The sequence below is a fragment of the Solea senegalensis genome, linkage group LG2, assembly GCF_019176455.1.
Source record: "Solea senegalensis isolate Sse05_10M linkage group LG2, IFAPA_SoseM_1, whole genome shotgun sequence".
Taxonomy (NCBI): domain Eukaryota; kingdom Metazoa; phylum Chordata; class Actinopteri; order Pleuronectiformes; family Soleidae; genus Solea; species Solea senegalensis.
The window spans coordinates 2682727-2801576 of NC_058022.1; the positions used below are offsets into that span (position 1 = coordinate 2682727).

A 118850-nucleotide genomic window follows, 5' to 3' on the forward strand; every position below is an offset into this window, starting at 1 on the left:
TTTTTTGGATTTTGGATGTATTTTTCACGACCTCACATAAATTCCTCAAATGTCAATTAAAGGTTGAATATTTGGCCCCTTTTTTTCCCCCTGAATTCATGTTGTTGTGGGTGAAAGAATTGTGTTAACAAGCCCAGAGTGGACGTTACTAAGCTGCTTTTCCATCCCTGAGCTCTTGTCAATGGACTGTACAGACCCACAAAAAGTCATCTGTGTGGGAGGGAGGCGGGGCACATGGAGTGGGGGGGCGGGGTTTAATTGGTGGAAGCGGCCAGTTGAAAGTTTTTCCACATTTTCATCATGTGACAGCAGCAGATGTGACATCGTCGCCCACCTCATTTCTCCAATATGTTCTTGTGTGTGTTTGAATGATAAGTGGTTTTATTTAATTCAGGGCTTTTCTATACTACACGTTTGCCATTCACCCATTCACACTCATTCACTCACACTTTAAATACAATTTTATACAAAATAATGCAGCTATAGAGCTCTGGACAGCACATGACTCCCGAAAAATGAACGTTTTTAAACTGTAAGAGTTCACTGTTGAATCCACGGAATGAATATGTCTGATTGTTATACTGCCCCCTGGTGCTTCTCACAAGTATGGAAACATCTGTGCATAACTCTTGATAAACTCTCCCTCATTCTACTCCAGAGAACTCTTACACGGCGCAATAAAAACATGTAAAAATAAGCTAAGATATTAAAGTTAATTAGTGTTGGAGTCCGTAACGATGGCGTCGAGATTTGCAGCTTCCTGGATAGAGGTTGAGGGGAAACTTAAGGGCAACGTAACTAACAACGATCATTCAGGTAACTTTGTCAGACAAAATAAATGTTTTATTAACATCAGTGTGTCTCAAAATACACATTTAGGCTTTACATAAAACCAGTAAGAAGTATAAAAACGCAACGATCGCTATGAGTTACATTTTCCTCAGGTTTACACTTAACTGCAGACCGGGAATCTGGGAATCTGGGGGTCAAACTCCGGCATCACGATTAACGACAAGTTAACCGAAAAAAGACGAACATTCCTTGCCACTTTTGCAGGACGTGAACTTTCTGACCCATTAAAGACTGTGAATGTAAAATTTGGTATCTGAACGTTTGTTTATCGTCAGTTACAAAAATAAACACTAGATTTACGGTCAGAAAACTGTCGCTCCTCTTCCTTCTCCATCCACCAGGTGCCGACCTACAGCAAATGAGGTCCAATCAGGGAAAACACAATTTACCTCAATTAATTATACTTTACAAGAGCAGGACAATTTGAGGAGCCTTAAACCATTTAAGCGCTAATAAACAAAACATAATACTACACATTTAAAGTGTAGTCACTTGATATGAAGCAGAATCAATGGACATCCTCACAATCTTTAGTAATGTGGTCAAATGTCCTCCCGCTAGCTTGTCCCTGACTGTTTCATCATCTAGGCTCAGAACATCTATCCACTAAAAACAGGCAATGAAGCAACAAGTTGACGGACATATTGCCTGGTATACACTGGATGCTGCCTGTTATACATGTGTATGTCTGTTGCCTGCCAAAATGGCGGTGTCTACCGGAGCTCTATACGTCCCACTCCCTCCCCTCCCCACAAAGCTCCGCCCCCAAATCACTAGGAGATGTTGTCTATTTTTGGACGTAGGACTTCTATCTACTCTCAAAATAAAATGTTTTTCTTTCCATGATTTTTGTGACAAAATGACTAATAATGGGTGGTTTTTCGTTGGACGGGTTTTGGACACAGGTTTGGGGGGAAAACCACGTCATGTGACAGAGTTTGACTCACACTGTGACTGTGGCTGAGTGTAAACCTGTAAAAGCTTTGTGAGTCACAGTGTCACAGTGTCATGTCAAAATGAAGCAAACAGCTTATAAATAGAGGGTGTGATTGAGTCGCTGTTTATTCACTGACATGTCGGTGCCTGTGTGTTACGACTGGTTTTATGTTGCAGGTGTTTACGTGGAGACAAAATATACAGGATGTAAACTAAATTTAGCAGAACCTCAACAGTGGGATTAAGGAGAAGCAGAGTGTGGTGGTGTGTATATATATGTTGGTTTAATGTTCATGTATTGTGAGGAATAAGCGATGTTATTGCTTTGATTGTTTAGCCTCAATTTTATGCAAATGATTCATGTTTTATTTGAGTCTATTGCTAAAGAGAGAATCACACAGGACCATTCAAAGGTTTCATAGTTTCTCAAGTAGATTGATAATTAAGATTTTTAGATCCAGAAGAAGTGTTTGATGTTGTAATTAATTGCGGCATTGCGGAAGCATACAACACTAAAAAGTGACAAAAACCAAAATATTACGACTTTATTCTTGTATAATTCGTATAGTGTTCAGTTGTTGTATCGTGTGTCATGTTGTCAGTGTCATCTTGAAAACAAGACAATAAAACTTCAAGGAATTACCCTGATAAATAAATTCTCCTACATGCATGTCCAAGGTAAAGTATGAGGGTCGTCTTGGGGTCGACATGTTCCTCTCCTCAAGAATGTCTCTGCAAGGTCGACAACAGCGTCTCCTCTCCGCCTGTGTCCCTGAGGACGGCCCAGATATGATTAGTTTGTCATGTTTCACCTGCCAAACACTTAAAAAGAAGGCGTTTAGCGAGAGACGCCTGCGGTCCAGCAGCTCTCCTGAGGTCACAGCTGACCGACCACTGTCCAACAACGATCACTGGGACTGAAGAGGACGGCACATGATAGGACTCGTCAGGTCAACGTCCACCCAAGGACTTGTAAAACACATTTGCTGATGTGACCTTTCGTTTGAGCCATCCACTGTTATCTGATACACATTTTAATACATTTATACGAGTGTGCGTCCCGATCCATCCGTGGGCGAGCAGCACCAAGGACACTGTCCCTCGCTTCCCGCTCGTTAACACCTGAGAAACGGCCTTGACCAGATATTTGGAGTCCAAACAAAAACTCGTCTATGAAAGGATGAGTTTCCTGCAACAACCAGATGTGTCTTTAATGTGTTGTTCTCATATTGCTGTACACTGTGCTTGGGTCTGGACGATTCCACTAGGGGGCCTCTTCCTCTCTAGGGGTCGCCATGGCTGATTTTTCTGAAACCCTACCATTTATCCAGGCTTGGGAGAGGACAGGTGTAATAGACCAAATTAACTCCTGCCCAGAATAAACCCGGGTATAGTTTGGCTCAAGCCCAATAAAATGTTCAACAATTAAGTCACTCTTGTGTAAATACAATCAAAACCTCTTTACACAAGACGGGTACATTCTGGCCTAGAGGGGTATAGTCTGGCCTAGGTTTAGTTATACTATTATTATTACTTAAGCGACCTATAATCTAGCATAGGCTGCTTTAATGCCGGGTTTATTCTGGACTGGGGGTATACTATGGCCAGTTACACCGGCACCGGATGTGGCCCACCTCTGGTAACCTTGTGGAATGGGGATTGGGTGCCCAAACGCTTGACCTGGCAGGGACTCAATCTGGCGAATTCTTCGGTCACAAGCCTCGTTCCCATTCTGCTCGGCTATGGGCTGCCCTTCTTATGGATAATGTACATAATTTTATATTTTATTTATTACATGGATTTTACATATCTGTACTTGCATTTCCTATCCTAGTCTTTATCGTTTTCTTATCCAAACAAAGTCAAAGTTCAATCGAATCAAACCACTAAAATACCCACAGTGGACCAAAGTTGAAACTGTACACACTGGTCAAGAGCGTAATTTACGGTGTGTTCCATTCGTGCTCTGGATTTCCGAGGTCAGGGGCCATTCCTTCAACGGGGGCCGTGTCTGTCTCCATTCATTTTTCCATGTGAGATGAGGTGGAAGCGGCTCTTTTATCAATGTAACTGTCGCATGTCTACCAACTTTTCTTGTCCAAACACTGCTAAAGTTGGTACTGAGCCTTCATACATAACAACATAATTTGTATTTTGTAATATTAGCAACACTGGGAAGAGGTTATAACTTGTGGTTACTACTTCAGACAAAAATAAAATTGCAGTTCCAAAGTAGACGGAACATGAAGCTTTACAATGTTGTGTCAATGGATTTACTGTCACTTGTTTCCCCTGTTATACATGAGAGTCTTCCGTCCTCATTTTCCAGATTTTCCAGGTCTCTCTTGTGAACGAGAATCTGGGTCTAAATGAGATTATTAAAATTCTGACTGATCCTGAATTCAGGATTGTGAAATTTTGCTGAAACTTTGACTATCAATGAAACTTGTGGTTGATTCAGTGTTAAAGGAATTCAAACTCCCAAACAGCTTCTTTATTTTGGACAGCACTTTGGAAAAAAAGTGGTGTCAGGAGGTGACAAATGTAAAAAATGGAGAGGTAAGAAGATGGAGTGGAGCAGAGCGGTGGGAAGACAGCAGAAGAAAAAGAGGAGCGGAAACAACATTTTAAGGGGAAAAGGAACCAGGTAATAATTTTAAATATCCACCCGGGGAATACGACGTAACGACTTCCACAGACGCACAGTTTTCCTACAGAATCACACCACAATCTTCTTGTATCTCATGCCCCCACTTTTTCTCCCACCAATCCAAACCCAAACCCACTTCCAGTCCCCACGTGTCCCTACATGAGCGGGGCGATGATGTCAGATCCACTATTTCATCGCTCGGAGCGGGCGATGACATGGACAATTTGGCCTGTGAGTTCTCTCTGGTGTTACGATTTCACGCTCCACTGCAGGTCCGACATGCCGCGGATGAAGGGGTGATCGTGTGTGTGAAAGAGTGAGGTTGCTGGACCTTCTGAAATAACCTTTGGAGAGGACGACTCAATCCTCGTCTTTCCTCGTGAAACAGAACGACCCTGAAGTAGATCCAGAGGTAGAAGACGGCGAGGAAGAGGACGATGCTGACGTCACATGATACAGTTCTAGCTCGGTTTGGTATCAGACACGTCTTATCTTCCATTACTTCATAGTTCCTCCTCAACATGGGTGGGGTCGTCAAAGCACGACTGCGCGAAGACTGCTAGCCGTGCTGCTAGTGACTTGTAAAGCAGTTGTTTTGGGTGTAACTGAATCATCAGACTTACAGATGTTAGTTTAATAGGCTAAATCGTGCTAAAACACTGCTTAGCAAAGTTAGCAAAGCAGTTTTTTTCACGGCAAACCTTAAAGCAAGAGTTGCTAAAGTTGCTAAAGACAGCTCTGTTGAGATTTTAGACTTTTGCTTTGATAAATGTTGGAGATTAACGAGATGAATGTTTTCAGGTATTTTTAACTGATCTAAAGTTCGGCATTGTTCACTTTGATTCTCGTGTCGGACGTTAGTATCGCCTCATCTTGCCTGGAACCTTCGCCAGAGCAGCTACGGGAAGAGTTGTGTCGAGCCGAGTCATGCTAGCACTGAATCATAGACCAGTGTTATTTATTCTCCATTTCTGCTTTATATACAGTATAATAAAACTGCCGCAGTGATCTCCAGCACACGAGCAGAGGAAACACGGGGACTTTGTTTTCGTACATCATTCTGAACCCACCTCTTTTAAATAGCAGGGGAAATTAATGCTACGTTATTTTTCTTTCATTTCTGCTGTTTTTCTTTGCCGACTTTTATAGCCAGCTTAGGTTTCACGTCCACAGCAGGTGAAAACCTGAGCAGGTTTTCTGTCACTCAGTGTAAGAGGAGGAGGAAGAGGAGGCTGAACCCTCAGAGGATTCCAGCCAAAGACACCCAGCAGAGATTAGAGAGTCAGAAATGCGATATGGAATATCTGAGTGTGTTTGCATATGAGACAACAACAAGCGGGTGTGTGATGTCCGCCCAGGCCTCAGGTGGGACACACGGGACACACGGGACACGATAACGTCATGTATGAAACTGTACATGCAGACACTGAGACACAACGGGGGATTCCCCCCACAGAGGCTCCAGTAACAAGAGCAGGACACAAAACATGTGACATTCAGCTGTTTATCTTTATATATCTGTATCTGTGTATTTATAGGTATTAAGTGTATTTAAATACATTAAAAATGTATATGGAATACATATACATTTTATTTTTTATGGGATTGAATTTGTGAAATTTGGAAATACGTCACAGTTCAAAGTTTGCTTGGCTTGTTTTTATGACCGAAAATAATAGAAAAACTGTATTTAGTGACTTTTGCACAATAATTACTACTGCTGTAGTAGATGCATTTTGTACAGCACCTGCGACACTGATCCCTGCTGTGTGAGCACTAAGGTTTAAATATTTAGTTAATTAGATGTTTGGATCTGAAATGTCCGCGTCTCCTTTGCTTTTTCAGCTTTGGCAGATTTTAGATTCCCATAAATTCTCATAAATTGAGCTGTAAAAACCACTGTATGGAATACAGCAATTGCATATGTTTTCAAGTTATTTTCAGGTGCATATCCACATATATTTAACATATTTAGAATGGATATTCCACTGTAAAGGTCTGTAAAAATGAAAAAGAACCAGCCTGTAATGAGGAAAGGTGTTTGGTGTGAGCTCACACCGGCTGCAGTGAGTGACTTTGAGTCGACCTCCGCTGTCAGCAGACAGTAAATAAAGGAGGAAGCCGCATGTGTCGAGCAGCCTGTCATCGTGTCCACTAATCGCTTCCTCTTGCTGACTTTCTTCTCAAATGTTTCTCTTTGTCGTCACAAATTTCGGACATAAATCAGCTTTTCGCTGGCGTTTCCTGTCGCGATGTGAATTTCAACCACTTAATATTTTACTCCAAGTTGAATTTGCCTTTTATCCAACGGTCAACTTCAGCCCAGCAGCTTTACCTGCTGTAGTCGTCGCTCAATCAGCAACTGTTTAAAATAGTTGGATGCTCCTCTACACCTTATTTTTAGCTTTCACTGCCTCAACTAAAATGACTCTCAACCTGGAATGAAAACAGTGAAACACAATTCAATGTTGTCAGATTAAAGTGAACACTAATCCTTATGCTAGCACAAAATATCTCTTATGCACAATAAAATAAAATCAACAAAATGCAATTATGACCCATTTCTTCTTCGTCAGCTTCATTTTTGGCAATTTTACGATAATTCCAGCATAATTTCCAGCACAATGCTAAAATGCATTCATCCTCTAGCCGTTAGCATAACTCTTAGCTATGTATCTATGTTTATAGCTAACCATAGTCTATTTTTTACATGGAAAAACTTATTTTTATTCAATTTTTTATTTAATTTTATTTCACATTATTGGCATTTAAAATTGCTGGTGAGTTCAAAGTAAAAGGGAAGTAAAAGATACACAAACATCACAAATTGTACTTAATGTTTGTAGCTAACCTTAGTCTACCTTTAATATTAGGTGTTTAACATAATGTAAACATGTACAGAATTACATATTTTTGATATTTTTCTCTTTTTAATACTTGATACTTGTCATAAACTTGTGTTTTTATACCTGTTCACCCCTTTGTCGAATTTATGGTATTGTTATTGTACATTTAAAATGTTCTGCATTTGTATATAATGTATATATTATAATGCTTATTTTAAATCATAGTGTAGTTCTTGTCTCCTCCCAACCCTGCTGTTGTAACAAGTGAATTTCCCCTAATCTAATCTAATCCAATATCACCAAATTATGGCTGTCGTCATTTGTGTCTCAGAGACACTTTTCATCCTCAAGCTCAGATTTGACATCTGAATAAGTCCCCACGTCCACAGCTTGTCCGTCATGTCCGTCTGTGACTGTCCCCCCAGTGTCTCTGCGTGTGAACTCTCCAGACTAAAACGTGGGAAGTGTCACGTCCACGTCGGATACATCAGACTTACGCAAAGCGGTGAAATATCCGGCTCGCAGGAACTGACCTCCATACCTCATTCACGGGAATCCAGCAATGACAGCCGTGTCCCCACGGAGTAATAAACGTGGGGGCCGTCACTCAGCACGTCCGTCTCTGCGCTCACACGTCCTCACCCTCGGCTCTGTGACCCATCTTCTCTCGTCCACATACACACACCAACGCGGCTCCAAGGTGTGCGGCTGTGATAAGAGTGAAAGTGAGGCAGGAAGTTCACTGGTCGATGTTTAGCTTTTGAATTCTCCCCTCAGATTTACTGCTCTGTCTTATTTTCTTTTTGGAGCAGGGGAAGATTTTTCCCATAAATTCCCATATCTTCTCATTAAATTGAAACTGAGTAACAATCCCTGCATGGACCCAAATCATGTCTATTGTCTCATGTCAAGCATTTCATATGTTTTCAAGACACTACACTATAGCTGCGTTTCCACTGAGTGAAGCTGTTTGGTTTGATACAGTATGGTACGTATTTCTTTACGTTTCCATTAGGAATAGTACCAAGAAAAGCAGCTCCTCCTTTGGAACCTTGTCCCCTTCCCTTGGGGTACCTGAGTCAAATGGTCCAACTCGGTTATACCGGCTACACCAACCACAGTCAGCTGATATGGAAACCTTTTGGGCTTGATGTTTTGTTGAGTCGCACTAGTACGACGTAAAGGAACTGTTCTAGGTTGAGATACAAGACTGATCCAGGGCTTGATGGACCATGATGGAAACACAGCTTTAGATAGAGCTCTTAGAAGTCAATGCTTGGTGGACTCTTGGGGAGCTGGAGTCGATCCCAGTTGACGTAGGGCAAAGGTCAGGGGACACTTATTAATTTAGCATTTATGGACAATTTCGAGTCCCCAGTGAACTTAATCCCAATCCACGAGTCTTTGGATTGTGGGAGGAACCCGGAGAGAACCCCCACCGGTTCCGTGAGGGCAGTTGTTAGAGAGTAAAAGGCTCATTTATAGTCTACGCAAAAGACGGAAACGGGTGGAGCCTTTTCATCCACAAGTTGCGTTTATTTTGCCTGTCGTTTTGCGCGTAGCAGAAGAGCTAATGATGATGGACAAAAACGGAGCAATGGCGACGGAAATTGTGGGGGGCAGTGTAGAGTCAATAGTCCAGTCTGTCAGGAAAAAGGTGAAACTGGCTCCCAGGCACTTACATTCACTCTCTGTAGCACACTGTGCTGTGGGACGCGGCATGTTTAATTCGAGGGGTGGACAAATATTGAAAATGCCGCTCGTCATCAACTTCCCTCGTTGGCAAAACCAACAACTAATATTCCCCATTAATGGTACGACCATGTTTGATGCCTTCAATTTGGTACTCGGCACTGCCCTCCAGAGGAAGTATTTTGTAAACGTCCACACCAAGACACAAAGCTATGTAGGGTAGTGATGGAGATAGAGTTTGGGACAGACAGATGGACATAAAATGGACAAAAATTGAGCATAAATGGACCTTAACCTCATCTTCTATGACTTAATTTTCTGATTTATCTTCGACAGAAAACGGAAAACCTTCACAGGTGCTGAAATAGTCAATATCATATTTATGTTTTTCATAGATCCAGATTCAGCCGAGACATTAAAACTACTGCGTGCCAACAGATCTTTTCTTGTATTAATCTGTAATAATAATCTGTAAACCCTGGCACCAAACAACACTGTCACGACTGTGTCACAGTTGATATATCATGAGGAAACGCACGGGCAGACGCAACAAAATAGAAGAAAACGGTTTTATTTTTAGTTTTTTACGCCAGCACTTTCTTGACAGTCTTTATTTCCGTGTCCCTGTGGACGTGAGACGGACATGTGGAAGACGTCCCTCGCGTCCCAAAACAAATGTTTTGGGACGAGCTGCTGTCGCCGTTGTGCTCTGTAATCTAATAGTGAGCATTTTTTTATGTGATCCTGAACATCTGCACTTCATAAGAGCAGTCATTGTGGAAGAGAGTTTATTTAATAAAAGTCCTTTTACTGGTTTTATTCATTTATTTATTTATTTTCCGGGAAATGTCCCTGAGTCATTGTGCTGGATCTGATTTTTTAGCAAATTCTCAGTTAATGGCGTTTGTGTCTGTTGTGTTTGCACGACATCAGCAGTTGGAAAGTGTTAAATATTGAGGGAAATATTGTGTGTTGGTGTAAACATGGAGGATATGAAGTATTAATGAGTTTCATGACTTGTCCTGTCAGGATTTCAAGAATTTAACTTGTCGTTTTAAGTTTTCCTACTTTTTCCTCCTGAGTTATTGTTTCCTGTTCTTAATATTTCTTCATCTGTGTTTGTTCTTTTTCATTTAGTTTCACTTTCTGTTGTTTGAAAAAATCACCCTCACCTGTGATCCCATGACCTCACCTACAGGCCACGCCCTAATTACAAGCACCTGTTCCTCATCACATAGGAAACTATATAGGCTCCACCCACTCTTTTTTCTCTCTGCCAGGTTGTCCTCTCACCTGCAGCCTTCTCAGAATGCTCCCCCATGTTTTCCAGCCATTTTCTCAAGGTTTTCTCAAGGTTTTTATGGTTTTTTTCCTCCCCCTCACGTGATGGCCATTTTGTTTTCAAAATCATTTCAGTGAATCTTCATTTTTGCGTCCTCCTTATTTGTGTCATGTCCTGTATTTGGCTCCACCTTTTAATTACGAGTGTGGGCCATAAATGAAATAGTATATTGTTAAATATAAACAAATGAATATGTACGACAGATTTTCAGAAATACTTGAAGTTGACTCATTTATATGGGGATTTATTGAGACGTGATTCAAGGTTTGGGAGGATTTTCCTATTTTAACTCAAAAGTGCACTTTTGAGTTTGGGAATGGCTGAATTAAACATTATTTATGGAAATGAGTGTTTAGCGACGTTTATAGAATTGAAGGAAGTCGTGCTCTGGCTTTCTCATTCATGTGAATCCCTCATGTACTAATTTTGATCAATATTGGAAGTTTCAATCATTAACTTTACCTTAAAAACTCCAAGATTCACCTTAATGACAACTAACTGAAAGTTAAGGAAGTGGCTTGTGTTTAAGTTAAAGTTGTTCATGGATTCTGTGTCAAACTCACAAACAGCAGAATGGGATTAAAAAACACTGCTGTCGTCATCGCGGTGAACGTGATCTTCTCAAAAGTCCCTGAGAACGATTCACAGACGGTTCAGTTCACTTTCAGTTCAAGGCTCATTCACTCGTTCAGGTAAAAGAGAGAAGTGAACAGAGATGAATCCGAGGGCTGTTGAGCTGCAGGAGTCCGTGTTGTGCGGATGTGATATATGACCACGCCACTTCTACAGGGGGCAGTTTCATCTCTCTCTGCAGAGAGAGACAGATTTATGCAGCTGAAAAAAGAAGATTTTTAAAGACAACCTGAGAAACAGAACTCTGTGTTAATACAGTAGAAGATCAGGTATTTAAAAATGCCCCAATTTTGTCAAATTCTGCGATCATTGAAAGGTTTTTGCACAAACTTTAAAATTTATTTTAAAGTTAATGCCGCAGCTGCCCTAAATGAACAACATTGGTAATTATCAAAAAAAAAATTAGATTTTGTTAATACACCAATATGTAGAAGCTCTTTAACCCAAACGATCATTTTAATTCTAAAATATAATTATTATATTTTGTTTTACAAAAAAGACAGGAACAAATAGAGGGAAGCACATTATTATTTCTCGATTAAGATGTCACATTAAGATCATTTACTTTTAGAGGTTAAATGTTGTCCTTGATTCATTTCAAATTTGGGTATAAAAAGGTGAATTCTGTATAAATATTCTCTCAGTCCATCTTAATTTAATGTCACAATATCAGTGTGTGCGTGTGAAGAATACGTGAGGAAGAGGAGGTTGACTTCCTGTGTGCGGCGGAGGAATGTCGCCGGGTGACACGGGATCCAAACACTTGCATGAACTAATCAGCCGGTCCGAGTTTAATGCAAAACATGGAGCTGCATCCAGGAGCCGGCTATCGTTCATGTTGTGTTTACCCACAATGCCCTGCGTTGTAGTGCACTTCCTCAAAGCGTGTGTAAAAGTTACACACTGCAGCTTTAAAGTTGACAAAACCACATCTGAATCTGCTCGGTTTTTTTCCCACACACACAAACACACACACACACACACACTCTCGTCTGTTTATGGACACCAAGTCTTCCTCCTCCTGTTTCCTCCGTCTCCCCGCTCGCCCGCCTCCCGCGGCTAAGCCGTAAACTCGGGTAATACGTTTAGCATGCGCTGCGTCCGTGTCACCGCCGCGGCTCAAGGCCGCCGCGCTGCAGCCATATGAGCGCGGCGAGGCCAGCCGGAGGAAACACGACACAGGTATAAACTATCTGAGAGCCAGCTGGTTTCTGATTTCATTACAGGCTTTAATGTTGCATTTTATTTTATATCCTGTGCTGTTTTTGCCTCTCTCGGATTTCCTGTGATGACACGTGCATTAAAGGGACAGTTTGTCCTCGTTTTTTTTTTATTCACGTGCACAGAAACAGACGAGCTGGAAATAAACACACACAACAAAACATGAACTTATAAAGCAGCAGCAATATCTTAAGTTCAACAGACTTTTATAAACGTTATAAATAATAATCAGTATCTTAAACCTATATCTAATCCTAAGGATGGGAAAAACAATGTATTGCCATAAAACACAACCGCTCCCCTGCTGTGTTTCTCATGAGTTAATCTTTCAAACAGCAACACTGGAGTTTAAATAACAATAATAATAATATAAAAAACAGCATCTTTAAATTAGGAGGTGAATTCTTCCAAAAGACAAGACGATATTTTTTAAAAAAAACCATGATATGGCAGTTAGAAGTCTGCATATTGCTTTTTAAATAAAGATAGGGGTTTAAATCAAATTACATTGTGAGCAGACTAAAACAAAAACTGCTGTATCGGTTCACATCAGGTCAATAAGAAAAACACCCTCTAATCAAACTCTCACTATACAGTCTTTTTCTTTTGTTTCTTAAGAAGTTTTCCATTGGTTCAAATAAATCAGTGGCTGTTGCTGGTCTTTGACACAGACGAGGTTCATTTCAGGCCCAGTTATTGATACAGAAATTCAGCAAAAATAGGAAAAAGGAGAATTGAAATGCTATAATAGTGTTTTTATTTACAGTGTATATGTACTGATAATTATACTCGATATTGCCGAGTAAATAACACACAGCGACCAACTGTTTGGCTACAGACTTCATCACCAATTCCACACAGGACAGAGACAGAACAGGTGTTTGTTTCCCAGAGAAGCTGAGCTTCCCTGAAAGTGACGTTTTCTGTGTCGTTCCATAGAGAAACAGTTGAATCTGAGCCTCAAGTGGTTTTAATGCAGAGGCTGCTACGGGAATACGAAAATCACGTAAACAAGATACGTCATCCGCGATAAACGGCTGACTACGAACAAACTAGTGACGCGTTCTAGCGCACGGTTAGTGTTGAAATGTAAATACAACACGTGACATGACACAACCAACCAAAAAAAACCCCAACAAGCTGCTCCAACTGAAACCTAGGGGGCCGCTGATTTTAAAAACGTAGCTATGGTAACGTTTTTTCTGCCCAAAATGACTCTTAAAGCTGTAGCATGTATGCCAGGCCTGCAGAAACACACCAAAAATGGAGAAGAAGCTGTGGAACATCGTCCGTGCTGTGTAAAAACAGACATGTTTTCCAAAAATAGCATTTTTGGGCCCGTTTTCTTTTTTGTCTATTTTCTCTTCTGTTCCCATTGAAAATGCACTCCAGGCTAACTGAGAAAAAAAAGTCCCTGTTTCTTTGAGGTTTTCACTCGGCCAGTAAGATTTTCTGCAGCTCTGCCTCTGAGATTTACTAAAGCTTGAATCTGTGCATAAATGAAATTCAATCTGCTGCATACATACTGTACATGTACATGCCAGCTGGAGTCAGGGACAGTCAGGCAGACAAATAGACTTCCCAGTACTAAACTCCCCCGATAAAAGCCTTAGAGAATAAATCTCATACAATACATAATGTGTATACACTGGAGGGCAATTAAAAAATGGGCCTCCTTCCTACTGCTTCTCACTCAATCTCCCTTTCTTCTTCTTCTTCGTCTTCGTTTTCAGGTCTTATCATTTCCTCGCCAAAACCTCACTGGATGTTAAACTGCCATAGATCAAACCCGGCGTGAATCTGGGAAACAGTTCAAATCCAGATTCTGCCTGTGTCTACTGCGAATAATGATCTGATCAGGTTTAGGGTTTTCTCTTTGAAACCCGTGGATAACTTGCTCCATGTGGTGTGTGTGTGTGTGTGTGGGTAGGCTTACAGTCCAGAGATGTTCAATAATGCCAAATGTTTCTTCTTAAACTCTGGATTTTCCATCACACTTCATTCTGCATTTCCTGCAGTTGACAGATACAGCAGAGACAAGCCTGCCATTTACAACCCTATTAAAGCCCGAGGCAAAGAGGTGACTTGATCTCCACAGTCCTGGGTTACACTGTCAGACGTTTGGAGATGGAAGTGTTTTTATTAAGCTGCGTGGAGAAGCCAGACGGGTGGGATTCTGAAGCTATCACCAAGCAGTAGCTTGGTGATGGAGGTTCGTTTGTTGTGGGTCCAACTCCCTGGATTTTGCACCAACTAATCAAATCATGCTCTGCAACTATTCCAGCACAGGTGCCGGCCGGACAAACCAGTTTTAAAAAGTATTCAAGTCCAAACAGAGCTCTCAAACAAATGCAATTATCCAACACTGTCTTTAGCAACATTAGCAACTCTTGCTGGAAGGCTGGCTGTGTAAGAAACTGCTTTGCTAGCTTCTGTAATTACCCAGTGGATCGGCACGATTTAGCCTATAAAAGCTAACGTCTGAAAGGGCTAGCAATAGCAGGCTATACTTTGACAAAAGGCCACTGATACATCCCGCCCTCTCCTGTCGGTTCTTTTGTCAGAGCACTGCACTGTAATGCTTACAGTTGGATGCTTCCTATAGCTGATTAATGGCACTTCCCATTATATTATATGCTAAGCTGAGCTGATACTAGCATCATCTAAAATCTGAATATTGGAAAAACAATGACATGATATTTCAAGGCACATACTGTATGTGATGAAAGGACTATGATGTTGATTTTGATGTCAAAAGCATTATTCATATTTGAATTCATCCCGTTTCATTCGTTCATTCAAGTTATCTGTGCAGCAGCTGTGAGTGCAGCAACTTTTCCAAAATAAATCCGTCCCCCTTTATCCTCCTCTTTTGACACGTCTGCTTATAATCTACTGCACCATTACCTGCTTCATTCACTTGTGGGAGCACACTGTGACCCCTCAGACATCCGAGCTGTTATTTTCACGTCAGTTACTTTTCCCTTTAAGCAGGAAACTAGCTGTCTACGTCGCGCCGCATACACGGTAGCGTTTTATCTCAGGTCTGGTCGTATAACGTACGACATGAAAGGCCTCGGCATCTTCTTCTTCTACCCCCTCCATTCATCAGCCGTCTCGTCAGGAGAACATCACAATGAGACCGGGCAGTCGTGGCCCAGTGGGGTCAGATAATATACGGCACTGTACGTCCAGGTAGTCAGACAGCTTCCTCCTCCTCTGACATATACACTGGCCTTCAGGGGCCTGAGGCCAGTCTGGGATTTTCCCACCAGAGAAGAGAGAACTTCCAGTATTATTTACTGTATATAGCGATATCTCATCTCTTTTTGTCTCTTGGGTTTGTCTCGGATACCTTTTTTTTTTTTTTTCAAATATTCACTGGTCACTTTATTAGCCATACCTGTTAAGGGGTATCATGTGGCCGCGACTCTTTACCATTAAAGCATGGTCAGAACCAAATGGGATTTAAGTGACTTTGGACGTGCCATGTTGAGTGTTTCAAATACTCCTGATCTACTTGGGTTTTTCATCTAAAACCATCTCTATAATCTACACAAAGTGAGGAGAGTAAGACGATGAAGATAATGATCATTTTTGAAAGATGAGGATCACAATACATCAATGAAAAAAAAAAAACACGGCTCCATTGTTTTTTGTGTTCTTTTTATTTTCACTAGTAGGTTTCAAAGAGCAGTAGATGGATGCAGACAGTATGAGGATCAAGCAGCGATGAGTTAACAAACCTTTAAAATGTGCTTTTCAACAGTGGTGCTGATGGTACGCTGTGTAACGTTGTGTGTGTTTACAGGAGATGAGCAGAGGGGCGGAGCGACCGCAGGTGCTTGATGAATCGAGTGTGCAAGCTGATGATGACATCGTTTGGAGTGTAGCATTTCTTTAACAGCTCATTGTGAAGAATTCAATAAATTAGATATAACACTTTTGAAAGCCTGTTTTGGATATATTGTTTTCTCTCTCCAGTAACCATAATGTTTTAAAGCAATAAAGTGCAGACATGCATTAACACCTAAAGCTTTACTTTATTCAGGGAAATAAGTATTTTCTTTCTTTTTTTTATTACAACACTAGCATATTCTACTGAATCATTCCCCAAACTATCGTTTTAAGGACCTTTGACTACTGTAACTGACACACAAAGATCTCCCCCTGCATGAGCTGATGAGCTGAGCCCAGTCCTCCACCAGAAAAAAATAAAAAGCAAGCAGATACGATACACCTCACACAACGTGTTTGGCCCGCAGGCCTAAATGCAAGCATTCATTTATACGCTCCCTTAGTATCTGAGCTTTTTGTAAAACACTGCTGCGACGCCAAAGGCGATGACACAAGCGACGGCCAGCACGCCGACAGCCACGCCAAGACCAACAGTAGAGTCAGCGTTTTTATACGCAACAAGCTGCTCTTTGGAGTCAACGGGCTCGGCTTGAGTGACGATCTCCTGGGAAGTGAGGGTGTACGTTTCGCTCATGTCCTCTGCCAGCGCGTCCACGGTGTCCCTTTTCCTCCTCGTCTCCTGGCATTGCTTGAACGTGCTGCAGGTGCTCTTCTCGCACAGCCGGGTGATGCAGTGCAGGTAGTAGGTGGACATCATCAGGTCCTGCTGCTCGATGAAGCGGAAGGCGGGGAAGGAGAAGCGGGCTTTTTGGCTTTCGCCGTTCTCGTAGACGGTGGTGAAGCTGTCCTTAGAGCAGGGGACGATCAGGTTGAAGTTGCTCGAGTTGGAAGGCAGCGGCGAGACGGAGGCATAGCACTGGTCGAGTAACACGTGGTACTGGGCCGTCAAGTTGGTGGCCTTGACCTCAACGTAGACCTCAGTTCTCAATTCGATCCCCTCTTCTGGAATGGTCATGGGTTGTGTGTATGCTTCATCACTGTACAGCGATAGGCTCAGCGTGCTGATGAAACTCCCATTGTTGTCCTTGATGGCAATGGAGGAAGACGACACATCAATCTGGGTGTTGTTGATCAGATACTCTAAGGGATAGGCGCAGGAGTAGTAGTACTTCAGCTCGGCATTGTAAGTGACCATGCCTGTAGTGGGATCACTGGACCGAATTATGCCACTGACGTTGACCGTCTGGATGTTGGAAAAGTCGGAGAAGATGCCTGTTCCTGTAGCGCTGGTGGTCCGGAATATGCTTCCACAGGCGTTGGTCATATTCAAGGGGAAGTTGAAGCGAGCGACAGGTGGACTCACGGATTCGTCTAGGGTCGCTCGGCAGTTCGAGTCCCACATGTCGTTCAGGATCAGTCGAGTCTCGTTGTAGCCAGTGTAGGCGACTGGGCAAATGACAACCGCCAGATTAATGGACGAAGTACCACACTCTACTGAGATATCAGTGAGCTGTGGTCGCCTCCACTCTGATCCACACTCTGACTGTGATAACTGACTACTTTTAACTATCAAGGTGAATAAAAGTATAAGGATCTTCATTGTTATTTGTTTTTCAGCTGTGCCTCAAATGTGTTTGCTTCTCCAGTGAGCTCTGGTAGATCTTCTCAGTTTGTTTGAAATCATACGGATGTTTTCAGGGGTCTTTATAGGTAAGTGTGTACTCCCCGATTGGTCCAAAACAAGGTCAAGTACCTTGCTATTTGTGAACAACCACATTGTGTTAAGTGGGAAAGCTCCACTCCACAGGACCATATCCTAAGGGCAACAACTGAAACCCGAAGCATCTGGCTGTCTTAAGATACTCACACAATGACCCTTTTCCTTTGTTGGCTATGCTTTAAAATCAGAATTTCAATGCCCCCCATATCCAAGCCTTCATGAAGTAAGTGAACATAACATTGTGTGAAAGGATTCCCGAGAAATGCACACAAGGGTGTGAAGGTTCTTCTATCCGGTTTGAGACCTTCACGGATGACCTACTTGGAGGGATTGACTCGCTGGATCATCTCGCACCCGTGCTTCTCATTTATTGACATGCATTTGAACTAGATTTCATAAATATTCTGTGGATTTTGTAGTTGCACCAAACATTATAAAATATGATACAACCGTATGAATGTTCAAAAAATGAGTTTCCTTTTTGCTGTCCTATGAATTAAGTTGCTGGATGTTCAAATTTCATCAGGTTCGAGTACCGACCAACTTACTGCACTAAAACAGTATTGGTACGACATTTCTGGACAACGTAAAAACAAATAAATATATTGATTTCTTAGAGTTGAACACATCATCCAGCCTATTATGCCATGTCTTATATCATACTATATTTTTGTCAGCAACTGTTTATTCTGAGGCCACAGTGATGAAAGGACAAGCTGATCCCTCGCTGTATTATTATACAGGTAACTGAATCTACGCAGTGTCAGTGAAGACAAAGATGCTAAATCTGACGGCTAGCAGGCAGGGCTTCAATGGCACTACACTGAACTAAGTATTTCATTATTATTGTCATTATTTTTGTCAACGTTCTCAAGGAAATCAAGATTTTATTCATCATCAATGTCACTGACATTGGTCCAGGAGGAAATTCCTCAAAACAACTCCGCTTTATCATGTTCCTTCAGTAACAGGACACCATCTGTCTTTATATAACTTCAGCAGAAGACACTGACAGGAGACGACAGACCTACTTTGGTAGCACAGATATGGAAATGTGCACCACTTTGGTTTTCAAAATGAATTATCCTTTAACTTTTTTTTGACATTGACTGAATAAAACCAAATCCACCAAACTCTCTCTCTCTAGACCTTTAGTTGATCACTAAACTCTAATCGCTTCATCCTTGAGTCCAAGAGAACATTTGTGCCAAATCTGAGAGGTATCGCGTTCATGAGAATGTCGTCGGCATAGAGAACAATCCACCATAAACATAAAAAAATACCCAGTTTAATAAATTAAGCTCAAGTGTAAATTCAGTCAAGTAGACTGTTCACTTGCAGCTTTGATCACAGTTTCATTCACGTACTTCTGGCTTTTATGACCTCTCACATTTGTCACTTCCTAGGCCGTTAACTTCAAGAATTCGCCAGTCAGGATATTCCTCCTTTTGTCCAAACCCCAATTTCATATACTTTTCACAAACTACTCTCTAATCAGTGTATTCGTTTCTTCAGTGTGTAATAAATTTACTAGAAACTAAACAAGTATTTGCAGATTTGCATTCAACTATATCCCTTTTTTCCCTAGTTGTGCCTCATTAACCTCTTGTCCGCGGTGGAAGTGAGCGGAAAAGTGACAAACAGACTCTGTCAAACTCCCGTTGTGAATTTATTGGGGTACGGAGATGGTGTTTTGGGGGATGATGGGGTCACAGAGGTGGCGAGGGGAAGGTCGCCCGCTCTCCCGCTTGCTCGCCTCCGCTCCGGCTGCGGCTGGCTGTTTTTTAAATGCTCCAAACCTGGTGATTAATGTTCAGACGTTAGGAATCAGCTGGAGGGTCTGTGGCATTGAGAAGTCGCAGAGGCGGAAACATGGAGAAGGCAGAAATAACGAGGTGGGGAATTCTGTGTGGAGGAGAAATACAACCCTGTGTCACTCTTTAACTGCACGGGTCATGACCAAAAGGCCCTCTGTTATGGTTGGGTTATTATGTCTAGTGGCGAGCAGTGGTGAGGTGACGATAGCTTCTGGGATGGAGGAAGTGATGAGATGTGACGTCCTATCAGCAAAACGTTACAGAGAGCACAAGCTGTGTGTTAATGTATGGCTCTGAGCAGAACCTCCACTGTTTGGAATACTTCTCTGAGCTGTTACAGGATGTAAGTCAGCCCTCAAACTGTTCTCCCATGATGCATTTGTCCAAATGACTATATTTATTTTTATCAGATATAACTGTTAACCAACCATTTTACCCATTAGTTCTTTCATTCACTCATTTTCTTCCACTTTAACTTTCACATGAGAGGTCAAAAGGTTGGGAACCCTCTAGACTACCTTCAACATACAGAGATGACCATTCATTCTTAGTCAATTGTATGTGTCCACTTAACCTAATCTAATCTTAATCCTAATCTTTTTGGATTTTGGAAGGAAGCGGAGACAAACCACGGACACCGAAATGCAGACTCTCTTTCTGTGAGGCAAAAATGCTAGCCACTGCATCCTTCCCTGCAAACAACTGTAGATGTGGACTCTATACATCACATTTGTATCACATGTTTTGATTCATAATAACAATTTTTCTGAATGCATTTTGAATGGTGAGTTGAACTTTATAGTTGTCAAATGTGATATGTGTATATTTTGCTGCCATCCTTGGCCAGGTGTCTCTTGGATGAAGAGTTTTTAATACCGTGAGACTAACCTGGTGAAATAAAAACAGTTCAGGAATGAAAGAAAAATAGAGCAACCAAAATAAAAAACAAGAGAAACCATCAAAAACAGAAAAGCCAAAGCTGGAGAGTGCACTCTGAGAGCACAAATCTCTGCCAAGGTCACTCAAGTGCATTTTCTTTGGTCTTTCCTACATCCCTGTAAAATTGAATTTATAAAAGTTACAGACTGACAGACAAACAAATGTGGCCAAAAACGAGCCTCTTGTGCAGTTGTAGTGCCATACAACCAAAATGAATTTATTAGGTTGAAGAATGGGGTTGCTTTCTTGGAGACGGTCTTATTTTTCCATCTCGAGACACGTCTTAAATACGATTTGCATGAAATGGGGGCGCGGGAGAGTTCCACTTTATGAGGATCAGTCACCTCGCCAGTAAAGTCATGAGAGTGAACACATTCTTTTGCAAAATCTTGTCATGTCAGAGTCAAAGTCTCCACTGATGTCCCACTGCACTCATTCCAACGCTACATATTTACAAAAAGGTAGAATTTATGGCAGATAAATTAGTCCTAGTCATATATAAATATATAAATGTACATAAACAACACACCTTTTCTCATCATGTATAGCTGAAAGGTTGTTTCCTCTCGCGCCGGTTGGCTGTTTGCTCTGCCATTATAACCACTGACCTGGTTCACACTAGATATTATAGCAGCCTGTAAAGCGAGCCGTCACAGAAGTCAACCCAACACCTAAGAAAATTCAATGTCACATATGTAGTGCATTAATGCTGGCAGCTACAGTGAGTTAAAACAACACAGCACGGGGGGAATTTACTTCTTCACAAATGAATGTGAAGAAATTATTGGTCAAGTGTAGCTAGCTAGTTAGCTGCTATTTCCCCTGATTCCACAAATCTGTAGAATCACAAATTTGTAGAATAAACTAGCTAAAAATATAAATAAATAGATAGCCAACTAGCTAGCTAGTTAACGTGCTATTTCCCTTGATTCCACAAAACTGGGTTTGTAGCATATTGTGCAGTCCTAAAACACACTAAAAGCAAAGTTAGAGAACTAACTAGCTAAAAAGATAAATAAATAGCTAGGTAACTAGTTAGCTTGCTATTTTCACAAAATGGGGTTTTTGTTGCATAGCGAGCAGTCATAACGCAACTTAAAAGCACATCTAGCCAACTAGCTATCAAAATAGATCAATCATACTACCTAGTTAGGTAAATAAATACATAAATAAAGATAGATAGCCAACTAGCGAACTAGGTTGATACATTAAAAGCAAATCTAAAATAAGTGTGTTTTTGTTTTTTTCCACACTCAGGTTGGGAGTGAGCCGTGAAGTCAGTAACTGAGACCGCAGACTGAAATGGAACTGTGAAACGGAGCCTTCAGCCTTCTTTAAAACACCATAAACTCAATGGGGTCAGAATAACAGTGACAATACAGTCAACTCTTCACGGTGGTAATTTGAGTTTTAATCAAACACTGTGTTGAAACCAGATCAGAGACAAAACCGAGTATTGTTACTGTAAGAGGTAAGAAAGTGTGTTTGTGTTCCGAACCCACGAGGCACATTTTGACATGTGTGATATATGATGTATGATGTTGAACACAGTCAGACGTTGCTTGGTGCTGTTTTGTTGTTTGAAACAAACATCCTACCCTTAGTTACGGAGTGCTGTGCATTCAGAGATGGTTATTTGAGGGACTGTTGCCACTCACCTCCGACCTCTGAACTGCTGCTCATTGAATATTTTCTTTATTGGTACCATTCTCTGAAAGCCCTAGAGATGGTTTTGTGTGAAAGTGCCAGCAGTTTCTAAAATACTCATTCTGCTCCTCAGTTTGAACTTCAGCAGGTCATACTGACCCCATGCCCAAATGCTTTGATTTGCTGCAATATGATTGGCTGACTTGCATGATCTAAAGCGGTTAAACAGGTGTACCTAATAAAGTGGTTTTTCATTTCTTCTGAAATGAAACATATGTTTCCAGTTTTCCTCAACGTGAAACGACAGTTTGAACCCTGATTTTTAATATTAAACTGATATAACTCCATGGTTCTCAAACTGTGGCAGGTGTACCAGCAGTGGTACGCGAGCTTCCTCTGGTGGTTCTTGGAGGGAAATCAAAATGCTGTTCTACTGTACGTCTTTTATCATTGGTCCAATCATTAAAGACATATCTCATTCCATCACCAGCAGATGACTCAGTCAGAGCATGTGTATACGTACATATGTGACATATGTGTACGTTAATCCCCATAATATGTCCACATATATGCATCACACTTTCCCACACACAAGTTATTCTGTTCAAGTCATGCATTGATTAATGATGCACTGGAGTGAAGCCTTTTCTTTTTCAGACACACACACACACACACTGTCTGTTGCCCTTTCATGTGTGGCAAAGGGCAACTGCAGGGACCAGCTGTTAAGAACTGAGGACATGTCCAGCGAGCAGTTGCTACTCTGCACTTGAGTCACACACATTTTATACGTATATACACGTATAAATACACACACTCACACAAGCCATTTTATAAAAGTACAATGGATTTGATGGTGGTAATGGTCATTTATGCCGGAGATTATGTTGACGACTCAGCAGAGGGTGCATGGCAGATAAAATAAATAAATAAATTAGTAGATGGTGTGTAATGCAGTATAACCATGTGATTTATGCAGTCAAAGCAGAACAAAATATGAATCTGCAATGTTTTTATAGCAGTTTTTTGGGAACGTGGACATTTTTGTCCTTAATGACTCAAGAGGGTAGTAAATTGAACCGAAGCCTGAGGGTTAAAGCCTTGATGATAATAATCCTAATCTTTTTGAATAACTTTCAACGTTGAGTACAAAAAATTGTGACTGGGTTGCATTTGTTTTAATCAAGAAACTTTTTAAACTTTTTGTGTAATTTGTTGGTCCAATCCCATGCACGACACAATAACTGACTCCATCTTCACTCTACCTGAGGGATAAATGAGATATTAATCTCAATGTGACTTCCAAAATCTGTACCGCTTTTTCTTTGAGGGTAACTCGGGAGCTGGATCCTGTCCGAGTTAATACCAGGTAAGACACAGGGTAAATATTCGGACCATCATACCGAGACAAACAGCCATCACACTGTGCAACACAGCAACATGTTTAATATTTAATAAATCACAATACTTCCACAGTATTCCACTCATCTCCTCATATTTCCTTTTAATATCCTCTGCTTCCCTCTTTTTTCCTGCCTTTCCCTTATATTTCCTTTCCTCCTCCTCATCTTTTCCCCCTCTTTTCTGCTACCACTCGCCACTCTCTTTCATCTGCTTTCACTCACTTCTCCTCTTGGTTTCGCTCTTTAGAGAGGTTCGCTGCCATCACCTGCTGAATCACCTCTCCTCCTCCTCCCCCTCGAGGTTAGAGTTACACCAGATGTGGACCCGTGCTGTTTAGAAGACTGATGGGTTCTCGACTTCGCCGCAGTCCAGCTGTTGTATTTGTGAGCTGGTAAATGAGGCTGTCCAACGGCATCTTGTGGGATCTATATAATAGTACATGTATTTCTTCATTTTATTTGCAAAGGCCTCTGGGATTATGCTTTCTTCAGATATGAAGGCAAATGGACAAAACCCTGTTTACAGTTTTCATTCATAGTATTTTAGAATATTTACTTAAGTTTGAGTGAAACAGCCCTTTAAAATGAACACATTATATTAAAAAGAAGTGACAGCGGATGGCGGCGAGAACACGTTAGTGACAGAAACACATGGAGCATTTTTCTTTACTTTGACTGGAGCTGTGCACTGAGTCACACCAAAACCTGGTCCTAATGAGGCAGAAGCTCATTTTTGAGGAACTGGTTAAGTTTAACCAAGTTGAATTGTGGTCAGGATAAGGTTACAGGGATTATGCTTTGTTTGGGGTGTTCAAATGAAGAAAAAACATTGTGTTGTTCCTCACAACAACACAAAGGGCTTTTGCAGGATTAAGAAATGGTGTTAGGGTTAAGGGTAGGGTTCGATTAAGGGTTATTTGTAATGGTAAGGGATTCTCTAATCCCTTACCGTTATAAGGGATTAGAGAATCCCTTATATCTATGAGTGTCCTACCCTTTGATATTGACTTTAGAGACACTTTTCAGGACCAGTAGTCCTCCAAGCGACCAAAACCTTGACCTAATGAGGCAGAACCTCATCAGGACCAGGTTAGTCTGTCCCAAATCAGTGTCACCAAATAGTTGAGGACATTGTTTGAGGTGTAAGGTTAGAACTAGGTGCAGAAGTTAAGGTAGAAGTTAACGAGACCAGGAATCCATTTAAAAGCAACACAGGGTCCTCACGGGTCTGGAGATTCCAACGCGTGTGTGTGTGTGTGTGTGCATACAGGAATGCATGTCACAGTGTGTTTCCACAAATGTGTATTAGCATGTGCTCTTTGTTACACACACACACACACAGTCCCTCGGCGTGTGTGTGTGTGTGTGTGTGTGAGTTGTGGTCTCAAGGGTCGGGTCATAACAGTGATGGATGGGCCGTGTGTGGAGGCCGTTATTATTTGTTATGTGAGCGGGTGTGTGTGTGTGTGTGACTGTGCCGAGCGGACCATCCACCTGCTGCGCGCCCAGAGAGCCGCGGCGAGCTCGGAGAACAGCTGGACGCATTGATTTAGCAGCTCGCGGCGCAGGCTACAGGAACAAATCAAGCAACAGCTAATAAAACGGGGCCTTTATGACGGCTGCTGCTCCATTTGCCCTGCAAAACAACTGGCTACATCATGTGTTTTTCTAACACCCGCCGCCACACAAAATTAAAAAGCCGGGCTAAGGTGTCGCCTCTGGAAGCCGTGGAGCTCGGGGATTAATGCGCCCGGGCTTTAGTGCCGCAGCGGTAATCAATGTTGCATGGTGAATGTGTGAGTGTTTGCATTCACAACCACAATGTGTAAAGGCCTTATCCACACGGAAACAGAACATTCCTTATACAACCTTTTTTTTTTTCCCTTCAAGAAATGTCTTCATACACATGAACCCCCCCCCCCAAAACGACTCTAAATACTGTAATACCACAGTTCTCAAACAGTGGTGCGTGTACCACCAGTGGTGCGCGAGCTTCTTCTGCAGGAACATCAGAAGTACTGTTCTACTGTGGGTACGTGCTTTGCTCCACTGTATTTAAACATTGGTGAGACTTATTTTTATTGGTTGTGCGTACATGAAAATGCAAGGGTGGAAAAATGGTGTTGGTTGCGTGGGAATAAAAAGACGCCACGATACAAGTCTTTTGCAAATCCTCAAATACATACTTACTTTAGACAATTTCCACCGGTCGCAAAACCAGTTTAAAACGGGTTCCAACAGGTTTTGCTCACCAGTGGACTCTGCATTTGTTCTCTGGCTAAATGACTGCATGCATGCAGGTTTTTATCAGCTTCGGTTTTGGTGGGAACACAAAATTCGTGGACATTTCTTTTTCTGCGTCTTTATTTTTGGAATCGGTGCAAATGCCTTTGTAATTTCGTGTGAGACACTAGGACTTGCCTTAATCTCTTTAATCTGTTCTGCATCAAAGAGTCCTGGCTTATTTTATTTTATTATATCATTTTATTGGACAAATCTCTGGGTTATTTATATGTAATTATTATTTTATACATTTTATCTTTTTACTAGTTATAGCTAATGTCATGTGCCTTATGTCCCACATTGCACTGTTGCTGTGTGGAGCAGCCACAATTCCGTTGTACCCTGATGTGCAATGATGTGCAATTTTTTATTCTGTCAGCATGTAAATAGCCATGAACGTTTATACCAAAACATTAATTCAAAACATAATTCAGTCAATTTATTTCATTTTGTTTGAACCATACTATTGTTGACCTGCCGAACCACAATCCTGGGGAATGTCAGAGCTGCATCTTAATCTCGTTTGAGATTGAGTATGAGTCTGAAACGGGGTGTAGTGACCTCCCGAGGCCTCCAAGTAGATTATTAGATTAAAAAAACGCCTTTGTACGCAATTGGACAGACCAATGATCTGGATTATGTGTGCAGAGCGACGGAAAACATGCTCGTTGAAGGAGCGATGGCGATCTAGTAATGACTTCTTACGAAAGTCGCTTAAAACGGGAGCAACAGCTGAATTGCTCTCTTAACGTTAACGATGTTCTTGCCAGAGTTACATGACGTTGTCTTTTTTCCCCCAACTTTTTCCAGATTGTAAAACCAACCATTGTAAATGGCAACGTGATTAATAACCAGAGGTATACTCAAGAATTTTAGTGTCAAAGAGTTTTTTTTTTACGGCTCATTTTGCGATGTTTGTCTTCACGCCTACACGCTAACGCGATCGATACTCCACCACGTCTACGTGAAACAAGTGTTCGGAATGTGTTAAGTGCCGCAGCTGGGCAAACGAGGTCCGCATATGTGAGCGTAATGTGTAAGAAAAGGTAAAGTATGTGTATGCAGGCGATGCTGGTACAGCTGTGCTGCCAGACGCTACAGTGGCTCTACTGTGAGTCCATTGTGAGGCTTTTTTTTATCACGTCTGCTGAGCCAGTGGATCCACAGGAACAGATCAACTGAGCCTTTGCACTTTGTTTAAGACACATTTTTGCAACCCGAGACGTGGGCGTCGCCCCGTCAGACACACGCAACGGACCCACATTGTCCTATATGACGAGATGTTCAAGGTTCTCTTAAGAAACACATACGTGAACGGTTGACACAGAAACAGCAGGGAGGAAGAAGCCAACGCCCGAGAATATTTAACCCAAGCCCAGACAACACGACACTTTAAAACATGATGTCCATATTCCAGTAGGAGGAGCTGCTCACATGTCTCGTCTCCAAACGACGTTTGGTCAAAATGACAGGATTAGAAATCAGCTCATTTCAGGGACAGCTCAGGTTGAATGGTTTGAAGGTGACATAAGAGCGTCAAGGTTGAGATGGTTTGGTCAAAGGACGTTGAAGATAGAGCTGGTAGACCACAGAGAAGGATCATGGATGTTGTGAAAGGAGGACATGAGGACAGTTGGTGTAACAGAAGAGCACACAAGGGCTATAGGACAAGATATTCAGATGATCTTCTGTGGCAACTCCTAAAGGGAGAAGCCGAAAGAAGAAGAAGATTTAACCTTTATTTACTACTATTCAAAGATAGAGCATACAGAATACAGTGTAAAAGCAAATAAAAAACCAATAAAATTATAATAAAATGACTTCATGTACCTCATTTTATCATTGGTTGACCAGTGTTGCATTTGTGTTTACTTATAGTTCAGTAATTACTACTAATTACTACTAATAACTACCAATTTTGGACCATTAGGACCTTATTTTATTTTAAAAAAAAAATTGAAATTATTGATAGTTACTGGCCTTTAAAAAGTTAAAATCCCAAAAATGTAATTAATATTTGTTATGTATATTTCAGGCTGAAGTAATTCGCAGTTTTTGGGAAGGTGACATTTTTTGCCACTAGGAACAAATGTGTTAGGATATTAAAGGACCTCTATATTTCTTTATATTTGTTGAATTCATAAACAATGTTAAAAGATCCTGTATTAAATCCCTCGGAAGAGAAAAACATTTAAATTTCACATTTATCGGATGTATGAAGTTAACTTAGCCTTTTTCTTTTTTAAACTATCACATTAATCTGATTTTAACAGCTTTATAAGCTGTTATAAATCCTGAGTTGAGCAGTTGATGCCACATACAAACCCAGCACTGCACCATCAGCTGATAATGGCAGGTAATTGCTAATTCATCCATCAGTGAGTGATCTAGCAGACTCTTCAGGCAGGCGACAGCTGCGGCGGCGCCGCGAGCTGACATCCTGTCAGAGCAGGAAACAGTCGGGGGCGCTCGGAGCGCGGTCGCCATCGCTGCAACAATGTCAAACGCACACAAAGAGGTGACACGGTGTCACCACATCGCCGAAAATGAAATAGCTGAAGTGTGACGCTGTGGCCAAAGCCGTGACATTGTTAAACGGACCGGCTGCTGCCGCTGAGTGACACCACTTAGTGTCGGCCGCGTGATGCCGACGACAACAAAGACAGGTCTGACGTGTGCGATCTTGACTAAGAATAAAACGCATTAGTAGATCGAGTGATCAGAGTGAGGATGAGGGACAGTCAGAGCCAAGCACACGTGGGATTTCCTCACAAAATAAAGGTCTCCGGTTCAAACGTTTGTAGCCACCGGCAATAAAATCTGATTCGATAAACGAACCAAAACAGAGAAGCTGAAAAATTGCCTTTGACTTTGTAGTCTCACCCACTCCTCTGCTCTGTGATATCTATTTCAGGAATCCCGCCGGCCAAAGCCAAGACCGTAAAAAACCCAAAGTTGGACTTCAGATGTTAAAGCCATCAGCTGCGTGCGCACACGCTCGTGCGCGCACACATACAGTCGATGAGCTTTGGTGCGTTTTAGTATCAGATGCCTGCAGTAGTTGCAGTCCATAGCTAAACCTTTGGAGCTTCACCTTTCCATCATCTCCATTCACCCGTGAGATAAAATCCCTGGCCGATGTCAGAGGGAGTGGGGATGGAAAAAGGATGTGATGAGCCTCTCTCTGCTCGTTGTGGAACGTCCTTCACCAGGACGTCCTCTCGCAATGAAACACTCAAACTCTTCTATTGTTGCACAGGAACTCAGTGGGAGCCGCAGCAACATTTGGCTTATTTTTCCTTAAATGAGGAAACCCCTCCTTTGAAGGCGTAAACGTATCTATTAAAATACATACATTATCATTTTATTTAGTGGCATATAGCCACACATAGGGTTGGATTTCTTTTCTCTCTCTTCTGTGCTTGCCAAATTAACCATAACAATTAAAGAAAAAGCTAATTTTTAGGTTAGAGAAAGGAAAAAAATCTACAGCAGTTATGGTTAGCTGACCTTGTATCCTAAAAAGCTAATAGTTAATAGCTAACTAGTGGAGGGTGGGATGTATCGGTTCCATTTGGAGCCAGCTTTAGCAAACCCTGTAGTTAAAGAAAGAAAGACGCTAATACTAGCTAATAACTACCTGAAAATATGTAGCAGTTCAACAGAGTGAATGCAGCTGAAATAACTCATTCAAACTAGCTGTACCGTTTTTGAAACACTAATGCGCCATGAGCTAGCGACTAACTATAGCACAGAATTGGATAGAGGGCGAACTGGAGAGGATGTGGCCAGTTATGCTAGCTATTAGCAGAGAAAGGAAGCCTGAACGTGTACAGCAATTAAATGATTGAAATTGAAATGCTAACAAGCTACGAGCTTATTAGCAGAACTTTGAAGAGAGGGCCAATGGGAGGAGGTGGGACCAGTTTTGTCAAAGTGTAGCCTGCTGTAGCTAGCTTTTCTACACAAACATACCCTAACTTTAGTTGTACAGTACTTTGTTCATTTTTTATTGGTTGTCTCCAGTTCTGATATCCATAAATCAATTTTTATTTACAGTATTTGTTGTTTTAAGAGCATCTCCTCTCTTTACATGCTATCGGAAAGATGCTACTTCCAATTTGTGAAATCAGAACTACAAGGGTGTTTCGTTCAAGTGCTTTTGTTGCTGTTGTTGTTACCTGAATTATTTACCATTTGTGACGAATCTTGTCTCACTCTTGAAATGTCAAAGGTTATCTCCACTCGGGAACTCGCGTGTCAAAATGATCTCGCGATTTCCCAGTGGAAATCACGATGTGAGAGCGGCGTTCACGTTCATTTTGCACGTGGGGAACTGCGTGAAGGCAACATTACAACAGCAGGCCGATCACCCTCCGTGTGGATCTATATAGAGACAGAACGTGGAGATTGTGAGTCAAAAAGATTTTAAGATTTGTTGTTTGTTACAAATTGCCCTCGTAAATACCAATGTTATCACACGGACACATAATGTCTCCTTTCACCTTCAGCTCCTCTGCTCCTCGTGGTCAGTTTATCTCAGAGTCTTTGACCCAAGGTCAAAGTCAAACACGGCTTCTCTGATGTCCACATTGTTGACCTCTGACCCCGTCACAGCGAGGGCAGATGGACCACACACACACACACCTCTCTTTACAGCAGGTGACTGTGAACAATGGAATGTCATAACCTTTTACAAGTCTGGAGGCAGGTGGCGCTAAAGAGACCTGTCGTCATCAACCACTTTCGGCACCTGAATTTATAATAATTCTATTTTTAAAAAAGAAATACATAAGAGTGGGTATCAGATCTTCTGGAACGTTCTGTGCGCTCCACACAGTTAACGGTGTTTCCATGAGAACACGGTGGTTAAGAAGGTGCTATTTACACACACAGCGAGGGGTCGCCGATAGTCGGACTTTTACACTCTTCAGCGAGCGCTTCGGTGGACGGCGGGTGATTCATACCCAGTTGCCCGCCGCTCCCGAGGAACAGGCCCTAAATTATCTAAAGGGGGAAAAGGCTGCCAGACTGACAATTAAGGAGGAAAAAACTTTTCAACGTGAATTATTCACTGGACACGACTCCGGGGCCTCAGACGTCCCTTTACGGCCTGTTTCCTCGCTGCAGAATGACTCTCACTAACTGATTTCCCCCCCCGACGTCACAGAAGAGTCTGCTCGATCCTGTCGCTTTGCTCGTTTCTTTTTTATTATCGCTTCCCCGAGAAGTCGGCACACAGCCGCTCTTTGTCACCTCCCAGAGTTGCCGTTTCCGCGGAGGCGTACAGTAAAGTACAGTACGCGAGCATCGAGGAGACGGTGGAAATGACATTTGCTCTTTCACAAAAAACGGAGTCTGGCGGAGAGAGAGCGAGAGAGAGCGAGGCGAGAGCTGCCATTTGGCAAAGCCATCAGGCGCACTTTACGCGTCTGACCTTCACGTGTCTACATGCAGTAAATATAACCCCCCGGCTTTGGTGGATGAGCCCCGAGTGCTACGACTTCCAGAGGGAGAAACAGGCAGAGGAGAGCGTGAGAGACTGGAGATGGAAAGAGAATGAAGTTTAAGCTAAAAAGAGGCTTTTTGTGTGTGTGTGTGTGTGTGTGTTCATAAACCAAAAACAGTATGAATCACACTGTTGGACTTTTAGTGATTTCACAATATTTTCCAAAATTAAATTATGGTAATGGCTATCATCACATCCATGTGCACAAGGAAATTTATGACTTTCAGCTGACGGCTTGTTGCGGTTAATTCTCTCTCTCTCTGGCTGCCTGGTGTTAACAAATGAAATGTTTTCATGGAACTTGAAAAACAATCGTTCGCATGTACGATCCCGCTGTTTAAATTAAAGGAAGAATTAGCACTTAATTAAATGTCACAGATTTCCAACTTTCAAACAAAGCAACTTTATTTTCCAGTCTTCCACGGAGTCTGCGTTACCCACTCACTGTCAACTGTTTTATTTCTGGAACTACTTCAATACCATAAATTATTAAGATGGAAACTGTTGATAAACAACAAAAAAAAATAAAAAAATAAAGAATTTTTTTGTTTTACTCCCTGCACCAAATTCCATAGAGAAAATTGGCATTTTTAGCTCACAGTGGGGACAGGAGCTGCTGGTCTACTGCTGCCTCGTGTGGTCAGTTTGTGTCACTGAGGTGAATCCAAACAAAGAATTCCAAACCCCGAAGTCACAAAATGACACATTAGTAATTAATAATGGAGGCCGCAGTGGATTAACAGTGGATTAACAGTGGATTAACGACTCCTGTGTGCCCTGATGTAAAATCGCTGGTTTTCTCTATGGAGTTTGGTGTGGGAGAATGGGGACTTTACAATGTGATACAATTTCTGTGCAGGATTTCTTTATGCAGCAACTGTATGATAATGAATCAGAGCTGAAAGATATAGAAAATATTACATTTGTGTTTTTAAGTGACAGAGTTGTGGATTTTGACGCCACAAATTCAAGTCATATAAACCCATTTGTAAGGAGTTTCTTTAGACCTTCAATTTATAAATAAGTTAGAATTGAGTTTGATTCTAAGGGGACTTTGAGCAAAGGAGATTTTATATCTTTATATCTATATTGAAGGAAATATACTCCCTAGATATGAGGCCTGGTTCCTTGTTTTTCTATAATGAAAACAAAGAAAGTTGCTGCTTATGAGGGGAAGTTAATTAACCTTTACTTATTTTTATTTTTGTGTCACTCACTGTGGACCACAAACATCAGAGTGAGAAAATGAGTTCAAACAAACTGGGAACAGTGACGAGTCTCTCTCTCGTTTCTCTGGGACTCAGACTCTTTGACCTTTGCCCCCCCCGGAAGCATGTCTTAGTTCAGTGTTGCAGGACATTTAAAAAAACAGGGAGACAGAAAACAAATGTCAGTGTTAATGAAAATGTAAATCATTTGATTGTTATGTGGTGAAACGTGTCGCCGGTCCTCGGGGAGGGGACGTGGACGACAAGAGACGAGGTTCATTTTTATTAAGCTGTTAATTGTAAAAGTCAAATTATCCTGGAAACTTTTCATGGAATTGGGAACTTTAGTTTGGGTAATTTAGTTTAGGTAATATTCCAAATTGTAAACATTCCATGGGAATTAATGGTGAATTTTTGCAACCCTATGAATTTTATCTGTATTTCATTCAGATTTTCACTCATGAAAATGTTATAAAACTCTTCAAATTATGACCTTGTTTTTTTCATAGATTATTATTAATATTATTATTTATCACCTTTACTTTCACTGTCTTTGCTGCAGTCATGGGAATAATATACGTTCATTAGTTTATGTTAAAGCTCAAATGTGACATACAAATGTGATAAATTAAAGTAAAATCAAGAGGATTTTGTCATAAATACACTGAAGAATATAAGCATGACAGCTCAATTCATTTTTTCCCAGACTCACACACCAGTAAAAGTAAAATAAACATCAAAAATACATTAAAAAAAAAATGTTCACAAAAACACTGTATATATCAAGTTAGAATAATGTTATTTTTCACTGGTACAATTACCACAAAAATAAATATGTCCTCATTTGTGTTCTTCTCCATTTCCTTAATCCATTTGTGTGTGTGTGTGTGACATGTTCACTTTAGATTTAGAGTGGAAAACAGCGGGGTTTTATGTTTTATATATGCGGTGGTTTATTAATGGAGAAATAATAAACCTGACGAGCAGAAAATACCGTTGTTTTGAATTGTAACCCCCGATTTAGGGTCACTTGAGCTCGCTGTTAGCGTGATTTTCCGTGTATTTATTGCAAACCATATAAGATTTGGGCTTTAGGTTTCTTCAAATGTGTCTTCTGTGTCAAACACGGTCGAGCGGCCATTAAATCGTCCATAGAGAGGAAAGCATTTATTTTTGTATTGTGTGTGTGTGTGTGTGTGTCAGAGGTCCAGACTGAACAGATAGGGTTACTCAGTGAATCTGTGACTAAAGAGCTGGTGGAGGGATTGCTATAAATTGACCTGCCACGCTGACATGCTGCTCTCTTTGAGGTCTCCGTTTTTACAGCATAAACGCTCAATCAGTCAGCGCAGACAGTTCACCGCTGACAGAGCAGATCCCTGTTTAATCTCTCCCCAGGCACGAGCCGAGCGTTCAGATCCTGCGCACGCGGGGGTGAAATGCCCCTGAACCTTTTCGCCGCAGGTTGAGAGAGAGAGTTGCTCATCCTTTTGTGTGTTTGACTGCTTCATTATGGATTTTCTCTGATACAAAAAAAACTAGTATTACAGAGTCATAGACCGGGTGTAACTTGTTAAATCTGGGTCATTGTCTTGCTGGGGGATCATTTAATGTTAAATAATTGTCTTTGGTGGCCCCTAGTGGCCGTGTCGAACATGGTGCTGTAACACAATCTACTTTTCAGAAACCACCCCCCCCTCGCCCGGGCCCCCAAACACTGACATAAAGGAAGCAAGTGAAGGGCCACAAATTAGAGTTTTTTAAAGAAGAAAAACAAAATAAAATAAAATAAAATAAAAGTTTGTGTTTCACTAGTTAAATTATTTTCATGCAATGAACTGACTGAAATAAAAATGTTGATGTCCACCTCTTCTTCCAGGGAGTTCCTGGTCAAGAAAGCAGCACAAATATTACAAATAGTTATGGAGACCAAAACACCTCCAGATATAAAACTCCCAACAGAATATAAAAGCTAAAGAGGAGTAATCAAAAGTACAAAAGAGAGACATAATAATTAAAGTAAAGTGCAGAATAAACAGGCCAAACCAACAAGATCCTTTCCAACGTATCCTCTCAAAAACATTCTGATGCAACGTTTCTGTTTGTGAGGCTGTTTCTCATCTTAGCTCCAAATCTGTCATCACAAGTAGAGATGAGCGCGATATGATACTCAGTATTGAGTATTTTAGTATTGAGTCATCTATTACACAATTGGAGAAGTATGTATTTTAAAAAAGCTCAAAATGACTCAGCACAAATATGTCGTCAATCGCTTCATAGTTTAAAATAGGTGTAAAATTACTGATATTGGGCTGATATCGGTATTGGTAGGTACTCAAATTTGTGATATCAGTATCAGACACGAAAAAGGGGCATCATACCGTCCCTTTTCACAACTGCTAATATCACAACTTGAGGTAACCTGTGAAGACGTCGGAGGGTCGGCTGGATAAAACTGGTTTGCGGGCCAGATTAGGCCCCAGGGCCTTATGTTACCCATGTGTGTCATAGAAACAGTTTTTCCGAAGATAAGATTCTTTACTTCCTGCCTTGTATTAACCGAAGGACCTATAGTTGTTCTTATGACTTTATTATTTAAACGTTCCGAACTTCCCACATCGAGGAGAAGAAAGTCCACATTTCCCCTGCGAAGTCTTATCACTGTGTACTAAATCAGTCGTTCCCAGACTGTGGGTCAGGACCTGAAGATGGTTCGCATGAGATTTATAAACTGGCAGCCTTTTTACTGAAGATTTATGTGTACATGTTTCCAGTTACCCATGAATAAAAAGATTCATTTATCAAACGTGCTGAATATCTCTTGGAAATACCTGGTTTATCTATATTCAGAATAACATTAAGGTTTTACAGAATGTTATGCACGGGTTTCGCTCTTGTCATCTTTAAAAATTGGTTCCCTAAGATAAAAAAGTTGGGTAAACACAGGAGGGGGAAGATCACCAGTTTGGATCCCGAGTTCTCCCCGTGTGCATGTGGATTCTCTCCGGTTCTTCAGCTTTTTCCTACAGTCCAAAGATGGATGCAGATAAATAGACACTCTAAAGTAGGTGTGACTGTGAGAGGTGTCTCTGTATGTTGGCCCTGTGATGGACTGGTAGCCGTGTGAGTAGAACGGTTGGGTTTGGTACGTATTTTTTGTGCATTCCCATTAGGAATAGTACCAAAACCCAACCGTTCCATTGTCTGGCACCCTTCCCTCGGGGTACCAGAATGAAATGGTATCCCTTGGCAATTGGTGTAAATATTCCATGGAAGTCGAGGCAAATGCATAGTCTGTTCTTATACAAAATTTGACGTCTTGTTGAGACAACCAAGTGGGGAAAAAAGGTGCTGGATGTCCTCCTTTGTTGTCTGTTGTCTGTTGTCCCATCAGTACGCCATCACCCTATGCAGCCATACCAAGTAAGCCTACCAAGAAAAGGTACTGTTCTCAGTTGAAATGCAAGCCTGACCCAGGGCTTTAGAAGTCCAAGCCATACCGTACTGTACACAGCATTTGTTACCTGAGATTGCTTCCATCTCCTCTAGTGACCCTCAAGTGGTAGCCTAGCTAACAGCAGACTGTATCTCAATCTCATGTGAGGTTTTGAACGTAGACCTGCAACCTACCAGACCAATCATCTGGATGTAGTTTTCGAGGCACGATTTCTATCTCGTAATGGCAGCGTCTAATGACTATTGCGCGAGGGAACGCCGTGGAGCATGTCGCCCCAAAATGGAAGCAACAGCCAAACCGAGGGATAACGTCTCTTCAGTGGTAGCCATGTTGGATATATACAAAAACTGCTCGACTTCGCTTCTCTGCCACCATCGCGCTAAGCCCGCCTCTAGCAAACCAGTGGAACAAACCTGTTTGTGATTGGTTCCCTTGTTTTCGCAGATTCTGTAGTTGGCGTGTCTGCAGAGGGAACCCAAATCACTGACAGACTCGGCGGGGTTCACCCGGGCTATTCAAGTGGAGGATAAAGCAGGAGATGAGAAATGGTTGGATGGATGTGTTCAAGTTATGGTCTGTTTGAGTCGGATTAAAAGCAGCTGTAGACGTACTGTATATCAATTTAAACATGCAGCTTTCAGATGCTGCGTGATGCTGCCACTTTCTGGCACACAGATAAGACAACAGGTAACGCAACAAACATAAATATCACATTGTCATCCTTATATGGTGCTTGTTACTGAAAGGAAAAAAAATATATAGTCACATTACCAGTGAGGCTAATGTGATCAGTGGGACTCTTGTGGCTGCCTCTGGGATTCATTTGTGTAACTGAAACACCAGCTTATCTCCGCTAATCTGTAAAAGGAGACACATTTATTACACATCACATTTGGACAGCATTCATCTACAAAGCGCTTTCCCCTTTGTTGTTGCAGCCAGTGCGAGATCAAGAGGACAGAGCGAGTCAAGGGGAATAAAGCCAGGAGATCTGCAGGCTTACATGCTCAAAAATCGTCCAGTGACACTCTCACCCCCCAACTCTTTTTCCCTCCCCCCCTCTGCATGCAGTGTCACCCCCTAAATTTAGTTCTTGGGTATTTGTGGAAACAACCGCCACTGCAGCCTATTCTTTGTCCCCCCGCGACCTCGCTGGCATGTCACATCGGTCCGTCTTTGTCAGCAGTGATGCGGTGATCCATCTGGGCACAGACTTTGCATAGTGAGATGTAAATGTTCTGATAAGCTGTGAACAATATCTTTACACGTTAATGATCCCGCCTGGAAACATGATGTAGGGAGAGGGGGTGAGGACAGAGATGTGGCGGTGAAGGAGACTGACAGGACCACAATGCACAGGAATTTGCAATTTAACTGGAAATAATCAACTTTTTCAAGAAACACAACACTTTTTTTATTATTAAAAAGTTGTTTAAATGTGATATACTGTATATGTAAGAAGTGTATTATGATAGGTCACCAGACATTGATGATAACAACAGTGCAGCTAATGTGTTCACAAAATACATTTTCAAATGTTTTGCTTTGGTGTTTTAGTCAACCTCCCAATAAAGCAGCTTGTAGCACTTCAACACATGGGAGCACAGTGCAGTTAGGTAGCTGCTAAGTGTCAGAAATACTGAATGATACCGAATACATGATTCTAGAGGCTCCAAAATGCCGAGTTGTGATTCTTGTGGGTGATAAGCAGTTGCCGCTTGGTTAGCTAACACTCTCTTCCTCCTACACTTTGTCTGTGGATATTTACCGTATATAACTTTAGTAATGTCTGCGATTGTCGCCTTGTCATCTGTCATCCTCTATGCTAATTTTCTAGCTAGCTTTCTGATGCTTCTCTAAAGGACTTTTACTTCCAGTCTCCACCTGCTAGCTGGCTAACTAGCTAGTAGATAGATAGATAGAGAGATAGACACTACTACTAGTACTACTACTACCTTGACCATTGTCACTGCTGTACGTACTAATACTTCTACTACTAGCGTCACTTCTACTACTACGAGTACAACTATTACCTAACCATCGTCACTGCTACTGATCTCACAATCGGAGGATTTCCATAAACATGCTTTTATTTTGAAACTGGATTCAACAAACTGCAGGTATTTTATATAAAAATGTATACATTTTATTTGGTCCATAACAACTACATTTGTCCGCCGGGATTTTCAGTGTTGAGTAATGGAAGAATCCACGCTAACACTGTAGCATCCAGAGTTTCTTTAACTACATTGTCGTATAGTAAATTATATGGATTTTTGTATTAAGTGCCGGTTTAATACAAGTACGTCATACATAATACATCATTTTATGTTCTAGGCATCATCATAATCGTGGAGTTTTTTTTTAAATAAATGTATGTAAAATTTGTCATTAACACCACAGGGTCAGAAACCCCGAGGGTGTTAGCATTTATTTTAGCCTGAGATCATGAAAGAATGATTAAAGTGCAGTCGTAAAACACATGTGACGTTAAGTCATACTTGTGTAGTGCCAGCGTCTCATTTTCTGCCTAATTTGTGTCCGTTTTTACAGAGAAAAAAAATCAAAAATAAAGTGGAACCAGTTTCATCCACACAAGTTTTCTTTATTTCTAAGTTAGCGCAGTCCCGGTCACATGTCAAAACAACAACAGCTGAAATTCACAAACATCTTTGTGTGTATCAAAACAAATAGGATGTTATGAAGACACACACATGTTTTTGTGCGGTTGTTCTATTTTTCTGAAGAATTCTAATGAAAAACCTTTGAACTGCCGGGTGTTTTTTTCTTTTCTTTTCTTTCTTGACCATGTGGGAGACGCAAGAGTGATGATGAATGTCCATTTATCATTTTCTGCCAAGCTGTGCAAAGCTTTTCACACAGTGTGTACAGTATGTTCACACCATTCATACACTCTCGTGTGTGTGTGTGTGTGTGTGTGTGAGAGAGCAGACTGAGTGTGTTGAACCAGCTGTTTGCAGGGAAAGTCTGATCCCATGTGACGTTGTGTTTCTCCAGCTGTTCAGGGATCAGAACGACCAGCTCATGGATCTAAAGCCTGTTTACTCTGGTTTTAGTAGCTGCAGTGGAAGTTATAGTAGTGGTGGTCGAAGTAGAACTTACTTTAGTTGTACTACTACGCTAGTAGTAGGTAGCAGTGATGATGGTAGAGTGGTCGTAGAAGTTTGATTGTCATTGATTAGTAGTGGTCAAGGTAGTAGAAGTAACAGAAGCAGTGATGATGGAGTAGTAGTAGTGCAAGAAGTAGTGGTAGTACTACTACTACTACTACTAGTAGTTTAATACTTATAATGCTAGTATAGTAGTTGTAGTGGAGGCAGTTTATTTACAGAAAATGGAATAAATCCACTCAGACATTGAAGGACAATCACTAGTTACGTCTTTTCTGTCATCAGTGATGTATATAAATGTAGCATCAGATTCCCAGGTTTCCCACCAAATCTGATTCAAACTACAGGGAGATTGAGATTAAGATTGACTCTGCCATAAATAAGGCACACGCTGACTTGTGTTTATCTTCAGAAGTGTAGTTCGGTCACACTTAAGATGGCGAGAAACGTCCCACGTGCTGTTTACCGTCGCCGCAGAGGCGACACTGTCACAGGAACTCAGGAGCAGGAAGTGAATTCTCCAGAGGAGAGAGAATCAAGTCGACGGCCGAGGTGGTGAAACCTGTCGGCTTCACACTCTCTGTCCACTCTGTCCGTCTGTCTCTCACACACACACACACACACACACACAAAGTCCGTTGTATTGACAACATTATCATACAGCAGCCATTTAGAGCGAGTATTTATAGTGTTGTTCACCACTAGTTAAGACTTTGATCTGTGTGTGTGTGTGTGTGTGTGTGTGTGTGCGTGTGAACCAATTAAAATGGCAGGATAGTGATGACTGTCAACAGCCAGGTGCTGGATGTGAGCGGGGAATTTGTTTGGCGTGTGACTGAAACAAACCCCGGACACTTGTCGTTCTTACACGGTATGTGACACACACACACACACACACACACACACACACACACACACACATACACACACACGCCACGTCCAGGTTTCACTGAAAAGACGCCATGAACTTAGAATACTTAATACTTAGAAAAGACAATCTATTTATATGTGTTTTCCAACAATAATAATAATAATAATAATACTGGTACAAGGACAACATGTATAAATTTGCATAAATGTAAAAAAAAAACAATATAAATAATACTAACACTATATGCACTACTACTATAAATATTGTACTATTGTACTTTAAACAAATACATGCTCTATATTATGAATATTGTATTATAGATGTTAATCTTTCCATTAATTACAAAATAATTAGTCCTATTACTGTTTTTTATTTATATTAATTAAATGAACTTTCACAGGAATACATGATAGAAAGATTACATGCCATTTAAATTATTATTTTTGTCTTATTTTGTAAAAAGAACTAAGTATTTTAAATAAGATTAATGGCATAATAACACGTAGATTATTCAAAATGTTGAATAATAATAGAAATATTAATGTGCTTATTCTCCTTTTTTGTTGCGGACATCCAATAATTGTTATTTTTCTGTACTTTTATCATGTTTTATTGGGGTTATGGATCTTTTTAATATTGTGTGTTTATCTTGTGTTTTTTAAATGAATGCCGTTCAAATGCATCATGTAATTTACTCATAATATCAGATTTATTCCACATTTTTATCTGCTCAAACGTGATTATTGTCGCATGTTTACACGCACATGTTTGTAAAGATGTCGTATATCATAGAGGACGACGTCTTTTGTTGAAGTTTACAAACAGGTCATTTGTCTTTGCACACACAGACACACACGCAGAGAGAGAGACAGCGAGTCCTCGACATTTGCACTAATCCCCGCTCTCTTGTTTACAGATGTCTCCGTCTTTGCTGCTCAAAGTTCACTGATGTTTAAAAGTGTCCGAACGGCCTTTTCACGGCTTTCAACCGCCGCTGACGTTTCCAGGCTTCTCAGCTGGTCGCACATGTCTGTCAGCGCCGCTATTACCATCTGTGTGTGTGTGTGTGTGTGTGTGTGTGAGGCTGCACACAGGCCTGTGACCTTGAAACTAACGCTGAACATTACACACACACACACACACACACACACACACACACACACACACACACACACACACAGACAAAAGTGAGTGAGGCGTTTGACCCCTTTTACTGGTTTTACGTGGCACACACTTTATAAATGTGTTTGTTTTTAAATCATAGATGTTTGTTAAGTCACAGTGACGCTCAGTTCTGTGCAGAGGATTTTTGTTAGAAACAAACTGGTTCCAAATCTAATTCAATTCAATATTTCACCGTGAAGAAAGAACAATTTAAACAAATAATAAATAAGAAATAATAAAATATAAATATGTAGGTTAATAAGCGGAATGTTTTAATGAATTAATATGAAAATATATACAACATATTTTTATTACTAATATCTGGTTCAGAATCAGGTTTTTATGAACAAGAAAATTATTTTTTTGTCATTTTTATTTGGTGCATAGTAAGTAGGAGCAAGTATAATAAAGTAAGATTCAGCCAATTAAACTGTGAACTGCAAAGACTGCATAGTAAGTATTAGAATATAGTAAAGAAAAACATTCATTTAATTAAATTCTAAAATGCAAAGAAAGGAAATCATAGTTGAAATAAAATAAAGGCAGGAAAAAACTACACAATTAAAATTAGACACATTACACATTACTGATTATTTATAACATGTTTTCCAACAAAGAGCTTAAAGAAATCTTTATTTTAAGACATTGTTTGTTGTTTTCTGTGCTTATTTACTCATCTATTTCAATATTCTTACTGTTATAATGCGTAATAACAGCCGTGTGTCACATGACACGGTTGTTGGGTTAGTCGGTGGTTTTCCTGCACATTCCTGTGACACACGTTCATCTGCAAAGTCCTATACTGTGTAAATAAAGTCATTTCTTTTATAAAAGCTGCTCCGTGCGTTTGATCCACAGGGAGAAAAATGAAGTGGCGCCGCGTTAAAGTGAAGAGGCTCAGTGGACATGACAATGTGCTAATGCTACAATGGCTCTCTAACGAGTGAGAGTCAGCGCTAATTTCCCTGTTTGACAAAAGCGCTCTGTGATCCTTCGGCTGTTAGCGGTTTGCTACAGCAGCAGGTGTGTGTGTGTGTGTGTGTGTGTGTGAGAACCATGCGTTTGAATTCAGTTGTATTTTCCGCTGCTGCGCGACAGTGTGTTCACAGACATATTGTAAGTGATTGCCGGGGTCCGGGGTCGGTGGCGTGCCGCTGGGAGGGTGACTGTTTGGGGGTCTCGGAACGGACAGGTTGGACTGACAGATCATTTACAGTCGTCTCCCAGCATGCTCAGCGTGCTCCCGGAGGAAGGAAGTTACACCGCTGATGGCGCAGACTCTTCGCCGGGGGAAAAGCTCTGATGAAGACGAGCTGTCACTCAGGACAACCATGGTCCGATATATACATATATATATATATGTATATATATATATATGTATATGGGTTTAAACTCTAGATTATATACAAAAAAAGTTGACATAATCTTTGAATTTCCTCCCTAAACCAATCAGGATTTAAGAACATTGAGTAGCCACTAGGGGGCGACTCAGCTGGTTGCAGGAAGTGCTCCGTTTGAATGGAAGTCTAAGGGAAAACCTTCCACTTTTATTTTCCCGATAAATTAACGTTAACTATGTCAATTTTGTATGAAAGTATGAAAATAAACGATAAAGCGTGGCACTTATGAGTGGACCCCAGTGTGATTGACAGCTGTTATTGTCCAATAGCGACCAGTTACTCCTTGGGTATAAAAGGGAGCATCTTCTACAACTAGAGTATCTTCTCTCTGTCACCTCATTCACCTCAGCTCTCCAGCCCCTCCTTCTCCTCACCTGCCTGCCAGCCACTCCCTGCTCATTAGTCCAAACTCTCCCCACCTGTTGCACTCAGCTGCCTCTGATCATCAATATAAATTCACCTCTCAGTTCACGCAGTGCCAGATTGTTCTATGTCGCCATGTGTACTGCATTTGGGTCGTCCCCTGACACATTACAAAAATATCATTGAAAGAATGGATTCAGGGAATGGGCGGAAATCTTGGTGCACAAAGGCCAAGAGTGGAAACTGCTGCTGAATGTGCGTGAACATCCAGCCCTGAGGAGGTATGTTTTTTTAAAGCTGTCATGCTAAAGTGATAGAAGAGAGGAAACTGTACTAACTTTTCTGGAAACTGGAAAAATTAAGTTCAAGATTCTCACATGAGGAAGAACAAGGGCCTTTCTGCATGGAGTTTGCATGTTCTCCTGTGTGTGTGCAATGGTTTTCTCCAGATAATCCGGTTTCCTTGCACAGGCCAAAAACATGCAAATTTGGGGATTAGGACAGTATTGAGTGTCAGATTAGGATTGACTGTAGGTGTGAGTGGATGGTTGTTTGTCTCCATGTGTTCCTGTCCAGGATTGGCACCAGCGTCTCCCTTGACCCTCATGAGGAGGACAAAGTGGTAGAAGATGGATGGATTCTCACATGTCCTTGATTTTATTTTGAAAGCTCTTCAGAATCATTTTTACGTTACGAAACCTGCGTTAATGTAAATCTTGGCACAGGGTAATTTCGGGTGAGATATTCTCAGACTTGGAGTTTGGCTGACGATAAGAAGGACGTTTGCATCACACTCACATGTTCCTGCTAAAAACGTACACAGCCTTAATACTGCAAGGAACCTGGGATAAAAGCATCGCGTGAATACCACAGGGAAGAAGAAGAGACATCGCTATGTGAGGAGATGAAGAGGCAGTGGAGCAGCCACTTGGGTGGTGATGAACGACTGGACTAAAGTGGGGAGAGAAAAGATGCAGAGGAAGGAGGACGGTGACAACTCTGACAGCCTCAGACTCCGTCCACTCCTCCACTCTACTAAATTTAAAACTCAGGAATGGCTGTGCTGTCCTAGACCTGTCACTGCAATGGCCTGCATTCTTGGGTCTAAATGCAAAAGACAGTCCTTTCTTTATATAAGTCTGAATTTACCTCACACATATCTTGTTGCAGTGGCTTAAAAGTTATAAACATATAAAAGGTAGGTGGCAGATATACTGGAAGTGTCAGAGCTGAAGATGCAGAGACATTCGTTGGGAGTGACCAGGATGGACAGGATTACAAATCAGCATATTTGAGGGATTTGATGGTTTGTGGTGGAACCCAAGAAATTTAACCTCCAATGACAGTCATTGGGCTCCTTGGAGCAGGCCAACCCAAATCCTCCAAATCTCCAGACCTGAAGGAGCCTCTTGGATGGTCTTCAAGAGAAGTCCAGGTCGTATCATGGCTTGGAGATAAAGTAAGAGAGTCAAGGTTGAGATGGTTTGGTAACAGGAGGTGGATCAAGCCACGGTATGGTTTGGAATGGTAAAGCTCTCGGTCAGGCTCAAAGAACAGTACCTTTACTTGTGAACGGTTGTGGCCGGTTATTTTGGTACTATTTCAAATGGAAAGACAACACAACATAGTGATTATATTGGACAAAGGAAGATTGAGATGCTGGGTATAGAGGAAAAGAGGAAGACCACAGAGAAGGCTCAAGGATGTTGTGAAGGAGGACATGAGGACAGCTGGTGTAACAGGAGAGGACCTAAGCGAGAGGACAAGATGGAGACAGATGGTCCGCTGTGGTGACCCCTAAAGGAAGAAGCTGAAAGATGAGTGATCTTTACTCATAGAGTTGTAGGAACTGGACTGGAAAGTTTCTTTTGGAGACCGTGCAAGAGGCTTCTTCAGTTCTGAAGATTTGGAAGATTTGGGTTGGGCTGCTCCAACGAGTGTGCAGTTCCTACTTTTTCCACAGAGGTTAAATTTCTTGGGTTCTTGGATGAGAGGCTACACATCTTAAACATGAACTTCAAATCCAGATGTGAAAAATGTGTTTAATTCGACATAATCTATAATTTATGATGCATTACTATGTAACTGGGTAACAAGACCAAGCAATTATGGGGCTAATAATATCTTAAGCTGCTTTCTGATCTGTTCTGAAGTCCAGAGATGTTCATGAATTTCAGTGTGGCTGCATATGAGAACATAAATGTCCACAAAGAGTCACATTGGACGTCTTCTTGGAACTTCTGCTGCCAGAACCCTCAGCCCATTTCTCCATCTCAGTCATTCTTCTGCTGCTGTGAACACGTCTGCCCAACGGCCACTCGTTCACATTCATCATACAGTATATGTGAACTTAAAAACAGCTCATGCCAGAAAATGGCTTTACTTTGTCAAATGACTAACTTCTGTCAAAATTATTGATACTTGAACGCCAATTTTATGAACTCTATCTTTCCATTCGGGGGCGTCATGGCGCTGTGGTCTGGATTGGACCCTTTCACCCGGGGAACTCCCATGAAACTCCTTTGTTTATGGGAAGTCATTGGATGTTGCCTGAGCTCATTGGCGCTTTTTTTTTTTGTCCCTAAAAGGACCAGCGTTGCATGTCCAACTCTGCTGTCTGCATCACAAGTCGCACATAAATCACTTTGCTTGAATGCAGACACACAGACACCCTGCGGTTTCAGGCTGGCATTAGTTTCTGTCTATCAACCCTTGTGTCTGTTCTCCCGGGTGTGTGTTTGCATTTCTCCGTCTCACTCTCACACTCTCTGTCTGTCTTTTGCTCCTACTCACATGTACACGGATGCTAAGTGGGTGTTTGAGTGGCTTTATGAATTAGGGCGAGTGGTGAGCGCCTCTTGAGGACGTGCGAGACTATGGACCGAATCAAACACCTGTCCTCTCCTTTTTTAAACGTCATTCATGAGAAATGAAAGAAAGAAAAAAATACATGGGGAGATTTTAACATTTGCTTCACTGGTTCTTAACCATTTGTTAAAGAGTTCTTAGCATGTGTCCGGCGCTAACGCCATCTGTTCTCGCACGTTATTTTTAACGCAGGCCCCATATAAGCCCAGAGCGTGCTGAGATGGTCGGACACAAGAGGAGAGAGAGGGTAAAGATTTAACTTGGCACTGGACGGGACAAGCTGATGAAGCAGGACACTTCGTACCTCTGGGGAGGGATCATACATTTGCCTGCATCAAGTTATGCTTCTTCTTGTTTCTCAAATTAGTGCCTCCAGTTGCTTCATGCGGCCACGCTTTATATATCTCACATGCTGGACGTGGAAAAAGCCAAACATTGTATCTTCCACCGTCTTTAGATCTCTGATTTAGTTTTTTTGTTAAGTTGCCCACAAAAACAGCACAGAGATGTATTTCGGCTCAAATGTCACCCACAGGAATCTGAACTCGCAATTGGGTCTGCGCCTCCTGGATGATAGCAGCTGTCAATCACAGCATGTTCTAGTGAAGAAGACCCAAAATTCAATTCAGACCATTAGGTCTTCTGGAAAATGTTCTCTGACATTATAAATCAAGTGACACATTTTTCCTGTAGACCTCTACCTCATCTTATTTCCTGGTTGGCTTCAGAAGGAATCCACAAGATTCCATACATTTTTTTCATATATGTTCTAATCGGACATCAGAAGACATAGAAGTTTTTTACCCTGAACATTGTGGAGTATTTTGAAAATCTCAGGTTTTTATTCCCTCTTATTTTGCCCTGCATGCTTTTAAAACCACTCCAAAGCACTTCCTTTATGAAATAGTATATCTATAAAACATTCAGGATGTATCACATATGTAAAAGTACATATTTTACTGTGGGTATTTCATATATATGAGAATAATGTATCACCATGAAGGGTGTATATGTCAAATACGAAATGTTCTTATGGGCAGAATTGGTACAAAACATGTCTGGGGCCTGTTGATCAGGTAATCTGACCCTAATCTGGAGGATTACTCTTGATTCGAACCAATAGAGAATTTGAGAAAAACACACATTTCTATGTGGTTTTAATCTAACTTGGCTAAATCCGTTCCAAAACGTCCATCAACAAGTTTGTTTCCCGTTCCGCCAAATTGTTTAATAGATGTAATCTGGCACCGGCAAACGCAGGCAAAATTGATTTGTAAGAGTTTTAAAGGCAATTGTCCCATTTTCACACTGCTATCACATGACCACGGCTGTGATCTGCCAGTGCCGTGCGACGGCTGGTGTGGATTTGAGATTAGGCCACAGCTGTCCCAGAGAACCCGCCGTGCCTCCGTATTAGTGTTTCCTCGCAGATCGGGATAACCTTTCCATCCACCGGGGGCCAAGACGGAATGACTGGGAACATCTGACACCAGATCACCTCGGAGGAATTCTCGGAATGGTGCCGTCCCTCCGTCGTACCCACCCCGTGAGGGGAGGTGTCATCTCTGAATTGTGTTTATTTGTTGGCACCCTGTCGTGAAAACCTTTCCATCAACTGCATGTTAATCTTGTCAGTGCATTACCCGGCAGTTTTGCTTGCCCCTCGCCCCCCCTTTTTTTGTTTTTAATTTCAAACAAAGACCTCAGACACTTGACAAGTTCACAAACCTCTCTGCCGTTTCGCTCCTCGTCATCCTGTCTTTTCCTCCAACCACAATTCACTCTTGTTGTCTTCGCCGCTGCCTTGCATTTCCAAGTCCTGAATTCACGCACATAAACACATACGCCTCATCTGGGTCTGGTGACATGTGGCGGTAGCAGTGGACAGCACTAAAAAGGCTCCAGTGATGAAAAACCCGTCTGGTCGTCCAGCGGAGTCATCTTCTGTTTCACACCGGAGCAAAATTTACGAGCTCAGAACTCAGCATCTCTGCTCTCCTGGAAATATTCAGAGAAAGACGTGTAGAAAGCAGCGAGTGGACGAGACTGAGACGTAAATCTGGGGGTATGAAATAACCATTTCTCCGTTCTGTGGGGGGAAAAAATATGGAGTAGATTTGGAATTTGAGCCTGAAACAAGATGAGTAAATGTATAACTTTATATAAATCAGGCATTTTTATTCCAAATCCGTCCTTGTTAGCATTTCCCAGTTGGTCACATCAGTGCTCAGCAGATCACTGGTCATCCGATAGGGCTGACAGTCTGAATTTCAGCTCCTCCTGTCCACATGTCAGTGTGTCCTTGTGCAAGACATTGAACCCTGAATGTTATGAGAGTTGACATAGCAAATGGCAAAAAGAGAAAGTGCTTTCAAGGGTCTTTTCGCCCCTGAAATCAGAACAAATACCAAACTAAAATGTCAGGACAGTACCATATATATATATTTAATATATAAATTATAAACACATTTGCATTATACTATAATCAGCAGGGACCATGACAAGTATTATCAATATTCCATCTGATTGAGAAATCTATTACGGACGCAGCCTTGACGGATGAAATGGTGCAATAGCATTGGAAATTGTGGGGGCAGTAGAGAGTCAACAGTCTAATCGGTCAGGAAAACGATGAAGAAGCAACCATTTGCAGTGCCCAATTCAAAACATGCCCAAGAGATCACACATTTAGTTTGAGGGCCTTGTGCTATTTCAGTCTATTTCGGATCACGTGCAATAAAATAACCACTGCAACTTGGTACTACTCGGCACTGCCCTCTAGAGGAGGTATTGCGCAACCTTAAAGCCCACATAGACCAGAAGCTCCAATTAACACTGCGTTTGTGTGTGTGTATCTGCGTCATGACCTCATTTATGAAACCCTAAAGTTTCAGAACAAACAGTTCAGCCACTGCTGAGAAAATAGTGTTGTATTGTTTTCCTGGGCTCTGCGAAGCGGATCGGCACTTCCTTAATTTGATGTCGTCATCAGAAATCCGCACCACTGTAGCGCCTCCTGGAGCGGGCACTAGTCCGGGCACATCCGGTTGCGTACATTCAACCGCAGAAGAAGAAGAACTACTCTCGTTGTAGCTGCTGAGATGCAGAGCATCCACCGTGCCAGAGGGGGAGCTGTGTATCTGAGAGCTGGCCTATCTATTACGTCAATTCCAGGTACCTGGCCAATCACAGGACAGTAGGATAGCTCTTGTTGGCTGGCCAATCACAACACAGTCCACATTCTAGGGGTGTGGTTTTGGTCTGAAACAGTGCGGCTGACGAGAGCGTCAGTGAGGAGATATTTTGAACGACTCATTTGCAGCGATTAGGAGGTTTTTAACCATGAAAACAAGTTAATATATGTAAGTAGACCTCCATAACTAACATATATGTGTGATACAAGCGTTCTATGTCGCCTTTAAACATATGGTTGGTATGTAGTGATGGAGATAACATTTGGTACTGACCGACGGATGTAAATGAAGTGACAAAAATGTGGTATTAATGGGCCTTAATGCTGCATTCCAAGCTATCTGTTGTTAGCCATTGCTAGTGTTAGCACTACATATTTTGCACAAACAAACAGAACGAGAAAAAAGGGCTTTGAACAGTCAAAGTAGATGTGTTTGTACCCGTGGCAGCCATCTTGGAAGCCTATACCAGGGATTTGTGAGGTTGCTGCGACTTCCAACTCCAACTGGAACACACCATAATAGCCATCACCAAGACAGGGTAGGACGATCTATTTCTGAAGAACTGTTGCTATGTGTTTTTTGAATACTTACATATACTCTTATATAAGCTCTCACAACAAATCTATCAAAGGTGTCATATGGCGAGAAAAAGCTCATCTGATCATTCTTACCTGTTAATAAGCCATGAATGATACAGTTAGCAATGCTGAGCATGCTCTACAGACACTCACACTTCAACAGGACATGTCACTATGTGTTTTGGACGTTGGTCAAATGGAAACAACTTCAAAATATTTCTACTTTTGCTGACTCCTCCTCCTGCTTTTCACACCGTACCTTTAATTTACCCAGTGACACTAACGTCACAGGTCTTTCTTATAGTCCAATAGCCGTTTGTTTGTTGTTGGGATTAAGTGAGAATGACACTTACGTGACAATCTGATGACGTGCTCAATAGTGCGTGTTGGTACTTAGGCAACTGTGTATGTCAGTCAGTCAGGGATCGTCATTAAATCAGGGATTTAATGTATGAGCGTCAGTTGTTTATATTACATTTTATCTTTGATCTTGAACTCTCACACCGACAGTTTCCTGGAAACACCGCTCGGAATACGAGCATAAAACGTCAGAACCTCGTGTTTTTCCTGACAAGACTTGAAGTCGTGTTTCGGCCCCAAACCGCCGTTTAACGTCTTGAAAGGCAGATGGTCCAGGAAATGACCCGTACCATCCGTCTACCATTTCACAGCACCGTCCAAATAAAGATCATCATGAGATGAATGGGTTTGTAGGACAGCCTGGCGGAAAGTTGGACGTCCTGACCGAGCGACCGTCGAGCCCGCATGGAAAAAGTGCCGTCCTCAGCAAGTGGCCTGAATATCAGCCAAGGCATGCGATGTGACCGGCAGCAGTTTGTGCAGGAGATGGATGGGCGGGGGGGGGCCTGAAAAAAGAGCCGCACAAGCAACACATGAGAGGCGTTATCAGTCAAAATCGAACGCCTTGGCGTCGTTGCGTCAAACAGAAATCAGCACACGAGGGTTTCGAGTGACAAAGGGGGATCGCTCTTATGCTAATTAAATCCTAAATGTCAGCCAAGAGCCTGGGTCAATCCAGTCCCCCCCCCGCCCCCCTTTACTGTGTCCTTAACTTTAATAAGCTGCCACCAGAACATTTCAAGGTGAACTCTTACGTGAGAGTAGCTACCAGTGTAGTACATGGCTGTCAAAAGCTATGTTTACATGGACACAAGTAATCAGAGTAAAAATATGTCAATATGAAAAGTCTGATCCGGTACATACCCATTCCCATGAGGAAACACATTTCACTCCGAATGAGAGAGTTGGTATTTGCCCATCAGTGGGATTGGTGTTCGTATAAACGTGAACAGATGTCTTTTGTTTTGTTTCTGTTTTCATTCCAAAAAAGAGTAATAAATAGACACGAATGAGACAGATAGTGGACAGTTTAGCATCCGTGTAAAGAATGGAAATGGAAATTCCAAGCAGAACAAGTCTTTTCCAAAATGTTGCACATGTAAACATAGGTAAGTTTCCAAAACATGGTAAACATGTGTTTTCTCCAGGTTCTCCAGTTTCCTGCCACAGTGCAAAAACCATGCAAAGGTTAATTACTCACTCTAAACTGCAGGTGTGAAAGTGAGCGTTCCACACCTGCCTTCAACAACCTCTGAAAAGCCGTGTTTACAGCAAGTGGAACAATTTGGTACCAAATAATAATACCAAAGTAACTGGCCGCGACCGTTCCATTTTTTGGCACCGCTCTCTTGAGGTACCAGAGCAACTCATGACAGTCAGCTGATTGGGCGACAGAAAAACGACACTCCCTTGCAATCGGTGTAAATATCCCATGGACGACTTGTTGAGACAATCAGTCAGCAGGAAGTAAAAGAGCTGCTGAATGTCCTCCGTTATTAGGTCACGTCACGTTCAATGTCATTGCACCGCTACGACATCATGCTAGGTATCTCGCTGTCAAGGCCATCAGGCACAGCCCACACCCGCACCTACCAAGTAAAGTCACTGTTCTCAGGCAACAAGGAAGCCTGACTCAGGTCTTTACCGTTCCAAACCATACCATAATGTACCAAACCAAACTAGCCTTGTTTTTCCTTCCGAGGGTTACTAAGGCTGTAAATCTGCAGCTTCTTGTGTTTGAGCAGTAACTCTGCTGGCAAACCAGGTGTTGAAGTGCTACAAGCTGCATTCTTGGGTGGTTGACAGTAGGTGGCACGACAGTCCAAAACACCAAACCAAGACCTTAGGAGAGTTTCCGGCCGTAAATGAATACACTGGCTGCACCATTGCTATGAATGAATTGACCATGTTTCCTTCATCTCTGACGACACTTCCCGGTCATTTCTATGACCTTGTATCACACGGTTCTCACGTGTTTACCCTTTAAATCTGCAGCCCAGTGAGTCAGAACTGCACAGTTTGGACATGAGGTCGGAGGCAGCCATGTTTCAATTTAGACTTCAGAGGGAAACCATAACAAAGACAATGATCGTGGTCATAAATTGTCTCGCAGACACATCAAGCTGTCCACGCACTCCCCGAGGTCGAGTGTCAGCTGTGTTGGGAATGAAAACACTTAACCCTAACCACCAGGTCATAACTCACAGCTCTCTCTCCTCGGACCAGAGTTACAGCCTCTCTTTAGGGACTGGACATCGCCGTCTCTCACCTTCCTCACCCTCTCTCCCCCCCCCGTCCGTGCAACAGTAGATGTATCCATTGCCGGTATTTGTGGCCCGTTGCACAAGATACTCTTACCCAACTGAGCAAAAATGTGCCACAAGTGTGCAGCAGCGAGAGGAAGTGAAAGCAGCGGCGGTGTCACACGCACTTTATTTTTACAATCTGGACACACGACTCTCTCATGCGATACGGGTGGTTAATCTCCACAGGAGTAAATTTATATTCAATTCAAGCAGAGAGCGAGGCTGCCTCGGTGCAAGGGCCCACCCCCCGCCGGTTGATGGCACTCTGCCCGGGAGACCCCCACCACCTCCTACCACCAGCGGATAGTGGTCCTTAACCCTCTCAACACCCCCAAAGTTGCCAGAATTCAGGAGCAGCCTTGTCTGAAACGGTTTTATTTTCCAGGGCTTTGATTTATCTGAGGCTAAACATAAACCTCCAGTTATTGTCGGCTCTTTTTTTTTTTTGCTTTTCCAGGAAAAAGCTGCAGCGATGAAATACTGAGCCCTTTGAATCAACACCGACTTCCACATTAGTGTGATGAAGGATGGATTTATTCAGCTTTTTTTTTTACATTTTTCTTTTCCCTTTCTTTTCTTTTTTACATGGTAAAAAACGTGCTGCCAATAAGGCGGCATAATCGAACTGTGGGAGGTTTATCGTCCGTGTAGCAGCATGCTAGCCAGATAAAATGTGACCACACACTGCTGTAGGTGTTTAAAAAACGAACACAAATCATGATTCTTATCCTCAAAGAGTCTTTTATATCATCTTTACCTTCACTTTTCCCCTCACTGCCGTAATCGAGGACACTCAGAACAACAGTGAGCGACGCATTACCAAGCTAGCTCCACTCTGACGCAGCAGTTTTAGCATTAGCAAGCTAGCTCCACTCTGGCGCAGCAGTTTTAGCATTAGCAAGCTAGCTCCACTCTGTCTGACTCAGCAGTCTTAGCATTAGCAAGCTAGCTCCACTCTGACGCAGCAGTTTTAACGTTGCTAACTTAATTTGGACTCTATATTTTCCTGGGGAAGAAAGAGTTTCACGTGACATTCAAATATAATGTTATATTAGTTTGAAACTGCTCTTTTGCCCTTTTTATGGTTGTTGATTTGGTTTGTTTATCTGCTTAAATGAATTGTTTTAATCCCTTCTTTGTACAGATGTGGTGTATGCCCTCACAGTTGACCCTATTTTTATATTTTATTGTCTTTTTTTTTCATTATTTTATAACCGTCTATGTTTCTGACATTTTATATTTCATTTCACTCACATGTGTAATGAAAGCTCTGCTTTTAATCTCATATTTTCTCTTTTCGATATTTTCACCTTTTATATGCAAAAACAAATTGCTTGTGTCCAAGTTCTGTTTATGTTTTATTGTGCATTTTTAAGTTGTTATACAGAGCCTGCTTGGCCCTTTTGTAGTGGGTTTACAACATATATACTGATATATACTGTACCTATGTATCACGTATAGACCAGGGTTTCTCAATCCTGGTCCTGGGGACCAACCGCCCTGCATGTTTCCCTGCTCTCTCACACCTGATTCAAATAACTGGGTCGTTATCAGGCTCCTGCAGTGTTTTCTGATGAGTTGACCATTTGAATCAGGTGTGTTGGAGCAGGGAAACATCTAAAACATGCAGGACCAGGATTGAGAAAGCCTGAAGTAGGAGACCCTTAAATTACCGCGTCCAGAATCCATTTTAAATCAAAAAAAGACTTTGAATCGACAATCGTTTTCATTTGAGAATCGATTTTTGACCACGAAGGAATATGAATTTAATGAACCATGACATTCTGAAAGACTCACACCTCTAGTGCGACAGTGAGAGTGAGACAGACGGATGAAAGAAAGGACCTTCTATCTCATGATCTCTCACATGTGCTGCGTATCTTATCTGTGCAACAGCTGAAAAACCCTCTCCTCTCTTCTCTGACCAACAATAATAGACGCGTGGAAGGAAGAGGACCTTTCAAAGAGATCTCATCTGTTTTTCTGTCCCTCCCTGACATCCGATCAGCAGCAGCAGCGGCAGCCCCCGGAGACGAGGCCTGGACGTGTTTATATAGTGCGAAGAAGAAAAAAGAGGAGGGTTATCGGCCATTTACAAAGGTGCTAAGCAGAGATCTGTCACTGTGGAGGAGGGCGGCGACGATTGTTAATGATGGCGCAAAAACCAGGCGAGCAGGGAGGTGGTGAAAAGGAGAGGAAGCAAAGGAGGACGAGGATGAGGGAAAACATGGGAGTGAGGAGAGAATGTGAATAAGAAATAAGATTATTATAAGAAGCCACTGTGCAATCTGATGTAAACTAGACGTGAATTTGACAAATGTCTTCTATTTTGACTTAAAACACAATACAAAGAGCTTGGTTTATGTCCCATGTGTTAACGCCAGTGTGTGTTTCTGGAAAGTAGAGCCTATGCGGAAGTGTCTGAAACCCGTGTTCTCTTGAGTGGCCATCAGGGGGCGACTCCAGTGATTCTTTCATACCAAAAAGCAGGTGAACGCGATCCAGTCCAATCCAACTTTATTTGTAAAGCACTTTAAAACACAATAAATAAAAGGCACAGAAGCTCACACGAGGTGATAGTACACATCTAAAACAACTACGATCATTTCAAACACACGTTGTTCTTTTAAAAACAGGTAAACCTCTTAAAAAAGGCAATATATTAATATAATAATTAATTTAACTCTATGTATTGTTATGTTTATTTCTATGGTAACCATGTCTGGACACATGATATGTATTGTTTTACTTGATGATCTGACTTATTTACGTTAAATAGATAAATAGATGGTTCGTGGTGTCCTTTAAAAAGAATGACACAGTGAATGACGCGGCGTATAAAATAACCACCTGACGTTAGACTGTATAATGGCTCCATCTATTATATCACTTTCACAGTCTGTGCTGGATTCTGTGGTTCCTCCGACGTTCTCTGAGGTTCTTGGAGATGAAAGCGTCGAGGCCTTTGCTCGTCTTGGCAGCAGCGAGGCTGAACCGTGTTGGGCGGGGCTCAGTGGACAGACCATAGACAAAGCAGAGGGGGAAACGTAGCGGGCGTCGTCTTATTGAGTTAGTCGCATGAGCGCGTCGTCAGCAGTGGCCGCGGGCGTCCATCGGGGGGCGACGGCAGCGACAGCTCAGAGCCATGAAAGAATAGACGACTTCAATTGAGTTGTAGGAGGTGGAGAGAACTCTTTTAACTTAATTAAACACTAATATGAAGCAGTGCCTCTCTCTGTCTGCTTTCATCTGTGTGTGTGTGTGTGTGTGTGTGTGTGTAGTCTTGGACAGAGAGGACCCCCAGAGTCTCCAGTACCGCCCGAGTCAGAGGTGTTATCAGATGGGGATAGAGAGATTAGCGTGTGTGTGCATGCGTGTGTGTGCGCGTGTGTGTTTTGATAGCATTAGTCTAATAGGATTAGTCATAGGTCACAGGTGTGTGTGTGTGTGTGTGTACTTCAAGCACCAGTGAGGACAATTTGGACACTTCCTTTAAGGTTCAGGTCAGGTTTAAGGGGGTTTAGGTTCCTGGTTTGGGTTCATGTGTTCAGCTGTGATGTTTTAGGTTTGTGTAAAAGGTCATTATTAATGTTGGATTATCTTTAGGGATAAATGTGTGTTCCAACTGTTAAAAGAAGCTGATTTCTGGTGTTCTGAAGTGTAGTATTACACCGCTCTAGCACGGCACAGGTTTCTTTTCCTTTTTCATCAGTGATGGCACCTGGTGTCTTTTATTAGCACCTGCTCAGACCAAGGTTCCCGGCGAGCTGAGCCGATACTCAGTCTGATGTGACTGGTGCCAATAATTGCCACTGATTTCACTTCCCACTGAAATATAAGCCGGCTGCTTAACTTCTGGTCAATTTTCCCTAATGCCGGGATTACAGATTACACGATTTTTCGATCAGTCTTTCAGATTATCAATCCCAGTGGCACAGATTCTTGCCGTGTCGTGTTTGGCAGACTGGCAACACCACAAGTTTGACCAAGTTTGACAAAATCATGGTTCACGACACTGTGCAAGTGCACAGGTCATCGGGGAGGCGGGGCATTTTTGTTCCTTTAACTTTGCCACACCCAAATCTCTATTCTTCAACTGTCCGTTCATCAAGTCCCAACACTGGAAATGTGTCCGTTACGACCAAATCGCAAGAAACTCGGCCCGAATTTGTGTCGTCTGATGCCGGCACGAGGAGAAACTTGGACTCTGTGTTGTAGAGAACATCTGTGCATCTTTGGCCGACAGCTTACAGAAAATAGGTTAGGACAAAAGAAGAAGAAGAAGAAGAAGAAGCGTGCATTGTTGCCGTAAAACCAAATGAAGTCGACTCCCCCTCAATGCCGGCAGGGACAGAAGGAAAAAGGGGGATTTCAACCACTTTACAAGAGGCTCACCTAATAAAAATCGAGGCTCTACTTAAGTCTACTTTATCCTAGGAACATGTTCGCTGCTTTATCTCACTTTTAAAAAGTCCATTTTTCCAGATGGAAACCAACGTTTGAAAACCACACCAGACTCCATAGAGGAAATCAGCGTTTTTAGCTCACTGGGACAGGACAGCCGCTGCTCTACTGCATCATTAACATCAATAACATCATTTTAACTTACTGATGGAGGCAGCAGTGGATCAACAGCCTCCGTGTGCTGTGACGTAAAATCATTGATTTTCTCCATGGGCTTTGGCGTGGGAACGCGAGACGTTCACAAAACCTGTTAAGTAGCGACACAAAGATATTTTAGATGATATTTTTGATCAGATTTTGCCTTTTGTTAAGTGGCTAAAATCTACTTTTGGTTTGTGGACGTGTTAAAACGTGAGCTGGAGCTGCTTACGTAAAGACGTAAAGAGGAGTCGACAAACGTCTGTTAAACTCACTTACACACACACATGCAGATGTTTTTCATTCTCAGACCTGTTTCGGCCCCGGCCGCTGTCCATTCATCATATTTTGCACAGCTCCCTCCGGAGCCACAAAAGCCTTCTCATGACTTTATTTTCACATTTGCAGTCGCACTCAACACAACACTTGTAAACAGGCTCACCAGTGCAAAGTCGCAGGGGCCTATGATATAAGAAAAATCCCTTTGCTTCAGTTAAGTTCGTTAAGAAATCCCTTAAGTGGAGACCTGAGCTGGAACTCTTGGTTCCTCCTGGTTCCTCCTGGTTCTCCGCTCCACTACGACGAGGTCCGACTATAATCTGGGTTTTCCCGTAAACCCGAGCTGTCACGTACCATTTATTTATTTATTTGTTTACACGTGGACAGATGATGTTGACACGCGGTTCCTGTGGGTTTTCTCGTACATCATTTTTCAGTGTCGCTACAACATGAAAGCGGGACGACACCGAACGTCTCCCTAAATCTCCCCGAGATTAGCCAGATGCCACAAAGCTGTGTGGTGGTCTGCGGGGTTATGTTTGGACTGATGTTAGAAATCTGCGCGGGGGTCACTTGATTGGTTGGTCATTGTGTGCGTGTGTGTGTGTGTGTGTTACTGGCAGGAGGTCCAGTCATTGACAGAGGGATTATGGCGAGCTCGGGGTTCAAGCCTCTGCGCTGACAGACAAACTCGCCCCTGAGAGTCCACACACACTCCGCCTGCATGTGCCCTCGCCTGACCCCTGTGTGTGTGTGTGTGTGTGTGTCACAGCGACAATTAGGCAGATTTGTGTCAATATTTTCAAACAACAACTTTATGAATTGAGTAAAACAAAAATGAACCACACAATCAAAAATACACAAATTGGAAAACAAATGGATTGAATCGTTCAAAAATGTTTGAAAATGCACTTTTTTGTTTACAATGATGGGAATTTTGTTTGCCCTCCCTCACTTTGCGCTATGTTTTTTTTGTAGGCGGGGCTTAGAAAGCTGAGTTTTGGAGCGACAACTCACTGGACCGGAAGTCGTCACAGACTTGGAGACGCTGTCCATCTTCATTGTAAGTATCTAACGTTTGATACTTTTTAGTTACAATTATTTTGTCGGATGTGGACGGGGAAAACTTGAACAGCGACTCACAAGTCAGTAGCCAATCAGCAGGCAGCTGCCTAAGCCCCGCCCATGGTCGGAAAAACACAAACAAACAAGTGATGGAACGCAAACAAAATTCCCATCATTGCAAACAAAAAGCGTATTTTCAAACAAATAAAATACGACATTTTTTGAACGATTAAATCGATATTTTATTACTGTATATATTGTTGTTTGCTTCTTTAAAAGCAAACGGCCAATGTTTTCCGTGTTTTTTAAAAAACGTTCAGCGTTAACTCGTCAATCTTTGAAAAAATAAAAGCCGTAGTTTTTTATTATATGGATATAATAGTTACAATAATATAATCGTTCACAATGAAAAATAAACAAAAGTATTCATGATGTAAAATTTATAAATCAATTTATAAAAAGAAAAAACATACAGTAATAACATTATAACTCATTGATCCAAAAAACTTGTGTGAAATGTGTTTGTCACAAATATTGTGACCTCTTGTCCAGACTAGATGCTCTTTGACCCCCAGGTCATTTGAATCTGAGCCACAAGGTTGTTCACCAAATTTTAATTGGATAAAAATAATAAAAATGACATATGAGATAAATAAGGCTATTAGACTTTATATCTTTAAGAAAAAGCGGTATAAATGTATGGAACTTGGACTTAATTTGAGTATTTAGGAAGACCAGTAAAAAACATGCACCCAAAGACATAAAATGACTCCAAGCGAAATATAGAGCAACGCTTCACTAAGAAACACAACACGGCACTGTTTACCTCCCAAATGACATGATTGACAGGTCACTCTTCTGTCTGGGTGGTCTTCAGGTGGTGCTGGTAGCACCGACGAGGGGGTCGACAGGGTCTATGTTACCCTCGCAGCTATTTTTCATCCCTTGTTTTCTTTCCCCCCCACTCTAAAGTCTTTAAAGGGAGTAGCCACGTCGCTCCCGTCATGCATCGATTCCTCGCTCGGAACATGTTGGACACAGATTTTAACACACACCTCGCTTTAGGAGACACTCTGCCCTCGTAAAAAAGACTTCAGACCTCGTCCCCACGCGGGATATTACGACGAAATTTTAACGCTGCGGAGTTAAAGACAACGCCGCGTCCGTCATTTCAACCAGAACAGCTCGCGTTATTGACCTGTAGGTGTCAAAAAAAGTGTCTTCCGGGACGTTTTCTCGGTGGAGTGTTGCGGTGTTTATGAGTTACAGAGTGAAGTGAAGTCATAAATGGGATTCTGTGCTGCTCGCAAAACATGACAACGACACGAGTGTTTATAAGCAGCAGAAGAACTCGTGTGTGATCAACGTCACAGAAGATACGTCGAAGACTAAATTCAAAGTAAAACATTTAATACAATTAATTACACCTGTCCAATAAATGAAGGATCGCATTTTTGATGCACCAAACAAAAATTGGCACGCAAATCAGAAGTGGCAAAAATGTTTACAACATATGGCTAATTATGTAAAAATGGTGCTACGTGGCTCAGTAGCTCCTCCCCAAATGTGAAACAATTACTTAAGCTTAAAAAAACTGCTGTGTAATCCAAGTTCTTGCTGTTTTCTTGCTATAGTTAATAATAGCCAATAGTAGCTTAGCTAACTAGCAATTACCTTAGCTATCACTAGTGTGAACCAAAGTTAATCTAAACAAACAATAACTGCTGTGTATTTTCAGATATGACAAGTTTTTGCTTATTTTCACTTCTCTTTGTAAAGCTAGTTCTATGACAGTAATAATAAAAATAATATACACTTTGAATAAAGTGCAAAAGATTTGCAGTGATTATATAGCTAGCTTAGCTAACTAGTAATTACCTTAGCTCTCATTAATATAAACCAGTTAGTGAATCTAAGCTAACAATAACTGCTGTCTATTTTCAGATATCGCACGTTTTTGCTTATTTTCACTTCCCCCTGAAAAAGCTAGCTAGAAAGAGTGTGGAGAAAAAGTGCAAACATCAAATCCCTTGTGGCTAGTTAGCTTAACTATGGTTTACCTTAGCAATAGCTAGCATGCATCAGTTCATATTTAAGCTAATAATAACTGCTGTGTATTTGCAGGTTGTGTTAGTGTTAGCCTCTTCTTTTCTTACTTTTTAAAGATTTGGTTTGGTTCTGAAAAGCAAGCGATAGCAAACATTTGAACTTTTAGAAACTTTTTTTTCAAAGCTTCTCCCCCAAAACACTTACATACCAGATGATTTATAGTATTTATTTCCGTACTGCGAGACGGCTGTCAGGATACGAAAAGGATTTTAAGAAAACAAAGTGTTTCAGAAACAAATTGTCGACGTTAGCTTTAGTTTTAACAACCAAAACAATGATTGTGTGTCTCTATAATTCCCTTTTTAAGTGATCAATTCTTTACTAAGCTAAAAGTTCTGTCCAGCCTTTTTCCCTTTTCACCTGTCGCAGCTGTTCTCATCACCTGAGTCACCTGCACACCTGCCTCCAATCGAACCACTCAGCTCACAGCTTGTATAAAACCCCACATTCTCTCAGGTTCCACCAGAGTTTCAGTCACTCTCTCTGTGTCAGTCAGAATATCACGCTAATCTTTCACAGTGTGACAGTTTTGGAGCTTCTACACAGCAAAAACTGACGCTCAAGAAAGTAAAATTAGCCTTCGTGTTTCAGGGAAGTTGATTTTGGGGTTTGTCTTTGCCTAAAAGAGAATGTTATTTGGGCAAGCAAGTTTTGCGCTTGAAAAATAATCAAATTTTAAGTTGTTTCAATGGGAAAACTACAGCTTTAATTACTAGTAAGAAGCTAAAAGAGTGGTTTGCATGAAAGGATTGTTGTATATGCAAATATAAGATTAAAAAATCGTAAGGCCAGTTTTATCAAGACTAATTTAACTAACTTATCGCAAAGACATGTTAAAATAGTTGCAATCTTAGAAGCTTGTTTTCTAGTCAAGCAAATTTTGCTCTCCCAAATGGCAGATGTTTCTTTTTAAAAAAAGAGAATTTAAATCAATTTAAGGTCTAAATTTGAAAGTCTGTTTTGTGGTGGAAGGTTGAACTCCCTCCTCCAGAGCTCCATCATTGGGACCTGCTCCGCACTAATAACCATGTCCTTGCTGAAGGCTTAGAGCAGCCGTTGACCTTTCGCCCTCCTTGGTGTCGTACCTCGTCCAGATGTCGGTGCTCTACCTTCACAGGCATTCCTCGGACTGCTTTCCATTTCTCCTGATTACTCCTTGTTTCCTGTCACGGCGTCCACGCGGCGGTTTTGACACCTTGATCCGATGCTAGACCAAACACGGGGACGGACGACCACAGATCGCGTCTGTGTGTCCCCGGCCCTGCAGCGTGTTTGGGTCAGTGCCGTGCGTGGAACTCGGTAATTGGCTGTTTTGGTTTCTGCTGAACCACAGAGGAACTAAAACACTGCAGGGAAACAAAGACCGTTTTTGTTTTTTTGGACAACAGGTGCATTAAATATACACAACGGCGATAATGAGCTTGGCTTTTTAACCATGAGCCTAAAATTATAGCTCTACTTGATTTCTAGATGTTGCAATATTTCTTTTTTGGCGTTTAAAACACAGATAAACCAGCTGTGAGCTGAATTTGCAATAAAAAATGTTTCTTTTTAAATGCCCTCAATGCCTGTTTTTGTGCTGCAATGTGGTGAGTGGTACAACCATTAAATGATAAGTCAGTGGTTGAAACTGAAGAGAATCCTGCCCGGCGACTACATGAGTAAAGCCGAACCACAATAAAAGTCAAAGTCATGTCAAAAAGATTTGGAAATCATTAAAAAACAGCATTTATCTCTGACTTTCAGTGAGGAAACATTTAAAATATGGAGACATTTACATGGAGTTTGGTTTGTCTGTTGCACTGCAGCACCTCTGGTAACTGGAACTAAAGGATAGAAGGAATAAACCTTTCTTTTTTAGTTTAGTTATTGGAGTGACACAGTAGAAGGATGAGATCACAATATTATGGCGTCACAATTTTTTTGGTTTCTTAAATTTTATGAAAATGCAGAACATTTAAGTCAATAATTGCATTTTTTTTTTGTCTTGGCCAGTGGACACAAAAGACAACCACAACACTTTGAACGTTGCCCACAGAGGGCGCTAGTGTTCCGCAAAATTGTCATAGTGTTGCTTTGTTATAAGACACTTTTGTCCACTTTTATTTGCACAGAAAGCACAATGTGTTAGTATTTTTGTGAATAAAATCACAGGAATGTTTACGATGACGTCGCTGTTACTGGTGTTTATGGACTTTTACAGGAAATGCCTTTTTTAAAAGGAAATAATAATGAGGAGGTTTTCACAGTAAAATGTTGAGAGTAGAGAGACGTTCAGGTCCATCTGGTATTCTCCACATGACCTATTATTCATTTAGAAATAGTCTGTGTGTGTGTGTGTGTGCTGCATGGATTAACTTAGTGTTGTCTCACACAGGAAATTGCGCGTCCGTCAGGAGGATTGTGGGTCAGCGTCTCTCGCTCCTAAATCACGTTAATATAAATTCACTCTGTTCTCCTCCGTTTACTGCGAAACTAAACTTGTAACGCCTCAGATCTGTATAATGTTTTATTTTACCATTTATTTAATTATTATTAATTTATTTATTCAATCTTAGTCTTGTTTCTGAGGTCCTGATCAGTCTCGATTTAGTGACTAAAAGACTAATTTTAGTCTTTTCTTAAAAAAAGATTTAAGAGTCAAAAATAGTGTTTCACGCATATTAAATATAGCATTTTTTTTCATTTATTGTCATGTTGCAGCCACAGGGTGGCAGCCCTCGAATTCATCTTAGGGCCCCATAAAGACTTGTACCGGCCCTGCACTTCCTCACGTCTTCTCCTCTTGTTGACACAGAATGTGTTCATTAATAACCAGGTTGTGTAAAAACACTCATAATTCCTCCTCCTCCTCCTCCTCCTCCTGTGTTTCTAACGTGACACAGTTTCAGAGTTGCTGTGCAGAACTGTAACCTGACGCCTGTCACTGTGTCACACACACATTTATAGCTCGTATGGGGGGGCCACAGGCTGGGGGTGGGGGGGGGCCACAGAAATCAAGTCAGCAGCTCTGCGTCGTTTATATAACGTCACACAGCTCAGAGGATGACAGACTTTCACTGTGGAGAAACTTCAAGTAACGTCGCCTCCTGTCCGTCAAAGTCGAAACTCAATACAGTGACATTCTCAGTGACGTGTTTCATATTTGTGAGTAAACAGACGTGAAAATCATAGACAGTAAAAACGGGCTGAAGGTGGAGGAGAGAAAGAAAAGAGCAACCAAAACTAAAATCAGAGTAAAATACAGTTTTTAATGTGAAAAACCAGCAAAATCAGAAACGCTAAAAATAATTGAGTAAAATGCAAAGTAAAATACAAAGTTTAAGGCAAAAAACCCCATTAAAAATACAGTTTTACAGCCAAACCTGACACTGAAATTATTTTAATTATTTTCAAGTTTCTTCACACACACACACACACACACTCTGCAGCAGGTGGCAGGAGGGAACATGATTGAAAACTAGATTTTAAAGCAGTTTAAGGAGAGGCAAGACTGCCATCTAGTGGCCAGAGTTTATTCTGCATCTCTTTCTTGCAGTGAGATGTGACTGAGAAAATCCTTGAATAATATTGTAAAACGAAGGGGAATAAGAATGTGAATAATAATGTAAACATAAATACAGTTTTAAGGCAAAAAAAAAACTACCAGACACTGAAATTATTTACTAAGTTGTATTCGTGAGTTTACACAAATACTTTAAAAAGCAAATTTTAAACCCAAAAAAGGGCTTTTCTTAGTTAAACTCATAAGTGGAATGATGTGTTTTTGTGGATTTCTCAGTTTCATTGAGCTCAATTCTACCAGAATAAAAAAATACAGGAAAACATTTCTCTCTAGAATATTGAGATAATGTATGTGGTGATTAATCACTATAATTGAACTTGTTATGACAGTTTTTAAACTGCAGTTAGGTGCGAACACTGTGTCAGTGTTTTCAGGATTAACCTGGAACATATTTTTTTTTTAATTCTGGTCGGTGTTGGTTACATTAACAGCCTCATAAAGCACCGCTGATCCCCCGCCACCAGCTTTTTATGTATTTATTTATTTTTAAACGAGCCTGTAAATACAAGAGTTAATTTGTGTGTTTATTTAAAAAAAAAAAAAGTTTCATTATTCCACCATAGCATCATACAGTATGTATACGATATACAGATGAAGGGGTCTGATGTGGGTGTGAGACGTCCAGGATGAGGACGGAAAACCCTCGAGCCAAGACGCTCACTCGTGAAATATGTTCATCTACGAGGAAAAACCCGGGGGGGCGGGGCCGGGTTCATAAATCCAGGCTGAAGTTACGACGACTGTAAACGACTGGACTGCAGCAGCACACAGGATCCAAAGATGCCTCGCTCTGTGGGACAGTGTGGTCACGCCGAGGTGGTCTGGACCTCAGGTGGTTCCTGACAGGTTTCTAAAAACCATCTTCTGGCTCCGGGCCTGCAGCAGCAGCAGCAGCAGCGAGAGCAGCAGCTTAAATCATTATGTATTTATTAAAAATCAGCAGTACATGGATGCACAGTGTGGATGTAAATCTGCTCCGTTTCTCTCTCGGCCTGTGGATTCATTTGTTCTGGGAAAAAAAACCTCCTGGAAAAGAGTGAAAGCAAAAACCCAGACACACGTTTATTCAAGAGTGAATCCTCCAAACGGGTGGGAGGAGATTTTATTAACAAAAAAAACACAAACGTAAACACAAACAGTCCAGATTCACGCGGTGAGCGTGAGGACGACTCGCTCCCTCTTCCTCCTCCTCCTCTTCTTCTCCTTCAGTCGCCCCGTGGCTTCGGCGAAGAACGTCACGTCCTCCTTGCTCTCGATCTCGCGCTGGAGGAACTGCAGGGCGGCGCTGTTGAAGCCCATCATGTCCTGAAACACAGATAAACAGTCGAAATTATTTTTCAAATTTTTATCTCATAATTTAAGAGATAAAAAAATTGAGATAAAAATTTTAAATTATGAGATAAAAATTTCTCATAATTTAAAATTTTTATCTCAAAATTTAAATTTTTTTTGGAATAATTTGACTTTTTATCCCATAATTTTGTTCTGATTGTTTCTATCGCGTCTAAGTCGCACATAGTTGTTGCGATGTTAACCAAAGTTGCTACACTCGTTTCTCTCTACAAATTTCTAATGTACTTCCATTAGCTCCGCCCACCCAGAAGTCGGCCATTTTGGAAAAACAAAACATGGCTAGTTTACGGCGCATTTGAACAAACTCGTCCTAGGACACGTCAAACTCGGTCCATGTGCTCGAGACAAGTTAATGATTAAAAGACGTTAAAATGATGTTAAAATGGCAGGAAAAGTACTTAAAAATTCCACTTTTTGAAAGCTTTAACGAGTAAAGGTGAAATGGTGCGTCACTCACTCTGATTCCTCGCACTTTGGACAGAGTGTTGCTCCGCAGCTCGTCGATGACGGACAGCATCATCTGGTTACTGGAGATCTGACCAAAGTGGATCCTGCAGAGGACGGAAATGGCACAAATTCAGTATAAACCCAGATTTATACTCGAGCATTTTCATTTATTATATCTGACACATCTATTTTACCACCAAACACTTATACACTGACTTGAGCAGGAAGAAGAGGCAGCGGCAGACCAGCTCCACCTCCAGGCCCTGCTGGATGTAGCCGTTGAAGAGCTGCAGCAGCTCGGGGACGTAAGGGAACGGCAGCACCAGCAGAGAAATCTCCAGCTCGCTGCGACACACAAACATTTTTTTTACTGAACGTGTTGACGTTTACAGACACGAGTGCCGAGGACGTGAATGTCGTCAAATATCTCACCTGGATCTGACTTTCTTTATGACGTCTAAGATGTAGCGAGCCGGCTGGAAAAAAAAAGACAAGATTCCTTTTAAATTCCTGGTACAAATGTTGGTTAAACTCTTTATTTATTATACATTTAATCTCTTTTAGGGCTTGTAACGCTCTCTAACACAGTAAATATTGACCTGAAGTCGTTCATCACTGTTTTACTTACTGTGATATTTCCAAAGGCCACGAGGATGGGATTTGGTTTTGGTGGAGGAAGCTGCAAAAACAACAAACTGTCTGTTAAAATTCATTTTATGAGCAAAAAAACCCCCCAAAAAGCTGAAAGTTTCCCATCACAGCAGAGAATTTCTCTTTATTAACCATCTAACTACAACTGTGTTCCCACTTCACTATATTTATGCACATTTTAAACATGTTCAAAGGAGAAAAAGGGTTGTAAATATTGGTATTTAATCCTTGATTTGTATTAAAACATGTGTGCGCTTCATGGAATACAGAGTAACTTTGACTTTTAGACAGTTTAAAAAAAACAGATGAACCCAGAGTTGCTCTTGACTATCAACAATAAAGATCTGCTTTAAAAGCCAGTCAAGGTTGTCATGGCAACCGTGAGAGCTCCTGTTGGACAAGGCGTAGAAAATGCACTTAACTAGTAGTAGTTGCTGGAAAAAGGAACATTATTTTCCTGTTTTCTGTCATGAAATAATCCTTAAAGAGACTTTAAAAATGCAAAATGCAAAACAACATATATATATATATATATATATATATATATATATATATATATATTTACACATTTTACATTTGTTTTACCTGTATGTTGTGTAATGTCGTGTTTTGCTGTATAAATCTACGTACTGGGAATAAATAAAGTGATGGACGGCGTCTCTACCTCTTTGCCTGCGTGCATACAAGCGTATTTATGCTCCTCCTTCTTCCTGAGCTCGTCCTTGTAAAGCTCCAGAGCCTCCATGATTCTCTCCGCCTGTGAACAAATCACATGACGACGACCACGTCAACAAAGACTATTTGTGACCTTTTTTAAGTACTTTTTTAAAGTTTTTCTGCACTCACAGCTTTGACCGTCTCCACCGTTTTCTTTCCTGCCGGAGCGGCTTCTCCTGGAGTTTCTCCTGGTACCTGAGGAATGAGATGAGGTTAATGTAGAAGTCTCAAACCCGTGGCCTGCGGGCCAAATGCGGCCCGCCACACTTTGATATTCATAAATGTGCATTTTATTGTGAACTATAGATCGTTCGTTATCAAAACAAACACTTTTATTTTGAAACTGTGAGAAGTATCATCCCACGGACGGAATATCGTGACCCACCAGACTTGAAGCTCATCTGGTCGTTTGAGTTCATGACCCCTGGGTTTAAACCCTTCTAAAACAACAGCAGAGCTAATCTGGCAAATTCTGAGTGAAGATTTTGCAATTTATTGTCATTTTTGCTTCAAAATCTGGGCATTTCGAAGTAAAAGCTGGTTTGTAAAGAGTCTTAAAGCTCACCACAGGCACGTCTCCTTTGGCCATGCTCTCCTCAAACTCTGCCTCTCGTTCCTGTGGAAACAACAACAATTTAGCTCTAAGAAACCAAAGAAAAATACACTCTTAATCAGAATCAACAACACTTTATTAATCTCAAAGGACTCAGGAAAGAAAATAAGGAATAAGATGAAGAAAATCTAAAATTAAAATTAACATGAAATATGTGCTTGTATGACAATAAAAACTGGAGAGAAACTACTTTTCCTTTTCAAACCTACATTTACTTTGTTTCCTATAAGTAGCAGAGATTATTGCACCATAAGTATTTAGAAATGTCTAAAGAAAGAGCGCCTCACCATCTCCCGTTCCTCCTCCAGGATGATCGGCTCTCTTGTTCTCTCCCACAGACGCAGAGACTTATCGTGGGACGACGACACAATGTGGTCGCCGCTGGGGCTGATGGCCAGACACCAGACCTCGCGATGGTGACCCTGCGAGGCACAGGAGTTAGACAGAGAGTTAGAGAGGTCAGAGGTCAGAGAAAAAACACCTGTGCATGGATGGATGTAGGGTTATTGAGAGGAGAGTCACCTCCAGTGTCTGGATGTGCTCAAACTTGTCTGCGTCCCACTGCTTGATCTTCTTGTCCTTCCCCGCTGTGAAGAACAGATGAGTCTTGGGGACAAACTGGAGGAACATGACGCTGTGGACGAGAGACAAGAGACAGAGAGAGAGAGAGGATATTTGAGAGGACAACTCAGCAGGAACTCAAGTAGAAACGTGGGGAAATTATATGACAAGGAAGGAATAAAAGTCAATCAGCAGCACAGACTCCAGCCACTAGGGGGCCACATCCCACATATTCCTAGTGTCCAGATAAATGGGAGAGTTGTGTTCCTGCAAGTAACTATAATTCCTGCAAAATTCATCGAATTGCCCTAAAACTCTGTAGATTACGCAGATTACGATTGCCGCAGGTCTTGGTGTGTACGCTGTGGTCAGTGTATGCCACAGTCATAGGGGCACTTCCTGTTTCGAGGCGAGTGGTCGAAATTCCCCAAAACGAAAGGGTTGCCGTGGCCGCACCGTTTTGAATCCATAAAACCTTTAGACAACTTCTCACCTATGATGCGTCTAGTACAAATTGGGGCGTTTTGTTTTTTTTATGTCGGTACGACAAACGCGCTCGGACGAGTTGGCTTATTTACGTAGGGTGCAAATGGCCTACATGGACACCAAAATTCTAAAAGGTTGACTTCCTGTTGAGTTGAGGCCATGGTTACAGTCGACTTTTTTGTTTGTCTTGGTCCGCAACATTTTCCCACCAAGTTTCGGGAAATTCGATGAACCTCAATTTTGGGCTTTTTTCCCCTGCTCGGGCCCTGATAATCAGAGTGGATACAATGGGTGAGATGAGGAGTGAGATTTAAGAGCAGCTGAAATGAAGTCACCGGTCACTCTGAGTTCAACGAGTCCCTGAACACAACGCGTGAAGTCAGAGCTGGAAAAGCTAGCGGCTCAAGAGCTAAATTTCATTATCCGTCATGACGCGTCTGATAAGAGCGGCTCGCTCCAGTGATCCCCGGATCACGTGTGCGTTGGTTGTTGACCTTTTACCTGTCATCGTGAGCAAACATGGAGCGGTGACAGTCGCCAAAGTCCAGACCCCAGATCTTCACGTTCCTGTCGGCGGATCCTGTGGCGATAAGCGTGTTGTCCTGTGTCCAAGAGAGAGAGACGGGGGGGGTGAAGGGTCACGACGATGTGACGGGATGACATCACTTTGTTTTTCCCCCACAGAGAAACTGAGAATACTCACATGTGAGATGTCCAGACAGAGCACTGGCAGCTTGTGTCCATAGAGAGACAAGAAGAACTGAAGGGGGACGAAAAGAAGAAGTGAAAAGGCAGCAAATGCTGTAACAGTAGTTTTAAGACATAAACATGGCTCCGACAACACAAGACAAGTTAAATTCAAGACATTTAAAGACCTTTTGAATTCAATTTAAGACAGATATCAAAATAAAATTTGTTGCTGCTGTTCCTGGTCAAAACAGAATTCTCGTCGGGCTTTAGTTTAAAACATTTTTGGACAAATATACTATTTTATATCAATTATTCTGAGATTTTCTGAGGACTTCATGTGTTGCAAAGATTGATTTATTGAGTTTTTAATACCAATTAAAGGTCTTTGTTAGTAGATGAATGAATTATGTGCCTTTCAAGACTCGAGGATTTGCAGGAACTTTGATGAAAGATCAGAATCAGACTCAGGTTCAGTGTCGGGTAAAGATTTCACAATATTAGGAACGTGTTCTTTCGTTGTTGCAAAAACAAATTGGAGAAAAAAAAAGACAAGTTTGTTCAAATGTCATTGGTGCAAATTCGCCAAAAGCGCAGATTTTCATTTCCGTAAGCCCCTCCCACATCCAAATATAATAATAATAACTCCTTCAGTTTCAATAGGGTTCTACGCATCTTGTGCTCGAACCCTAATAAGTATTTTAATTATTAACAATAGAGAAATATGAGTATAAATAGGAACTACAATAATCTGATAATCTGGCAAAACAGAAACTACAAGTGCAGCATAAAGCCAGTAGGTGGCAGCAGAGGACAACTGACAAGACTCAAACACTGTTTCAGGGAAATAAAGAAGTGGTTTATGATCCATTTATTCAGAAAATTCACCTTTAACGTGTCCGTGTAGAAGACCTTGACGGTGCAGTCCAGCAGAGACACGGCCAGCAGCCTGTGGTCGGGAGAGAACTTCACGCACAGGACGTCCTCCTCCAACTGCAGAGTGCGCGTGTGCTTCACCGTCAGCCTCCTGCGACACAAGTTCAGATACTGAAGGCTGAGAAAAACACAAATGACAACAAAAGTGACATTTACACGACTTACTTCTGCACGCTCTCGTTGTCCTTGATGAGCTCAAACTCCCAAAACTTCACGGTCTTGTCTGCACTGCCTGTCATAATCCCTCTCTATGGGATTAGGAAAAAAAAAACACACACAAACACGGAGATTTAGAGCAGGAGAGACTCGTGGAGCAGGTGTGACTGCAGGTGTGGGGACACAGGTGGTGGTTTTACCTGGTCTGGAGCCAAACACAAAGACCACAGGGCTCCGTCGTGGGCCTCCACAGTTTCCAGGAGGCTTCCTGAGGCCAACTCAAAGATCTGCAGTTTCCCGCTCTGTCATGGGAAAGAGCAACTGTTAGAGACTCAGACTGAGTTTTTGTTTCTGGTTTTCAACAACAGGAAATATATGTGTGAGACAGAAGGTCTGAGAAGTTCTCACATGGTTCCACTCGGTGATAATTTAAAACTGTGACTAGAGAGCGAGCAGGAGAGGTTCTCGAGGAGGAACGACTCTCCTGGATCCTCGGATTTCAGGAACATGTCCAGAGTAGAGTCTGGATACCCAACCTGAGCCCGTCAGGACCTGACAGGACCATGTGGGTCTGTCAGACCAAGTTCTCTTGCAAGGAACCAATTCCCAAATACCAATTCTTGAATGCACCGACACAGCTTAATAAGACGGGAGGACAACTTGCATCTGGACGAATGATCGTCCTCGGGATCTTGGTGAAATTCAGTCTTTGGTGAGACAGAGATCTGGGAATTTCCCCAGACATCACGTCATCATTTTTCTCTCTCTCTGTTTGCTTAACTTTACTAACTCGTTAGTGGTGGCGAGAGAGACAGTGGACAGTGTCCACAACACCGCTTTGTCCTGTGCAGGCCTAGTCTACTTCCATCAAGCATCAAGACGCTTACCTACGTATCAACTTCTTTTCTTCCCTTACCCCCATGTCCTATTTTGGGGCCATTTTCAAACCCTTCAATGATTCCAAGGACCCGTGGGAACACAGAGGGACTCGTCTAAAAGCGGTGTTTCATTTCTTATTAAAAGAAGAAATGAAACACACGTAAACTGATGTGATCAGGCAGCAGATGCTGTGATGCTGTAGTTTTAAGAGACAAACATGGCTCCTGCAACCTAAGACAAGTTAAATTCAAGACATTTAAAGACCTGTTTAATGCCACTGGCATTAAAAGTTGTTGCTGCAGTTCCTGGTGAAGCCACAGAGTAAAACAAACTTTGGTGGCTTGCAATTTGCAGCTGTGTATGTTTCATTTCATTAAATCTGCCCTAGTGTCAGACAGAGTCCGGTTTGTGTTGGAATACCTTAGTTCCCAGGATGATTTGTCTGTCTCCCGGGACAAAGAGCGAGCAGAGGGCGTATTCACAGGCCATGGTGCGAATCACCTGCAGCGTCGCCCTGTGGCAGGAGACGAGAACTGCAGTTTAGACCATCATCTGACCAAAACTGGATTTTAAATAAGTACATAAAAAAATAAAGAGACTGTGAAAGCGTTCTCACCTGTTCCACACCTTCACCGTGTCCCCGGACGCGGACAGGACCGCGAGGTTGTCCGAGCTGAAGGCGAGCGTGCGTGCGTCGGTGCGGTGCCCGCCGAGCGTGAGGCGAGCCGTCTTGTTGGCGGCGGGCGCCTTGTCGGCCATCTTCAGCGTGTACGTCTCGATGGTGTTATTCTGCAGCAGCAGCGCCACCTTCAGCTCGTTGCCCGCACACGTCATGCAGTCCACCCACCTGCGAGGGGACGGAGGAGGTGGAGCGTGAGGATTCATCGGCTTATACCGGCCACTGTGGTCTCCCGCCCTCCATGTGTGATCCACACTGACCTGATCTTGGCAGAAGCTCTGAGGTTTGTCAGTCTGACGATCTCGTCCTTCAGCATCTTCTCCACCACCGGCTCCTCTGGCTCCTCCTCTCCCGTATCCTGAGCTCTACAGCAGGGGGCAGCAGCAACACAACAAACGTCACCAGTCTGGATAACAGACATTTGTTTATATTTGAAGGTTATGCGTAAAAAAGTAGAACGATAACAACAAAATTATTATTGTATTCACAGGGGCCACACTGAGGAAAAAAATTACAACTTTATTCTTGTAAATTAAGACTTTCATCTCGTAATTTTACGATTTTATTCTTGTAAATTAAACCGCTTTAATCCTTAACGACTGCCTGTTTTTTTGTTTTTTTTTACAACCGCCGTTAATAAGCGCTTTCCTTTGTTTCCTCTTCATCTCATGTGCTGTTTTTCTTTGTCCAGATGACTTCTGAGGTCGTTTAGAAAAAGCAACACAGGAAGCTTTGTGACGCGTTTACTGTCCTTTTGATGGATTATGGAGCTACTGAGTCTGTGGCTCCATTATTTTTGGAGAAAATAGAAGTATATTTCCCGATATTTTCCTTACCTTTTGGCCGCCATCTTCTTGGCTTTCTTGGTCTTCTTGGTCATTTTCCTCCTGACTTCGCCCTCCGTCAGCACCGTGAACAGCTCCAGCACCGAGTCGTTGCCCTGATGGAAGTGGTTCATGTTTTTAAAATATCAAACGTAAATAACGTCCCGTCAGCTTCTGGACGCACGAACGCCATAAACAAAGCGGGGAACGGTCGAGCCGCCGCTCTGTTCTTCATAAATAAGCAGCTGTCGCCTGTCGCCTGTTAATGAGAAACAGTGCAAACAGCTGAGGGACAGATGAGCGCGTACAGTGTGTGTCCACTGAGCCTGTGTCGGAGGAGTCAAATCAGTAAATCATGAGCACAAGAAAGAAAACGGCTTGCATGGCTTTTTATATTTATATACTTTCTTTGGTTTTGGCATCAAAACAAAACAAGATTTCCGAAAAGCTCAGACCCAATAAAAATTTAAATAATCACCATTGGCTGAGTATTTGATCTGTATTTAATCTGCCATTTATTACAAATGATGCATTTCTGATGACAGAAACTTGCTAACTCGCTAAATGTTTGTCTTTTCCTGTTCTTTGATGACCAATTGCATGTCATTTAAAAGGTGCAGTGTGTAAGATTTAGGTGAAATGAAACATCAAATAATTATAATGATGTTTTTTAAGAGTGTACATTTGCCTAAATACCTCTACAAATGGTACTTTTAATAGTTTCTACTCTTTTATTTTGAAAATACTGCATGTATTTGCACTGCGGTGCAGAGCATGTGTGTTGTGCAATAACTGGATACTGAATTTAAGTATTTTTATTATTATTTGTTAAATTAAATTGTTGTTTTTTATAAGATGGAGGGGAAAAAAGGAAAATTGGCTACATTTACTGCCCTGATTTCTAAAAATAGAAATAGAAAAAAAACCCAGTGTGTAAGATTTAGATGAACTGATTTACATTAAGCAGACATTACACATAAAATAATTATAATGATGTTTTTTTAAGAGCGTACAAAATGTTGCCGATTCCTACAGTTTCTCTTTTATTTTGAAAATACTATGTTGTGCAAATACTGTATACTGAATTTAAGCAATTTTCTTTTATTATTTGTTAAATTTAATTGTAATTTTGTTCAGTATATTGGTCGAAAATAAATATGCAATTCTTTGCCCTGATTTCTAAAAATAGAAATAGAAAAAAACCCAAAGAAATTAAACACAAAATAATTATAATGATTTTTTTGAATGAGTGTACATTTACCTAAATCTGTCTTTTTGTTACTTCATAATTTCTACTCTTATTTTGAAAATACTGTGTTGTGCAATAACTGGTTATTTAACTAAAGCAATTTTCTTTCATTATTTGTTAAATTTAATATGGTTTTTAAAATGGTCTAAATTCAGTATATGGGTCAAAATAGAAAACCAATCATCAGTGGAGTTCTTTTTTTAAACATGTCAGCGCTTTATTAGGATTCTAATCTAATATCCACAGGCAACACAAGATACTTTTATAAGCTACAAATATTCACTGTTTCTCAGATGTTAATGTTTGGTTTACGACAGAACACCGACCTCACTCTCGCTGATTTACGACTTCAAGAAGCTCTTAAAACTCTCTGTGCGACGTCTGTTCCAGACGTTTTACAATCGCTCAGAGAGAAAAATGGAAAAGGAACAAAACACAAACATAAAGAGACGAGAAGAGAAGCTCTGACACTCACGTGGCAGGCGATGACTCGGGCTTTGGCGTCGGTCGTCAGAGACACCACTCGGTCTCTGGCTTCTCTCAGGACGGAGCCCGATTTTTTACAGCTCAGGATTCGCTGAGAGACGGAGGGAGAGGCGCGAGACGAGGAGGTTACAGAAGAGCCCAACACACACACACACACGTCACATTACTGATCGCTCCTTTACCTCCTCAATACTTTCATCCCCCTCTTCTTCATCACCATCATCATCATCGTCCAGCAAAGTTTTCCCCTTCTTCACCTTTGGTTCACCTGCAGCTTTTTCCTGAAAACACAAACACAGTCAGTCATTCTAACAGTCATTAGAATCTGATGTAACATCATTCATTATATATTATGTATATATATATATATATATATATATATATATATATATATATATATATATATGTATATATATATATATATATATATATATAAATATATATAAATTTAACATTTACAAACACAATTTACAACTTTTTTCAACTTGAATTTACTCTCAAATTGACAATATTCTGTGTTTTTTCTGCTCAAATTGACAAATTTACTTTTTTTCTGTATGAACCCGAGTCACAGGAAGTAGAAACAAAACAAAAATAAAATAAGACGCGTCCTCACCTCCTGCAGGTAGTCAATGTCCCAGGCTCGTAGTTCACTGTCTGCAGAGCCTGTTAACAGCCTGTTCTCCTGGTTCAGCAGCACCATGCCCCACACCTAACACACGTCAACATGTAGTCAACCATTTATCAATCATTAATCGATTACTCAATTAATCCCCAGGAGTGTTTTTTCAACAATTAAAACAACAATTTATTCAAACTGAGGGATGAGCTGAAACCACAGCTGCTGCTTTAGCAGAAGTGAAAACACACATCAAGGCCGAGACAAGGAAGTGAAAAACTTGTTCTCATAACAACAACTTTAAATAATCCTGGATATGATCGTGTTAATGTTATCCTGTTTGTTCTCAGTCAAGTGATAAAAACGTTAGAAATGCAGGAGAATCCGCCTCACACTCACCTCACTACGGTGGCCCACGATGGTCTTAAAGCAGTGCTGCGTGTCCAGGTCCCACCACTTCACGAAGCTGTCCTTGGAGCTGCGACAACAGAGCACAGAATCATCAATGAGAAGCTCTGTGAGACGAGCTCAGAGTCTCTGTGGATCCGGCGAGGGTGAAACCTGTGGTGCGACCGCGTCAGTTACCTGGTGACCAGGAGGTTCTTGTCAGTGAGGAACAGAGCCTGCGAGATGAAGTCTTTGTGGCCTTTGAGTCGGTACAGGCCGCACTCGTTGATGATGTCCCACACGATCACGTCCGTGTCCTGCGGTGCGGGACGCAGAGAAACGGTTCAAAATATAAGTTAATAAGCAAAGACAGTCCCTGTAAATTCGGTGGTGTGAATCACAGGTCTACAGTATCAATATTATCATGATACGATTCTGTGTGCGATATCTGTCAAACTGAAGAAAACAAAAACGTTAACGTGAAAAGTTCCGTGCAGATAAAATAAACATTTGGTCAAATTGCGTAAAGTTCACCAAATCAGCTGCACGTCACTGTTTCTACACAATATTAACATAAACGCTCCGATATCAAACCACTTCAGAACTTCAACTAATGATTATTTTTAATAATTGATCAGTCTATCGATCATTCATCATCATCGTTGAAAAACGCTGATCAATGTTTCCCCATAACCTCAAAATTAAGACGTTCTAAAATGTCTTATATTGTCCAAATCATGATTTCCTTCTTGTTTGAAGCAAAGAAATCGATTTTAGAAACTGAAAAATCACTAGACGTTGTTTGAGTTGTTAGGAATAAACATCCAAACTGATATATCCATGAGTTTTGATGTCGTCATCTATTAAAAAATAATGATTTGCCTCCTGAACCTATAGGTAGAATTTTAAAAACATGTGAAGCTATAACCACAAATATACATAATATAACATATATAACAGCGACAGAAACAATTACTTCTGTTTGTAAAGGATTAAAACAAGTTTTATGATTTTTTTTTAGCTTCTTAAATGTGAATATTTTCTGGTTTCTTTGCTCTGTATGATAAAGAAATCATTCAAATTGAATCATTGTTGGTTTGAGGTTTGAGAAACACTGATCAACGTTTCCTGGACAGGATTATCCCGTCAGATGAATCGATTATGGGAATAATCGTCAGTTGCGACTCCAGGCAGAAGCCGCCTGATTCACCTTGGAGCCGGTGACCAGTCGCGCTCCCAGCCCGTCGTAGTTCATGACGGAGACGGCAGACTTGTGTCCGTTGAAGGAGACGTTGCTCTCGCCGTTCATCAGGCTGAAGATCCGCACGGCGCCGTCCTCGTAACCCACGGCGATGTGGACGCCGTCGGGCGACGGGCAGAGGAAGGTCACCTCGTGTTTCTGACCCTGAAGGATCAGCACCTTCACAGAGAGGGGGAGAGAAACACAGTTACAGGACAAACGTGGAGACGATACATGAAAAGGTGAAGAAAAAAAAACCAAACTCACCTTCTCTCCCTTCCGAACGTCCCAGATGAAGACGTGCTCGCAGGCGGCCACGGCGACGTAGCGCCCCCTCTCTCCTCTGAGGTTCACATATGCGATGTTGGCCTTCTGGCTGCCGATGACGCCGAACACGGCACTGGAGACGTAGCGCAGGTACTGCTTAGTCAAACCCATGACCTGCAGCCTCACAGGTGACACTGACACCTGTGTCAGAGGGAAATACACAGTGGTAAACATGTTACAACTATTACAACTGACTCATGCAGGAAAAAAGCAACAACAACAATACAATACAGTGTTTTGCAGTTTCTGTGATTGGTTTTAAGGAATAAAACAAGCTCTCTGATTTTTAAGCTTGTAAAAAGTGAATAATTTCTGGTTTCTTTGCTCCATACAAACAATAATAGTCAAGTCAAGTCGTCAACTAAAGTAAAATGCACATATTGGGAGTTTTAATTCATATTGTGTTGCGGCATATGTTGAAAATCATTTGTATTTTTCATGTATAACTTGAGATAATCCATTCAAAGTCCCACAACGGGACATGCTCAATGTTATATACGGTAATGGGTAGTAAACATGCATTTTAAACATAAACAGTATGGAAAAATACTCCTCCAACTACTTAGAATAACAATAATAATAGAACTATACATATAACCATAAATAAACCATCTATACGCTGTATACACAACATACACATTGCCAAAAACATGCGGTTTATCTGCTATTAACTGTTGGAAAATGTAATTACTATGTGCAACCAATGATTGTTTCTAGTATTAACCAACAAATAAATCAATTATTCGATTAAATATCTGCAAATACAGTTATGAAAAACTGAAATATAACATTTAATACGTACATTAATGTGCTATAAGACATTATAACTCCGTTAAAACTGACATTTCAACACGTAAAGTACGTGGACTATTTCTCGCGATTCATGGTATTTACATCTCCGGTGAAGTCACATTATTATACAATATGATTTTGTCGGTTTTCTGGATCAACCTGTTTGTTTAGCTCGCTCTTAAATCGTTGAAAATTAAGATATACATGTTTTTTGCGGGGAGTAAATGTCTCGTTCCATGCAGCTAAGTCAGTTGAGCGTTCGTTTTAGTACAACGCAAGTGCCGACGGGGTCGGGGTTAACGTCTAAGCCCCTCGTATCAACTAACCATGTGGCAAACCCCGCCCGCCTACTAAGCGCTGTACATAAAATCAACCACAACTCACCAGTTCTCCCTGAACCCACGTGTGGAAGTTCTTGGATTTAACGTGATCGATTAAACCAGATGTGACGCATCTTACATAGTACACATTTTCACACAATAGTAAAATGTTTACCTTTAACGCAGCCTTGTTAAATGTATACTTTTTCTCTTCTTACCTCTGAAAAACGGCAGTTAGCGTTTAGCCGGCTACTGCTGTAGTTCCTGCTACGCTGCTCTGTCAGACCCAACTAATCGATCACACGTTGCTCTAAAAGTAAAATAAACGAAATAATAAAATATCTGATTAAACATACATGGTTTGATTTTACGAATAGTCAAAATTGAATTATTCAAGTATTTTGAGAACTTTTTGTGTAAAATATTACAGTACTTCGAATCGCAACAGTGTTTGCTCGATCATTCTTTTTTTGTTGCTTTTGTCTGAAACCCTAAAAGAAGCAGAAACACGTTCACAACTAAAAACAATGATGATAAAATAATAATTTTGGCAATTTTGGGTTATCGTATGTATATATATTGTTGTAAATATTTATTTGGTAAAGTTAATGACGACATTCCGGTTATCAGCGGAAATGTATGTGGGTTTTTTTTCCCAGTCATAAGTCAGCTGATCAGGAACTGGAGGAAAAAGTCAAGCTACAGAAGACATGATAGCAATCTTACCAGAAACACTTTGCAAAATAAAAGCCACTGTGGGATACCTTGAACCACATGGAGAAATAACCGACCAAAAAGTGAGTTATTGAATGAATAAAACCTTTATTTCTGTATGTATTACTATAAAAACAGATTTGCTTTTGAAAACCGCTGTAGGCTTTCAAATCTGTGTTTTTTCCCTCCCTTTTACGTGTGTTTATTGTTGTATTGAATACTTTTCTACTCATGTATCAATGGAATATTATTTCCCTTTGTAAGGAAAAAAAGAGGGTCTTATAAACCCATGTGGAAAGGGCTAAAAGTCATGACAGATACGAACGAACTAACTAACGGCCGATATAGGTTTACTTTGAAATGCTTAACCGGATGTTGTTAAACACTCTCGCTACCTGGATGTGTCAGCAGTAAGCACCTAGCATACTACTGGCTAAACGTGTAAACCTGCTCTTTTTAGCACACTTTAAAGTCAACTCTTGTGCCGTTTTTTGGCCATTGTCTGTCTGCTAGTATGAATTCGCCAAAGAACGTGGATATATTTTGAGTCTTTATGCTTCGTGCCGAGATTTATTGAGTTATTTTTACATGCCTTTTTGGCGTGAACATCACTTCTGACTGGAGGAAGCACAACTGAGCTAGTTTGGTAGGTTTACAGAGACACTATTGATTAGTTTACACACGGAATTGTCTGCACTTGACTTTCATAAATGTTTATTTAATTGAAAACGTGTACTTTTTGTTGTCGTTGACAGTTGTGTGGGATGTTTCCTGCCTCTAACTTAGCCTGTACTTTGGTTACTTCCCTTATATTTAATGCCATACAGCTGCAGCTTGAGCCTTAAGGCGCCGATACAGTGATAAAACAAACCACATTTATTACTTTTTATCGACTGTTTCTTCTAAATTAATGCTTAGTTTATTCATTATTTTTATCTAAATTATAGCTGTGCACTGCAGTCAAAATCAGACCAAAATGGAGAGGCATTTTCTTCAATTAACCGTTTTTCTCAACAGCAATTGCTTTTTAGTTTGTTTTATTTGAAATGATATAACTTATGTATGTATCAGATGAATGGACTACAAGAAAATTAGCCAACTGTACTGGCCAATAATTATCAGCATCATAGAATCCTCAAGAACGGCATCGACCCATATCAGTTCACTTCCAGTTATTTGTATTCAAAATGTATTGATGGATCAGTAACGTTTGTTTCTTATTAACCATCTGGATTGATCAGAAACTAAATTAAATCTTTAAGTGGCAAGTCAAAACATTCCAGTTTAATTTGTACTTTAAACCACAGTTTGCGTATTTCAGGTTTTCCTAATGAGATTTATTTTATTGGATCCAACTACTTTCAGTATAAATCTATCTGAATTCTTAATATAACCATGTAAATCAATCACTGTATTGATTAGAAGCAGCAAACACTAATCAGTGTTATGCCTTGATTAAAATTGCATTATTGCATCGTTGCAGATTAAATAACACAGACTGACTGATGCTGGTATTTTTGCCTGGCTCACAGTGAGGCGGCAGCTCGGAGAGATCAGAGGGGATGGATCCTCTGGGTGCTCGCTCCCAGTTTGTCGACATCCAGACTCTTCCCACTTGGCAGCAGCAGCTGGGCGACGATGGCGAGGAAACGCCACAGGACCGGAGCGACAGTCTGCTCAGCCAGCAGGTTTTCCCTTCTCCCTTCCCCTTCAGACCAGACATCAACCGCAAGATCGTCCTCTTGTGAGTCACATGCGTATCTATCTATCCATTCAGATACAGTTTGGTTAGTGAATATCAACTCACTAGCCACTTTATTAGGTATACAGGAAGCCTGATAAAGTGTCAGTAGTGACACGTGTGTTCTTCTGCTGCTGTAGCTCAGCTGCTTCAATATTTTACATGTTTCTTCCGAGATGGTGTTCTGCATATCTTATTTGAGTTTTTGTTTGATAATCTTGGCCATTCACCTTGCTGCATATTTTCAGCAGTTTTTGAAATCATTGAAACAATAACCACATTCAAAACAACCTTAAATCGCATTTCATCCGTCATTATGATTCTCAGTTTGAACTTCAGCATCTCATCTTGACCTCATCTACATGACTAAATGCTCTGATTTGCTGATATGTGATTGACAGTTAGGATATTTGCTTTAACTAGGTGTACTTAATAAAGTGGCTGGATGAATGTATGTTTAAATTGTGCAGTTATATAGAAGTATACTGTTAAAATTTAGCTTTTTCAACAATCTGACAAAAACAAAATGTTCAAAACTTTAAAATATGAAATAACTGGAGAAACCAATCATTATAGGCTTTTGTCATTGTGTTTTGACAGGTAATATATAAATAAGGTTTATTTAATGTTAAAAATATGACTTTTTTCCATCAATCTAATTATTTTTTTTACAATTAATAAGTCATGCATTTATTCTAGATGATTAATGAGTCTTTTTACCCTGCTTTTACATCTTTATCAACAGTCCTAAACCTAAACAATCACAGTTGAAAAGATGAAAATGGAGAATGTTTGCCTGAAAATGTCTGATTTGCAACACAAACAAATTTCCATTCATTCTATGAATAAATGAACCGACTAATGTTTGCAGCGGTGGTTTAAACAAAGTGTCAGGCTGTCAGTGATATGAGACATAAACGCTTTTCATCGGTTCATTTATGTGTTGTAATGTTTGAAGAAGATAATCACACACAAACCAAACACTGGAGAAAATCAAACACTGTCACATTTTTCATTTCTCTGTACTGTGTTCAACAATCACTGAGAACAGAGATGTTTGTTGTTTGTTAAAGAGAAAGTAAAGATGTTTTTTCACAAACAAAACAAAAACCCAACCTCATGTTTATCTGAAGTTTTAATTTCCACCAGATTAAACGGCAGATCCAGATTTTTCCTATTTTCTTAAACTTTTTTTTATGCCTAAAACATAATTCCAGCTTTTCAGACCACTTCCTCTTTTCTTTTTTTGGTTTACACAGAACTACTAGACAGTCACATGTAGAGTTGCTGAGTTACAGGTTGTGCTCTGTTACATGAACGTGTCAAATGAGATTTTTCCACATACTGAAGCATATGCATAACACATTTTTTCATCTTAAAGCTATATGTTTTCCTTATTTTTCAATTTTATTTGGAGTTGAGATCAAATTCAAAGCATCCCCATAATGTTGTTGTTGTTGTTGTATGCTGGTACCAAAACATTTGATTTGTATTTTAAAAATTGAGTTAGCAGTTAAAAGCATTTGCCTCACAAGCATCACTAATTCATGACTCTCCATGTTGGCGCTAAAGATTATATTTAAAAAAAAAAAAAAATGTATCTCTCAGATTCCTCTTGAAGACAACCCGGAAATAAGAATATATTGAACAGCCACTAGGGGGCAGCTCTGCCCTTTGCAAAGGAAGGTTTGGTTTAAGTGGAAGTCTATGGGAAAATTAGCCTAATTATCACTTGATTTAAAATGTCAGTAAACATTTTCCTGAGGAGTTAATGATGTCAACTTTGTAAATCATGTTCTGGTGACCAAGTACAGCACGTATGAGTGACTTCCCCTGTGATTGACAGCTGGTATCATCCACTAGATGTCTATTAGTGTCTGGTTTCAGGAAGTCAACATGACACTAGCAAAATCGCAAATCTCGAGGCTTCAGAACGGGAGTTTGCATTCCTATGGGTAACGTCACAACCGTTTGATGACACTTGGTTGGCATTTATTGCAGGAATGAAAGTCTTGTCACCAGAAGACAACAATGAAAATAACGTTACCTCCTCCAAATTCTGCAATTTAACTCTTTGTAATTTAAAATCAGACAGTTAAAGAATCACTCTGTCGCAAACAAGGAAATCCTGATCCTTAGGCTTACAGCTTTTATTTTTGAGTGGACAAGCACACTGACAAAATGTGTTTATTGTTGCTTTACATTAGCTTGTGTTTTATGGTGATTTTCTGTCTGTTAACAGTAGCAACATGTGTGAATAATGTCCTATCTCCTTAAGCAACGTTTGCCAAACCTACTATATGGGAACACACTTTTTAAAGATGGTGAAATATCGTGACCCAAATCACAATATAAATCATGGCAAGAGCACGATTGTGCATAATGTGTAGCGACTGATTTACAGAATCATTTCCAACTCTCCCCACAACCATCTGTGACCCATCTGTGGGTCCTGACCCAATCTTTGGACATCACCAGTCGAGAGACTCCAGATGCAGCAGCATTCGCAGCTGTGAGTTTATCGCGCTAACACTGCCAGCGTCTCCTCTCCTCGCGCTCACACAGATCAGTCCAGAGTCCGCGCCGCTCCATAAATCCTCTTTGCGCAGCAGAACACATGACCGGCCCGGAGCCCGACGTGGTGGCCGCCACTTCTCTGTGAGAGTGAGCGAGTGACCCCTCTGTGCTCGGTCATCGGGGTGAAGCACATTCCTGCCGCACTAAACCACGAGCGGGAAGAAAAGCGGAGCCTCTGGCAACTGCTGCTGTTTAATCTTGTGACCATTTTAAAATGGAGGAAACATGTCAGGTGTTGCACATGTTAATGAGGAAAGAAAGAAGATAATTTAGGTCTTAAAGAAACACTTGAAACAATCTAAAGCCTGTTTTTCAACCATAATATCAGTGCCACTGGGTTAATCTGACGTTAATTTTCCCCACTAGTTAGTAATTAGTGGTCAGTAAAATATCAGAAAATGTTGATTGGTGTTTCCCGCACCTCAAATTATCGATGTAGTTGAATGTCTTGTTTTTGTCCACAAGCCAAAAATGATTCAAGTTTTTCAATGATTTCTTTGTAATATGGAGCAAAGAAACAGTCAAATAATGATTATCAAAATAGTTTGTGATGTAATCAATGGACAAAAAAGCCCTAACATGTAACTTAGGCTGAAATTGCTATTCCCAAGTGAGAAATCAGTGAGAAAACAAGAAATATGGTGAAATCCTGCAGCGCTGCAGAAGAGCAAATGTGTTTTGCCTGAAATCAGACGCAGAAAATGTCAAAATGAGAACGACAGTTATAAGATGCAAAAAAAAGTCTGAGTCATCATTGTGTGAGCAGCCACGTAACATGACACCGACTCACGAATCCACTAAGACGGACACAAAATTGCCAAATCACTGCAATCGATGACAAGCTGGGAGGGGAGGAGATCTGCCACAATGCGGGAATAAAAATCTAAATATGAATTCTAAATATAAATTCGCCAACACGCAGAGGCTTGACGTGGCGTTTTGAATCCGCTAAACATTTCAATAACTTTTCACCTTTGATGTGTCCAGTACAAATTGGCCCAGTTTTTTTTACGTCGGTACGACAAACGAGCCCAGAGGAGTTCGCAGCAACAGAGGAACGGAGCTTTGACCTTGTGCTTTCATGTCACCAGAACTGAGGCAAAAGTTACTCTCGGTTTCAGAGAAGCTTGAAACTGCTGCTGGTTTCATGACATCGACACAGCACAACATGACCATGATACTCAGAAGTCAGTGTGTTAGTACAGAACAGGACAGGACGGCAAGATCTGTTCCTCAGCAAGAGTTATTTTCTGGAAGTGGATGATGGCACATATTTTTTTTTCCCCTCCAAAGTAAGCGAGATTGTATTAGAGAGAGGAAAAAAAAAAAGTTCCATCTCGTTACTGGAAGCTCAGTTTTGCCTCGTGACCAAAATGCTTTCACCACATGGTCGAGTAGTTCCTCATTGTTCCTTCCAGACCGACTCTGAAAGGCTTCAGGCGAAAGATATTATGGTGTGTGTGTGTGTGTGTGTTCACCCATTCACCCATGCATTCAATACTTAAACAAACACGAGGCTAAAAATAAAAAGCAGATGGCAAAGAATTGCTGGGGGGCAAATGTTGAGTTTTAATCCTTTTTAAAAATCCACACCAGCTCCAAGAAAGTGAAATGATGTCACTTTAAATTTAGGAAATTTTGATTAAATCCAGTCCAGTGTCTTACATCTAACTACTGAATTTAAACTCACTTTAAAGCTGCAGTGCATAACATTTGTCCATGATATTATTCTGCATCTGTCTGGTGTTTTTTGGGTCATTTTATGTAGAAAAGAAAAAAAAAACAACAACTGGGGGAGCGTTTGTGTATATACAGCAGCAGAGCCGGAGCAGGTGGAGACAAGAAGTGTTTATCCCCTTAATGAGCAGCAGAATTCTTTTTTTATGAACTCTGTTTTGTGTTTTCAGTCGTCTCACTTTACTAGCACAATGTTGCTGTAGTCTCCGCCTGTCTTGGCATAAAAAAAAATCACTTCCTGTGTGCAGCGAGGGAATGGCCGTTGCGCTTTAAACACTGCTACACTGAGAAACACAGAGAGCCACAGATGTTTCCCAAATAAGAAAGTGTTCTGAAACCCTTTTGTTCTTTGTCTGTGTCTCTGTCGGAAGTTTTTTATACAGTTATTCTCCTTTTTTTCTTCTTTCCACCACAGCACAGGGGACATCGCCCTGCTGAACAGCACCGCCATTGTGAACACGAGCAACGAGTCGCTAAACGACAAGAACCCCGTGTCGGACAGCATCCACCAGCTCGCGGGGCCCGAGCTGCGAGACGAGCTGCTCAAACTCAAAGGTAGAGGTGAAGAGAGTTTAAAAACAGACACAATAACAACTCGGTTTTTACCCGAAATTCGATATTATTTCAAACCTGGGGTGCAAAGTTCATGTTTAACCCTCTTATGAGCAGCATGATAATCAGGCCGTATGGATTTATTTTGATTATATAGCTGTAGAATTGTCAAAAAAAAATTCATGGATAACTTTTAATATCTGGCAGTTATTCAACTGTTTAGGTAGAATTAAGGGTGGCTACTGTAATGACAACTATAGGGTACAAACCTCTACTCTGCTTTCCAGTATCCGTCTCCTACCACTTTATCCTCCACATGAGGGTCATGCAAGTCCATCGTTTTTGAATTTTCTAGCTATCTATAGGAGTTACGGTAATGAGAGGTACGCATGGCAAACAGAAGGGTTAAGCGGAGATGAGCGGCTTGTAATGTATGCAGTCTCATAGACTATTCGAAGTAGAACACCTTCCAACAGGATCCAACAGAGGGCACTCGTAAAGGTTTCCTACTACTATATAGCGACAGCACTTTGGAGACGCAAGCCTGCATGAGGAACTCTTAAAGCTGGCTCATAAATATCTGCGTTTGCCAGGGCGTGTCCTCATCTGTGGGTAATAATATGAATAAAAATAACCGCGCTGGATCCAGATCAGGTTGGCAGACTTGTGTTTCTGGTAAATAATATTAGACGTTAAAGACGGGCTGTGTGTCTTGACTTGAAATTCTTAATTCTTGACTTAAAAAGTCATGAAAACTGAGATGTTTGTGGCGTATTGTGGCAGAGGCAATGGTGGCGCATGGAGAGCGGTGTTCAAATGTGTCAACCCTAATAACAACAAAAACGGGTAAAATCAGGTCCTGCTCGCACCAAAGTTTGAGTTCTCAGTAATGCTGTGCGCTCAAGTCTGGAGGCTTCAAAGAAGGGAGAAAAACAATTTAAGTGTGCATTCATGGTTGTTATTTTTTTACATAACCAGGCACATGATGCTCAGCTGAATCTAATAATAAAACATTAAAAAAAGGGTTATGACAATTTGCTCATATAAAGTAAAGTCCAATCACATGAAGAGAGACAAAAGTACAATAAATCATCTGGTAAAACATGTGGCCATTGCAGGAATTAAAATGACACCGAAATGGGACTCAAATCTCATAAAAGAGTCAGTTCAGCCTCGTTCTTTCAGTGCTCGTCTGCAGTGGAGCCTCATGAATAGTCATCATGATAGTCATTGAAATACTTAAATTGCAAAACACATTCCAGGAGAATTATACTTTCTCTGCCTTCTCACTATGTACATAAATGCACACATGATTACACACAAAAGAAAATTGGATTTTTGTGAATGTGAATATTTTCAGTTTTTTTTCCCTCCATATAGCAAAGAAATCTAAAATTGAATATTTTTTCATATTTGGGACACACTGAACAACATTTGTTTTCTTTTTTTGAGCTTCATATGTGATGGTACAACTGTATTTATTAGCACCTGGACCCTCAAGAATTTGGGTTCTGGGTTCTTTAACTTGGATTTACACAAAGGCAAACTAAAAATTAATATTTGCTGATAGATCCACTAGAATTCCTTTAAATCTTCTAGTATTCATTCTTACCCAGTCTAATTTCGGTTTTATTTTGAAAATGCCGTATCACATAAATCTAAATCATGGTCAACAAGCCGTATACTCGTAATCATTTTTGTAATGGTTCCAGTTTTCTCATCTGATATAATTTCATATTGTAAATTTTATTTTATATGTGTGTGTTTGTGTGCAGGCTGTCGAACAGGAGAGGCCAAGCTCACCAAAGGCTTTAACCTGGCAGCGAGGTTCATCGTCCACACTGTGGGACCAAAGTACAAGAACAAGTACAGGACGGCGGCCGAGAGCTCGTTGTACAGCTGCTACAGGAACATCATGCAGCTGGCTGCGTAAGAGACGTCACACACACACGACTTATGTTAATTCACTCACTTAGACCATTATTTACTCTATTTACAAACGTTACTGTCCTTTCTGTAGCACATAATGTGGTCTGAAATGGTAAAGCAGCCATTTTCTAGAGGAATATGTTTGATAAATGAAGCACAACCTTTATTTTTCTTCTTTCTTTCTTTCAAAAATATGCACATAATTCTTCATTAAAAGGCTGGAAAATATTGTGCACATTTATTTGATGGCCCCAAAGACACTCTCCTGCGACCCATCTGTGTGTCCCTGAGCTCTTTCAGGGAATGAATGAATGATTTAGGGCCTGTGCACATGACAAAGAGTTTAGAAGGATTTGCAAAAATAAATCAGGTTTTTTTTTATCCACACGACACAAACCCTAAAATGGTAATTTTGGAAACAACCGTTGCACAACTTTTGGAAAACGATAGCCGCACAGCCTCACCTTTTGCTCTTGCATTTGCTGTTGCTGCCTTTATTCTCTCTGCATCTTCTTCTCTGTTTTTGGTGGCATTTCTGTGACAGTGTCACATCACCGAACACAAGCCTGGTATAAATGTAAAACTCTATAAAAACAAGAAAACAAGGATATGGCCCAATTCTACATATTCTCTGAGAGTTGCAGAGGAGTTTTGAGATAACCCCAGCTTACATAGTAGACCTTGACCGTTGACAGGTTGTTAGACGATGTAATCAACAATACACAGGCTCTACATTGTGGGTTTTTTTGGCTTTTGTTGACATTCAAGAAATAGTTTTAGGTCAATTTTGATGCTAGTTGTAAATAGACAACTCTGCTGCAGGTTTATCGTTATCATACTCTATTAAAGTGTCTTTGTTTTGACATGGAAGTCTTTCTTAATGTCGAAATATTCAAATAAAATATAAGAATCACTTCATCTAATCCAACACAAGTCACGGAGTCACTGGGTTTCATGACGTGAAAGCTATTAAAACATTTTTTAACATTGACATTCAATCTTAAAGAGGCAGAATATTCCTATAAAATACAAAAAACACTCACATCCAGGACAAAGAGGCGTGTCCAGTTTCTTTAGGGCAGTAATATGATTTGGCGTCGATTTGCAGTCGGCGCTTTGATGAGTCAACAAGGCTAGAAAAGTGCTATATAAATACAGAGCATTTACCATGTACATGTTCTGCTCATTTGTTGCTACTCATTTAGAGTAACGGTAAATCATGAGAAGTACAGGTCACAGAGTTTATTCTCAGAATATTACCCCCCCTCCCTGGCTCTGTAATTTAAATTAGATTAGCTCCTGCCACAGACCCACAATATAAAACTACTGCTGTTTATTGTCTACATCTCATATTTTAGATTATGATAATGACGCCACCGTTTTCATCTGCACCTTTAATCAAAATTATGCAGCTGTAATTATCCCATCGCTGCTTCGCTCCTGTGTATAGAGACGACAAAAATCCCAGAATACACGAGAGTAAACAGAGTAACCAGTCACTGATGTGCAGCAGCAGAAAAATGTGGTGTAAAGTGTGTGTGTGTGTGTGTGACACGCTTTGTTGTACTTGCCTCCACAGAGAGCAGTCGATGGCATCTATCGGCTTGTGTGTGGTGAGCACGGTGAAGAGAGGTTACCCGCTGGAGGATGCTACACACATCGCTTTTAGTAAGTTCTCTCACACACACACACACACACACACACACACACGGTTTCCATGACTTCAGTGGACTTCTACTGGCCTAATCCCAACCCTTACTCTTACCCTTACCCTAATCCTCAACCTAACCTTAAAACGTGTTGTCATCTTAAAATGTAGTAATTTACATTATGGGGAATTGCTTTTTGTCCCCATAAGGAAGACAGGTCCCTATAATGTGACTATGTAAACAGATTTAGGTCCCCACAACATTAGTAATACCTGTACACACACACACACAGAGGTTTGCACAGCTATTCTCCTTAGGACACTGCACTGACCTCCATGTCGTTTGACAGCCTAAACAAAGTGTAATTCCGAAGGTCAAACCCTAACATTAACCTAACCACAATTCAAATCTCACCAGTTCCACAGAAATTAGGTTCTGCTTCATTAAGACCAGATTTTGGTCTCCATCTGGTGTTTGTGCTCGCGGTGGCACTATACCACTTTTTTGTGTCGGATAGCGATACCGATATCAGTCTGATACACTTATTTTAGACCTTTTCTGCCATTTCAAGTTATTCCATATGGACAGAAGTATTCCGATGCCTGACCATTACACCATTAGGGACTGTAATGACGTCTTCAAATACATATACAGTACTTTAATATGGAGTCGGTCCCAGTTTTGCAGCTTTATAACAGCTTCCTCTCTTCTTGGAATACTTTCCTCAAGGTTTTGAAGTGTTTCTATGGTGAATTTGTCCAAATTTGATTCTGTAGAGCATTTATGAGGTCAGGCACTGATGTTGGATGAGAAGGTGTGGCTCGATGGGGTTGAGGTCAGGGCTCTGTGCAGGGCCAGTCAAGTTTCTTTCCAGACCAAACTCAAAGTCAAACCATGTCTTTATAGTCCTTTGGTTTGTGCACTGGGGCCATAGTCATGTTGAAAAAGAAAGCTGTTGGAACAACAAAGGTTGTTCTATTCACTAGAGATAAAGGGGCCTAGAGACCAGAGCCTGAATTCAATAGTTAACAGGTGTATCGTATGAGCTCATCCCTGATAGTTTATGCCAGAAAAGGTCCCAAAAAGGTGACCAATAAAGGTATACACAACACATGTATGCACAGCTTTCAAAGTGAGTTTCTAACCCCTTACCCCAGGGGTGTTGAACTCAAATGACCTGAGGGCCAGTGAGCGTCTAATCTGGTCAAGAGGGGGAAAAAAAAGTGGGAAAGCACAATATTATTTCACAATATTCCATCATGATGTTGTAATCAAGATATACATGATGACATTCGCAGAATTTCAATGTAAAAGTGCTCGTTTTGAAATGGAACAATGTCAAAAACAGAGAAATAAATCTCAATTTAAGTCAATAATAACATGAACAGCTGTAATTAAAACACTAAACAGGCTTTTATATATATATATGTGTGTAATTATTAATGTAAATATAATGTTGAAGGCAATACGTTTAATACTGTGATGTTAACAACCAAATGTCTTATTATTACTATTATAAAAAAAATACTGCTAGCGATGTATTTAGTATGAAATTGTGTTAAACACATGAAGTGGTGGGCCTCATGTAAGTGATTGGTGGGCCGCATATGGCCCGCAGGCCGCCAATTTGACACCACTGCTTTACCCTAACCTTAACCCAGTTCTAATCCAATCCCAAAACCATGTCTTAATCCCCCATATTGTGAGGATCTGCCAAAAATGTCCCCATTTCTGCGACGTTTGGTACTCACAACACAACAAATGCAAACACACATTCTGTCCTTTAGTCACACTACTATAAGATAATCTTCTTAGAAACTACAGTAATAACACAGCACTCAAATTCAGGCATACACACACGCGACATGTGGCTGTGCTGTATATCCTCAGAATTAAGACGGGCAAATTACACAGGCAGACAGACTTCCATTTAATTACAGCACACACGGCACTCCAATATGTCTGGCGGGCGTTCAACTCATTTCAATCTAATTATGTCATTATGTGAACAGTCACCGCTGCGTCTTTAACGCGTGGATTTCTGCCGCTTTAATTTGTCTGTGTCATTATCCCAGCAACACGGGAGCATTCTGAACTCCGTAATTTAATTTTTTCCAAGTTCCTTCAAAGGTTCCTGGCTAATGTCTCAATATGTGTGTGTGCGTGTGTGTTTATGTCTGTTTTGTGTGTGTTTATAGGAACAGTTCGCAGGTTCCTGGAGAACCATGGAAACAGCATCGAGGCGGTGGTGTTTGCCGTGTCAGACACTGAGGAGGTTTGTACCGTTTACTGTGAGTAACGTCGGTGACCTCACCGTGTCTGTGTTTAGGATTTATTGGGCAGAAAGTCAGTTCTCATGTAGGTGAGAGGGAAAAAATAAAGAGAGTGTGAAAACATGAGCTTCTCTGGCCTGGTATTAACATCCGTCCTGAGCAGACGGTGTGAATGTACCCAGATGATGTGATTCTGATCAAACTACACATAGAGGGTTTTTCTGGAGTCCTTCTCAGCTGACGACCTTTGACCTGCTGCAGTTCCACAGGACTCTCCTTACCATATGTTCCTGACCTCCGCTCACCTGCTTTCATTTCAAGTTTCTACCAATTTTGCTGCAGAAATAAGGAAGCAAATGTAAGGTTTATGATGGTCAGTGTTCCATATTCAGGTCTGTAATTTCCCAATTTTAAAATACTGGGCAAAAAAAAAACCTGACTACGTGCCAAAAAAATGTGGATTTGTTAAATTTTTTTACCTAAATCCATGTTGCTGACCTCCCCACCTGTTTTCATTTCAAGTGTTAAACAAAAACTTGAAATGTAGAAATACATTTCACAGTAGAAATATAAGGTTAATTCTGGTCAAAGTACTTAAAATACTTACGTCTGTAATTTCCCACTGTAAACCTTTCATTAAAAAAAAAAAAAATGCATGTTCCGTATGGTTGACATTTTCATGCCAACTTTCAACGAATTCGACTGTAAAATATGGAGAAAATTAAAGGTTAATGGAGTCTTATTATTAGAGCTTCTTAAAGTGGATTGGCAAAGATTGCACAGATGCTTCTGTGGCGTCACTGTGAACACAGCTTTTTGTTTGTTTCCCTCCTCAGCCGACGTATAAGAAGTTACTGCCGCTGTACTACCCTCGCTCTGAGGATGAGGAGAAGGCCTGTCTCCCTCTCATCCCCGCCGACATCGGCAACTCCGAGGGCGAACCCGTCGTCCCGGAGAGACAGATCCGCATTGCAGAGAAGCCCGGCAGCCTGGAAGGTACACACCTTTGAATTCGCATGTGATTAAAACTTGATTAAAACAAGTTCGCTTAGTAAAAAGACGCAGGTTCGAACCCCTGTTAGAACAAGGGTCTTTCAGCATGGAGTTTGCATGTTCTCCCCATGTGTGTGCGTGGGTTTTCTCCGGGTTCTCCGGTTTCCTCCCACAGTCCAAAAACATGCAACATAGGTATTAGGTAAATTGGACACTGAATTGACCATAGGTGAGAGTGGATAGTTGTTAGTCTCTATATGTGGCCCTGTGATGGGCCTATGTCAGCTGAGATTGGCACCAGGGCCCCCCGCAACTCTCCTGTGGAGGATCAAGTGGTAGAAAATCGATGGATGGAAGTTCTCTTAGTTTTCAGCGTCGTAAATGTGAAACTTCTGTTTTCTTTGCTCCATTTAACAAAGAGCCCTAACCCTAACCCATTAAAACTGTATACATTGGGTTTTGTAGACAAAACAAGACTTTTCAGAAGATCATTTCAACATGTTTCCCAACATTTAATGGACCGAACAACTAATCAATGAATCAGGGATTATGAAAAAAGAAATTGTCAGTTTGGTCCAAGAAATGTCTGAAATCACTGAAAATTGTTTGGACATTTTTTTTACCAAACCTCAAAATAACAATGTCTTTAATATCTATAGTTTTGTGTGGTGTTTAAAATGGTTGTCAGTTGCTAATTGCTGGGCCATATTTGTCCATATAATCCTGTGGTTTTGTTCTAGCGTTCCACATATGCAAACTCATTTCTCTATTTCAGTCGTTGTGAATTTCACTTGGAAATCAACCTCATTTGTGTTTCCTCGTGTTCTTTGAGTACTTTCTTGCACTGGCCTCACATGACCCTCAAGCAAGTTTCCATGGTAACTATCTTCTTTGTTGTCTCTTTGGACTCTTGGTTGTTGTTGTCGTGTGTCCGTGCCTGCGAACTACGCGCAATCAAACTGGCGGTAGATTAGGATTGCAAATTTGTGCGCCACGCGGAAACCCAGCACACCTCCGCAAACGTGCAGTGCGTACGTTGTCCCTCTCTGTCGTGTCTCTGTCTCCGGCCCCACACTAGAGGATAATTGGCCAGATTTCAGTCCTGATCCGGGCCTTCCGACTATCGCAGGTGTCGTCCGATCGTGGGGCTGATTTGAACAGATGTCGCGTAGTTTTGTCTTCTTCTCAACCATGACTACATCATCCACAGCTATCGCACATCCAATAAGCATCTGTGTCTGTTTATATTCAGCAGTCACATTAAATCATGCAGGTTTCCGTGAGATCCCAAATCCCCTGGAATCTCCTTGCTGAAATCGCTTGATTAGACACCAAATGTGTGGTCCCTGTGCCTTGGAAGTGGCTTACAGAGTTCATCGTGTCTGTAGTCTCCCACGGAATCTTATTCTTCAGGTTTATTTGATTATTCAAATCAAGTGAGGGAGTAAAAGTTGACAGTGGTTTGGTCAGAAGAGGGGATTGGGATGTTGAAGAGGAGCTGGAAAAGAGGAGGACCACGGAGGTTCATGGATGTTGTGAAGGAGGACATGAGGACAGTCACGAGGGACGGGGCAAGATGGACGCAGATGATCGGTTGTTGTGACCCCTAAAGGGAGAGTAACAAATGGTTCCAGTTCACGCCGTGTCTTTATGGCTGTAAACGTTAGCGAAACGTTAGCCGTTTCTATCCACATTCACCTCTCACTTACAACCTGTTTAAAAAGCTTCAGTAACAACCACGCGTCAGCCAGCTTGATGCTCGTCCAGTGAATCCGTCAACGCGCTACACCGGGCCAGCGGTCAGTCACCGATCTGACATCATAGTCTATTAATCAGCTGCTCGACGCTGACTCAGCTGTGGCTCAGGGACGGAGAAAAAAGACTGGACAAAAAAAAAAACAACTGCATTTTTGATGAGGACAATGTGTTCGAGAGCCAGTCAGTGGACACGGACGAGCAGTGTAACAGAATATTCTGTGAACGTGTCAGTGAAACATCTGACTGCCCAGTGCCTTCACACACACACACTTTCACTCATCCAGAAAGCCGTGCATGTTTGGCATAAGTTAATTTTTCCACAGCGTATCATCATCATCATCTGCATATTACAATGAGATTCACCTGTTGACAGACAGAGAAGGTGTTCTGAAATCACAGTTTTTTTTTGTTTTTTGACATCGTAAGACGTGAAGGTTTTTTTTGACCCTCCCAAGGTTTGTGTAATGTGGTTAAAATGGTCCTTTATTAGCCTCACAATGGGGGAAAAATGTGCAGTGTGACAACAGCAGACACAGTAAAACAGACAAGGTAATCAATAATAACAAGCATGATATAAGAAATAATATAAGAAATATATAAAAATATTTTCACCCGTCTTTTCCCCCACTTGGTCAAATGAAGAATAAACTTAAAATCACTATGATGCCACCGTGTTCGTTAAATTCACATTGTATTACAGAGTTGGATTAAATTTGACTGCCCCGCGAGCACATTAATTTGATTTATAAAATATTCATATTTGCCCCGGCGAATCGATTCTCACATTGCACAAGGAAGGATTTAACAAATGTGCCTAAAATCTAAACAGAAATTGTAGAAGACAGTTTGCTTTTTTTTTTTTATAAATTGAACTTTATCGGCACTGATGCTTGGTAGAAGTGATCCACCTGTAAAAACAATTTTCCAAAGCTATTTCTGTGAGCCTTCTGGATACCATCCGGATAATTAATTGAGTTATGGCCCTTTTCCACTATGGTCCCGGCTCACCTCGGCACAGTTTACGTTGCAACTCCACTACAAAAAATGTACTTACTCAACGAGTGACTAGTGACTTGTAAAGCAGTTGTTTTCAGTGTAACTGAATCATTAGAATCAGTTCATTAAAACTATTTGTTCAGTACTTCCTCCATGACCGGAGCACATACTCTGTCTGATACAGTCACTGGGCTGAAATACAGCGGCAGGGTTTGCTGTCGCTAAATACATCAGACTCCTCTGTTAAATATCGAGATTTTAGACATTTCTGTGGTAATTGTTGGGAGATTAAGCCACGTTTTTAGGATTGTTAACTGATTGTTAACTGGTCTACAGTTTGGCTTTGTTCTGCTTGATTCTTGTGTCGGACGTCTCTTCCTGTGACGGCGCTCTTACCAATCAGTGGCCGGCCGTCTGCCGACGTCAGGCATAGTACCTACCACTTGGAACTAGCTGGTATTAGCTACTATGCTAGTGGAAACACATCTTAGCCGTGCCGTGCCAAGGCGAGTAGAGCCAGTGGAATCACGGCATTAGTCTGTTGTGTGTTCCGCCTTCTGCACCCTCGATACAGCTGTCACCTCTCACCTGGATTTTCCTGACTTTCTCCTGCTCTTCGTGAATGGGCAAACTCCAGATAACCCTATTTTCTAGTCATTTTCCCCACAGTTGATGTCTTTTATAGCAGTGATCAAACCACAAACATCTTGTAATCTACGCAAAGGCATCTTGAAGCCGCTCTGGATGTCATTTAGCACCTTAACGAGGCTGTTTTTTATATAAACCGAATAGCTTTCCCCGCAGTCATGAAGGAAGTGAGAAGAGCCAAAGCTTACAACTGTGTGTACAGTGATTAGCCCGTGTTGCATATAAAGTAAATCAGGCAGAGATCAAAAAAGGAGAATTTTCTACTGTTGGCAGCTTCGTTTAAAACTATTTCAGGCCGTAAACTGTCATATAAACTGTATCTTGTGTGTGTGACCTTCTGTTTTTTTCCAACCTCCACTTTCTCTCACACTTTGACTAAAAATGTTTGTGTTGGTGTGGAGGATTGTTGAACGCGACAGCAGCGCCTGTGTTTGCGCGCACGTGTGTTTGTGGTTTTTCTGCCTGGAGCCTGTTGACTCCGCTGACCTCCAGCCTGATGTCGACCGGCGTGACGCTTCAAAGAGACGCAATGTGGCTTTGGGGTGTTGATCCAAGTCAAGCAGACCGCCCGCGAGTGAAACCCCAATGAGAACAGGCTGATACACAAACACACACACACACACACAGGCACGCACACACTGACGGACAACACATGCCCGTTTGGACTTGGATTAAATGTGCGGACGTGCACACGATTGCTACATGTGGTTACATTGAAACAGCCCGAGCCTGAAGTCTGTCAACTTGATTTTATGGTCATTATCACATCGATTTTCTTTCTTCTTTTTTTTTGTTTACAAACACACACAAATAATAATGTCTTGTAGGTAAATTAGGATCAGAAGATGGGTGGAAAAAAAGGCTCTTACATGAACGGTAAATGTGGTTCACAGATTCGCAGAACAATCACAATTTCAAATGTAAGAGCGAGGCCAGATCCTGGATTATTGAGTTTTATTCTGGTTTTATGTGTGGAAGCACTGATGGGTTTCTGTAAATGTGTTGCAGTATTGTCACATTGGCACAGAGGGGTCAACTGGAAGGTTGTGGGGTTCGATGTCCCGGCCTCGCACTGGTCTACGTGTTGATGTGTACTAATGCATATGAAAGTTATGTGATAGAAATATGCTGCCGTGTGAGTGAACGGGTGAATTGCAAAACCCTAGTGTCACCAAGTCTACAAAAGCACTGCATAGATACATTATATATTTTAATGTTTAGGGGACACTGTACTAAATACATCCATCTATACATGCAAGGAACGTCTGTCTGTCAAACTTTAAACAGTATTCGTAAAAAGCAAATGGGAGGAAGGGCCTAAATGAATTAAACAACAATTCTACGGGAACGGTCCCAAGACAAAAAGACTCCTGGCATGGAGAATTATACGCAAACAAGTGGCGGACAGATGTATACATAAAGTCAAAGATACCCAGACTAATAAGACATAATGTAACTGTCCAATAGTTTGCTTAAGAGGCTCCAAATTTAAAGGGCTCCTATGGAAGCACTTGAAAGATGAATATGGCTCTGTTTTACTGGATTAAAACATTTCCATGGTTGGAAATGTTACGACAAGCGCGTTCGGACGAGTTCGCTCATTTACGTCGCCAAAAATTGACCAAAAATTCAAAACGGCCACCTTCCCGTTGAGTTGAGGCCATGTTACGGTTGACTATTTTGTTATATACTGTGTGTACATTTATATATGTACTGTATGTACATATATATATCTTCCCACCACGTTTCGGAAAATTCTGGGAACTCAATTTTGCCTCTGTTTTCACCTTAGGGGCTAAAAGATTCAGGCTGATTTAAAAACAGAAGCAGAACTGCTCACTCGCTCCAAAGTGGCGCTGAGCGAGTTGAAGCCAGTCAACTATTATAATCCGCTCGTTTGTCTGTTTGTGCAGACGACGCCGAGGAGGACAATCTGGACGAGGATCTGGGTCAGGTGGGGAATCACGCTTTTGCTCGGATGGAGGGCGACGTGGACAAACAACGGAAACTGATCCTGCAGGGCCAGATGTCAGACGCGGCCATGCAGAAACAACACCAGAGGAAGTAAGAGCTCAGGCCCCGACTCTGTCTGAAAACACTCCATATATAAATATTATGCAACCGAAACTCTCGGTTTCAGCTTTCCGTAACTGGCAGCTAAGCAACAGTAGATGAATATTGCTTCAAACAACAACAACAACAACAATTAACATAAAGTAACAAGACACGCAAAGAATATATACAGTAAATCATACACCACTTAACCAGAAGGATGTGGATAATTCACAGCTGTTGCTTTGCTGTTTACAGATACTTTTTCTCTCTGCCCGTGTTTATTGAGCAGATGCATGTCTAATAAAAAGGATCTGGGTTTATTTCCAGTTATAACCGCTGGCTGTGCCAAGCGAGGGCCGAGGATCTGTCGGACATCGCCGCGCTGAAAGCCTTATATCAAACCGGTATGTGAGAAGTCATATTTATTATTAGTAATTATATCCAGTAATTGTCTCATTTAAATGGGTTTTACGTGTGACATGTGATCAATAAAATGAAGATGAAGTGTCATGAGACGCAGTTTCATGCCTTTGCCATTAGGAGGTAGTGTTGCAATTCCTTTTAACTGACCATGCGACTTTAAAAAACTTCCTTTGCCCTATATGATGTGCTTTATTGAAACCAGGGTTATGTCTCAACACGCCTCACCTCACTCTTAAACTCTATGACACATAACTTATGACATATGACGACATAAGAGTCTTTCAATGCTGATTCTAGAACGTTTTGGGATGATAATTGTGTTTTGAGGATAAAGTGGAGCAGACTTTTTATTTACCGTTACTTTATACATTTTCTACTATGTGGTGAGGTCTAGACAATTAAACAAATAACCTTATCTGCCTATCCCCCATCTAATTTCACTATATCAGTGTGTGATGTATATTATGTGAGAAGAGGAAGATGGAGGGATTTATTGGGAATAAATCTGCCTCCTGTGAAAAGTCTGTGGCTGACTTTCACTCGACTAATTTACATAAGGGATGCACGAAACTGAAAAACGGGAAATCAGGTAACACTTGGTCGAAAACTGAAACCGAAACACCGAAAGAAATTATTATGCCAGTTGTTGTTATGGCAGGGATTGTGTTTACATACCTCACTGAAGTCAAGCCATTGCAATTATAATACAGTATTTTACTATGCTGTATATACACTATACAGTATGCCATTTTCTCTCCACTGTGAGATAAATAAAGCTATCTTATCTTATCTTATTATATTATATTATATATACATAGATTAATATTCATGCTTCTTATCGAACATGTCAGATAACGAGGGTGCATGCCGCTCATCTGGTGCAGAGACAAGCCTTCTTCTCCGTATCCAGCGCAGCCTGGATCAAGCTCTGCCTAGTCCCCACAAGTACTGATCCTTAAGACGAGGATCGAGTACAGTCGCGACAAAGTGCAGCGGATCCGAGTAGATCTTACTAAAAACGAGTTAACAGACTCTCAAATCGCACTTTTCATTGTTTTCACTCCGTCTCAGTCTCTTTGTGTAGAAGGCACTTTAGCGCTGTGTTTAAGGGAATAACGTCTCTTTAGTCAGCTAAAGCGACGAGGACAGAGAGAGGGAGAATGTTCACTGGTGTGACATGAATGTCACAAGGAGTTCATAATTTGCGCTGTATGCAGCCGAGTTTCGCTTTTACGCTTTAAGAGACTTTCCAGCATTTAATAGCTGCTGTTCCACCATCTTTTTTGGAACTGTTTTATTGGTGTTCCAAAATCTTTGACAGACTCTAAGCGGGCCGCAATAGACGTGCCGCGTGCTCGTCGAAAACCGAAGAATTGGCCTTTTGTGGCCATTTTCAGGCGATATGGTTCGGTCGCCGAAATGTCAGTGCATCTCTAATTTACACCACTGTATTTTAACACTGTTGGTGACTGTTGGTTATTTTCCCAGGTGGCACTTGGGATAAAAAAGTTTTTCTTTGTGTGTGCAGGAAGAAATGAATGCAATATAAAAGGCGCGAGAGTGTTTTTGTGCAAACATCAAAATACGATAGAGCTCTTTCTTCTGCCACAGGAGAGAAAACTGTAACTTTGGTGTGAATGTGTCCCATTCGCGCTTGACCTCAACCTTTCATTGTTTTCCAAAGTAAAGTTGGTACTTTAGCAGACGGTCTGATTTTTTTCAGGAGGACACCAAGTGCTCGAGAGGCAAACTGAGTGAGCTCCAAACTGCTGCTTCTCACTAAAAAATGATTTTACAGGTCGTTAAGTTCATGCAGCTATTACTAATATATTGGAAAACATCCGTGATATTATTTTAGTGATATTGATTGGCCCTGTCATTACATAATCTCTCTGTTATTATTAGTATTGTGCTTGCAAATGCAGATTCTACCATCTGCTGCTCCGAACAGCCCAGAGCTGCCACGGAGGAATATTGGGTATATTTTTTTAAATGACTCTGTGATTTACTGATTAAATCAAATGTCAAAAACTTTGGCCAATCGAAAAACAAACAAATTGATTGTTCTCCTTGACGGGTATTTCCTCGATTGATCTCGACTCCTCGATGAGTCTTCAGCTCTGTGAAATGTCAAAACATTTCGGGTTCCACTAAAACCTCAGAAACGATGACGTCCTTCAAATGTTTTCGGGTTTTTTTTGTGTCCACAAACCAAAGAAAATTACTTCACGGTCGTTAAGGAGCAAAGGAACCAGAATACATTCACATTTAAGAGAAACTGAAACCAGATTTCAGGTTCAGATTATTCATGAAGTCGTTGGTTGTTAATTGAACCATTGTTGCAGCAGACAAATATCAGGAAGTAGTGGCAGCAACATCGGCACAAATAATCAGAAGCAGAAACCTACGATTGAAATTCTTTTAAATAGCAATGACTGCATGGATATCAATATTGTTGACTTCTCACTGACGATAAAACAATACTTGGCCTTTTTTTCTTGTAAAAATGTGAAGCAAATAAGGTGAGATCTGATTTGTGAAGATTAAATAAAAGGTTGTTATAAGAGGAAATGGATGAGATGAGATAAGGTAGTCCTTTATTAGTCCCACAATAACGCCACCAAAGACAGTCATGGTAATCAATTACAAACATTTATTGTAAAATATTGACTATTAAGAATTTTAAAAAAGACAATAGAATAGACCAGTGGTTTCCCCTTTTCTTGTGTCCAACACAAACCAGGCCCAAACCCCTGTCCACGCACACACGCACACACCAAAAGAATAAAGTGAATAATTACAAACATTTATCCTCAAAAATAAACAGCACTTGTATATTTCTGTTCCTATTTTCACTGTGTATGTGGATAAAAAACTGTCTTGTGCTTCCATAAAACCAAAACCAAGGTAACTCTTGAGATGGCCTTGATTTCTTTTTTGATTTTTTTGGGTGAATCTTTGGTACTCAGGTGCGGACATGTGTGGCCGGACCGTGATGGTCGTGGTCGGACGAAACATCCCGGTGACTCTCATTGACCTGGAAAAGGTATGGAAGTAGTAATAAGAATTCATTTTTTTCAAAATAAAACGCTTTTCCACTGACGTAACAGTGTGAGCATCTTTACACCAGCTGCTGTGTTATGTGTGCATCACACTGTTTATGTTTATGTAGATACAGACAACATAAACATGTGTTCACATTTGATTATGAGACAATTGCAAATATACAACAGGTTGTGTCCATGTTTTTTTGTCACAGCAACTGACTAATGCAACTTGTGTGTGTGTGTGTGGGTAGGGAGGTGTGTGTTTGTATTTGTTATTTCGCACCTTTTTTGGTTATAAATACTTATCTTGTCGGGACCAGGAGACCAAAGTCTGGTCCTCCTGAGGCAGAACCTCATTTATGTTTCTCGCTATAACAAGCTTGTTTTTTTTACCATAAAGTTGGGTTTATTGATTGTTGTGTGATGTCTAGGTTGCCTTTATCATAGAAAATCCCCATAAATATTAAGATGTTATTTTTGGCCCGTGTCACCCACAGGAACTCCTCAGTTTCTCTGTTTCATTCCTGTTCCTCCCGCACACGGTGGTATGAGTGAATTAATGACATCTGATTATTCTGATCCATCATTGCACGCGTTTACAGTTTAATTCCGTGTACTTTTCTGTGCTTTTTTTCTGTCGTGCACTATCTCTAAAACTACTGCTATCTCTATGCCTCTGTGGGTTAGACATTAAGTGGTTAAAATGAGTGATAAGGTTTTGTTTAGGCTGTCCAATTGAATGGAAGTCAATGCAATGTCCTGAGAAGAAAAGCTGCCCAAACCTGTATGTGTGTGTGTGTGTGCGATAGAGTTGATGTCCATAACCTGTTAATCTCTCTCTCTTTGTCTGTCCTTGAACATGCTACATTTGTTCAAGGTATGACTAATAGCTTTTGTTTGCTGAACAAATAGTTTTTAACCAAAGTAAATAAATGGTTGATAAGAAGTTATTTTGATCCGTTTCTTTTCATGCGAGTGAGCAGAACGGCTGTTAAATGAAGTCACAGCGTAGAGAATATGCAGAGAACTGCAGCATCCTGGACTGTAAACGTGTATGCGCTCTGATTTTGAGCGTGTGTGTGTGTGTGTGTGTTTGTGTACGCAGGCTCTGCTGTACTTCATCCACGTCATGGACCACATCACGGTGAAGGAGTACGTGATGGTTTACTTCCACACGCTGACCGGCGAGCACAACCACCTGAACGCCGACTTCCTCAAAAACCTCTACGACATCGTTGACGCCAAGTCAGTCTGACATACTTTTTTTTTTACACTGTACTATCGGGTTATTAAGTCAAACGTCATATAAACCCTACACCTGAATGTATTCTGGGATGTTTTACATGTGCAACATTTTCTACCAATTTCTTTGACATTTTCCACTCACTGGACTCCTCATTTTGAGTCAGAGTGCGACACATGTGAGGTTACAGAGAAGGTTAATCACATTAGACATTAGCTCGGCTCCCCTTGTTTGAGGTCTTTCTCCCTTCCGTCCGTCTCATCCCGATGCCACACACAGTGATTGAGTAGGAAAACTCCGGTGCTGTTATTGGTTTAACCTCCCGCCCACCCAAGGGCACGGACTTTAATGTTCTGTGCTGTATGTTCTGGGTTTGCAGTGCACATTAACGTCATTTGGCTAACTCTCCTGGCTGGGGCTCATCTCTAGTCTTTTAAGGGCCAGAATTTTACAAACAGGAGGAGCATGAAGGATTTTATCTTTTCTTTTTTTTAGAAAATTGCTCCAGATGTAGCCCTAACATCTGACAGACTTTAACAGCTTCCTGGTATTTTGTCGTTTAAAGTCATTTTGACATTAAGTCCCAACAGTTGCTAAATGTTAATACGACTCCAAAGTGCAAAATGAGGACTCGCTCCTTAGTGTCCGATGATTATCTGGGTATGATCCTCTTTGAAGCTTGGTTGTCGTTTGACCGCCTTTATTTGGCTTCTCGTTTGCTGCTAATCTGAATATGCTGACCCGTGCAAGTGCACCGAGGTTCAGATGCATTGCTCATGCTACGGTGACACAGCCAAAGATACAGTGTTTAGATTTTTTTTCTGGGGGGAGAAACCAAAAAGAGCTTTGAAGTGCTTTTGTTTCGTTGTAGATTCTGGAAATCTGGAGGGCACATTTGGAGCAGGAAACTCAAAGTTGGAGTGATGTATTGGCTGTGACTCATCCTTATCTGAGGGTCAGAAGCTTCATCCTTGTACTGGAGTAGCTCTGGTTAGTTAGGCCTTTCCTTTTCATAAGGATCAATCCTGACAGGTTGAGGGTTTGGGTTCGCCTGAAGAAGGTACACAACCCTCAAAGCTCCCCAGCACTGCTCACAGCTTCTAGTTCTAGGACGGGACAAAAGCAGAGAACAAATTCCCCTATGGGAATTAATACAGTACACAAAAGGAAAAAGAAAGATACCTGAATAGCATAAATTCTCTTGTCTTATCCATACAGAAAAATGTAAACTGCCAAAACCAAACTGCTGTACAGTAGTAACGCAAAACATCTAAGAACATAAAACACAAACAAAGCACATGCATATTATATTAAAATTGTGAAACAAAACACAAGATGCACATAGCAATAACTCACACTGCATGGAAGACCATGGAGAACAGATGCGTTTTTTTGTTGTTGTTTTTTTCAAAATTAGATTTAAAAACAGGAAGTGCAGCGGCAATTCATTCACTAAATATGGAGCTGGGACCCATAGGCCTGATCCCGCCACAAGCCGTGTTTTCAGGACGCCCAAGGGCAGCAACTGATCAGCTGAGCTTGGGAAGCGAGGGATGGTGGAGCACTTAGAGGCAAACAATAACGTCTTGGAATGGATTCTATAGCGTGCTGGGAACCGATGGAGGGTTTGGACGAGCTGATGGCGAGCAGTGGAACCCTGGCTAACCCCAACGTAAAGAGTTTCTGTTTGCCGTAATTGAAAGAAGATGGTTTTCGAGGGCCATAAACGGACTCCTAAGTGTAAACAAAAAATAGAAAAAGCGTGGGTTTTTAAAACATACACACTTCAAGGCACACTGTAAGATTTATTTTGATTCCAAATCCCTTTATTTTACATGGTAAAAGTAAATATTTACAATAATCGTGCTGGGTCAGCAGTCCTATACCTACTGTACTACTCGATGTGGACTTCTCACCTCCAAACATCGAGCAGATGCAGTCCAGGCGTCCACTCTTCATCCACATGAGAGATTCTTTTGAGATGTCCGCTTTTGTTTAGGATTCTGACGGGGCTGAAGTTCTCACATGTGCGGCATTTTCACTTCAAATGCCTCGGACACATGGACACAATTCGGCATTTGTATGTTTGGATCAATACCAGCCTAACACTGCATCTCATTGTTTTTGCAAGCTGCTATAAAAGCCTCCATAGAGAAATATTTTGCGCTAAAATGGAAGCCACAGCGTCTAAATGAAAACCACAGTCGTTTACAGTTCCACACACCAGCACAGTTCTGTATTGTTTAGAATATTACTTGAAACTTCAAACTCACTTATGGCTCCATTATTTTTAACACTACATGCGATGAAGCATCGTTTGAACGCACTTAAAGCACTGGCTTCATTTAACCAGTGGGCTGCCGTCATGGAAACCATGACATTTGAGGATGTTTTTTGTCCAGAAGATTAGGTTGATTTCAACATTTTTAGCACAAAACATCACAGGCACTCAAGGTGAACTTTGACCTCACCTCTGCACAGTCCACAAAGCTTTCCTGTGCAAGGAAGGATGGTTTACAGTGGGGTAAATAGGTCAAGCAAAGTCAGCTTTGTTATTTGTTTCATTTTCTACGCACTCTGGTCAAAATTCCTCAGCTCCACTCTGATCACATACCCTCGTATAAACAGTAGAACAGTATTTTTCTCACCACCAGAGGAAGCTCACGGACCACTGCGCCATGGGCTGTAGACTGTCATTTTTATGTTTTAACAGAGCCACTGTAATATTATAACGTTTAGTGAAAAGCTGTCGGAGCTTCCTCCTGTTATCAGTAATTTCCATCGTACTCTACTGAGTGCAGGGTTCGCACAGATCCTTGAAATCCATGAAAGTGGGTCATTGAAAGTGCTTGAGTTTTGTACAAGAAGGAAGTTAGTTAATATGTAGTTAAATAATATGTTTATGTTTGTTACGACACCAAATGCTATTTCATGCCCTGCATTACTTGATGTACGTATATTCGGCCGACACAGAACAAACGTCAAGTCGTAATTACTAACAGTGTTGTGGACATTGTCCACGGTCTCACTCTCCCGTTTATTCCATGCCATGAATAACAATGAGCGAGTAACGTGAAGCAAGAGAGAGCAAATGACGTGATGCCTGGGAAATGCAAATTCCAAGATCTCTCTCACCAAAGAAAATTACAAAGACTGGCTTTGCCCAAGATCCTGAGGACAATCACTTGTCCAGATGCAGAGTGTGCTGCAAATCAATGAAAGTGGACGCCATGGGCGAAGCGGTCCATAAAATTGAAAGAATTAGTCCTGGAAAGTCCTTGAATTGTGATGGCAACTAAGGTGTGGGAACCCTGTGAGTTCTGTATTTGATGAATACTCCCAAAGCTAGCAGCACTATCAATGAAGTAATAACTATTAATACATTTGGACTTGATTTTTGGAAAAGGTGACAGACCTAGGCCAGAAAGTATGAGGTGTGAGTAAAGCATTCGTTTTCCTTAGTTTGTCTACTTTGGTCGAAGATAGAGGGTGTCGTTTCACTCTCTGCTGCCAACCTTTTCCTTGTACTCGTTGGCGTGGAAAGTCTGCTCTTAAGAACATGTGTAGTTGCAAAAAGGTTTGGGTTTTCTTTTGTGTGTTTTTAAAACAATGTTTTTGCCATGAACTTTGCAAATTCTTCTCAACATCTCATGCAGAACTTCACAAAGCGTCGTACGTCATACTTGTGCCTCTTGACAGAGTGAATCTGTTCACATCTACAAGAGCTGCCCCTCTTCTAACTTGACCCTGCTGCTGCTGCCGCCGCATCATCGCTGAATGGAAACAGAATCCAGATATATGGATATAATATGGTTTCGACTGTTGGCTTGTTTGTAAGCTACTTTGTTATCAATTGCTCTAGATGTTTGTCAGGAGAGCAACAATTGAATCCACACGTTCAACAATTATGTTGCTGTGTTTAAATCACTGACACAGAACGTGCTGTTGCGCAGAGTACTAGCACAAAACTTGGACATTTCTATCGAGAAAACTTGCACAGGAAGTTCACGACTCAATGCAGGTTCAACTTCAGGTTCAAGGCAAGTTTTGAGTAACCACAACCAACACATTTCCTGTGTTGGTGGGGAACTCCTTTATTCTTCTGTATTCTATTCAGTTCTTTGTGATCTTTTATTGACTTGGTTTCACTACGGCTTTGCCGAACTGGTTTTATGACCAAAAAGTTTTAGTAGTTGATATTCTAGGCGTTGACAATCGTCTGATGTCATGTGCACTTATCACACAATGATGAATTAAAAAAAATGGTACAATCATTAGTAAGTATGACACATAAACTGTTATGACTGCAGATACTGTCAGTCAGCTTCCTCTTTCACTGAAAAAGGAAACCCCGTTCAGTCATACACGATAACTCTGACTGCTGCTGCACTACAATTTTCTGATTCGTCATAGCTGCGGCTCAGGGCAAAATGCTAATTACCGTCGGTCGCCAATGTTATTTTAGTATTTTTAGTTCCACAAAGTCACCGTAACCCACTGTGGCATTTTAGTTTTGGCTCATTAAACCTTTTCATGAGTAGAATGGACTCTGGTTGGACTGCAGTCAACCACCGACCAGCTGATTTTAAAATTAAAAAGCTGAAGTTGGTTGGTTTCTTGCTGTTATTCTTTTCTCTTTGATATTGCACTTTGGCTCTTTTTGACCTTTTAATCCGTGATTGTTTCTTGTACAACCATTCCTGTTGACGGTTGACAGTATAAAGCATCAACACAAAGGCACAGTTCAGTTGTGGTATAATGTCATCTGTCTCCAGTGATGCAGTTTGCATGCAGAGAGAGCACTAAGTACCAACTGTTCTCACTTGGCTTTAAAGTGCGCCCTGGATGCGTCTCCAGTGACCACATTATGAACGGCTCTGGCTTCCAATGCCGTGTATTCAAATTCACGTTGACATCATGTCTGTTCACGAGAACAAAATGAAGGTTTTTATATATCAAATCTGGCCGTACAAATGTGTCTGATCATGTCAGCGTGTCTGTGTGTGTCGGTGTGCTCGAGTGACAGGGAGAGGAAAAAGTAGACAGGCAAAGCTGAGTGGAACAAAGCTCTACTTGTGTTGCTGTAACATGAAATTAGATTTCACCAGTAGAAAAAGACATGATATGATGATCAGTGTTAATATTGTGTGAAAGGTGGTATCTAATTTGTCAGGTTATGTTCATGTATGCTCATTCAAACCATCTCCAAAATGCTTTTTTGATCAGATCTGGGGAAATTTCAGGATGAATTTGGGGACATTCGGATGCGACTAAAAATGTCATATTCGATTAATCGAGTACTTTTTTGGTCCTTAAAATGCCCAAACCTGGAAATGATGATGTTCTCAAATGTCTTGTTTTGTCCACAATCCCCAAGTGATTCAGTTTAAAGGATTTCTTTGTTACACGGAGCAAAGAAACCAGACCAGAAAGATGAGAAATCAGAAATCGATCAATAATCGATGAATGAGATCACTCAAGACAGATGTTAATTCCACATCTGACCGAGGTCACACTCAAACCCTTATCTTCTGGAACTTATTAAAAAATACACGTTTTCAAGCTTACAGTTTCTAAAATTGTGATTAGTTGCCAAGTGTTATTTCTCAGTTTTCCCCCCACTTTTAAGCCATTTGTGCTCTTTTTGGCTTCGCGGAGCTCTGTCGATTCACACAGGCAATGGAACCACTAACCTAAGCCTGGCATGTACTGCTTGTTCAACCCATCGCACCATTGATTGCCTGCAGATGCATTTTGGCTCCAGAAAAACCACCAACAAACCCTCAGCCAAACGTGGACACGGAAACTGTTTCCAAAACTGTCTGGCTAAGTGGGGAGATTGATTAGTTTCTCCGGGAGAGTTTAAGAGGTTGATTATTATGTTTTTGTCCCCTCTGGGTCCAGTGCTGGACCGGAGCAGAAGTCCTGCGTCAGGGCAATTTTTACTCCTGATTCACCTCATAGTCGGTTTGTCCAGTAAAAGACCGGGCTCTTCCCTTTACTGGCAAACTGTGTGTTATTGTATGAACACATGCCGTCTATCCCACGCCAGATAACCAAATATGTGTGCGTGTTTGAGGCCGCGACATTGAAGACTGTCACTAATATGGCAGCATACCACTGCAACAAAGTGAAGCGCCAAGTCTGTACCAGGAATATTCAGTTACTCGAATTTGAACGCAACAGCTGATATTTGTTTGGAGATCCGTTTTTTTAATCTCTGTTTTGGTTACTTCACATTTCTGTTGGAGCCAGATTCGCCCTCAAGCTCGGGGGTTTTATTTTTGAGCTGCCACAGTCACAGGGGGATTCTTAAAGCAGGGGAAACAGTTGGTGGATCGCGCGGTTCAGGGAGATTTTCTCCAGTCGTTGGGGGAAATCGCTGGTTTCACTGGTTCAAACTGGCTTGTGAAGTAGTTTAGAAATGGTGGACGTCCACGTTAATTGGGAAGGAGTCTTACAATTTCATTTGTTTGTGTTATGAAGGTAGATTGGTGCACCCTCTGTAGTTTTGGGATCAGAACTAGTGTTGAAGGTAAAGCTCTAACAAGTTAATCTCACTTCTCACTTCTGGTCATGAGCTCAGGCTATGAGATCATGGAGACAAATGACTAACTTGAGTTTCCCCCCCCCAACAAGCTGATCGAGTCTGATTAGGAACAGGTTCAGGTCTACGTTTAAGCTCAAAGGTCTGAGAGAAATCTTTGTAAATCCTGCTATTACTGCTTTCAATTGCCTGTTACTAAAACGTTGCAGGAACTGTGGCACTGAAGGGGGAAAAAGTCCGGGGTTAAATCAAACCCTCGTGGAAGTCCACGCTCTGTGGAAGTTTTTGATATTTCTAACTGATTGAAAAGTATGGGGCGAAAATAAAAGAAGTCAAAGAGTTTGAAAATGTTGTTTCACGTCTCCCAAAATCACAAAATGAAGTTGAACTTCTTTCATCCGCAGTCCAAAAATATTTCACATGGAGCAAAAAAAAACAGAAAATATTGACATGTTATAAGGAGCTGAAAATCAGAAAATTTTGATTATTTGAAAAAAACAACAAAAAAAACCACTCTGGTTAATCGATTATCAGAGTAGTCGATCTGTTAATACTTGATTTTTTGTTGCTGCCCTACATTGAACTACATTCACAGTATTGACACCAGACTGTTACATAAGATATATTGCACAAAGATATTCTTGCTTTACGCGTCTTCCACACCCTGCACACAGACACACACACACACACACACACACACACGTGTGAGATGAAGGTCAGTGTGTTGCAGTACGTGAATGGGAGCAGGTTTGTGTTTGTGTTTGTGTTTGTGTGCGGTGAATCCACTCTGATGACAGGTCTGGAGCAGGTTTGTGTTTTCTGGGATGTCACCTCACACTTAACTGTCACCTCAAACACAGCGTGTCATCTGTTCCAGAAGATTAATCCCCTCACACTTCATCTTTGTCACTCACTCACTCACTTCCTTGTGTGGTGTACATCAGGGAGAGTGGAGTTATTATTGTCATAAAGCATTTTTTGTTTCTCTCTCGTTTATGTGTTGCAGGTTTAAAAAGAATCTGAAGGCCTTCTACTTTGTACATCCAACATTTCGATCTAAGGTAAGATTGTGGATTGTCATCAAATCTCAAAGTGGAATTTAATTCAACAGCTTCAGAGTCATCGTGATGGTTAAATGTGTTGTTGTGGGAAGATTGGGGGATGTCTCCACTCTTTCCACTGCCTGTTACTGCCCTTTTCCACTATGGCTGTAGCTCGCCTCGCCTTGCCTCGCTTCAGCACGGAACAGTTTATGCTGCTTTTCCACGACAAAAAAAGTACCTGCTTAACGTGGGCGGAGTCATCACTGCACGGCTGCATGAACTCAACATGAAACTCCTGGGACTTCGTTTTTACACACGACACACAAACTAGTGACTTGTAAAGCAGTTGTTTTCAGTGTAACTGAATCCTTAAAATCAGTTCATTAAAATTGACGAGAACACAGAACCCGTCTCACACAGTCACTGGACTGAAATACAGCAGCTGGGTTTGTTTGCGCTTGAAACCTCACCAGACCAGGTACTATGCACTATGGTACTATGGAAACGCAACTTTGCCGTGCCGAGGCGAGGCGAGTCGGTGGAAACATGGCGTTAGTGGGAAAAAAAACTGACTAAGAGTCCTTAGAATCAGGAGGTCTCATGAGAAACACATATTACGCACACACAACCACTAGCCAGGCACTGGCTATAAGATCGAGGCAGTGAGGATAAAGAGGTAGATGATGGAGGGATGTTAACGGTGGTGTTGTAGAATGATGTACTCTGAAACTGTAGAGCTCCGTAGAGAAAAATGCAACATCAACAGAGATTATTATTATAACAATAATAATAATAATAATTCAACTTTTATTTATAAGCGCCTTTGAAAACACTCAAGGTCACTTTACAGAGAGCCCTTAAATGGTTTCAAGAAATGTCTTCACACAAACAAAAAACCCTTAAAACATCTCTAAACACCCTAGTATTTATACATTTATGCCCAACCTGTATGTGATGCTGTAACGCGGCCAGAGAAATACACCAAAAAACCGAGAAGAACATGTGGAGTATGTGCATGAAGCTTTTCAAGCTGTGTACAAACTCCGAACACAAGAAGAAGATGACGACGATGGGCCATGACATCACATTTGTTCTCTTGTGTTTGGACCATTGGTGGATCAGTGTTTTCAGCTCGTAACAGTTGTAGTTTTATGTTTCCATTAATGCTGTTGCAAGAGCAGGAATAAAAGTTGATAGAACTTTTAGTTATGGCACTATAGTTGTTATTGTTTTTCCCACCTATCAATTGAATGTAATGTCCAAACATCTCGAGCATTGTGCAGCCTTGGTGGAGTTGTGTGCTTTGTAAGTTTCTTTACTGTCAACTCTAATCACTGTACTTATTCTTGGCTATCATAAAATTGTCATTAGGAGTAATCTAGTTTGTGTCTTTATTAAGTTGCTTGTTAATTCCGTGTTTGTTCTCGTCACTTACGGCGAGATTGATATCTCGCTCACACAAAGTTACAATCAGACACCATCTATAATTCATTAATTGAATGTCATTTCCTCCAGGTCTCGACATGGTTCTTCACCACTTTCACTGTGTCGGGGATGAAGGAGAAAGTCTGCTACCTGGACAACCTGCGGCAGCTCTTCACCTGCGTCAAACCCGAGCAGATCGACATTCCTCCCTTCGTCCTGGAGTACGACGCACGGGTGAGCGCCGTCACACACCGTCATCATCATCCACAACTTACACATGCACAGAGATAAAGGGAGAACTTTCCCTCTATTTGGTATTTCCCTCACCTTTTAGATTATTAATGTCATGTATTTTTAATCATAGATGGTAAATGTGATAACTTCTCGACCTTTTTTTCGGCGCTTTTCTACAACAACCAGACTAAAACTGAAGTTTCTGTTTATAAATGATGTGGATTCTCATATAAACAAAACTAAAACCAAGTCAGGGACTGACCCACCTTTGAAAGTGAAGAGCTTGCTTCTTCACCTTCAGTTTAGCTTTTTTTTTAACTGTGTTTGCAGGTGGACACAGACACTCACACACACACACAAGCCTACAATTTGAAGCAACTGTGCTTATTGTGTTTTTTTAAAGTAAACCTCGCGCTGATCGCACTGCATGCTCACATCTAAACACTCAGAACGTGTTTATGCTCGTGATTTTTTTTTTTATTCTCGGGGTAGACGACACGAGTCATTATCTCGTTTTGATGAAAAAGTTTCGATGCGATGGAAACCAGAGAAGCCGCAACAATCAGTTCATGTGTTGCGTCTAATGAAACGAACCGAGGGCGAGTTGGATCATCAGTTATCTGTGGCTTTGATTGTGGACAACATGGTTACTCAGAAAAGCATTAGCGTGGATTCTTGTGTGCCAAAGTTTTTCAAGACTGCTCTGAATGCAACGCGGCTTCTTTCTTTTAACAAAGGAAATTCTGGTTCTTATGTGAAAGCTCTTAAGATGCTCGGAAAAGATTATTTTGATGTTTCGTGACCTCTGACAGTCTGACAGACAGTCACCTGAGTCTGTGTTTTTAGTCTGCGGTGGTTCGCAGTTTGTCTTGGCTCACAGAAATAGTGTCTTTTCTCGTTAGATCTTGGACGAGGACCGAGAATTATTTGGTTAAAACGCTCAGTACAAAATCCGCACGAGGTACAATTAAGTCATTTTGATGTGATTTTAATCAGTGGTGAATTAAATGTGGTTGAGCCAAATATACCATCAAGAAAGATTTGCTTCTTTTTTTTTTTAAGTCTGTTGCAATTTATTCACAGTGAAATTAATTATTCATGTGTTATTCTTGCACCAGGCTCTTTGAAATCAATCACCTTTAAGTCATTTTGGCGACAGTTGAGCAAACAAAAACGATATTATCGCGAACCAACTGGCAAAAGCACTCACTGGACTTGTCTCACTCACTGCTGGCAGCTTCAACTCCTTCGTTCCGTCCTTCAAGGCCGTGTCACGGGTTTTCTCAACGTCAAAATATTGGTCGTGTACATGAAAATGAAAGAGTGACGATTTGATGTTTTTCCAAAAATAACATTTTAAGAACTCCACATGTTCCATTCCCCACAGCCATCAGCACACCAAATAAACCAAACATTATATAATGCTGCGAAATGCCAAAAGTGCAGTAATGCAGTAGTGCTGCCATCCGTCCTATGAGCACTTTAATGTTAACACTTTGACTCTCATTTATGGCTTTTAAATTAGCACTTGCTATGTTTGCACGCACAACTGAGTCAGGCGATCTGACAAGTCGCCGAGTTTGAGTATATGTGCGGTGTGTGTGTTGGACTCCGCCTCCCTAGATGGCGCTGTATGTAGAATGTTTAGTTCCTTTAGTCGTCTCTGCATCAGTCTAAAAGTGGGGTCGTCTCCGCAGCCCAAAAAGTCCCACAATAACTTCAAGTCCCTGTAACATAAGGGTGGGAATCACATGATACCTTGTGTTACGTTACGTTACGTTACGTTACGTTACGTTACGTTACGTTACGCTAAGTTACGTTGCGTTGCGTTACGGTACGTTACGGTACGTTATGATACACGATACGTGGTCCACGGTACCAAAAATATCACGATACTGTGATAATCAATACATTGCAAGACAATCGTATCACGATACGTCGCGATATCTGTCGAAGTGAAGAAAACAAAACATCAGTGCATGATTTTTCTATTTATCTACAACATAGAGAACATAGGTCATAAAGTCTATGTACTGAACGTGAATGGAGCAGCTCTTAACGTAGCTTACCTCCACCATCATCCCACTAATAAGCCCAGCTAACTTCCACCCGAGTTTCCCCCTCATTCACTTAAGCTGCGCCACCGTGAGGAGACAACTAGTAGCGACGCTATATCTATATTTGCACTGGTGTGTCGATTATCATACCGCATGAGGTCTGAAGTCCAAACTGAGCTTTAGTATGAGGGAGGAGTTGCACACTTTAGCTTTAATAGTAAAATAGCTATTGGAACAGTGGAGTCGGTGTTATGTGTTTCACATTATTCTTTAGACTTCAGACTTTTAAGAAAAAAAAAGAAAAAGAATGCAACTGGAGTCCAGATTTTGAAGGAGCTTTAAGGATGTTAGTATTTAGCTCGGGCTGAACGGTGTTGGACTCGCAGCTCCCTCAGGGGTTTATTATGAAAGGGATAATCAGATAGTACAGTATCCGTCTAAGAATAGACATCACATGGAATGCTGAGAGTTGGTTTTTCAGCTTCTCAAATGTGAAAATCAACAACAATTCTTCTTGTTGTTTTAATGTTTAAAAAGTGAATAATTTTGTTTTGTGGACAAAAGAAATCATCACTTTTGAAAAATAATCTGTAGTTGCAGTTGCTGATATGTATATGTATGTATAATCATCACAAACTGTGATAACCTTCAAAAATCAACACCTGTGAGCCGCTGTTACCCAGAAACCGCCTCCTCTGCTGCGCTGCATTAACAGCGTGGGCAGCGTCCAGGAAATACCGATTCATTCTCTCTGTTCACTAAAATATGAGCCGACAGGATATTTATTACACTTTCAGTACACACATCACTTTTTACGCACACACTGTGAGCACACTACAGAGTACATGTGTATATATATATATATATATATATATATATATATATATATATATATATATATATATATATATATGTATATATATATATATATGTATATATATATATATATGTATATATATATATATGTATATATGTATATATATATATATATATATATATGTATATATATATATGTATATATATATATATATGTATATATATACATATAGATGATTCTGTCAGGGCAGGGTGTTAATGGGATCATTTTGTCAACATTAAAAATGATGATAATGAGCCTGCATGGCTATTTTTTTGCATAAATCTGCTGCTGCTTTCACTTTTACAGCTTTAAAAGTGATTTGCAGCTCGTTTTGTCGTTGACTTGTTGCTCTAGTTCACTCTTACTTTTGCAATGACATCATTTTAATCCAAAATAGCTCAAAGTGTCCCCTCTCCCTGAAGCAAAGATTGAATACAAGTCACTTCTGTGTTAATAAAGTTTTCCTGGCGTCAAATCTGGTTATTGGTGGTCACAAAGTGTTGTAAAATATTCCACTCCATCAGCACCGGCTGTGTCTCGTAGTATCTCAGTCTCACCTGTAACACACTGATAAACAGCGTGAGAGAATCACAGGTGAGTCTCGAGTTTTCGCACACGTCGGCCTTTTGTCGTCTTTTTCTGTGTGAAAGTGCAGCGAAGAGATGAAGATAACACCAAAAATCTGCTGCATCGCTGGGAATTTCACAAATAGTCAAACACGTGTCTCATATACAGCTCACCAACGACTTTTGGTCCATTCTTGTCATAAATGACCATTTTTTTTAGTGGTTGAAGTTTGTCAAAACGCCACAAAAACCACGTCTTCGTAAAAACATTGAATACACAAGTTCAGATTAAATGACTCAGCAGTGCTGGTGTGTTTTTATCAGCTTTGAAAAAAACAGCTTTGTTTTTTTTACTGGCAGTGGACGTGGTTCTCAAACTGCGGTTCTTTCCTCTTGTGGCTACGACTGTATAATCTACCGGTGTATGTGATCAGAGCGGAGCTGTGTAGAAGATTAAACGAATAACAAAATAATCTCTCGCTCCATCTTAATCTAATGTCACTATACCAGTGTGAGGAAGAGGAGGATGAGAGAATTTATCTGCCTCCTGTGAAAAGTCTTTAGCTCAACCGACACCACTGTATTTTAACCCTTTTTTCCATGACTATGTTAAAACATATATATACAGAGGTGTTAAGAATGTGCCTTATATCCCTTTTTTTCCAGCACATATAGGCAGTCAGTGAAAAATCTATAATTATATATAAAAAACACTCTGTATGTAAGATTGATATGAAAATATTTATCAATTAAGTAAAAAAAAAAACTGTTCTACACCATTATCACACCATTGTTTGTGCTCCGCTTCAGGTGAACGGACCGTACCGCCCCGCCCACTCCTCCGGTCTGTGACGCCCACATCAGGAGCGCCTCCGCCGGGACGAGGAGGCGGTGACGGCCTGTCAGACGGGATGACAGGTTAGCGTTGTGTGGTCTGACCTCGTCACCTCCTCGTCGAGAACCCCGCGGCGAGGCGGAGGAAACGCGCTCTCCCTTTGTTTCGCTCTCGGCTGGAAATAAAAAAAAAGGGAGAAAATGAACAGTGGCAGCCCTCACTCAGCCAGCGACATCTGGCCCGGTAAGCGGTCATTCGCATTCACCACAAGACTATTTGTGGACCTGGTTTGGGTTTCTGGATTATGCCTTACACTAAGAGTTCCCATTCAGCAGTTTCCTCAAACATCCCTAAATATGAAGTGTCATGTCGAGCCTGACATTTGCTCAGACTGTACGACCGTATCCGATGTCCTCGACCTTAACCGTCCTCCTGCATCATCGGGCTTCTGTCAAAGCCCGGACACTGGAGGAGGAATCTGCCTGGATTCACACGTGATCTCGCTCGCTCTCTCTCTTTCACTCTCTCACTCTGCGAACCTTTTAATCGCGTCACTCTGGACGATTTAATGTCTGACGCTGAGATTTTTTGGGGTACGACTTTCTTGACACACGGGACGTTTTCTCCTCTCTGTTCCCTGTAGCTTTACTTTCATCCCAATCTTTATTTTATTTTATCCATTTTTCAACTTAGTTTGACATTTAGGTAAATACATACTCATTAGGAAGCTAAAATCACTTTAGTCTTTTGTTATTTTACAGGGTTCCCACAGGTCCTTGAAGTCCTTGAAAGTGTGAATTTGAAAATCGACGAGTCATTGAAAGCGCTTGAAAATAGTTTGATATTTAGGTAAATGTGCCCTGCGTTACGTTAAGTCGTAATTACTAGCTTACTGACGTGAGATTCCGTGCAGAACAATGAGCGTGTAAAGTCAAAACAAGAGAGCAAATGACGACGTGATGCCTGGGAAATGAAAATTCCAAAGCTCTCGTGTTGGATTTGAGGGGAATTGGTCCTGGAAAGTCCTTGGAAAGTCCTTGGAAAGTACTCAAATTTGAAGTGTGGGAACCCTGATTTTAATGAAGACTAAAAGAAGACACCACAGCAAACTAGAGTTTGAAAAAAGTTCTTTATTATTAAATCAACAAGTATTATTTTGTTCATCTGATACCTGAGAACAAATGTTTTATTTGCCAAAAAAAAAGCTAATTCGGCTGCAACAACTAATCAATTCGGCAACTATTTTGGTAATTCATTCATTTGATGAATTGTTTTTCTTTTTTGTTTCTTTCTTTGCTCCATATAACAAAGAAAGCATGACATTACTTAATAATAATGGTTTGTGGATGAAAAAAGACATTTAATAACATAATTTCAAGCTTTTGGAACCATCAATCAACATTTTCTGTCATTTTATGGACCAAACAACTGATTAACTCGAGAGTTAGTTGCGGCTCTAGAAAAAACCTTCAAAATTTAAATCCACACACTTACATACCTTCTGATTTAAGCTTTGAAGTCAAAGTAAAGAAACCTTGGTGTACAGCCGACCATTTTCCTAAAATGTGTTGCTCTTTCTGTTTTACGAACACATTTCAGACTCCGCTTTAGCTTCAATTCTCGGTTAAAAAAGTGTCCTTGTCTCAAGAAATGCTCTCACTCACCGTTTACCCTCATCACTTTGTTTTAAAGGTACACACAATTCAAATCAAAACAAAGAACACTTTTTTAAAATCCAGTCACGCTCTTGTTTTGAAGGGACACAGGTTTGTTTGTTTTTGTTTTAATTTAATTGCACAGTTTGCTCTGCTTTTCTTGTTGTTTCCACTATCCACTAGTTGTCGTTGTTATTAGATGTAATTAGGATTTTTTCGACACTGTTCACTTTAGTTTATCGGAGCATGATCTGATGCGGCAGTTCCTGTTTCCTCTTTGAGCCCCAGAGCCAAGGGTTGAACCTGCACGTCTGCGGTGATTCCACACGTCCCTGAGACCTAGATCAAGACCTTGTATATCTTAATTTATTTTAATTGTCAGGAACACCTTTTTTCTTTTTTGGCAAAGCCCTTAATGACAGAGATTAACCGGATTAATAAATCAAACCCTGCATCATCACAAAGGTCATGTGAAAACACCACACAGCTCATTTAATCGTGGTCAATAATAAAATAAGAAGTAGGAGACGTATTTTTCTATCATTGAAATGAGGCAAAATAAAAAGGTTTCAGTTCCACAAAATCCCCGTCTCACTTTTTACAAAACACTCATAAATATATGTATATATATATATAAATATAAACAATCACTGATGAGCCAAATTTTAACTTTCTTCAAAGTAAATGACTTTTTTTTTCTTTTTTTTTACTAATTTGTTGTGATGAATGCTAATGATTTACAGGAAGTGACATCATCGATGTCAGGTGTGTTTTCTTTTTTTAAAAAAACAACAACTTTTCACTGATGAATTAAAATGTTTTTTTTTCCAGTTTTTATTTTGACTTTAACTTATGGTAGAAACTGATGCTGAGAACAAAGGCAATAAAGTTGTGTAACTATCATTTCTATTCATCCCAGTGCTGTCGAAGACTCGTCTGTTTGTCTTCAACATTTCTGCAGATTAGCCGGGTTTTATGTCTAAAATGTTATGCAAAATTCAAAATGGCTGACTTCCT

At 41.0% G+C, this 118850-nt stretch overlaps 3 protein-coding genes across 5 annotated transcripts; 1 reads left to right on the forward strand and 2 right to left on the reverse strand.

Annotated features, from left to right (window-relative positions):
• Nucleotides 1-15821: 15821 nt before the first annotated feature.
• On the reverse strand, nt 15822-17692 carry LOC122765148 (zona pellucida-like domain-containing protein 1). Its single transcript, XM_044019270.1, has one exon. It carries the CDS (start codon nt 17628-17630, stop codon nt 16470-16472), a length of 1161 nt encoding a protein of 386 aa, XP_043875205.1. The 5' UTR covers nt 17631-17692; the 3' UTR covers nt 15822-16469.
• A 47241-nt stretch (nt 17693-64933) lies between these two features.
• Nucleotides 64934-80566, reverse strand: wdr3 (WD repeat domain 3). 3 transcript variants are annotated; one of them, XM_044016409.1, is made up of 27 exons: nt 80522-80566; nt 77106-77306; nt 76809-77018; nt 75797-75915; nt 75611-75689; nt 75209-75304; nt 74775-74873; nt 74582-74683; nt 72870-72973; nt 72294-72398; nt 71971-72201; nt 71775-71868; nt 70676-70777; nt 70485-70567; nt 70272-70410; nt 69400-69456; nt 69198-69298; nt 68172-68283; nt 67937-68071; nt 67602-67652; nt 67166-67231; nt 66984-67076; nt 66297-66347; nt 66101-66144; nt 65885-66013; nt 65679-65772; nt 64934-65173 (listed from the first exon to the last, which is right to left on the reverse strand). In XM_044016409.1, exons 2-27 carry the CDS (start codon nt 77274-77276, stop codon nt 65015-65017), a joined length of 2826 nt encoding a protein of 941 aa, XP_043872344.1. In that variant the 5' UTR covers nt 77277-77306; nt 80522-80566; the 3' UTR covers nt 64934-65014. The 3 variants fall into 3 exon arrangements, with proteins under 3 accessions (XP_043872344.1, XP_043872331.1, XP_043872339.1); XM_044016396.1 differs by lacking the exon at nt 80522-80566 and adding an exon at nt 78496-78555; XM_044016404.1 differs by lacking the exon at nt 80522-80566 and adding an exon at nt 78453-78500.
• Nucleotides 80554-118609, forward strand: gdap2 (ganglioside induced differentiation associated protein 2). The gene is made up of 13 exons (XM_044016420.1): nt 80554-80735; nt 85462-85601; nt 87374-87527; nt 89107-89195; nt 91375-91451; nt 92286-92445; nt 97758-97908; nt 98227-98303; nt 101292-101368; nt 102475-102614; nt 110166-110220; nt 111718-111861; nt 116154-118609. Exons 1-13 carry the CDS (start codon nt 80554-80556, stop codon nt 116193-116195), a joined length of 1488 nt encoding a protein of 495 aa, XP_043872355.1. The 3' UTR covers nt 116196-118609.
• Nucleotides 118610-118850: the final 241 nt, after the last annotated feature.

What these genes read in the sequence shown, in the direction of transcription:
- LOC122765148 (XM_044019270.1), bottom strand. Translation starts at nt 17,630, where the DNA reads ATGAAGATCCTTATACTTTTATTCACCTTGATAGTTAAAAGTAGTCAG.
- wdr3 (XM_044016409.1), bottom strand. Translation starts at nt 77,276, where the DNA reads ATGGGTTTGACTAAGCAGTACCTGCGCTACGTCTCCAGTGCCGTGTTC. An exon ending in CCCGAGTCATCGCCTGCCAC is followed by an intron (nt 72,974 to 74,581) that starts GTGAGTGTCAGA and finishes CACTTCCATCAG; the next exon opens with GGCAACGACTCGGTGCTGGA. An exon ending in GACAACGAGAGCGTGCAGAA is followed by an intron (nt 70,411 to 70,484) that starts GTAAGTCGTGTA and finishes CTTGTGTCGCAG; the next exon opens with GAGGCTGACGGTGAAGCACA.
- gdap2 (XM_044016420.1), top strand. Translation starts at nt 80,554, where the DNA reads ATGGATCCTCTGGGTGCTCGCTCCCAGTTTGTCGACATCCAGACTCTT. An exon ending in GAAAGCCTTATATCAAACCG is followed by an intron (nt 98,304 to 101,291) that starts GTATGTGAGAAG and finishes TTTGGTACTCAG; the next exon opens with GTGCGGACATGTGTGGCCGG. An exon ending in TACGACATCGTTGACGCCAA is followed by an intron (nt 102,615 to 110,165) that starts GTCAGTCTGACA and finishes TATGTGTTGCAG; the next exon opens with GTTTAAAAAGAATCTGAAGG.